Consider the following 119,997-nt stretch of genomic DNA (forward strand, 5'->3'; position numbering starts at 1 on the left):
GGCTAAATAGCTGTCCTCTGAGCGGAGGCTTAATACCAGAGATGCAAAAGTGGTCTGCCAAGGGCTTATAGTGGGCCCTCTGAATGGGGGCTACCAGCCAGAAATGCAAATCATGTCTTAAGTGGCTAACTCGAATGTATAGCCTTGGGCATTGTGCCAGCGTAAAATAGCATGCAGGGGACATATCTTGCTATCTGGGATGTACTGTACCTTTGAGTGGGTTGGTCCTGTTAGTCACTCACATTCTAAACATGCACGTTGGTAAGACATCTGCGCACGAACACACCTATGTCCTTGACTATTGTACAACTCTTTCCCTAGGCGATCACATAAAGGTTAAATTCAGATTAAAAACCTGTCAGTGATCATAGGCGAAACCAGTTAATCCGCTTGCAAACATCCAGTACAGTAATTATTCAGACACTCCAGTGGGTGGGGCAGAGGAGACTGTTTAAATAGGTAGAGATGGAAAGTGTTCCCCATATCACTAAAACAGTGAGCCTTTCGAACCGGAGCACACACAGATGGAAGGTGAGATACTGCTTTTGATATGCTTATCGTTAGGCTATGTCTTATGACTATTTTTTAGACTACTCAATTTGTTGTCCTGTGACATTTACAAGTTTAGTGGTATGATTCTTTGGTGGGTTATATCACAACTCCGATTTACTCAGCTGTCAAACTGTAGTCGTGTGGTCATATGGTCCATCCGCAATAACACTTTCGAGGCAATTCAACACTGCACACCCGTGATTTCTTGACACCACAATTGAATCAGTATGCTTTAATAATGCTTGAAATTATGCTAGTTTAAATCTGAATGATTTTATCACAACTGAATGATTTGATTATCTGTTTTAAAAAAAGAAGAAAAATCCTTCTTTTTCTAGATGGAATTGTTAAATGTGTTATTAGCACTGCTAAGCAAAATTGACTTCAGATTAGATATCTTATTGAATAGCAAAAAGGAACATCTTGGTATTTCCGCATTTTGATGTAGTTTCCGATCTCTGCATTTGACTCACATTAAAGTCTTCAGTATTCCATTGACAAACGCCCAGTGTGTTTCTTTCCCTCCAGAATTGAGAATCCAATATGTCAACCTGGAACTTCAGGGCAACCACGAGAGCCACTACACCCAGGGGTTCAGCTCTAAAACCCTGGTGGTGCGGAGAGGAGCACCCTTCAAAATCACCCTGATCCTGAAGGGACGAGCCTTCAACCCACACACCGACACCCTGATGTTCAGAATCCTCCTAGGTACACTGCGATGCATACTGTTCAAGTCATATTTGTTTTGTCAATAATTGGTTAGGACATTTGTCAGAGCATGGATGATGTATTTAACTCTGTAGAAAGCTTAAGTATACCCATTCGTGAGGATTAAGGAGACAATAGTGGTGGTGAGCATAGCGTTATCTGACCCATATTCATTCCTTTTTCCCAACAGGTCGGCTGTACGCAGAGTTCCCCGTCACCTTCTCCAAGCAGGGATCCCCCTCCCGATGGAGTGCCTACTTCACCCCCAAAGGCCTGAACCCCAACTCTCCCTCTCTGTACATATCCAGCCCTGCCTCTTCGTCCATAGGGCGCTACAGTGTTCAGCTCCACGTGCTCACACAGCACGGTCAGAAGGGCTACGTGGTGGGAGACTTTGTTCTCCTTTGCAACCCCTGGTGCCACGGTGAGTTAATCTACAGAACGACTTAAACCCGCTCCTATGATTAAATGTATTGATTGTAGCCGGGTTTGGGGTCAAGTCCATTTCGCTTCATAGCAATATAGAAGTGAATAGGAATTCTGATTCAAGACACAAAATGAAATGGAATGTATCCCAACACAGATTGTCCTTGAGTCTAATGCAAACTTTAATCTTGGTTAGATAGGATAATAAGATTTCTGGACATGATAATGGTACACTGCATTAATGCAGTGCCTTTCATCAAAAGTGCTTTACTAAGTGTGATAACGTTGGTGATGCATGGCAGCTATTTTGAATCCTCAAAATCCGCAAAACCTCTGTTTTTGCGGTGGAGAGGTAAGGGTTCATATTGGCACATTTCTACATCGATCCATTCTCAAAGTAAGTACGAATTATATAAGACACAAACATGTTTGATGTTAAAGTAATCAAAGTGTTCTCCCTCCAGAGGACGCAGTGTACATTCCCTTCGAAGACCAGAGAGAGGAATATGTAAATAATGACTCTGGTTTATTGTACATGGGGACCCCTAAAAACCTTGAATCAAGACCTTGGTCGTTCGATCAGGTGAGCATCTCCTGACCAGCTTCAAGACATTTTACGATACCATTCACAGTCAATTACCGCATTTCCCAGAGACATCTACAAAAAGGATGGACATGACAACATACATGACTAAAGATAAATAAAGGAATAAATGAAAAATCTATTCCACAAATGAATAAATAATGACATAAGTTGACAAAATAATTACAGAAACGAAAAATGTATAACATAGATGAAAAAAGTAAATAAATAAATATTCCATTTTGTTTCTCTCTATGCAGTACGAGCCAGAGATTCTGGATATTTGTCTGAAGCTGCTCCAGGTCAGCCCGCAGTACGGCAGGAACTTGCAGAAGGACTACCTAGGCCACTCCGATCCTGTCTACCTCAGTAGGGTGGTGTCTGCCATGGTGAGTGACAATTCCTCAGATCCCTCAGATAGTAAATTAATCTCTCATGCTTTATGTGTGGAAATTAGAATAAGAGCTCAGGAGCTCTGGAGCTCACAAAACAGGTCCTGGCTTGAAATGTCTGGCAGTCTATAATACTGATAATACACTCACGCAATGTGTTTATATTTCAGTTCAAGTAATGAGGGTTATAGTGAGGTTACGTGATAAGGCCATTAAAAATATATTGTTTCATCTTACTATGTTAACCTTTCTTAAATGATTTCACTCTGAATTGAATAAATGGTACTTTGTACTTACATTTTTGGACTAGAAAAAAATCCCATGTAAGTACCTTGTTACAAGGTATTTAAGAAATGTCAAATAAATGGTTACAGAATAAACATGGTTGGCCCTAGAGGGAACATTGGGTAGATAATTGTGTCATTCTCTGTCAGATCAACTGCGAGGACGACCGAGGAGTCCTGAGAGGGAACTGGTTGGGCGATTTCAAGAACGGGGTGAACCCCTCCAAGTGGACAGGAAGTGCGGATATTTTGAGACAGTGGGCCAAGTCCAAGTTCAGCCCAGTGATGTACGGCCAGTGCTGGGTGTTTGCTGCTGTGATGTGCACAGGTAATGAATATGTTGGAAATGTATGTATTGTAAAAATGTTTTATCAATGCATATGGAATAATATCACTCCCAGCTGAATTTCTGTATAAGTTCATCATGGCACCATCGTAATGGAATATTTGAACAAGAGTGTCTAATTTATGTTAGGAATATAAAGAGTTAGAAAATCATTGGTCAAATTCTTCATCCTTGTATTTCTATCTCTTCCTAGTCATGAGAGCTCTTGGTATTCCATCCCGTGTCATCACCAACTTCAACTCAGCCCATGACACCAACGGCAACCTGGTCATCGAGGAGTTTTACTCTGAGACGGGCAAGAAACTACCTCACAGTAAAGACAGCATATGGTAAGCAGATATCTAGTCTACAGCATTACCACGCCGTGAATATTAAATATTATTTGTCGATGAAATAATATGAAAGTAGATTATATGATAGCAAGAAGTATTTTAAGTAACATGTAAGTAATTGCATGTAAAAATCAATCAGTCTTTGGTATTAAAATTTGCTTTTTTGTCCTCCATTTCAGGAATTTCCATGTATGGGTGGAGTGTTGGATGACCCGGCCAGACCTGGGTGCAGGATTTGACGGATGGCAGGTTTTGGATCCAACCCCGCAGGAGAGGAGCGGAGGTCAGAGTCGAAACAGACTAAATAGAAACTCCATAATACAAGTTAGATTAAATAAAACTGAAAGTCCATTCATAAATAACAAAAAACTTATTTTAGTTTTTTATGATATTCAGACACTGCACTTGTCACAGTCACAAGCCACCGACACTGATAACCAGACAATTTTTTTTATATATATATGTCTATTACCTGTTTATATTATTTTTATGACACATTCTATGTCATCCAGACTGGAATCAATCAAAGAGTATGGCTACTATTGCTTCTAGTTCTAAAGCTCCACCATATATTTCCCCCTCCTAGGAATCTTCTGCTGTGGCCCAGCCCCAGTGAAGGCTATCAGAGACCGGCGTGTGGACCTGGTCTACGACATCCCCTTTGTGTATGCTGAGGTGAATGCTGACGTCCACACGGTCATTGTGAAGCAGGGCCAGGTGCTGAGTTCCAGCACAGACACAGAGAGAGTTGGTTCCCTCATCGTCACCCAGACCATAGGCTCACCAAGGCCCCAGAACATCACAGGGAACTACAAACCCACCAAAGGTGAGTCGAACAGGAAATGATGCCATGAATCAAATGCTAATATCAAATCGGTAAGACTTTGTAGTAACTATCGTGAATAAGCGTTAATAAACTATTTATAGACTATGAAGACACACCATACACACACACACACACGTATATACATATATAAATACAGTGCATTCGGAAAGTATTCAGACCACTTCACTTTTTCCACATTTAAAATATATCTATATATATTTTTACCCCCTTTTCTCCATAATTTCGTGGTATCCAATTGTTAGTAGTTACTATCTTGTCTCATCGCTACAACTCCCGTACGGGCTCAGGAGAGACGAAGGTCGAAAGCCATGCGTCCTCCGAAACACAACCCAACCAAGCCGCACAGCTTCTTTAACAGAGTGCATCCAACCCGGAAGGAGTCGCTAGTGTGCGATGAGACAAGGATATCCCTACCGGCCAAACCCTCCCTAACCCGGACGACGCTAGGCCAATTGTGCGTCGCCCCACGGACCTCTTGGTCACGGCCGGCTGCGACAGAGCAAATTCCTATTCCTATTTCCAAATGTCTAACAATGTTTTGTTTTTCTCTCTAGCATTTTCAGGAGAATCAACACATAAGCGAGGTGAGTGTTGATTACTTGATCTTCTATATGGTTCTGTCTGTATTCCATCTGTCCACAAATTTCATTGACATCATACATTTAATTGAGTAATTGACATCTTACACTTCTTTGAGTCATTGACATAATACGCTTCATTTAATGTGCCATTCATATGTGTCTCATTAGGGTCAACCCGGGGCCTCTCAGTGTCTCTGAGCCTCCTTAAAGTGCCTGTGGCTGGGGAAAACATAACCTTCACAGTCATGGTCACCAACACGGACAGCATCCCCAAGGTGCTGAGGGAGCATGTCAACGCTCAGACCAAGAAGTACAACCGTAGTCCCTCGGGCACCTTCTGGGAGGTCCACAACATCGTCCGGATAGCGCCGTATGAAGGTAGGAACCTTAACGCATCGATAACGTTAAAATGAGCGCATAATGTCATATGGTTAGCACCCTAAAGATACTGTACTCCCTCCATACAGATATATGAAATGAAATGTGTTGTATTTCTTGACATACCTTCTATACCACTTAAAAGTAGTACTTTCCCTTCAAATTCTGTCTTTGGTCATATATGGAACATTTCAGGGACACCATACCATTTTGTTGAACCTACCTCATGTATTCACTCATTTGTTCCCCCCTCACTCTTTCTCCCTCGCCCTCCCTCCAGCTAAGGTCATTCATCACCTGATCGACCATGCCCAGTATGAGTCTCTGATGGGAGATGACTTGGTCAACCTGGCTGTGGTCATGGAGGACGAGTTCACTCAGGAGAGAGTCTTGGCCTCAGAGGAGTTCAACGTCACCAGCCCTCAACTCTCCATACAGGTACAGGCATCTCTTCAGAACGTCTCTACACACCAAATTAACTTCACACGGGGTTTTTGAACGTCCGTTACACATCTTGCATCAACACTCAGCGCAATTATGTCCTAGACTCAACAATATAGCTATGTTTAGACAGTGATGTGCTATGTGAAATAGGTCCATTACTTGTTTTATACCTAAACAAATGGGTCGATAACATCCTGTGTACTATGTGTGCAGACGAAGGACATAGCTTTAACCTTTTTATTCTTTAGATTGCAGATGAAGACTCCGTCATGCTACACAAGGAGCACACTGCCCTCGTAGTCTTCTGCAACACCTTCTCTGTACCTGTGAGCGGCCTACTAACCGTGACTGGCTCTGGTTTGATCGAGGGGGAAATGCACTCAAGGTAAGGACATGTTCTTTTCGGGTTGAATGTGTTTCCTTCTTTGGCGTCTCATTTCTTACATAAGGAGTGACGGAAGGCAGTGTTGGCAACTGCTAACAACAACAAAGATGTGGATTCCATTGAGGTATTGGCAAAAGCATGTGTAAACACAAGGAGTGGCATTGTCGTACGGTATAAGTCCTTAAATATTTGTATGGTTAGTCAAGGACAGAACGTAACAATGTATAAACTTCCATGGCACTATACGCCAGTATAAGATCATTTGGAGAAACAATTTAAACTCTTATAGAAAGGCTGTAACTATGCTGGTTACTTGGTGCCATGGCAATATGAGCCATGGCAATGTGAGTGATATCCACAGGGGAACTTTCCAAGATTTAGAGGCAAAACCACATTCTGTAAACTCTTTGCACTTCAACACGTTCATTATGAGATGTTACGCAGTAGATGAACTTCACTAGATTCAAAGGGACAGTTCACTCAAATGACAAAAATACATATTGTTTTCCTTATCCTGTAAGCGGTCTATTGACATGGAAAGATAGGTAAACAAAACCAAAGCCTGGATTGCTGCCAGTGTCTTATCTTGTCCATAGACTGCTTACAGGGTGAACTACCCCTTTAATCCCCATTCCCCTAACCTTCACATGAATAACCAGTCTTGTCAGTTCGTATGTTGCGTCATTCAGACAAATACCTAACGTAAAAATGCCTTCCTATCTTGCAGGATTCAACTGTTCAAGCCAGGGTGCACTATGGAGAGGAGCTTCAGTTTCATTCCGAGGATGGTGGGGAAAAAAATGTTGCAGGCTACTCTAGTCCTCAAAAACAACTCTGCAAAGATTGTAGGCTACAGAATGATCTCTGTGAAGTCAGCTTAGTCATTTTGCAATGATTCAGGTGGTGCTAATAAATATAATTGTATTTAAGGTAGGAATTTCATGTACAACTTAAGTATTATATATATTATTTATATTTATGTATTTTTTTTACTAAAACATGTATTTCTTTCGTTCTCATAATAACTTTCTATGTTGTTTGATGTTTATGATATAGATTAATTTATTTTTTATTTTTTATGTATGATTGGTAATCACTACTTGAATAGTCACTTATGACTTTACGTAAAATGAGGTTTATAATTAGTCAATTGACATTGGCCTGTGAACAAGTTAAGGTTTCTGGAGTTTGTTTCATTTAGTTTGTTTTCAGTTTGTTTCAAGTCTATTGAATTTAGTTTTTATCAAATGAAACCACTTTTTATACAAATCTGTATACAAAGCAGATAAATAAATTCTGAGTGACAAAGCTTACAAGTTGAAGTCGTCATCTTTGTCCTGTATTGTAGATCACTTATAGACAGATTTATTTTCAATAATTGAAACCACATCCTCATTCCCTCAATATCTTCTTAGTATTTCTACAACACAGGTATTTTAATACAGTCATATGTAATAAATATTTTTTAAACACTTTTTTTTTACCATAACCACATCAGCTAGTCAGTATTTGGATACTTCCTGTGTACGCTCCTGGCTAAATAACCCCAAAACTATAGTGCATAGCTAGGCCTTCTGTAGATGGTTGAAAAACATTATTTGTTATTTGTTTCTAACTCAAATATCCTCACAGTATCTTGCCATCAATTTACTGGAGAAAATGTGGCGAAATTATAATATTTTATCACACGTTAAATATAATACTGGGAAAATCAAAAAATAAACCCATACTACAACGCAACCTCAGTTTGTGTTTTCCTGTCTCCAGACCTATTTAAAAACAAGGATTGCCCACTCACTAGAAACTTGCTGTGAGATGAAAAACATTGAGACAGTGGACCAAAGTTGTAAATTATATTTGTAACATGGAAAAAATCTAAATATGAGAAAAACATAGTCACATAAAGAAAAAAAGGTTGAAACGGAAGGACTTGATAAACAGTGATAAGGTATCTTGATAGGCCTACAGTGCCTACTGAAAATCTACATACCCCTTGCACAGTTGTCATATTTTTGCTGCCTTAAAATTTTATCTAAATAAGGTATTAAATTAGTTGTTTTTCCTACAGATCTACACAACCTGCTCCACATTTTCTAAAAGAATAATAATAACATGCCTTGCGTATGGTCATCACACACCAGAGTTAATATTTGGTGGAAGCACATTTGGCAACAATTACTGCAGACCCGCCGCCAGAACGAATCAGTTGAAAGAATCATTTTTGAAACCCCCTAGTTTTATCATTGGAATGTGATACAAAATGAGTGTCACGGCCGTCGTTCAAGGAAGACCAAGGTGCAGCGTTGTGAGCGTACATTTTCTTTTATTTAGTCAAATGTCGCCAACAAAACAAGAAATTACAAAAACGAAGCTTACAAAGGGCTATAGTGCCCCTAACAAAGACAACTTCCTACAATGACAAAAGGGAAAAAGGCTGCCTAAGTATGATTCCCAATCAGAGACAACGATAGACAGCTGTCCCTGATTGAGAACCATACCCGGCCAAAACATAGAAATACGAAAACATAGAAAACAGAACATTGAATGCCCACCCAAATCACACCCTGACCAAACCAAATAGAGACATAAAAAGGCATGACAATGACAATGAGGCAACGGTATGCTTTAGGATAATGCGACGCTTCCGAGCGGTCAGGTAGGCGGTTTGGAGTGTGTATCTGACTGGATTAATAAAAAATATATAGTTACTTCTAAAAACCAAAGTTGCCCCTCTGGTAAAGACCATAGGCTAATCTAGAAGAAAAGAAATGCACACCTATTTAGGCGAGGTGCTGGCTAGCAGAGTAGAAAACTTGAAAGGAGCTCAGATGCAAAAATTGAATTACCAACGTTTCGACAGCCAAGCTGTCTTCATCAGGGTGTAAGACCATAGGCTGCTCATGAGTTTCAAGTTTGGGGAAGCTTACAATATATTCTACAATTTCTACCGGTCTGTGTGCCAGTTCTGATTATTTGCATTTGCACATTTTTATGGAGACAATAGCATACGCTGAAATCCCAGAGGGGACGGGGAAATATGATCTGTCCCCCCCCAATATATCATTGTAAACATAACTATACAATTTCAATAATATTAAGAATACGCAATGAAAGCACTTGTGCTGATTACAGACACTTAATAGCGCATTTTTAAGTTTCAAAAGTTTGCATTCCCCCGCCCCTTTGCCTCACAATGGTTTGATCCACTTGCTTGATGAAAATTGTTCGTTCGGTGCTGCATGTAGCAAGACAGGGACACGCCTTTAGAGGCCACACGGATGACAGTGGGAATTTATACCAGCTTTTTAAACACAGGGCAGAAGAGGATGATCCCATTTTACTGAAGTGGTTAACAGACCGTACCACAATGTACGCAGGCCCCACAGCACAGAATGAAATGATGAACATCATGGCCAATACAGTCATTCGAGGCATCACAGCTGAGATTAGGTCTCTTCCGATTGTACAATTTTCAGTAATTGTTGATGGTACTCAATATGTCTCTGGTGCTGAACAGAAGAGTGTCTGCCTGCGTTATGTTGACCATAACCTTGTCCCTCACGAGGAGGTTATTGGGCTTTACAGGGTGTCAGAGACAACAGGCGAGGGCATTGCGAAAGTGGCAACTGGTGGGTTGTTGAGGCTCAATTTGCCCATGTCTGGCTTACGTGGGCAGAGTTACGATGGTGCCTCAAACATGGCAGGAAAATACACAGGTGCACAGGCAATTGTGAGGAGGCAGCAGCCATTAGCCCTCTATGTCCATTGTGGAGCACACTGTGTAAATCTGATTACACAGGCTGGCTGCTCAGCCTCTCCACTGATCCGGGATTCCCTTACTTGGGTCCATCAGTTAGGTGTCCTCTATGTCCAGTCAGGAAAGTTGAAGAGCATGTTTGAATCAATTGCCATGTCCGAAGATACACATCTGACCACCCTGAAACCCCTATGTCCAACAAGGTGGACTGTGCGGAATACTGCTATTAGAACTGTGCTAGGGCAGTATGAGTGGGTACTAAAACAGCCTAGAGGAGATGGCAAAAACTGCATCCAAGACAGCTTCAACTGCCAGTGGCTTATTTGAGCACTTCAGCAAAGGCAAGACTGTGTTGGGCCTCACACTTGCCCCTGCAGGCTGCAGTCGACTGTGTGCAGTCATCTCGTAGGCGCAAGAGAAATGACGAAAGCTACCTTGCACTGTATGAGAAAGCAACAACATTGATTGACTCCATTGAATCCATTGAGACACACTCAGGACGATTTGCTGACAAAGCAGTGGATCACAATAGGGCAGGATTTTTTAAGGTTTTGGACGGTGTGGAGGTTCAGTTTGGCGACCATTTTGACCAGGACTAGTCTAAACGTCCTGCAAAAGTTGGAAAGAGCGCTTCTCACAGGGGAGTTGGATGAGTCTCTCGATCAGTACCCTGAGTTGAACATCTCATCTCAACAAAGCATCTGCCTCTAACCCTAGGAAGCTCTTTGCCACCTTCTCCTCCCTCCTGAATCCTCCTCCCCCTCCCCCCCCTCCTCCCTCTCTGCAGATGACTTCGTCAACCATTTTGAAAAGAAGGTCGACGACATCCGATCCTCGTTTGCTAAGTCAAACGACACCGCTGGTTCTGCTCACACTGCCCTACCCTGTGCTCTGACCTCTTTCTCCCCTCTCTCTCCAGATGAAATCTCGCGTCTTGTGACGGCCGGCCGCCCAACAACCTGCCCGCTTGACCCTATTCCCTCCTCTCTTCTCCAGACCATTTCCGGAGACCTTCTCCCTTACCTCACCTCGCTCATCAACTCATCCCTGACCGCTGGCTACGTCCCTTCTGTCTTCAAGAGAGCGAGAGTTGCACCCCTTCTGAAAAAAACCTACACTCGATCCCTCCGATGTCAACAACTACAGACCAGTATCCCTTCTTTCTTTTCTCTCCAAAACTCTTGAACGTGCCGTCCTTGGCCAGCTCTCCCGCTATCTCTCTCAGAATGACCTTCTTGATCCAAATCAGTCAGGTTTCAAGACTAGTCATTCAACTGAGACTGCTCTTCTCTGTATCACGGAGGCCCTCCGCACTGCTAAAGCTAACTCTCTCTCCTCTGCTCTCATCCTTCTAGACCTATCGGCTGCCTTCGATACTGTGAACCATCAGATCCTCCTCTCCACCCTCTCCGAGTTGGGCATCTCCGGCGCGGCCCACGCTTGGATTGCGTCCTACCTGACAGGTCGCTCCTACCAGGTGGCGTGGCGAGAATCTGTCTCCTCACCACGCGCTCTCACCACTGGCGTCCCCCAGGGCTCTGTTCTAGGCCCTCTCCTATTCTCGCTATACACCAAGTCACTTGGCTCTGTCATAACCTCACATGGTCTCTCCTATCATTGCTATGCAGACGACACACAATTAATCTTCTCCTTCCCCCTTCTGATGACCAGGTGGCGAATCGCATCTCTGCATGTCTGGCAGACATATCAGTGTGGATGACGGATCACCACCTCAAGCTGAACCTCGGCAAGACGGAGCTGCTCTTCCTCCCGGGGAAGGACTGCCCGTTCCATGATCTCGCCATCACGGTTGACAACTCCATTGTGTCCTCCTCCCAGAGCGCTAAGAACCTTGGCGTGATCCTGGACAACACCCTGTCGTTCTCAACTAACATCAAGGCGGTGGCCCGTTCTTGTAGGTTCATGCTCTACAACATCCGCAGAGTACGACCCTGCCTCACACAGGAAGCAGCGCAGGTCCTAATCCAGGCACTTGTCATCTCCCGTCTGGATTACTGCAACTCGCTGTTGGCTGGGCTCCCTGCCTGTGCCATTAAACCCCTACAACTCATCCAGAACGCCGCAGCCCGTCTGGTGTTCAACCTTCCCAAGTTCTCTCACGTCACCCCGCTCCTCCGCTCTCTCCACTGGCTTCCAGTTGAAGCTCGCATCCACTACAAGACCATGGTGCTTGCCTACGGAGCTGTGAGGGGAACGGCACCTCAGTACCTCCAGGCTCTGATCAGGCCCTACACCCAAACAAGGGCACTGCGTTCATCCACCTCTGGCCTGCTCGCCTCCCTACCACTGAGGAAGTACAGTTCCCGCGCAGCCCAGTCAAAACTGTTCGCTGCTCTGGCCCCCCAATGGTGGAACAAACTCCCTCACGACGCCAGGACAGCGGAGTCAATCACCACCTTCCGGAGACACCTGAAACCCCACCTCTTTCAGGAATACCTAGGATAGGATAAAGTAATCCTTCTCACCCCCTCCCCCCTTAAAAGATTTAGATGCACTATTGTATAAAGTGGCTGTTCCACTGGATGTCTTAAGGTGAACGCACCAATTTGTAAGTCGCTCTGGATAAGAGCGTCTGCTAAATGACTTAAATGTAAATGTAAATGTAACATAGATTCTCTTTCAGTGCAGTTGCCTCTCTTTCGCAACAAATACCCCTGTAGCAGCAGTGGAGAGGCAGCAGAGGTCGTCAGGAGTCTTCCAGTGGAGGTGCTGGGGTTGTTTGACCAAGTTGAGTTGCTGATCAGAATGTTGTTTGTGGTGCAGGTGTCTTCATGTGATGCTGAGAGGACTTTCAGTGCAATCCGCAGGTTGAAGACTTGGCTACGCGCTAGCATGAGCCAAGAGAGAATGAACGGCGTAGTTGTCTGTAATGTACATAAAGACAGGCTGGACAGTCTCAAGAGGGAAAATATCTGCCAGCAATTTGTTGGATCTATTGAAACCCACAAACATATGTTCAGTTATTTTGTTCATTAGTTCAGTAGTGTGTATAACAGTGGTTCTCAACCTTTTTTGGGTACTGGAACCCCTGCATATTTTGGGGCAAGGTTTTGAGCAGTCCTCAGGGACCCCCACCCCATCTATATTATATGTAAAGTTACTGGAAACCTTGTGTTATTGAATACGTTCATTACACTTTTTTATTTCACAGACTCCTTGCAATTACACCAGGGACCCCTGTTTGAGAACCCCTGGTGTATAATATTATATTTGTTATTTTGTTTCGTAGTTTTCAGTTTTTAGTACATGACAGTACACTTAATGATTTATTTTATGTTTTTAAAATTTTTAAATGGCATACTTTGTGTGACATACTTGTCCATAGCTGTTGTTTGAAGAGTTGAGACACTGACTGAACAATAAATACATATTTTTTTAAGGATATTGGAGTTGATTTATTTGGGTTATTCATTTAATTTAAGTAGTTTTTTCACTTTTTGTTCTTGTAAAGCTATTGTAGTAGACTCAGGCCAGTGGCACATATTTAATGACTATATAAATGTATCAGAAAAAGTCCAATAAAAAGATAAATTCAATACTGAGGACCAACTTTGTGATGGTTCTCAGAGATTATTTTAGATGAGATCGCACGTCCCCCTCAGGAATTGCTCTTTAGAAAATTTCATGTAATTGTCCTCTCCAAAGTTGATATCAGATTTTTGACCCTGGACAGGAGTAATTATACAATGTTATACAAAACATGAATTTACTTTAGGGCAATCCAGCATCCTAACAATGCCAACTTTCCAATTCGCAAGAGGTGGAAACTAGAGGTCCGTATGTAATGACGAGATGCTCATGTCTCCGCCCTGACAATGGGATTCTTTGTCCCAGAGGCAGAAAGGCAGGAGACAAGCTTAGGTCTGTATATTATTCCTATAGAAACGCATTTGGTTTATACTGGACAGATTTTGGCGAGTAAGCCCTCTCGCTTTGCCTCTTCTCTACTGAAACTATATCGCAGGAGAAAGTATCTGAGTGAGCGAAGCAGCGCCCCTCTATACTGCCCTACCAAGCAAAAAGGAAGTAATTGCTCATAGTGTGGAACTGAGAAAAATGGCTTTTATTTACCTTGGTTTCACAAGTAGCAGTAACTGCTAACATGACCCCCATTTTCTCCAAAACACAATACAATAGAGGCAAGATACTTGTCCACATGATTAAGCATGTATTTAATGTAGCAAATATGACATTAACTCATTTTCTACCAAATGAACAGTTACTGCCTTTTTGCTTGGTAGGGCAGTATATGTAGCCCATGTATCTGACGCTGTCTGGACAGAAATAGTATGACATGCCATACTCTTTTGGTCCAGACAGTATCAGATACATGGTCTACATGTAGTGAGACAGAGGGGTTGTCACGCATAGGTGTAATAGGTGGCAGGGAAGTCAGGCGCAGGAGAGTAAAAATGGAGTTTAAATATAGAGTCTTTTAATAAAGTTCCACGAGTATGCTCCATAACAATAAATGTACAAACAAAACATGGGTACGAAAACCCGCCGCGCACCTATACAAACAAGCACACTACACAGACAACAAATCAATCTCTGACAAAGACATGAGGGGAAACAGAGGGTTAAATACACAACAGGTAATGAATGGGATTGAAAACAGGTGTGTGGGAAGACAAGACAAAACCAATGGAAAATGAAAAAAGGATCAATGATGGCTAGAAGACCAGTGACGTCGAACGCCGAGCACCGCCCGAACAAGGAGAGGCAACGACTTCGGTAGAAGTCGTGACAGTACCCCCCCCTGACGCGCGGCTCCAGCTGCGCGTCGACACCGGCCTCGGGGACGACCCGGAGGGCGAGGTGCAGGGCGATCCGGATGGAGGCGGTGGAATTCTGATAACATGGAAGGATCTAACACGTCCTCCACCGGAACCCAGCATCTCACCTCCGGCCCTTTACCCCTCCCAGTCCACGAGGTACTGAAGGCCCCTCGCCCGACGTCTCGAATCCAAAATGGATCGAACAGAGTACGCCGGAACCCCCTCGATGTCTAGAGGAGGCGGAGGAACATCACGCACTTCAGCCTCCTGGAGCGGGCCAGCCACCATCGGCCTGAGGAGAGACACATGGAACGAGGGATTAATACGGTAATGAGTGGGTAGTTGTAACCTATAACATACCTCCTTCACTCTCCTCAGGACTTTAAACGGCCCCACAAACCGCGGACCCAGCTTCCGGCAGAGCAGGCGAAGGGGCAGGTTTCGGGTCGAGAGCCAGACCCTGTCCCCTGGTGCGAACACTGGGGCCTCACTGCGGCGACGGTCTGCGCCAATTTTCTGGCGCCTTATGGCACGCTGAAGGTGGACGTGGGCTGCCTCCCAGGTTTCCTCAGCGTGCCGAAACCAATTGTCCACCGCAGGGGCCTCGGTCTGGCTCTGATGCCAAGGAGCCAGAACCGGCTGATACCCTAATACACATTGAAAGGGAGTAAGGTTAGTGGAGGAGTGACGTAGCGAGTTCTGAGCCATCTCTGCCCAGGGCACGAACTTCGCCCACTCCCCCGGCCGATCCTGGCAATAAGACCGCAGAAACCTACCCACATCCTGGTTAACTCTCTCCACCTGCCCATTACTCTCGGGGTGAAAACCTGAGGTAAGACTAACCGAGATCCCCAGACGCTCCATAAACGCCTTCCAGACCCTTGATGTGAACTGGGGACCCCGATCAGACACTATATCCTCAGGCACCCCATAGTGCCGGAAAACGTGTGTAAACAGGGCCTCTGCAGTTTGTAAGGCCGTTGGGAGACCGGGCAAAGGGAGGAGACGACAGGACTTTGAAAACCGACCCACAACGACCAGGATCGTGGTGTAACCCTGTGAAGGTGGAAGATCAGTCAAAAAATCCACCGACAGGTGCGACCATGGCCGTTGAGGAACGGGTAGAGGTTGCCCTCTGCGACCATGAATGGTGCTCAAGCGGGAACCCCCTCCGGTCTCCCTGCGCACCATCCCAATTCCATAGCTTCGGGAGAGAGGGTGCGCGAGGATGGAACAACCAGACCCCGATCTAGACGTCCACGAGCAGCCAGCATGTTGTCCAGCTTAATGGACATGTCCACCAGCTGGTCGAAGGTGAGGGTGGTGTCTCTACAGGCCAGCTCCCGACAGACATCCTCGCGTAGACTACATCGGTAATGGTCGATCAGGGCCCTGTCGCTCCATCCAGCACCGGCAGCCAAGGTCCTAAACTCCAAAGCAAAATCCTGTGCACTCCTCGTCTCCTGCCTCAGATGATAGAGAAGCTCACCCGCTGCTTTGCCTTCAGGTGGGTGATCGAATACTATCCGGAATTGGCGGGTGAACTCCTCAAAATGGTCCAACGCCGCATCCTCCCTTCTACACACAGCGCTGGCCCATTCCAGGGCTCTCCCGGTGAGGCATGAGACGAGGGCGTAACTCTTCTCACGGTCAGATGGTACTGGGGAGGCCGTGGCTAGATATAAGTTTAGCTTGAGGAGGAAACCCTGGCAGCCGGCAGTATCTCCATTGTATCCCGTAGGTAGGGATAAATGGATCCTCGATTCCGGAGAGGAAAAAACGTTCACGGGAGATTCCGGTTGTGGTGGTGGTGGCGCTGGAGAAACTCCCTGTCTCTCCCAGCGATCCATTTTCTGGACAATGTGCTCCATGACGGAGCTGATACAGTCAAGCTCCCTCGCTTGTTCCTGAACGCGTTCCTCCAGGTCCATGGGTATAGTGTATTCTCCTGCTGACTTCATATATTTAGGGTCAGAGATTCTGTCACGCATAGGTGTAATAGGTGGCAGGGAAGTCAGGCGCAGGAGAGTAAAAATGGAGTTTAAATATGGAGTCTTTTAATAAAGTTCCACGAGTATGCTCCATAACAATAAATAAATAAACAAAACATGGGTACGAAAACCCGCCGCGCACCTATACAAACAAGCACACTACACAGACAACAAATCAATCTCTGACAAAGACATGAGGGGAAACAGAGGGTTAAATACACAACAGGTAATGAATGGGATTGAAAACAGGTGTGTGGGAAGACAAGACAAAACCAATGGAAAATGAAAAAAGGATCAATGATGGCTAGAAGACCGGTGACGTCGAACGCCGAGCACCGCCCGAACAAGGAGAGGCAACGACTTCGGCAGAAGTCGTGACAGGGGTGCTATTTCGCTCACTCGGATGCTTTAAATGAGATTGATGTGTCTTTCTGTCGGCGAGCGTCTCGTCAAATAAATTATCAATATTTAAATATTTTATTTGGGCGGGCAACGAGGTATGGTTGCCCGTCCACCCATAACACCGGCCCTAAATTACAGCAATAAATAATTTTGAATAAGATACTACCAACTCTGTCCAAATCTTAGGGCAACATACACTACATGACCAAAAGTACTGTATGTGGACAACTGCTCATTGAACATCTCATTCCAAAATCATGAGCATTAATATGGAGTTGGTCCCCCCCTTTGCTGCCATAATAGCCTCCACTCTTCTGGGAAGGCTTTCCACTAGATGCTGGAATATTGCTGTGGGAACTTGCTTTCATTCAGCCACAAGACCATTATGGAGGTTGGGCACTGATGTTGGGCGATTAGGCCTGGCTCGCAGTCGGCGTTACAATTCATCCCTAAGGTTTTCGATGGGGTTGAGGTCAGGGATCTGTGCAGGCCAGTCAAGTTCTTTCACACCGATCATTTATGTCTGGCCCTCGCTTTGTGCACGATTTTTACGAGCTACTTGCTTCAGCACTCAGCCTTCCCGTTCTGTGAGCTTTTGTGGCCTACCACCTTGTGGCTGGGCCATTGTTGCTTCTAGATGTTTCCACTTCACAATAACAGTACTTACAGTTGACCGAGGCAGTTCCAGCAGTGCAGAAATGTAACTAACTGACTTGTTGGAAAGGTGGCATGCTATGACGATGTCAAGTTGAAAATCACTGAGCGCTTCAGTAAGGCCACGTTTGTCTATGGACATTGCATGGCTGTGTGCTCGATTTTATACACCTGTCAGCAACGGTGGAGGCTGGAATAGACGAATCAACTAATTTGAAGGGGTGTCCACATACTTTTGTCCATTGTTTTTCTCAAAATTGCTTAAGCTCAGTAAATGTGGTTAGGAATCATTGCCGGACAGCCATATCCATACCTTGTCTCACACTTTCAAGCCAATTTAAATCAGGACAGACTAGTCTCCTCAGGAACACTTAACACCTCTTGGAAAAACATTCTGTTGAGTCTTTGGCATTAAAATGAGTGTAATTGTCCCACTGAAAAATACAACTCTATCCCAGGGTTAGGTATTTAGAAGCCTGAGGCACTGTGGCCGGAGGTGCTGTCTGACAAACATAGGTGTGATCTTGTCAAAAAGGGACCAAAACAGATCAGAGATATTGTATTCCCTCAAAGTGGGGACCCACTTTTTTCGCACAGACATGGTTTCTGTGTTCAAGTAGAGCTGATGCAGCTTTTTGTTTTTGTTGTCGCATTTTGGGGGGAAAAGGTGACTTATTTGAGCAGTGATGGTTTTTGTTACTGGAAGAATATCGGGACCAATTTCAAAGCACATGAGCGTTATACTGAGCATTTACAAAACATGGAGAGTTGGCGACACCTTGCGGAAAGATTGAAAACATGCACAAACATTGACGCAATCAACCAAGAGTTAATGGCACTTGAGGTAAATCACTGGCAAGTGGAGTTAATGGCACAATTTGACCCTGTAACGAGTGAACATTTGAGAAAGTTTGAAAATCAGGAAATAAGTGACTGTTATCTTAGCAAGAGTATCAAAAATAAAACCATAGAGGGAATTGAGAAGATTAATTTAGTAAAATCATTTGCTGTCGTCATGGACTTGCACGCCAGATATAAACCATACTGAACAGCTGTCAGTGGTATTATGTATCATACACTGTGTGTGCAATACAATGGTGTTGCCATTGAAGAGCACTTTATGGGGTTCATCAATGTTCCCACGAAATCTGCCTCCAGAAATAAAGCTTCTCCCAAGTGGGTGTGACACCTGCTTCCGCTGCACTGCTGCTTGGATTTCACCTGGCGATCTGTTCACCGTCTGCCCTGTCTGGTACAAGTACCCCCACCACACTCCCCCCTCTCTACCGAGCTTTCACTCGCCTCGAGCACACAGGCACTGTTGGGGTGAGTGACTCAACATACAATGGCTAGTCCCAAGTCATTCTTTTTTATTTTTTTATTGTGCATTTTGCTATTTGTCTTATGACTCCTGCATGCTTTGTTGACTTGAACTTTCTTGTTTACCCTACTGTGGGACAGACTATGGTTGTTATTGAAATGATGCGACGTTAATATTGTCGCATCATTTCAAATGTCTAGCACCCTGAAGATACTGTATCTCCCTCTGCACTGATGGCATTATATGTGCTATATTTCTTGACCTATAATCTGTACCACCTACTGTAAAAGTTTTAATTTTCCTTGTTGATATAGAACATTTCAGGGACACCATACCATTCTGTTGAACCTACCTCATGTATTCATGCATTTGTTCCCCCCTCTCTTTCTCCCTATCTCTCTCCCTCCCTCCAGCTAAGGCCATTCATCACCAGTGTGAGTCTCTGATGGGAGATGACCTGGTCAACCTGGCTGTGGTCATGGAGGACGAGTCCACTCAGGGGAAATTCCTGGCCTCAGAGGAGTTCAATATTACCATACTGGTATAGGCATCTCTTCAGAAAGTCTTTAACTTCACTTAGAGTATTTCAATTATGTTATACAGTACCACATTGGAGAATAATAGTGAAGACAAAAAATATGGAATAACACATGTGGAATCATGTAGTAACCAAAAAAGTGTTAAACGATTCAAAATATATTTATATTTTAGATTCTTCAAAGTAGCCACAGTTTGCCTTGATGACAGCTGTATTTATGGCCATAAGCCAACAAGAAAATGCTCATCCAAAAGCGCTGCTCCTAGTGGTCTGGGACTTTAATGCAGGCAAACTTAAATCTGTTTTACCTCATTTCTACCAGCATGTCACATGTGCAACCAGAGGAAAAAAACCTCTAGACCACCTTTACTCCACACACAAAGACGCATACAAAAGCTCTCCCTCGCTCTCCATTTGGCAAATCTCACCATAATTCTATCCTCCTGATTTGGCGTACAAGTAAAACCTAAAGCAGGAAGTTATCAGTGACTCGCTCAATACGGAAGTGGTAAGATGGCGCAGATGCTACGCTACAGGACTGTTTTGCTAGCACAGACTGGAATATGTTCCAGGATTCATCCAATGGCATTGAGGAGTATTACACCTCGATAAGTGCATCGAAGACATCGTCCCCATAGTGACAGTACGTACATTTCCCAACCAGAAACCATGGATTACAGGCAACATCGGCACTGAGCTAAAGGCTGGAGCTGCCGCTTTCTAGGAGCGGGACACTAATCCAGATGCTTCTAAGAAATCCCGCTATGCCCTCAGACGAACCATTAAACAGGCAAAGTGTCAATAAAGGACTAAGATTGAATCCTACTATACCAGCTCTGATGCTCATCGGATGTGGCAGGGCTTGAAAACTATTACAGACTACAAAGGGAAACCAACCGCAAGCTGCCCAGTGACGAGAGCCTACCAGACGGGCTAAATGCCTTTTATGCTCGCTCCCAGGCAAGCAACACTGAAGAATGCATGAGAGCACCAGCTGTTCCGGACGACTGTGTGATCACGCTCTCTGTTGCTGCTGCGAGCAAGACCTTTAAACAGGTAAACATTCACAAAGTACCGGGGCCATACCGATTACCAGGACGTGTACTCAAAGCATGCGCAGACCAACTGGCAAGTGCCTTCACTGACATTTTCAACCTCTCCCTGACTGAGTCTGTATAACCTACATGTTTCAAACAGGCCACCATAGTCTCTATAACTGTTGTTATACTAAGGTTTTTATTCTAAGATAAATAAAAATGACCTATTATAGTATCTAAAAGGAAAAATATTACCATCGTCTCTTGCGCATGTCCTTTTCATTTCATAATGCATCCTTATTTACAAAGCGATTATTATTATTATTAGATATTCTCACATTTGTAAATCCCAAACTCTAAAGGTAATTGGGAAGGTAGATACAAATGATTTGTGACATTGTGGTTACAGTTGTGCACCGGGGCCTCCCACTCCTCTTTCTATTCTGGTTAGAGCCAGTTTGCTCTGTGCTCTGTTCTGTGAAGGGAGTATGCTACAGTCCAGTTACAGCTTGTTCTGATTATTTAGTGGCACCACAAATGTGAATGAATATTTACAAAACAATTTACCAAACAAAACACATAAAAAATAGCACAAAAAAATATGGATTTAACCTTTACTTAACTAGGCGAGTCAGTTAAGAACAAATTCTTATTTACAATGCCATAATTATATATATATATTGGGGGGGACATCCCCCCCAATATTCAAATATGCTCAAAATGACCCCCCGCACCCAATTTAAATAAATAAATAAATTGCTATGCTACGACAGCCAACCATCACTAACAGTAGCTATTATAGCTAAGTTACCTGGAATGTTAATTAGCCACACATTGACCCAGCGACCAACAATCGTGCTTGTCAGAAAGCCCACGTTAAGTCTGAGTAAAGTGTCAATCATTTTTGTTATGCTACATGTGTAATTTATGTAGACATTAGTATCGTTCATTTATTGCATATTCGTATAGTATACTGTGTTTGATTAAAGTGCAAGCACTTTCTTGATATAATAATCATTGCCATTCAGATCAGAAATGGTGAGTAATCCATTCCTGAACATCATTGCAAGACACACCACTTGTTTACTGATAATATTTATTTCATATTCATTCTGGTGCGTTCAGAGTAAAGATGAGAGAGAGAGCATGAGGATGCCGACAGGGCAGGGAGAGCAGGTGAGTGAGAAAAGGAGCGAATATTGATGGTTAAGACCGAATAATGACATCACAACAATGTAATCCTAATGTTAATTTAAGCTGAGATATTCCTCTAAGTATGACTTCTCATGTGTATTTCAGATACACAATCAAGCAGGGAGAGTGGGTTTGAGAGAGAGAGAGAGAGAGAGAGAGAGAGAGAGAGAGAGAGAGAGAGAGATATGGGAGGAGCTTGGACCTTGTCCAAATCAGCCATATTTGAATGTCATAACTAGTCAAACCCTTTTAAATGGGACACTACTTTCAGGAGAAAAAGTTTCAAAGATTATACTTGGCTGATTATACTTAAAAGTGGGTCCTCTGTTTCTATTGTGCTAAATACTTAGCAACACAAAAGTCTAAGCTTCCATCAGAAGCAAATTCAGCTTTTGTCCAGATTGGCTTTTAAAATTGGAAGAAGGCACTGGAGAAGTTTAGTGAGCATGAAGACAGCCAGTGTCACAAATGACCTGTGATGACTCAGATTCAGGAGCCAAAGCCTGTTAATGTGCAACTTTCACATGAGCTTGAAAGACAGCAGCAACAAGCGAGGAGAAATCTTATGAAGATTGTTGGGGTTGTGAAGTACTTTTCGTGGCAAGGTCAGGCTTTTCGGGGCGTTGATGGTACCCAGGATATATATACCCAGTAGATGCAGATCTACAACCAAAGAAAGAATTCCTGGGACTCTACGAAGTGTCTTCAACGACAGGGAAAAATATAGCCAAGATGGCATTGTGATGTGATGATGCGTCTAGGCCTTCCTCTGTTCCAACTTCAAGGACAAACATATGACGATGCCGCAAACATGGCTGGACGATTGCAGGGGGTGCAAGCCATTTTAAGGAAAGAACAACCGCTGGCTATGTATTGTCACTGTGGTCCACACTGCATGAACTTAGTTACGCCAGCTGCCTGTGTAGCCTCTCCACTAGTAAGACATTCAGTGGGTCTGGTGCCTGGATTGGGGGGCTTCTTTAATCAATCTGGCAAGTTCAAGGTGATTTTCCAGGAAATCGCAAAATCAAAGCATGGTTTCACCTCGTTTGAAACCTCTCTCTCCCACCAGGTGGAATGTTCGCACCTCTGCCATCCACTCAGTTCTCAGCCAGTATGAGTCAGTGCTGACAGCCCTTGAAGAAATGACATCACACAGCTCATCTGACACTTCCACCTAAGGCTAATTAATGGTCTTCATGGAACATTTCTAAAAGGGAGCACTGTGCTCGGCCTTGTAATGGCTGAAGACCTGGTGGGGGATTTGGAGTGCCTGAACACCTCCCTGCAGCTTAGGAAACTGGCTGTGGACCATGTTAAAACAAGCATGCAGGACAAGCGAACAGAGGGGCACTTTGATGTCAAAGGCAGAGTTGCAAAGAAAAAGACATATCTCAGACTGGCCAATAAAAAGAAAAGGTGAAGATGGGCAAAAGAACACAGACACTGGACAGAGGAACTCTGCCTAGAAGGCCAGCATCTCGGAGTCGCCTCTTCACTGTTGACATTGAAACGGGTGTTTTGCGGGAACTATTTAATGAAGCTGCCAGTTGAAAAATTGTGAGGCGTCTGTTTCTCAAACTAGACACTCTAATGTACTTGTCCTCAGTTGTGCACCAGGGCCTCCCACTCCTCTTTCTATTCTGGTTAGAGCCAGTTTGCGCTGTTCTGTGAAGGGAGTAGTACACAGCATTGTTCAAGATCTTCAGTTTCATGGCAATTTATCGCATGGAATAGCCTTCATTTAGACTGACAAGTTTCAGAAGAAAGTTCTTTGTTTCTTGCCATTTTGAGCCTGTAATCGAACCCACACATGCTGATGCTACTAAATACTCAACTAGTCTAAAGAAGGCCAGTTTTATTGCTTCTTTAATCAGAACAACAGTTTTCAGCTGTGCTAACATAATTGCTAAAGGGTTTTCTAATGATCAATTAGCCTTTTAAAATGATAAACTTGGATTAGCTAAGACAACGTGCCATTGGAACACAGGAGTGATGGTTGCTGATAGTTATTCCAACAAATCAGCCGTTTCCAGCTATAATAGTCATTTAAAACATTAACAATGTCTACTGTATTTCTGATAAATTTGGAAAAAAATTAACGGACAAAAAATTTGCTTTTCTTTCAAAAACATGGACATTTTTTAAGTGACCCCAAACTTTTGAACAGTAGTGTACATATGTTGTACACACTGGCCCGTTGTCCAACTCTTTGTCCACTGATCTCCATGGATGGTTGTCGACATGGTTGTATGCTCTGCAAAAACACATTCACGTTTTTAGTACACAATTGTCGATTTTATTACACAGTATGCCTACACATTGATAGGCTATATACACTTTTTTTTAAAGAAAAGGCACTGAAACCAAAATACCTTTTAGTTGTGGTGATCCTCTCAGCTCCGGCTCATAATGGCTTATTTTGTAATCCAATGCATTGAACGAATGTATTAATTACAGTCATTTATTATTCTCATTCTCGGACTGGAAACATTGTTTGCAGAGTTCACGATCACATTTTCAAATCCTTGTTTAATTCAAAAATAACGATATTTTGGGAGATGATTTGGTTTTCAAATAACCGAAAGTCAGCAGTTGTAATCTGAATAAAGGACAAAATAATATGAATATATAATATTAAATATTAATTTCTGTTTTTAGAGGGAGAGGCACCAAAAGCCCACCATGCCTATTTTTTGGGACATGGACATCCCGGCAGGCCAAACCCTCCCCTAACCCTGACGATGCTTGGCCAATTGTGCGTCGCCCCATGGGACTCCCCATCAGGGTCGGATGTTATACAGCCTGGGACTGTAGTGATGCTTCTTGCCTTGAGATGCAGTTCCTTAGACCACTGTGCCACTCAGGAGCCATGACCAACATGACCATTATATATTGTCCTGCTAATAGCCCATCCTAGAAACGTTGTTTACAGAATTCACAGCCTGCTTCGCTTGTGAAAAACAGGGTTAATAATAATAGTAATACCTTTTCCCCCCTTCCACTTGTTAAAGGTTCCAATTGATAACGTTTTGTTTTTATCAATTAGTATATTTGAGTTTAACGCGGGTAGGCTATTGCTTCAAATCCTATTGCTTTTATATAATTCTATATTATTTAATAATTAACTAATAATAATTGTTTTGTTTAAAAAATAATGGGTCTCCCGGTCATGGCCAGCACGGGTATCGAACCAGCATCTTTAGCAACACAGTTGACACTGTAATGCAGTGTCTTAGACTGCTGCCCCACTCTGCTGTATTATGAATGAGTGAGTCACTCAACTTTATGTAGGTGCCGAGGCTATATGACTGGGCTGCCAACTTGATTATTTAGCAGACATCACTTCCTTATATTCAGTCAACACATATATTTTAAGAATATCATGGAATATAATTGAACATTTCTCTTAGAATAAAAAAAACCTTGGTGTAATTAATGTCTTGTTGGTAGGATAGTCTCGAATGAAGCTCATCCAGTTTATTTTCCAGTGATTGTACGTTCGCCAGTAGGATGGATAGTAAAGGCACATTATCCACTCGCCGACTAATTCTCTCCAAGCACCCATATATCGGCTTAATCAGAAATGACCTTTAAATGTTTACAACATGTTTATGTTTTTCTCTTCTCTTTTACTCCTAACATTATTGAGTTCTCACCTGCATTGCTTGCTGTTTGGTGTTTTAGGCTGGGTTTCTGATGTAAGAAGGGCTTTATAAATACATTTGATTGATTGAGATCAGTGCAGTAAGCAACCACTTGAGGGTGCTATTGGCCCACATTTTCTCATTTGTATTCCTGACAATCTAAAAATCTAAGTTAGTTAAATACATGACCTAATCATTTTATTTGCTTGAGGTATCTGTATGCTAACCCCCTCTCCAAAATTATTATTTGGTTTGAATGCGTTCTGGTTGAATATGAGGACATTATTGTTTTCTATTTGTCTTCAATTTGTCCAATCATGGCATCTTGAAATAAAAGTTCTCATGGGATCGTGCAATGTCAGAAAAATGTACATTCAGTTAAGGTCTGAAATGTTACAGATTGTGCGATAGAAACTTAACCGTTGTGTAGTAGAAATGTACCCCGCCTTCACTAAACCCCTAAAATAAAGCAGCTTAATTGACTTTTAAACTCCAAATCTATGTTGCATGAAGAAACAACCTGTCATTCATCACAAACTTTGTGAATCTCTGGGTTTTCCCTCTTCCCAATGCAGAAAGACTGCATTTACTCAGTGGACACCACTTGTTTTCATTACAACACACCTGTCATAATTGTTTTATTTACTAAAGTAGATGTTTATTATTATTGCTAAAGGTACTTCATAGGTGTAAACACACATTTTATAGCAAGAGATAGCACTTGTATAGCCTAAGAAAGTAGCAGAAATGTGCAGTAGTTTTGAATGCATTTTATTGAAGGGAAACGATAACAGTCTTGAACTTTTTGGCAACATAGTGATATATTCTTATATACTGTACAATGAGGAATTCAACTACAAAATACGAGTCTTCTCCCCCCATTTTTGTAAACCATTGCTCACACCCACAAGGTGTATCAACAACAACAATAAATAAGAATAAGATAATAGATACTAAACAAAAATGTGAAGAACATAAATCTATCATCTCCAATAAGCACATGTAGGACAGTATGCACGTGTGGGTGCATGGACTTTTGCAGATGTATTTATCACATGTGAAGCACATAGTATTTGCTTTTACAGTCCTTCTTTGGGGGACAGAATTGGCATCTCCTCTTCTTGCCTGCCCCAGCTGCAGTCTCAGGTGGATCAGGACAAGATTCAGCCCACTGAACAGTTTTCACAAGCGCTGCAGACGTTGCTGTGTGGGGGAAACGCTCCCTTCTTTGAATGTGTGGGGTTACAAGTGCCTTTCCCAGCTGCTCCAGGAACACCCTACTCTTGTTCTGTCGATCAGGCATCCAGGTAGGGTTGATCTTGTTCCAGATCACGAAGGCATTGTATGAGGACACATCAATGATATTATGGAAGATGACCAGGGGCCAGCGGGCAGTCATCCTCCTGCAGCTGTAAGTTCCCATCACCTTGTACAGGTTGTCCAGGCCTCCTGTATTGTGGTTGTAGTCCAGGATGATTGCTGGCTTCCTGTCCTCATGATCACTGATCTCATCTGTTTTGTGCAGTGTGCCCAGGAGGACCACATTATTGTTCCTCTTTGGGAGGTAAGAAACTAGAGTGGTGGTGGGGGTGAAGGCAAACTTTGATAAGGCCTCTCTCCCCCTTGTTGCGAGGAGTGCAGGGGGGAGCTCAGGCTTGTTCTTTCTAACTGTGCCAAACATGGTGATCTTCCTCTTCAGGAGCTGCTGGCTGAGTTCAATCAGTATGTGTGTGTGTGTTTCTTTTTTTTTTTTTTTGTGGTGTGTAAATTATTTTAGAACTGCCGGGTCAAAAATGACCCTAAGACAATTTTGGTAGCTTGGTGGTGTACAGATTTCATGGAAATATGTGACCCGATTCGGGAAACTAGGCGTATGTCGCAAGTCACGACTTCACAGGAGAGCATTTCTTTTAGCAAAATGCGTTTTTTGGCAGAAATGCCTTCTAGTGAACTTTCATGTGCCTTAATATCAAACTTATATGCCATCTGTAAATGTGAATAAAATTGTTAAATTACAAGCCTAGTTGGTTTAGTCTGTCTATTGGAGCTGGTCAGTATGTTTAGGTAATCGTGTCGAACGCGGCTTTAAAAAAAAACGCTTAGTAAAACTGCATAAACCTAATGTCAAGTTAAAATGTACTGTTAGCTAGCTAACGTTAGCTGGCTGGCTGGCTCGCTAGCTAACGTTATGTGTATGCTCTCCACTTTCTGGAGGACCGTGTTTTGAAATCATTGGAATTTGAGTATGATAGCCAAGGAGATGGAGAAAACACCAGTCTGGATTACTTTGTCAAACTAAAGCAACCATGCATTGCATCAGACAGGAGATGTGTCCAACCATTATATTTTCAGATATTACACATATCTAATTTATTTTTTTATTTTTTTTTTAAAAATATTTTTTAAATTATTTTTTTTACCCCTTTTTCTTCCCAATTTCGTAGTATCCAATTGTTTTAGTAGCTAATATCTTGTCTCATCGCTACAACTCCCGTACGGGCTCGGGAGAGACGAAGGTTGAAAGTCATGTGTCCTCCGATACACAACCCAACCAAGCCGCACTGCTTCTTAACACAGCGTGCATCCAACCCGGAAGCCAGCCGCATCAATGTGTCGGAGGAAACACAGTGCACCTGGCAACCTTGGTTAGCGTGCACTGCGCCCGGCCTGCCACAGGAGTCGCTGGTGCGCGATGAGACAAGGATATCCCTACCGGCCAAGCCCTCCCTAACCCGGACGACGCTAGGCCAATTGTGCGTCGCCCCACGCTGTCTGGGTCAGTAGCTGATGTTATGTGTAGGATCTTATTGTAATGAAACAGCAGGGAGCAGGTCTCGAACCCTCAACCTTTGAGCCCGAGCGGCGCGCTATCGACTGTGCCGTGAAAGCATGCTCGTGGGGCAGGGTCAATTTCGCGCTCACCGGCCAAGCATATGCACTGTCGTGGCTGCAAAGTCTGATCACTTCCGACACCAATGTAATGAAACAGCAGGGAGCAGGTCTCGAACCCTCGACCTTCGAGCCCGAGGTCCGGCGCGCTATCGACTGTGCCGTAACAGTTTATTAATCCAACAGGGGCAGGCAAAAGACAGGTCAATTGCAGGCAGTAAAGGTCAACACTGGGAAACCAGGAACAACCGAGAGACAGGAACAGAGGGGAAAACGCTGGTAGGCTTGACGAAACAAAACAAACAGACAAACAGTACACAGGGGATAATGGGGAAGATGGGCAACACCTGGAGGGGGGTGGAGACAATCACAAAGACAGGTGAAACAGATCACGGTGTGACAGATGTAGCTTATTAAATCCACTACAATCAGTGTAGATGAATGGGAGGAGACAGGTTAAAGATGTATTTTTTAAGTCTTGAGATAATTGAGACATGTATTGTGTATGTGTGCCATTCAGAGGGTGAATGGGAAAGACTAAATATTTTAAGTGCCTTTGAATGGTAGTAGGTGGGAGTCACACCTGTTCGAGTGTCTTAAGAACACAACTGTGGGAAGCATTGGAGTCAACATGGGCCAGCATCCCTGTGGAACGCTTTTGACACGTTGTGGAGTCCATGCCCGACAAATTGAGGCTGTTCGGAAGGCAAAAGTAGACGTCAAATGACCTATTAGCTGAAAAGTCTGGAATACAGTTCAAATGTGTAGTCAGTGAGCAATTCGATTTGAAATAAGATACACTTTTCTCAGAATGTAATTAATTTATCTTTATTAATCTATTATAATTGTCCGTCAAAACAAATCAACAATAAAACCTTATATACAAATCATAGCTAAGCTGACAGGCACTGTAATAGGCACATGCATGTCCAAAGACAATCATACCATTTTCATTACATACAGGCTATATAAACATTCACGGAGAAAGATGACTACAATTGTACACCGATCAATTCATGAAACAGAATAAGATTCAATCGCCAGACTAAGTGCTCTATTCAATCTGTAAACCCGAAGTGTTACATATTCTGGGATAGAAATGTAAAGGTAATTTACGATTGAGCTGACCCATTGTGAATGCAATCCCCGCTATAAAGCAGGAACATTGCCTTTAAATTTCAGTCACGCTTTGAAGCTGAACTTCCGCGATGCGGATTGAATAGAGCCCTAAGTCCTCTCCATGACAAATGTATACGCTAAAAAGACGTTTCACAAGGAATTGGTATTTCTTAAGTTAAGTATATGATTTCCTTGTGCTTTGACTGTTTGTCTTTCTGTCTGTCTATCTGAAACTCTTTGCTTAGTTGCAAATGAAGGATGCAGAGTTGGCTTTTACCAATTATTTTTCAAAGTGTGGCATGGAATGGATAAGATATTTGAGTATTAATCTTTGGTATATTAGATAACAACATTAAACAGTCATCTCCGGTAGGGTTGGAAGTATTTTGTCCGGATTAGATTGACTGCATAAGTGTGTTTGTGGCAAATCAATAGAATATTCAATTAAATGATTTATGACATATCATGGGTCAATGGACTATGAATCAAATGGTATGGTAAAATCCGAAAATGGTTGCTATGTCCATCTTCATTTTTAGATAATTGTCACTGATAGGTTTTGCGAAAATCCTCTCCCATTTCTTTCTTTTAGGTCTCAGCTCATAATTTTGTGATTGGACACTTGACTGATTTGTATTTTCATCTACAATATCATTTTGATCAGGCATAACTGAACTGATCAATAAATACCGTAGGTCACAAATTATAGGTAAAAAAATATAAATATTCAGACTATGAATTAATCATTAACCTGCTGAATGAGACAGAGCTACTATTGGGGCAATAGTTATAATATAAATGTACAATGTATCAAAAAAGCCATGTGAAAAGATCAAGTCAAGGTAGGATTTATCCTTAATAACTTGCTGGTAGTGTCTACTAGAAGGTCTCTTATCTTAACAATTTCCTCTATCCCATTCCTAATAAGAAAAGTTAGCACACAACAAGCAAATAAACTAAATTAAACTAATCATCCCCACGTAAGGACTAAATGCACTTACAGTTGAAGTTGGAAGTTTACATACACTTAGGTTGGAGTCATTAAAACTCATTTTTCAACCACTCCACAAATGTCTTGTTAACAAACTATAGTTTTGGGAAGTCAGTTACTTTGTGCATGACACAAGTAATTTTTCCAACAATTGTTTACAGAAAGAATATTTCACTTACAATTCACTGTTTCACAATTCCAGTGGGTCAGACGTTTACATACACTAAGTTGACTGTGCCTTTAACCTTTTTTGGGATAGGGGGCAGCATTTTCACTTTTGGATGAAAAGCGTGCCCAGAGTGAACTGCCTCCTACTCTGTCCCAGATGCTAATATATGCATATTATTATTAGTATTGGATAGAAAACACCCTGAAGTTTCTAAAACTGTTTGAATGATGTCTGTGAGTATAACAGTACTCATATGGCAGGCGAAAACCTGAGAGAAATTCAACCAGGAAGTGGGACATCTGAGGTTTGTAGTTTTTCAAAGCTTGGCCTACCGAATACACATTGAGATAGATATGGATGAGGTTGCACTTCCTACAGCTTCCACTAGATGTCAACCGTCTTTTGAAACTTGAATGAGGATTCTACTATAAAGGAGGGGCTCATGAGACCTCTTTGAGTCAGTGGTCTGGCCGAGAGCCTTGGTCTCATGACGTGCACTCCCGACAGAGTTACCTCGCGTTCCAGTGCTTTTTCTGAAGACAAAGGAATTCACTGGTTGGAACACTATTGATGTTTTATGTTAAAAACATCCTAACGATTGATTCCATACATCGTTTGATATGTTTCTAAAAGACTGTAATGTTTTTGTCTGGATGAAGTGCCTGCACCTCATGAAGATGGATTACTGAGCTGAACACGCTAACAACAAGTGGCTATTTGGACATAAATTATGGAACTTTATGGAACAAATCAGTCATTTATTGTTGAACTGGGATTCCTGGGAGTGCCTTCTGATGAAGATCAAAGGTAAGTGAATATTTATGGTGTTGTTTCTAACTTTGTTGTTTCCATAATGGAGGACATTCCTCTGGCTGTTTTGGGTTCTGAGCACCGTTCTCAGATTATGCTTTTTCCGTAAAAAAAAATTGAAATCTGACACAGCGGTTGCATTAAGGAGAAGTCTATCTTTAATTCTGTGAATAACACTAATATCTTTTATCAATGTTTATTATGAGTATTTCTGCTAAATCACCGGATGTTTTGGAATCAAAACATTACTGCACGTAACGCGCCAATGTAAACTGAGATTTTTGGATATAAATATGCACATTATTGAACAAAACATACATGTATTGTGTAACATGATGTCCTATGAGTGTCATCTGATGAAGATCATCAAAGGTTAGTGATTAATTTGATCTATATTTCTGCTTTTTGTGACTCTGAGGGTAGCACCTCCGTAAACAAAGACAGAAAACATATTTCAACCCTGCAGGTGCGACACAAACCTCAGAAATAAAAATATAAATCATGTTATACTCACAGACATGATTCAAACAGTTTTAGAAACTTCAGAGTGTTTCTATCCAAATATACTAATAATGTGCATATCTTATCTTCTGGGGATGAGTAGCAGGCAGTTGAATTTGGGCATGCATTTCATCCGGACGTGAAAATACTGCCCCCTGTCACCAAGAAGTTAAGGACAACAAAGTCAAGGTATTGGAGTGGCCATCACAAAGCCTTGACCTCAATCCTATAGAACATTTGTGGGCAGAACTGAAAAAGTGTGTGCGAGCAAGGAGGCCTACAAACCTGACTGAGTTACAGCAGCTCTGTCAGGAGGAATGGGCCACAATTCACCCAACTTATTGTGGGAAGCTTGTGGAAGGCTACCCGAAACGTTTGACCCAAGTTAAACAATTTAAAGGCAATGCTACCAAATACTAATTGAGTGCCTGTAAACTTCTGACCCACTGGGAATGTGATGAATGAAATAAAAGCTGAAATAAATCATTCTCTCTACTATTATTCAGACATTTCACATTCTTAAAATAAAGTGGTGATCCTAACTGACATAAGACAGTGATTTTTTACGAGGATTGTCAGGAATTGTGACAAACTGAGTTAAATGTATTTTGCTAAGGTGTATGTAAACTTCCGACTTCAACTGTAGATCACCTAGGTCAGGGATGGGTAACTTTGATGGGTCTGGGGGCCACAAGAAACTGAACTCATTATGAGGGATGGTAGTTGCTTGCCGGTCACACCAACCACATTGAGAGCAAAGCATTTTAGCAGCCCTCCTCTTGACAGCGGAGAGACATTGTTTTAAAATTTGAGAGTTCATTTCGTGCAATTCTACACATTTTGCCATGGGGCGTAGTGAAAATGTGGAGTTTTAAAGAAAGTTTGCTACAATTCTACACATTTTGCCATGGAGCGGAAAGAAGATTCAGCAATTTTGTAACACATTTCCTGCAATTCTACTCATTTTGCCATGGGCGGTGAAGAACATTTGCTGTTTTACAGCGACATTTTTGTAATTCTACACATTTTGCCATAGGCTGGAGAGAAATGTTTGCAGTATTTAATATGATATCTGAGTGAGACAGACTAACAAAATCAATGGTGGCCCCCGGCCGGTAATTCAACCATTTTTGCTGGTTTAGATAGCTGACCGCTAGACGAACTTACCAATCTAAAACATTTGAGCTGATATGGCCTAATTGACATAACAAGAGAAAAACTGCGGAGGCCACCAGTTGCCCATCCCTGACCTTGGTCATTATTTTCAGTGCAACGCTCTAAAGTTCCAAAGTGGGATACCTTTCACATGTAAAAGTCCCTGGGTGAACGGGTGAAAGCACATGTACAATTTCCAGTAACAATTGCGTTTCCCTGCTGATACAAAGATTGGTCCGTCATTCTTTGCTTTTGTATGGTGGTGAATCGTCGCTGCCCTCAACCCAATTGGTCCATTGGACAGGAAGCGGCATCACCAGGCAGGAACTGGCTAAAGGCATGATGGGATTGTTATAGCGCCCACTAGAGGTAGTCCAGCTCCAGTGCATGACTTAGAGCCTCCAGGTCAGGCCGACACGACACTCTCCAGAAAGGCATGTTCTTCTGCAAGACACAAACAGACATGTTTAGAACATTGACTAAACTAGCTACTGCAAGGTACAAAAGGACATGTTTAAAATGTGGAGCACTGGCTAAACTAGATACTGAAAGACACAAACAGAAATGTTTTAAATGCTGAACACTGGCTAAACTAGTTAGCTAATGTAACTAGCTGAACACTGACTAATGTGACTAGTTGGCTATTATTGTTCGGTTAACCACAGTCAAGGTGCCTAAGCTTGGCGAGCTAATACAATCTTAGACAGTGTTGGAGAGGGTTCAGTCAAACTAATACCGAACACAATTTCATCATGCAGGATATAAACATTATTTTGTTTTTTCAAATAATAACAAGCAAACGCACCAAATAATATGCGTGGGTGCATATTCAATTTAATCTGACTTCCTAGCATGAGAAATAAGGCAGGGGGTAATATCTTGTTTACCCCCACCCCTTTTCCTGGTTACATGTGAGTCTCACCTTCTTGGCTACAGACTCTTCCTCCACTCCGTCCCCTATGACCACGTACACTGCTCGCCGGCCGAACCTCTGGGCCACACGCTCAAAGCAGCTCTCTTTCCCTGGAAAATAAGTGTTGTGTTACTTTTAAAAATGTTAAGTGTTTAAAAGTGTTAAAAGTAACCGTTAACAAATAAGTGTTGGACATATGTCAGTGTTCAAATTGTTTACAAATTAAGTGTTAAAAATGTTAAACGTAAGTGTTAACAAATAAGTGTTTAAATAACACTTAATAAAAATGTCACAAACATAAACAAGGATCGCACAAAACCAAAGTCTGCTAGTAGTAGATTGTTTTCGCAGCGTGGTTGGGAAACATTGTCTGTCGGGTACTACTATCTGTGCACAATCAGCCCAACCGTAAATATAATATCCCTTCCTTGACACGATGAGTTGGGCTTTTTAACCCTAACAAGTGTCCTACGCCATAACGAGTGCTTGTGTGCTACCTCACCTGTCTTGGTGGCACTGTAGATGTTCTCTATGGGGAACGCTGAGCCCAGACCATAGAGCAGGACCTTGGACAGGGCCGGGATCAGCTGGGTGGTGGTCACCAGCACATTCACACAGTTTGGTCTGGAAACAGAGAGATGTCAACACATGATGTCAATATGTGTGTCATGTTCAAACAAGTACGATAATTGCCTTGTGTCAGTTTGAATGGGACAAAAAAAAGAGTGACAACAAGGAAAAAATACCAGCCAACGGGTATTTCAGCTCCAGATCTTAGTCTTGTCAATATTTCCTGGTTGTGTATATATACTGTAGCTCTATAGAGTTCCAGGTTCAATTTCAATACTTATTTATTATATTTATTAACCATGCAAAACAAGAATGGTCAATACATTTGGAGTACTGTCCGTTTCATTTTTATGGATTACATACGCTAATATCACTTTGCATTGTTTATTATTTTCTAAATAGTTCCACCATAGGGTAGCTAGGCAGTTGAGAAGGGGTGTGTCCTGACCTGGAGTTAATGAGGGCCAGGGCCTTGACAGCCTGGGTCAGCCACAGATCTGTCAGGACCTCCATCTCCCTCCGCAGCTGCAGCCATTCCTCCCGCTTGGGACTGCCCACCAAACCTGACACAATCACAATCACACACTAACACATTATTCATCATAGATTGGTATACAAAAACAAAACACAAATTGATAGCGGAGCAGTATATGAAGATGCAATGTTAATGATTTATTATGATCATGATTATACAGAATGAACCAATTTAAATTGACATTGTGATTTGTATATCAGTTAACCGCTAGAGGATATTTCACACACACACACACACACACACACACACACACACACACACACACACACACACACACACACACACACACACACACACACACACACACACACCTCTTCTAGCTCCTGTCAGAACCCACCTCCCACGTTGTTCTTGTAGGTGTTGTAGATCTCCTTTACTCTCCGGTAGCGGAAGGCTAGTTTCCTCATCCAGTCCACCCCACCATGGACACCTGAGCCCAGGCACAGAGTACCGGCACCCGCAGGGCTCTGGAACCCGTCTGTGCCAAAGTTATACATGCTGCAAGACAACAACCATGTCTAATCAATGTACACATTTAGTTGACGTTTGGTGGGACTTGACCAGTGCCTAAGACCAGAACCTTTAGTTACATGGAGTAGGCCTAGTATAATATAATAACTGAAGTAAGGTAACGAAATAATGGATTAATGCATTATGCCTCAAAAAAAATCCTATAAAAAGAGCAAGGCTGAGACCAATAATAAAAAGAAAGATGCCAAACATGAGAGAGAGGCCTTTGGATTTAAGACCAATAGCTGACAGTATAAATGACACAATAAATCAAACAAATTGAATATAGAATACATCAATATTATAAGTGCGTTATATTTAAGTGGGAGAACATGCAGTTTGCAAATCCAATGTAATGAGGTTCATAAATATTTTTGTGTGGAAAAGGGTAACATGCCCAAAAGCACTTAAATGGTAAGGAACACACATAGGCATTTGAGCAACATCTTGCACTTTTTCAACTATTTCTTTGAAATCTATCCTAAAATTCTTCATCAATTTACGTAGTAAAATGTCTGGAATAAGCCAGACATAGAGAATGACAGTACTGTTCTGATGAGACGTTGAAGAATGATGATACTGTTATTAAATTGCCATGGCGAGAGAGCGAGAGACGCATACACGCACGCACACAGAAAAACACACAAACAGAAAGGGACAGAGAGAGAGAGAGAGACACATACACGCACGCACACAGAAAAACACACAAACAGAAAGGGACAGAGAGAGAGAGAGAGACACATACACGCACGCACACAGAAAAACACACAAACAGAGAAAGGGACAGAGAGAGAGAGAGAGACAGCCCACTGGGCACAGATGTCAAGTCTATTCCACGTTGGTTCGACGTAATTTCACTGAAATGACGAGGAAACAATGTTTTTTTCAACCAGTGTCTGCCCAGTGGGAGATGTTTTCAAGAAAGAGAGCAGGACATATTTTCAATATACCCCCCCACCCCCCACTAAACCCACTCAGTGCTGGTTTAAGTGTGGGGCCGAGTTGAGTTCAAGAGGAAAAGCTGTACAGTACCTCAAGTCCTGCCCATTGTCGTCTGACGCCACGTCATCAATATGAACTTGGTCACATTCCTGGGAAAGGAGAGGGAAAGAAAGCGGATATATTAGAGAGGGAGATCCGTTTCAGAGCTGTGCACGGGCAGGTTTCTTAAGGGAGCCTAGGGGAGCGATAGAACAAAATAAAAAATGTTAAACAAAAGACAACAGGGAGGCGGAAATAGGCTGCTGGGACATCCAGGCGCCAGAATATTTTTTTTAACTTGGAATATGGGAGCGTACCGGCTCTACTTGACACCACCACACTCCACTAATAAACCCCACTAAGATTTATACCACATTAACACCTTTTGCCAACTGCCAAAGAACCTTCAGATATATGCCCACTAAAAACAAGATCCACTGAACAGTATGTTGTGTAGTATTAATGTATTATTATTAAATTATTAAGATTTCTGGACTTTTGATATATTGGAAGTAAGGTCTATAGTAGATATAAGGCAGGATAGTGAACTACTGTGCAAAAAGTTGCTTCCTCAAACAAATCCTAAAAAAGAATTTCCCATGATGCTACTATATAATACATGCAGTATCCTCCCACCTCCTCTCCACCAAATCCCTTTGAATCTCCACTTCTGATCTGCTATTCTCATTTCTTCCCTTCTTTTATCCCCTGAAACCTACTTCAGTAAGTACTGACTTCAATCTCTTCTCTCACACAGCTACACCGGACTGAGACACAGGAAGACGCTAACTCATCACACTCTTAAATATCAGCATCCCTCATTCCCCCAATGCTCCCCTGACACTCTCCCAATGCTGCGACCCAGCTCCCACAGACACAGAGGGAATCGATAACACGACCCACAGAACCCAATAGGCTAAGCTAGTTTTTTTTATAGGCAGCTCTAGACCCCGCAGCAGTCATTTCAACACCTCTCCAACTAAAGTGATTTAATGACATGAATTGGCATGTAAGGACAAGTACATATCTGACGTGCAAAATTAACAGTGACATATGGAAGATTTTAGGCTATTCTCAAAGCACAAGACCACCACATTGTTGGAGCTAGTTAAATTAGCCTCCATTTCTTCTAAAAGCATGTTTCTCTATAACCTGGTTATCATAGAGCTTTTCCTAGCTCGTATATCTTCATCGCGTACAGGTTACTCAGCCTGTGGCATCTATTGGCGCTCTATTAGCTGCTGACAAACCTGAAGGAAAATGACTTCATAAATCAACCACAGCATATGACTAACAAAGATGGCCGCCACTAGTCTACTGTTTGAATGGGGAACTAACAACAGAGGATGACAAATAGAAGGAACTTAAAAAGCGGGTTTGAAAACTGCTTTTTCTGCCTTCTTCCCCTCAGCTGTTCCTCCTCCCCACAACTAATCTCCATTTAAGAGACAGACACACACCTATAATTAACAACTCAGTGTTCCTTCTCACCACAAACCAAATTTAAGCCTGGTCTTTGTTAGAAAAAGGCTGTGGAATGCACAGAGAAAAACCTACCTGTTGTTCATGATGTTAAAAATACTCCAGTTTAACCCTAGCCCATTTAAACAGTTAGGCTTTCAACTCAAATCTTTTGAGAATATGACAGAGTAACCCGAACAATATGAAAGGGAATCTTTTTTAAACGTGATGTAGTATTGTCACGAGGGCTGTCACCTAAATCCTGGGAAAACTCCTGGCCCTGCTGATAGTATCAATTGAGGATGATGGATATAAGCAACATTATGGGTGATGCATAATAAAGAGGATGGATGATGTATGTGATTCATAATAACAACACAGTATGGACGCTCAATGATGGATAATAAGCACAAATATGGATGATAGATTATAAACAGAAGTGTGAATGTTAGATGATGGATGAGCAACAGTATGGATAACGGAGGATGGATAATAGATGATCGAATCCATCAGGTAAATGAGTCTCACCTCCAGGTCGTTGAAGAATAGCCGCGAGTCGGCCAAGTTGAAGATCATCTCCTCCATCCACAGTCCCAGCGACACTGCCTTGGACGAGTCCTGAAAAGGAGACACAAAGACATTACAAAGGTCAATACAGTTGTTTTATACAAGGATGGACTTAGTTGTCATCTACTCTCCCATTGACACCAATGCATAACTCGGTGAACATTTGACTAAAGTGGAAGTTCGGTTTCGCCCCTTCACGAACCACTTGTTCACATGTGTTTAAGAGGACTTACTCTCATAACATTACTTTGCATAGGTCATTGTTCATCTCAGGAAAGAAAAGGTTGTCTCTCTTGATGTTATTGGTTATAGAAACAGGTAGGACGCACAGTGGTAAAGGATTTATGAATATATAATGAATGTTGATCTTCTGCACGATACACCGTCAAATCAGCAGGACACAACCAAGCTTCAAATAGCAAATGAACTTGACTCTATATAGACCTGACTGAGATGTCATAAGAGGTTTGGTATGTAATTATGACAAAGTGTTTAGTCTGATTATCTAACACTGGGTTTCCCTACCACCGGGCCCCGGCAGAGAGTTTGCTACCAGGCTGCCTTGGCATAATTATATTTCTTTCCCTAGCCCACAGGATGGGTACTCAATTCACTCGGTTCTGCCCAGTCTGTGAGCCAGTAGTGCATGTCTTACTCCCTACAGCATCTTTGTGAAAATAGTGACACTCACAACACATGCTAATTGGACGGACTGGACCCCCATCACGTCTCTGACACAGAGCGAACGCGCCTTGGTAGTTACAGTAGCAAGCATTTCTCTAGCCAGCTAGCATCAGGGATATATCTCAGGGATCCAAGAATGGTAAATTGAAATGGATTTAGTATTCTCCCAAGTGAAGTTTGCTTGCTAGACAGGAATTAGATTAAAATAATTGCAGATGAAAAGTGGCAATATACAGTTGAAGTTGGAAGTTTACATAAACCTTAGACAAATATATTTAAAATCAGTTTTTCTCAATTCCTGGCATTTAATCCTAGTAAAAATTCCCTGTTTTAGGTCAGTTAGGATCACCACTTTAAGAATGTGAAATGTCAGAATAATAGTAGAGAGAATTATTTATTTCAGCTTTTATTTCTTTCATCACATTCCCAGTGGGTCAGAAGTTTACATACACTCAATTAGTATTTGGTAGCATTGCCTTTTAATTGTTTAACTTGGGTCAAACGTTTCGGGTAGCCTTCCACAAGCTTCCCACAATAAGTTGGGTGAGTTTTGGCCCATTCCTCCTGACAGAGCTGGTGTAACTGAGTCAGGTTTGTAGGCCTCCTTGCTCGCACACGCTTTTTCAGTTCTGCCCACACATTTTCTATATGATTGAGGTCAGGGCTTTGTGATGGCCACTCCAATACCTTCACTTTGTTGTCCTTAAGCCATTTTGCCACAACTTTGGAAGTATGCGTGTGGTCATTGTCCATTTGCAAGACCCATTTGCGATCAAGCTTTAACTTCCTGACTGATGTCTTCATGATGCCATCTATTTTGTGAAGTGCACCAGTCCCTCCTGCAGCAAAACACCCCCACAACATGATGCTGCCACCCCTGTGCTTCACGGTTGGGATGGTGTTCTTCAGCTTGCAAGCATCCCTCTTTTCCCTCCAAACATAATGATGGTCTTCTGGCCAAACAGTTCTATTTTGTTTCATCAGACCAGAGGACAGTTGCAAACCGTAGTCTAGATTTTTTTGTGGCGGTTTTAGAGCAGTGGCTTTCTTCCTTGCTGAGCGGCCTTTCAGGTTGTCGATATAGGCCTTATTTTACTGTGTATATTGATACTTTTGTACCTGTTTCCTCCAGCATCTTCACAATGTCCTTTGCTGTTGTTCTGGGATTGATTCACACTTTTCGCACTAAAGTACGTTCACCTCTAGGAGATAGAACGCATCTCCTTCTTGAGCGGTATGACGGCTGCGTGGTCCCATGGTGTTTATACTTGCGTACTATTGTTTGTACAGATGTACGTGGTACCTTCAGGCATTTGGAAATTGCTCCCAAGGATGAACCAGACTTGTGGAGGTCTACAATTTTTGGGGCTGATTTCTTTAGATTTTCCCATGTCATCAAGCAAAGAGGCACTGAGTTTGAAGGTAGGCCTTGAAATACATCCACAGGTACACCTCCAATTGACTCAAATTAGGTCAATTAGCCTATCAGAAGCTTCTAAAGGCATGACATAATTTTCTGGATTTTCCCAAGCTGTTTAAAGACACAGTCAACTTAATATATGTAAACTTCTGACCCACTGGAATTGTGAAACAGTGAATTATATGTTTTAATGACTCCAACCTAAGTGTATGTAAACTTCCAACTTCAACTGTATACTGCTATGGTATATAGACTGTAATCAGAAGAAATACTTGTAGATGCGCTTGTTTTGGGTCGCGTGCGCACCAGGTGCCATTCCAAACTCCAACCCCCCTAACAGTCATTATTTTCTCCCTGTCCAAACAGCCTTCTAAAGACACTGGCAGCCCTTCTCTCAGATTGACAGGACAGGTTCTATCACCTGAGCAGGAAGTCTGATTACCTTTCTGTCAATCATTCTTTCCACCAAACTGCAACCTGCTCTTTCTCTTTCTGTCTCTTTCTCTCTACCTCTCCTTCTGTTACACACACACTCGCACATGTACAAACGCACGCACGCACACATGCAAGCACACACACACACACAAGCACACACATACACACAGTTATTGAAGAATTCAGGAATGAAGAAGATACGCTTTTCTAATGATGGGAGAATTACAAATCTTCCGCAGACAACAGAGAAATCACAGTTTGTCAGAAAACAGTCCAGTACATTGTTGTTGTGGGGAGTGGCTAGGCACCAGCAGGGCAGGTGGCTGTGTGCTGTACTGTACTGGCGCTGTGGCTGTAGTGGTGGTTCTACATCTTGGCAGTGTGACAAAATTGGAGGAGTGAGGCGTCAGCCAAAGGGGAGTGTTAGATTCTGAAAAATGACAGCCTTCCTCCCACCTCCAATTGATCCACAGCAAAGTGGATTTGGTGAATGAGGGGGCGAGGGAAGAAGGGGGGCAGAAAGAGAGTGTTGGGATGATGAGAATGAGGGGAGGTGGAGGAGAGGGAGGGAGTGTTTAGTTTAAATAGAGATAATTATCCATAATCACACTCCCTGCCAAGTCTTCTTCAATGCGCAGTGAGGTAGAAATAAAAATGAAAGAGGTCCAACTTACTCTTCCTCCTAATCACAGGCAGGAATTCACAGAGAACAAGAAAATATCAGAAAGCACAAAAAAATCCAGACAATTTCACTGATGCCTTCAGTGGTGGACTTTTCAAATCGTTCACACACAGAGAGAGATGGCACGGGCACTGTAGCCTACGTGTGATAAATAAAATGCCATTGGACCAATAATGTAGGGTATAAAATCCTCATGTGCTCTAGAGTTTACCTTGGTTTTTCAAAGGCAGTGAAAACAACAGTTTTTCATCACAATCATTTTTTTTCTGCCCCTTCCTGGGTCCAGGCTTCCCTTGCTTGCCTCAACACAGGCCAAACACTTGTTTACCTCAATGAGTTTGATCATAATACAATGACTGTCATAAGGAAGGAGTTACAATATAGTCTGTCTGGTCTAGACACAGCATCATGATTTTTTTAAAAGAAAAGTTGGGATCCTGTTTCTTTAATATAGGGAAACCTAAGCTAACATAAACATTGGTCATTGCCTGACAGTGAGCATTATTGTGAGAAGACATATCAAACTCACTCCTACCTAATTGAAAACCAATTCCTGGCTCGTAAATAATCCCACTAGGCCTTTGGTCGGAATCTTTTTGGGGGATTTGAGGATTCTACCTCCCCCCACCCAAAACTTTCTTTTCTCTCTGGCATGTCTCAGTTTTGATGTCAGAGCATGTCGGGATTGAAGTTTGCCGTTTCAGCGGGGAAGCTGGGTGGATGGAATCAGGAATTTGGCACACCAGTCAAATGTCAACACTTCCATCCTCTCCTTTCTCCCCGACAATATGTTGAAAAAGAAACAACAGAGTGCCAAAATGGTGGAGCGCTTTAGGCCTAATACTTGTTACTCTCTCCCGCTCTGGCTCTCTCTCTCTCCAACTCCACGTTTACATCGCGTCAAACCGCAGCGGGACCGTGAGAATTCAAAACACTGTTGTGGCCAAAAAAAAGAAACATGACTATTGTTGCCCTCATCAGCTGCCTGTCTATTATGTAAAGGTTAATCAGCTGTCAATCAAACAGTGGGACGTGGGTTGGCCAAACAAGTCCCCTGGATTATATAAAGAGACAAGAGGGCACAGAAGGAAAACACCAAGCGTGTGAAAAGTCAAGGAGAGAGCAAAGGACAAAAACACATCTTAAAAAGTTAGGCTTTAAGGAGTGAATCCTAATTTTCAGTAGAATATTAATTTAGTCCCATTGACATCAACGCACACAATTCCACTGATTCACCCTTAACTGATATTGCATAGTTTATATCATCAAGTATTAGGTTTGCAAAGGGAGAGAATATTCCTGGAAACAATTTAAGTTTACTAGTAAACCACCAGAATTTTGGTAACTTTCAAGTATTTATTTTAATTTTATCAGATTACATCTAGTGGCCTTTTTGGGTACTTCAGATTATCACAGGTCTCTGTAATTATCTCTGGCCCTCTGTGTGGCCGTATCAAATGTAAAATATATACGAATAGGTCTCCATCGTAGTGTTGTGGCATCACTACAGCCTGGGGTTCGATACCAGGCTGTCACAACCGGCCGTGACCAGGGGTCCCATAGGGCGGTGCACAATTGGTCAAGCGTCGTCCGGGTTAGGGGAGGGTTTGGCCTGGAGGGGGGCTTTACTTGGCTCATCGCGCTCTAGCGACTCCATGTGGTGGACTGGGTGCCTGCAGCCTAAAGTCAGTCGTCAATTGAACGGTGTTTCTTCCGGCACATTGGTGCAGCTGGCTTCTGGGTTAAGCGAGGCGGGTGTTAAGAAGCGTGGTTTGGCAGGTCATGTTTTGGAGGACGCATGACTCGACCTTCGCCTCTCCCGAGCCCTTTGGAGAGTTGCAATGATGAGACATGATCGCAATTGGATATCACAAAAAAGGGGGTTAAATTAAATGACAAAAAAAAACAAAAAAACATACTGTATATACAAATGACAAAATAAGAATATGTTATGCTAATGTTATGGTAAATATAAATACATTTTAATCAAGTATAAATGACCAAATGACCATAAATGACCTGTTATTCACCAAAATTACTGATGATTCCGCTTACTTTGTTAAATTACCAGTAGCTTGGCAACTATCAAGGATTAGTTTAAAATAAGCCGTCAGATACTTTCAGGGTTATTTAATTTGAAAAGTGATAATGGAGAGAGTGTTTTAAGTCATGTAAGTCAATTTTTTCTACCTTGCCAAATCGTGTGGAGAAGCTCCCTGTGAGCAAAGAGTGGAAAATGATGATGGTCTCGTCAAGGTCCCACACAAACACACGCTGGAAAATAAGACAAAGACATATTTAGCCAAATTGTTATTTTTCTATCTCTACGTTGAAGAGAAAATGACAGTGCGGGACTACACATACAAACTGATCAATCAGTAGGAAAATGACTTGGAAAATCATAAAAGACCACCAAGAGCTACTAAATTGTTCTACCATTATTTGTAAATGTTGTGAACTCTTTTATGACTTTTACTGAGTGAGGTCTATAAATGACACTTCTGATGATTTCTTTACAGTTATGGAAGTGCAACTTCACTTTAAACCATCTGTCTAACTGTCAGTAACCTGTGTTCTTACATTTTAATAACAGTATGTCTGTGGTCTGTTGTGTGTCTATAGTGTCTGTGGTCATATTGTAGCTCAGTGAGTCAATGGCTACCATTGACGGGATGTGTGTGTATGTGTGTGTGCACGTGTGTGTGTGTGTGTTTGTGACTTCCATGGACTGTAACATTACCTCTATATCTGAGTCCAGGGGAGGCTGTGGGTCACTGACTCTTTTCCTGCCCCTCAGTTTCCCGTCTGAGCTCCGTCTGGCTGGCACCCCCTCTGGCTCTTTCCCTGGGGTGGGGGGGCTAGGGGGCGGATGGTACTCTCCTGGAACACACACACACACACACACATCCTGTCAATGAAAATGTCTAAAACACCAAAGAACACGACAGGAAGATAAATAGAATGCTAAGAGGATAATAAATCATTCTCCAATAAAGAGAAGAGGCGGGCCAACCATCTGTACCTGGGTGGGACTCAGGGCTGTGATTGGGCACCACGGCAGGGTGTTCTGGATGCTGATAGGGTATGGGCGTGGTGATGGCGCTAGGGCTGATGTTGCTGCTTGCGAGGTACGGGCTGTTGTAGTGTGTGTTGTAGTATGGCGAGTACTGGCTTTGGCTGTAGCTAGAGTACGCTGAGAAGTCCTGACAGAGGGAATGGGAAGAATATTAAAGACTTCCTAAGATGTATGAAAGAAAAATACACAGAATATTACAAATGATCACATATTGGGCTTCACCCTTTCTTCACATATTTATAAAAATATATATATCTACCATGTCGTGAAAGAGGCTATCACTGAAGCCAGATGAGTGGCACATTCAATTGTAAGTTGCAGTATTCCAAACCCATTAAATGCCATCCCAGCCATTTGGAAACTTTTTGTACTGCGAGAGCTGTTTTTATTTGCATAAAAGATCGTCGTCCATAATGGTGTGCGTATTACATCCTGTACTGACCTGTTGTGTGGGGTTGAATGGAGTTGAGCTGGTGATGGGGTTGGCTCCCTGGAAAATCCCAGAAGAAATACTGCTACCTGGAAAACAACATTAAACCAACGTCAAAAACAGACTCACATTGACTGACATTTACAGAAGTTGGACTTGCATTGAAAGCTCCATTGAAAATATATTTGTATTGGTATTGTAATACCAATAAATTTAACAAATGGAAATAAAAACAGGCAAATTTAAGAATGCAAGGCAGTTAAACGTAACTCAACAGAAATTGCACACCTATCGTACAAGTATATCAGTCAATTACCCCTCATTAATGGGCATAACTATGCATTTGCAACTATGTGTACTAAGTGGATCGTGAGACAGCATTAGCCCTTAGAGTTGCAAAATGAATGTAACCTTCTGGTAAAATTCACAGGTTTTCCCAAAATCCTGGTTGGAAGATTTCCAGAATAAGAAGGGAACAACACCTACTGTAATGCAATCAACTCAACATTAATCACAGAAGTAGCTTCACAACATGGCCTCAAAACACTGACTTGCCTCAACCCCTCCAGGGAGTATGGCACTTGATTTATGAGTCCCAACAAGAACAATGCAGCTGGGGGGGAAGCCTGGTGTGCTAGCTAGCTACTCCATCAGTGTTATCAACTCTGCTGAAGGAATGCCTTCCTCTGGGCTCTTTTCCCCCAGCCACACTTGTGTGTTACCCCTCAACATCCCTCTTTCCCTCCATCCCACCACCCAAAACCTAACCTTAGATGAATGAGTACCCAGAACCACCCGGGGGTCTCCCAGGACAACAAAACATAGTCTTCAAAGCAACAACACAAAGAAATCAGAAGGTCTCCAAATAAACAGTGGAGTTTCTGGTTTTGATTTGGTCTGTCCTTTGTAGTGTAGTGCGTGGTGTGTGTGTGCGTGTGTATGTGGGAGGAAAGGTCTGGTGGTCTTGTACATGGAGTTGCCACTCTAGGTTTTTGTTTACCTGTACTGAAACACATGAAAGAAAGCAGAGAGGTCACATGTATTCCATTGTTAGAATACCAGTGTTTCAGTCTTACTTTCTGACAACAACGGTAGCGGGCTGAAGCTGGATCAGACTGACATTTCGTCCAAGCTTAGATGAATGATTCTGCTACAAAATACAGAGCAAGAAAGTATAAATATAACAAATATACAAAACTCTCTTTGAAGATCAATGTGGATTCTATAAACCTGCTTTTTGCTATAGGGCCATATTCTCATCTCTCAAGTTTTTATCTTGAGTCTCCTCTTTTGGGTCGTATTCATTAGGATCAAACAGAAGAAAACTGGACTTGTCCAATAAGAAACGCTCATTTCAGTTTTCCATTGCTACAATGCGTACTCATGAATATGACTCTTAACAGTGGCCCTGCATTCCCCTGTCAGTAAGTCCATGCAGTTCCTTCATTTAGCCTCCCCTCCCAGCACCACAACATGCACCTTAACCTCTAACCTCTGACAGAGCAAGGTCAATTTCACGCTGCTTTGAAAGCCATCAAGTCCTACTGAGCCAAGCATACTTTGGGTGCCGAAGAACTGGGGAATGTGTGGAGCACAGACGCACACACATGGAACACGCGGACGGACACGTGCAGACACACACAAACACACACAAGAGCGTGCTGGTTCGGGCCGCGGTGTGGGTGTGTGGGGAGGAAGGGGCCTGACCTCCAGAGAGGAGAGAGAGAGGAGGAGAGAGAGAGATTGCTGACGCCAGGCACCCAGACCGCAGCTAATGGAGAACAGGCGTGGAGGAGGACAGACGGGCACTGCTACGGACACCCACCTGGAAATGACAGGACCCCAGTCACTGGGCTCCAAGTCAGAGGGCCATCATGATGGAAAGATCAGAGAGAAAAAGAAAGCGAGAGGGAGGGAGGTACAGTGGCTTGCGAAAGTATTTATCACCCTTTGCATTTTTCCTATTTTGTTGCCTTACAACATGGAATTAAAATTGTTTTTTTTGGTGGGTTTGTATCATTTGATTTACACCACATGCCTACTACTTTGAAGGTGCAAAATATTTTTATTGTGAAACAATAAATAAGACAAAAAAACGGAAAACTTGAGCGTGCATAACTATTCACTCCTCCAAAGTCAATACTTTGTAGAGCCACCTTTTTCAGCAATTACAGCTGCAAGTCTCTTGGAGTATGTCTCTATAAGCTTGGAACATCTAGCCACTGGGATTTTTGCCCATTCCTCAAGGCAAAACTGCCCCAGCTCCTTCAAGTTGGATGGGTTCCGCTGGTGTACAGCAATCTTTAATTCATACCACAGATTCTCAATTGGATTGAGGTCTGGGATTTGACTAGGCCATTCCAAGACATTTAAATGTTTCCCCTTAAACCACTCAAGTGTTGCATTAGCAGTATGCTTAGGGTCATTGTCCTGCTGGAAGGCGAACCTCCGTCCCAGTCTCAAATCTCTGGAAGACTGAAACAGGTTTCCCTCAAGAATGTCCCTGTATTTAGAGCTATCCATCATTCCATCAATTCTGACCAGTTTACCAGTCCTTGCTGATGAAAAACATCCCCACAGCATGATGCTGCCACCACCATGCTTCACTGTGGGGATGTTGTTCTCAGAGTGATGAGAGGTGTTGGGTGTGCGTGCGCCAGACATAGTGTTTTCCTTGATGGCCAAAAAGCGAATAAAAAAATATATATTTATTTTAAATTTTTTACCCCTTTCTCCCCAATTTTGTGGTATCCAATTGTTTTAGTAGCTACTATCTTGTCTCATCGCTACAACTCCCGTACGGGCTCGGGAGAGACGAAGGTTGAAAGTTATGTGTCCTCCGATACACAACCCAACCAAGCCGTACTGCTTCTTAACACAGCGCGCATCCAACCCGGAAGCCAGCCTCACCAATGTGTCAGAGGAAACACTGTGCACCTGGCAACCTTGGTTAGCGCGTACGGCGCCCGTCCGCCACAGGAGTCGCTGGTGCGCGATGAGACAAGGATATCCCTACCGGCCAAGCCCTCCCTAACCCAGGTGACGTTAGGCCAATTGTGCGTCGCCCCACGGACCTCCCGGTCGCGGCCGGTTACGACCAGAGTCTCTGGTGGCACTCTGGTAACCACTGCGCCACCCGGGAGGCAAAAAAGTGCAATTTTAGTCTCATCTGACCAGAGTACCTTCCATATGTTTGGGGGAGTCTCCCACATGCCTTTTGGCGAACACCAAACATGTTTGCTTATTTTTTTCTGGAAATTCTTCTGTAAAGCCCAGCTCTGTGGAGTATATGGCTTAAAGTGGTCCTTTGGACATATATTCCAATCTCCGCTGTAGAGCTTTGCAGCTCCTTCAGGGTTATCTTTGGTCTCTTTGTTGCCTCTCTGATTAATGCCCTCCTTGCCTGGTCCGTGTGTTTTGGTGGGCGGCCCTCTCTTGGCAGGTTTGTTGTGGTGCCATATTCTTTCCATTTTTCAAATAATGTATTTAATGGTGCTCCGTGGGATGTTCAAAGTTTTGGATATTTTTTTATAACCCAACCCTAATCTGTACTTCTCCACAACTTTGTCCCTGACCTATTTGGAGAGCTCCTTAGTCCTCATAGTGCCGCTTGCTTGGTGGTGCCCCTTGCTTAGTGGTGTTGCAGACTCCGGGGCCTTTCAGAACAGGTGTATATATACTAAGATTATGTGACAGATCATGTGACACTTAGATTGCACATAGGTGGACTGTATTTAACTAATTATGTGACTTTTGAAGGTAATTGGTTGCACCAGATCTTATTTAGGGGCTTCATAGCAAAGGGGGTGAATACATATGCATGCACCACTTTAACGTTTTACATTTTTTTGAAACATTTTTTGAAACAAGTTATTGTTTTCATTTCACTTCACCAATTTGGACTATTTTGTGTATGTCCATTACATGAAATCCAAATAAAAATCCATTTAAATTACAGGTTGTAATGCAACAAAAACAAAATAGGATAAAACACCCAGAGGGGTGAATACTTTTGTAAGGCACTCTAGGAGAAAGGACTGGCCATAGAAAAAAGGATAGATCTCAGCAAAAGAGAGAGGTAAAGTGAGTGTGTATGTGTGAGAGAGAGAAATAGAGGGAGGGAGACAGTAAGTAGGAATGAAAGAGGGTAGGATGGCTAGCCATTTGTGAAGTAGAGAAGAGAGAGCGAAAGGCACAAAGAGAGGTAGAGTACTGACCTTGTATGTGTGTGTATTTGGGTGTTTGTGTGCCAGTATGTGTGCATGCAATCGTCTGTGTCCGTCTGTATTCATCAAGATCTCATTGTTTTTCATTTGAAACTCGAAGTATGCTCGTCTATTTTTTACCCATTCATTCTGCTCAGAAACAGAAACAATTCAAAGGTTAACAGTTCAGGCATTATTTCAGAGTGGTTAAGGCAAGGGCTATGGTTTGGGGAAGGCTCTGCAAAACTACCGACCTCATACCATCAAGTATTCTCACGGCTTGCTAGAGTATTCTGAACTGCCGTAGCGCAGTGGTCTGAGCAGCGCACTTTGGCTCCAAGCATCACCAGTTCCCGCCCAGTGCTGGGCAATTGTTTTTGTGTGTGTGTGCAAGCTTTCATGTGTTTGTGTGTTAGGGTTTAATATTTTCCAGATAATCAACACATTCTTCCTCCCGAGAAAATTTAGAGAAATTACCAGACATTCTGGTATTACCGTGAAAACCAGCAGTGCTATTTGAAAGCATTCACTGACTGTATATTGACTGTACATTGAGTTGCACCCGCTTTTGCCCTCAGAAGAGTTTACATTTTTTGGGGTATGGACTCTACAATGTGTTAATAGCATTCCACAGGGATTCTGACCCATGTTGACTCCAACACTTCCCTTAGATGTGTCATGTTGGCTGGATGTCCTTTTGGCGGTGAACCATTCTTGATACACATGGGAACCTGTGAAAAACCCAGCAGCATTGCAGATCTTGACACACTCAAACCGGGGCGCCTGGCACCTACTACAAACCCCGTTCAAAGGTACTGAAATCTTTTGTCTTGCCCATTCACCCTCTGAATGGCACACATACACAATCCATGTCTCAATTGTCTCAAGGCTTAAAAATCCTTCTTTAACCTGTCTCCTCCCCTCCATCTCCACTGATTGAAGTGGATTTACAGTAACAAGTGACATCAATAAGGGATCATACTGTAGCTTCCACCTGGTCAGTCTATGTCATGGAAAGAGCAGGTGCTCCTAATGTTTTATACACTCAGTGTCTGGAGAGACCTGAAAATAGCTGTGCAGCTCCCCATACAACCTGGCAGAGCTTGAGAGGATCTGCAGAGAAGAATGGGAGGAACTTCCCAAATACAGGTGTGCCAAGCTTGTAGCGTCATACCCAAGAAGACTTGAGGCTGTAATCACTGCTAAAGGTGCTTCAACAAAGTATTGAGTAAAGGGTCTAAAAGACTTATGTAATGTGATACTTCAGTTTTTTATTTTTTAAATTCATTTAAAAACTTCTAAAAACCTGTTTTTGATTTGTCATTATGGGGAATTGTGTGTAGATTGATGAGGGAAAAACCACAATTTAATAAATTTGAGAATAAGGCTGTAATGTAACAAAATGTGGAAAAAGTCAAGGGGTCTGAATACTTTCTGAATGCACTGTACACTGCTCATTCCCCTCCCTATATCGCAATTCAACCTCAGTTCTACCTACCTAAATGTTATGGAAAATTTGCTCTTTCAGTATTTCTCCAGTAGGTTTCCTGAAGGAGAAAGCCTCTACTTCAATGTCAAATATAATAAAACAAAAACACTATAGTAAATAGTACAGTAAAGTCTGCAAAAACACTAGAGTGAATACTACAGTAAAGTCCACAAAAACACTATACTATATTATTTATAGCATACTATAGTATTTTTTTATGTGGGCATATAGTAACCATAAACATTTATAGAAGCCATGCAAGTAGCCTAAAGGATGTTTTCTATTGGGGACTTTATGTTGAGTAAACATGGTAGGCTGCTAGCGTTGTGATGAATGGTCTAATGTAACCTATGAATGAAGCCAGAGAGTTTATGTCACACCTGCATATTTTGTATTTTTCCATCAGCTAATTTTGCTCCTCTCTTTCTCGGCATATCCTCTCACCAGTTGTGATGTGTTCAAGGGATTCTTGGGGAGGGTAGGCTATGGCCATCCTTTACATTTTTTTTTTTTTAGCTCTGATCTGATGTTTCCTGTACGCCTACATCTGTTTGAAATGGCATGGTAGGAGAACCTGTAGGACGCACCGACCTTGTGCAAGTAAAAACGGTAGGCTACAACAGCACACACACTCACACTGAACGTTATAATTATGCAGATAGCAAAGCAGAGAAGTCCGATTTAGACATTGTATATCATTTAACAGTTCCATTTCCCCGGCTGTTCATAGAAATAATGTATTATAATTGGCTAGTTTCTCAACATTATTTATCTCGGGAAATGAGAATGGGTTTGGGGAGGATATCCCAGTAAAACTTGGTAATCCGGTTACCAATATTAAACCCTAGTGTGTGTGTGTGTGTGACTGACCGGGTGTGGAGTAGCTGTAGAGGCCCTGGCTGGGGGGAGTGCTGCTGAAGTTGGAGTAGCTCAGCAGACTGTTCTGTCCTGGAGAGTGGCTGAGGCCATCTTCTGTCTTAATGTCTGCAGAGGAAAGGACATAAGGAGATAAATGATCTACACTGGATTCAGTTACTGAAACTGGTTACACTGTATTTTACAGAGGGACATGCTGTAAAACTGGGTGTGTTGTAAAATGCGGGCAGCATTAAATCAGCTTGCGAGCCACGTTTGGCCTGCGGGCCTGTAGTTGGAGACCCTGGTGTAAATGGATGTGGAGTTGTGGTACCTATTCACGGTGCCTTAGATGCCATACTTTCAAGACAACTTTTAAACAGTCATATCCCCACCTCTTCACCCCCCGTATTGAATGATATGACAGTACTTACTGTATGAGGGCATGCTGTAGCCCTGGGTGTGGTATGTATACGGTGTGTAGGGTCCCGCAGACTGGAGGGCAGGGCTGTACTGGGTCTGTCCGTACGCCGCCATGACAGCTCTTAGGTCAGCTGATCTAGAAGGAGGAATTAAAGACTGGTAAGTTGCTAAGCAACATGGGGACTATATGTATTGTCCAAATTGCCATGTTGGCTGCTTAGCCTATGCTATGCTAGGCTATGACTAAGAATTGTCACACATCAGATGGCATCACTCCTCCAGGACGCTCGTCCCTCAACAGATCTGTCTTGTAGGACCTGGAATTCATATTGAATATTGACAATTCAAAAAAGTAAAACTTAGTTCCAAATTTCACAATCTCACTGCACTCTCGTATGACTCTTCATGAAATAGACAAAATAACTAGCAAGCTAAATTATTACAAACGCTGTAGCAGTGATTTTGCATGTGAATATTTTTAAAAAGCAGACATATTCTGGTCACCAGTGCAGTGACTTGATCCGCTGTGTTGCTAACTGTTGTAGTTAGCTACTTTACTGACACAGTTAGCTAGCTAGTTAGCTAGCACTTTCTTCACTTACATAAAAAGCTTGCTTAGCCTGTTTAAATTACTCTGAAGTTGTAGACATGTAGCCCCACAATTAAGAGGGACTGACTGTTATCATAAATCAGCCCGTAGATCAGCATGTTTCTCTGCGATCGTATCGTTAGGTCAGCTGAGCACAGTCAGCAGCTGATTCGGGGGGCTACTGCAATGACTCATGGCAGAAGAACAGCTGCTTCATGAAAACTCATAATATTGTAAGCATTGGCACGACTAGCTACAGTAGCTTGCTAGCTAGCTTTTGTTGGAAGATTCAACATTGTGTGTGCAGCATTGTGAGTGCAGTAGGTAGCTGGTTGGTTAGCAGCATCGTTGCAGTCAAAGATGATTTCAGTGACTTGCTCAGCTAAAGTTATCAAGCTAACGTTAATTTTGGACATATTATGCTAGCTTTTGTGCCATAGTCAAACTTCAGAAATACTGCTCATTGAAGCACTATAGTTCTTAGCTATATGTAAAATGGAGCGACTAAGACTTCCTCACCACAAAAGCATCAACCTTATTGGCATATTAATTGTTTTAGCTTCAGCAGATGATGTCCCCTTGGTAATATTTTCAAATGGTACATTGTAGCATAAATTATTTTGAGCTATCCTATTACCATTTGCAAGATACAAGACAGATCAGTGCAGGCGAAATCAACGTGCTATCTAACGTAAGACAATGATGACTAAAATCTCAACAACACTCACTTGCAGATGAAGGAAGAGTCTGATATTGAGTCTTAGTGTCCCTAGAGGAGAAAACAAATGAAAGAAACAGAGAAACATGTTTAAATACCAATAAAAAATAATATTCACTGAGAAATGAAAAGGGTAATAAATAACTTGAGATATGATTTCACAGTGTTAAAAGGCTTTATACGATTCCAATTTCAACACTTAACCATAATGCCATAGTATGACATTTGATAAAAACCAGTCTGATCCCACAGTGACTGTACATACATACCCCAACCAGAAGCCATGGATTACAGGCAACATTCGCACTGAGCTAAAGGGTAGAACTGCCGCTTTCAAGGAGTGGAACTCAACCCAGAAGCTTATAAGAAGCTCTTACTTTTTTTGGGTATTTTCTTAAAACTGCATTGTTGAATGATAAGGGCATGTAAAGTCAGTATTTCACTAAGGCGCATGTGACAAATACAATTGGATTAGTTTTGATTCCACTGTTTAAGTTACGTTAAATACCTGCTGTTTCTTTAAAGGAAAATACAGTGTGTTACAGCCTTAATTTAAAACAATTACATTCAGGTTTTGTGTCACTGGCCTACACACAATACCCCATAATGTCAACATGGAATTATGTTTTTAGATTTTTTTACTAATTAATAAAAAATAAAAAGTTGAAATGTCTTGAGTCAATAAGTATTCAACCCCTTTGTTATGGCAAGCCTAAATAAGTTCAAGAGTAAATTAAATAGTGCTTAACAAGTCACACCCCTGAGTGAACAGAATCACCTTTGCCAGCAGTTACTGCTTTGAGTCTTTTTAGGTTAATCTTTAAGAGCTTTGCACGCCTGGATTGTACAATATTTGCACATTATTCTTTGAAAATTCCTAAAACTCTGTCAAGTTGATTGTGATTTTGAGATATTTCTGTATTTCATTTTCAATAAATGTGCACATTTAAAAAAAAAAAAAACATGTCATTATGGGGTATAGTGTGTAGACGGGTGAGATTTTATTTGATTTTATCCATGTTGAATTCTGGCTGTAACACAACAAAATGTGGAATAAGTCAACAGGTATGAATACTTTCTGAAGGCACTGTATATTTTGCAAATGTCTACTTACTTGACTCTGTAAAGAGAGGGTTTTCTTCCCTGGCAAGGGTGTCACTCAAGGTCCTCGCCGTCAGCTTTCCTGTGGAAACAATAGTGAATAAGCATTAGAAGTATGCGGCTGACTGACACAAAGCAACATGCCTCGGGCACTGACTTACTCAAAAGTTGGAACAGAACTCAAATTTGGGCCAAAAGAGCAGGGGGATAATTATCGTACTTGGAGAGTTCACAGAGTGATTTAAGGTTTAGGAAAGAATGGAGTTTTTGACAGGGGAAAAGAGACTGACAGCCGGACAGACAGACCTGCTACAAGTCGGAGAGAGCTGACGAGGTTGATACAGTATAAGAATGCACCATAAGGGATGCCACTGACAGACAACAGTCAAATTACACCCGTTTCTTCTTCCTCGTCAGTCAAAATGGCTGTTTGTTAGTAAGAGCTTGACGGATGACATAGTTTCCTGGGAAAGCACAGAAGAATTCCCCACTTCTTTGCTTCTCTCTCCGTCTCAACACCGTGGCACCTGTACAGAGGTGTCACATCACAATGACTGCGGAGAGGTAAACTAGGTCAAGTTAACTGCATAATCGGACAGAGCAGAGTTGTATGAAAAGCACTTACTTAGAATGACCTAGAAGCACACGTAAACTCGGGCATACTGTCACATTTATGTTGTACAGAAGTGTGAAATGCTAATATACACAAAGTACCAATATACAGTAACTGTCAAAAGTTACGTTCCTGTGGGCGGTCCTCATGAGAGCCAGTTTCGTCATAGCGCTTGATGGTTTTTGCAACTGCACTTGAAGAAACTTTCAAAGTTCTTGAAATTTTCTGGATTAACTGACCTTCATGTCTTTCTCTTTGCTTATGTGAGGTGTTCTTGCCATAATATGGACTTGGTATTTTACCAAATAGGCCGAATGTCTCTATACCCCCCTACCTTGTCACAACATAACTAATTGGCTCAACGCATTAAGAAGGAAAGAAATTCCACAAATTAACTTTTAACAAGGCACACCTGTTATTTGAAATGTATTCCAGGAGACTACATCATGAAGCTGGTTCAGAGAATGCCAAGAGTGTGCAAAGCTGTCATCGTGGTAAAGGGTGGCTACTTTGAAGAATCTAAAATCTAACATATATTTAGATTTGTTTAACACTTTTTTTGGTTACTGCATGATTTCATATGTGTTATTCCATAGTTTTGATGTCTTCACTATTATTCTACAATGTAGGAAATAAAGAAAAACCCTGGAATGAGTAGGTGTGCCCAAACTTTTGCCTGGTAATATATCCCAATTCAGTTTAGCATAATGACACCTTTACCTTAATATATAGCTATCCTAATATATTTAATAAACAAATAACAATAAACAAGCAGTAAAATGGACTACAATAGATAAGGATGGGAGTGTGTGTGTGTGTGAGAGTGAGAGTGGGACAGAGTTGAAGCCAACAAGCTATTCCTGGAGTCGTCCTGTCCCTACTGTTATCTCCCTAACCCCTTCTTTCTCTGTCCTTCTACAGGACCTTGAACTTAAGCATGGACCAGCCAGCTATAAATTTGGGGTGGAGATCACATAAATGGAGGTGTGACAGAGGTGTGTCTTCAGATACACATATTCTGACCTTGACTTAATTCCCTCATAATTCCACAACCTTTACACGCGAGGAAACCATGAATAAGGTCGAGCACCTGTCGGTTCCAAGTGGAAAAACACATTTTTTTCCCCCTGATAGAAATAACATCATTCTCCATGCACTGTAATTTAAAAACGAATAAGAGCTAGGCAAATGAGTAATCCGTTTGGAGAAGCAGATTGTAAATACAAATAGAAATAGTTGTAGATGATTTTTCCTTATGATCGCTGGATACAAATGTGAAACCAGTCATATGGAAGCAAACTGAAAATCATATCAACATGTATTTTGGCCCTTTTTCCAGTAGGCTATAAATAGCTGTGCTTCACTTTTCTTATTTATTTATTTTTTACAATTTGTATCATGTTAAATAGTATCCATTATTGGTAGCCACCGTCAGTAATACTCACATACATTCATAACTGTCATTTTAGTGTTCATTTTCTTCAATTTCTAGCTTCTACATTTTGCATCATTCGATTTCGTTTTACCTTTCTTTCCTCTATCAATAATGTGAGACATACAGTACATGTATGTAGCCTCTTTGAATCATTATGGAATGCAGAGCACACATAGCCGCTTAAACCTGGAGCCTAGCGCATGGTTCAAGACGACTGGACCGTTGTCATTCCATTCCATGATTAGTGAGGATTATTAGGGTAGATTTATAGGACTATTGTTCATCCCCTATGGTACACTTTTCTCACGTTCCAATATGTCATGGATTGAACAATTGAATATGGTAACATTCAGGATGAATCAAATCACTGTATTTTTGTTTCATCAATATATTTTGTGCATAAAGACTCTCCAAACCTTTTTATTTGATTTATTATTCATAAATATTTTCGAAACCTAAATAATCTCCAAGATCAGAGTATTTTTAAGTCTACCAATTGCTGCTGAAACGGAGACGAATATGCATATATGGATTTCTTTCATTGAGCCCTAATATTCTCAACCCATTCTTTTGATACTATATACAGTATTAAAGGGACACCGTATTTGAAGGGATGGCTTTAGACACATTTACTGAAAACCCTAGCAAATTAAATTCCACAAGAAAATCTGATGGCCAGCAACTGGGAGGGGTTTCAGCGGTTGAATGAAATGTATTCAGTGTGCGCAAGGGAACCATACCTGCAGAGCACATCACAGGCCTGCATAAGGTAAGTCTGAATACCAACCAGCGCTTAGGGTTGCAAAGGGTTGGCAACTTTCTGGGTAAATTTCCAGAATTTTGGGGAAATCTTCCATGGGACGTTAAGCCTGGGAATTTGGGGAATTTTGCTTAAATTCATCAAAAAAGTTAAACTTTTTTGTGGGCTACACATAAGGCAATTCTAGGTCTTGTGGCATATTTTGGTTAAACTATTCCCAATTCAATGGAATTGCAACCCTCTGCATGCACAGTGCATTCTTCCATCACATGTGCAGTGCACTCTTCCATCACATGTACAGCTGATTCTCAAGATCTTGCACAGTAATGAGAAGCTGTTGAGCCCACACTACTACACTGTCTGAGCCAAGGACTATACATGCTTTCTGGCAAGTTTTGATTACAATACTGGGTTGAGTGAATATATTTTATGACATACATGATTTTTTGTTAACTAGTAAATAGTAGCCTAAAGCAAAGTGTGTTTAAATAATTTCTAACTTGTTAATTTCTGCTAGATAGTTTTTGCTACCATGTAGGTTTTAGCTTGTTTGAGCCTGCTAACTGAGGAGTGTTTATTCACCTGTTTCCATACATGTTTCGTTTTAAAACATTTATCTTACAAAGGAGTTGTTTATCTAACTGCTTAACTATTTATCTGTACTTTTATTTGATTTTTTACACAATTGTATTTGATTTTTGTTTTACAATTTTTTTCTAATCTTTACAGGAAAATGCCACGGGCACAATCTGATGTGTGAAGACATTTCAACTGTAGCTAATGTAGAAGGAAGAGCAGTGTACATTTGCAAATACTGTGTCAAATCACATGTGAAGAATGCAACAAAGATGCAGAATCATCTGGCCATGTGCATCAAGTTCCCTCAACACTCACACCAAGCAACATCTGACAAAAGGCCCTCTACTTTTTTACTCAATAGAGGAACGTAGTCAAATAAATTCTGATGAATGTCTTGCTCAAGCTGTGTATGCAACTGGTTCACGTCTGATGCTCACAGGCAATGTGTATTGGAAGAGATTTCTGAATGTTCTTTGCCCAGCAAACACCCCTCCAACCAGACATACTTTATCTACTCATTTGCTGGATGCAGAGTTCAACAGAGTTCAAGTGAAGGTCAAGCAAATCATAGAGAAAGCAGACTGTATTGCAATCATCTGATGGGTGGTCGAATGTTCGTGGGCAAGGAATAATTAACTACATCATCTCTACCCCTCAACCAGTATTCTACAAGAGCACAGACACAAGGGACAACAGACACACCGGTCTCTACATTGCAGATGAGCTGAAGGAAGACGTCAATGACCTTGGGCCACAGAAGGTATTTGCACTGGTGACAGACAATGCTGCAAACATGAAGGCTGCTTGGTCTAAAGTGGAGGAGTCCTACCCTCACATCACACCCATTGCCCGTGCTGCTCATGCATTGAATCTGCTCCTCAAGGATATCATGGCACTGAAAACAATGGATACACTCTACAAGAGAGCCAAGGAAATGGTTAGGTATGTGAAGGTTCATCAAGTTACAGCACCAATCTACCTCACCAAGCAAAGTGAGAAGAATTCCCAGCAACACCCATTGGGGTGGTGTTGTCATCATGTTTGACAGTCTTGTGGAGGGGAAGGAGTCTCTCCAAGAAATGGCCATATCACAGTCTGCCGATATGGACAGCCCCATCAAGAGGATCCTCCTGGATGATGTATTTTGGGAGAGAGTGGTAAGCAGCCTGAAACTCCTGAAACCTATAGCAGTAGCCATTGCACGGATTGAGGGAGACAATGCCATCCTGTCTGATGTTCGGACTCTGCTTACAGATGTTCGAGAAGAAATCTGTACTGCCCTGCCCACTTCACTGTTGCCTCAAGTAGAGGAAACTGCAGTTCTGAAATACATCAAAAAGCATGAAGCACATACACGCCGCAGCATACATGTTGGACCCCAAGTATGCTGGCAAGAGCATCCTGTCTGGTGCACTACCGTGTCTCGCCACCTTGGCCTGAATGAGGGCAAGGTTCTTAGCAGTCTGGCCGAAGTACACTTCTAAGCAAGGGATTTGGGATGAGATGCTATACGGCAGTCGTGCCAACATATCTCATCAGCCACCTGGTGGAAGGGACTTTGTGGCTCTGAAGCTCTTTCCCCGGTTGCCTCCGTCATCCTCCAAATCCCACCAACATCAGCCGCCTCAGAGTGCAACTGGTCATTGTTTGGCAAATTTGAGGCTTTTTTGAGCCTGACAACGAGTCATCCTCAACATGGTTGGAAAGTGACAGTGAAGATGAGGCCTCAGAGTCTGATGTTCAAGAGGTGGACATTGAGGAGGTCCAGGGAGAAGACATGGAAGCCTGAGAGGAAGACAACCAAAGTTTTAGTTTCTAGACTATCATTTTACAGATGTAGGTTGAAAACGTTTTTGGGAGTTGTGATGGATCATTGGGGATCATTCAATATTCCATTTATTTTGTTGTTCAGTGAAATTATCCCATGTGAAGAGTCAACTCATTTATTTAAAGTTCAATTCTAACTAAATAGTTTTTTGTTTTTTTCTATTGGAAGGATTTAATAATTTGCAATTATGTCTAATTATGATAAGGTAAAAGGTTTATGTTTCTGTCTCCATATGATATGGTAAATATATCCAATGCAAAAAACATATACATTTAAATGGTATTAATATTAATTTGCATATATTTCTGTTAATTCCCATATATTCCCATTAATTCCCATATATTCCTGTTAATTCCCACGGAAAGTTTCCACCTCTGATTATTCCCTCAAATGTGTAACCCTACAAGCGCTTAAATCAAAACGATTAAAAAAGGAATATATTTCATAAGTCTGAATCGGACCCTATGTGTTTCTAAGCACTGTTTTCATTCAAAACCTGTGTCCAGGTTTCCTTGGTAAGAAAAAATAAATAAACAAACATAGTGAAAAAGGGTTTGGATTCATGTAATTACTGTCTGAAAGAAATAGAGGCTGCGGTTCACTTACCCTCACCTTATGACCTTGGGGGAATCCCCGTCACCATCTTGAAGGGCCGTCCAAATGAATAGCCAAGCAAGGGAAGTTTGCAACGTAAGCCCCTCAGCCCCTGTTTTTAGTCGAGTTTGCGAGTGTACATTTATGTTCAATCCGTGGTCTGAAACTAACCATAATTCAATTCGCGACGATTGTATTCCCGCGAAGAAAAGTCAGCCAAAAATTAAAAACAACATCAATGGAGAAGTCAACATACAAGTGTAAGAAAAAACGAATGCAAATAAGTTAAAAATTGTGCTACGAATGCACATGACGGCACAAACACGTCTCGTAAATAGGTTTTTGTTTGGTTATCTTTTGGAAATTGTATGAATTAAACATGTTTCTTTTTCAGAAGATCCAGGTAGGCAGGCTAACATTAGTTAGCTAATTCATTTGCTAGCTATTATACAGTAGGCATATATTAATAATTATGTAGTTAATATAAGTAGACATGCAATCATAATTGACTATAGCGCATATAAAGCATCCACAAGCTACCGGTGGGGATGAGTAAGTGCTGCATTTCCGGCCCATTTAAAAAATCATTCCTTCCTCCCTTGCCCCTTGTCCTGCAAGTGTATACTCATCAGACGTCATGATACATCATTAAAAGTGTCCACTTAATTTGAGGGCTGAGGGGATAGGGTGTGTCTTTTAAGTGTTTGGACTGTAGCCAGAACCTCACTGCGTAACAACTTGAACATGCTCTCACCTTGCAGCTCAAGAATATTGAATGACCTAACATAAAAATGTGATGTAGTGCTATCCTCCCGACAAAGTACCTCCAATGTGTTTTCAGTCATGCGTTTTCCTGCCTTGATTTGACATATTATGTAACTGTAAATATAATATAACAATTGTCACTTTTTCCCGTAAGTTTCAGACCCACTTTTCAATAAGTGGCTTGAAAACGGTTTTATTTACAAAGCAATTACATACGTGGATACAGTGGAATTTCAATGTAGACATATTCGTGTTAGTACATAGCACTTACAACTGTTCAACCTGTGTGTGGCAATTAAGTTAAGATATTAACTGAGAATAACTGACGGTGAGAGAGAGAAAGGTTGCAAGTAAGAACGACAAAAATGAAGAGTAAGAGAGAGTGAGATGTATATATAGGAAGAGAGTAAGAGAGAGTAAGGTTGAGAGTGAAAGAAAGGTTGAAAGTAAGAGCGAGTAATGGGGTTCGTCATGGTTGAGGACAAAAAGCAACAGCTCTTTCCACTCCCCTGATGTTGACAGTGGTCTATTTAAGCAATAAGGGCAAAGGTGTGGTATACAGCCAATATACCACAGCTAAGGGCTGTTCTTAGGCACGACGCAGCGCGGACATGACACAACGCCTCGACACAGCCCTCAGCCCAAACCTGTGAGGTGCCTTATTGCTATTATTAACTGATTACCAATGTAATTAGAACAGTAAAGATACATGTTTTGTCATACCTTTGGTATACGGCCTGATATACCATGCCTATCAGTCAATCAGCATTCAGAGCTCGAACCACCCGGTTTATAAGTGCCTTTAGGGCACCTCAATCTGGCCATGCAGAACACTTCTGCTCACTGTGGCCTCATCACCGACATAAGACTGACAGAGACAGAGGAGAGGCAAGACAGATAGGGACAAGAGGGATATTAGCAACTGCACAGCAGAACGAGATAGGGCCCCAGGGGATGAGAGAAAGAGGAGGGAGGGAAAGAGAGATAGAGGTCACGCGCACGAGAGAGAGAGAATGGAAAAAAGCTCAATTAAGACATCTCATCACGTAGAAAGAGAAAGCTAAAATTCTTATAACTAGAACATTTGAAAGAGGATTGGAGTTACATAGGTTATGACGCACAATATTGAACAGCAGACTTGACAAAAAAAAGTCTGTGTAGGGTCTACTTTATATCTACAGAGGCTAAAGCTTTTCACATTAGCACATTAGCCCAAAAAATACATTGCACATAATGATGAAACATATGTTTTGGCAACTCCTGCTGACGCAGCCGACCTCCCAGCTTCTCCAAACATGGTGTCGTGAGTCATTGCAGTACAGGCTGTTTTCATAGTAAATCATAGTATTCCTACTGTGGAGAGGGCAAAGGACTCTAGAAAACCACTTATGTGCCTGTGTTAATGACCGAAAGGAAAACATAAACACGGTCAGACCGTAAATGTGTCAGGGAGCCAGGGTGATGTATGGTCAATAGTAGCTCTCGTAGTCGATAAACTGTATATTACCAAATGTTCCTGGACACCAAAACTGCTGTTTTAAAGAATAGAACGTTCCCATAAAAGGAATGAATAAAGTAACACCCTTCACTATCCATGTCTAGGATTGTCTTTAAAAATGAGAAAATTAAATTATATAATACAACATCTGATGAAGATATAAACAAAAATATGCTATACTGTTCAAGTCAGGGAATGTTTTAAAATAATTTGTTTTTGCATACAGTTGAAGTCAGAAGTTTACATACACTTAGGTTGTAGTCATTAAAACCACTCCACAAATGTCTGGCTAACAAACTATAGTTTTGGCAAGTCGGTTTGGACATCTACTTTGTGCATGACACAAGTCTTTTTTCCAACAATTGTTTACAGACAGATTATTTCACTTTAAATTCACTGAATTACAATTCCAGTGGGTCAGAAGTTTACATACACTAAGTTGTCTTTGCCTTTAAACAGCTTGTAAAATTCCAGAAAATTACCCTTGGAAGCAATTTCCAAATGCCTGAAGGTACCACGCTCAAACAATAGCACGCAAGTATAAACACCATGGGACCACGCAGCCGTCATACCGCTTAGGAAGGAGAAGCCTTCTGTCTCTTAGAGATGAACGTACTTTGGTGCGAAAAGTGCAAATCAATCCCAGAACAGAAAAGGACCTTGTTAAGATGCTGGAAGAAACAGGTGCAACAGTATCTATATCCACAGTAAAACGAGTCCTATATCGACATGAAAGGCCGCTCAGCAAGGAAGAAGCCACTGCTCCAAAACCGCCATAAAAAAGCCAGACTACGGTTTGTAACTGCACATTGGTACAAAGATCGTACTTTTTGAAGAAATGTCCTCTGGTCTGATGAAACAAAAAAAACTGTTTGGCCTTAATGACCATCGTTATGTTTGGAGGAAAAATGGGGATGCTTGCAAGCCGAAGAACACCATCACAACCATGAAGCACGGGGGTGGCAGCATCATGTTGTGGGGGTGACTGGCGGCTCTGGCGGCTCATGACAGACTGGCGGCTCTGGCGGCTCATGACAGACTGGCGGCTCTGGCGGCTCATGACAGACTGGCGGCTCTGGCGGATCATGACAGACTGGCGGCTCATGACAGACAGGCGGCTCTGGCGGATCATGACAGACAGGCGGCTCTGGCGGATCATGATAGACTGGCGGCTCTGGACAGACGGGAGACTAGCAGCGCTGGAGTTGAGGAAGGCTCTAGCAGCTCTGGACAGACGGGAGACTCTAGCAGCTCTGGACAGACGGGAGCACCTGTAGGGAGGAGACAGAGAGACCGCCTGGTGCGTGGGGCTGCCACAGGACCCACCAGGCTGGGGAGACCTCTAGGAGGCTTGGTGTTAGGAGGAGGCACCTGAAGGACTGGGCTGTGGGGGAGCACTGGAGCTCTGGTGCGCAGTCTTGGCACCACTCCCCCAGGCTGGATAACTATTCTGGCCCGGACCCTCCAGAGTGCAGGCACAGGTTGAACCTGCTGTGGGTAAGCACTGGAGATCTAGTGCCTATTACGCGCACCTCTCCCTTAGGCTCCACTCCCACATTTGCCCGGCACGAGCAGAGCGCAGGCATAGGACGCACTGCACCCTCCCAGCGCCCCGGGAGACACAGCACGCAGAGCCGGCGCAGGATACCCTGGACCGAAACGGCGTACCGGCGACCAAACACGCTGAGCAGGCACCATGCGCCCTGGCTGGATGCTCACACTCGCTTGACACTTTCGGGGGGCTGCCACGTACTGGCGACACCGTGCACTTAACTGCATAACACGGTGCCTGACCAGTAACGCGCTGCTTATAATAAGCACGAGGAGTGAGCTCAGGTCTGCTACCTGGCTTAGCCACACTCCTCGTGTGCCCCCCCCCATTTTGGGGGGGGGATGGCTGTCTCTCGTACCTGTCGCGCTGCCTTGCTGCCTCCTCATTTCGCCGCCGCTCAGCTCTGCTTTGGGGCGGCGATATTCCCCAGCCTGTGCCCAGGGTCCTTCTCCGTTCAAAATCTCCTCCCATGTCCAGGTGTCTTGTGATGCTGGCCGCTGCTGCTGCTGCTGTCTGTTACCACGCCGATTGGTCCTTGGTTGGTGGGTGTTTCTGTAATGGCTGATTTCTTACTCTTCCTCTGAAGAGGTGTAGCAAGGATCGGACCAAGATGCGGCGTGGTAAGTGTCCATGGTTGTTTATTTAAAAAACATAAACTGAACACTATGAATACAAAAGCAATAACCGTGAACAAACCGAAACAGTACCGTGTGGTGACAAACACCGACACGGAAACAAACACCCACAAATAAACAGTGAAACCCAGGCTACCTAAGTATGATTCTCAATCAGAGACAACTAACGACACCTGCCTCTGATTGAGAACCATACTAGGCCGAAACATAAAAATCCCAAAATCATAGAAAAACAAACATAGACTGCCCACCCCAACTCACGCCCTGACCATACTAAATAACGACAAAACAAAGGAATTAAAGGTCAGAACGTGACAACACTCTTGGCATTCTCTCAATTAGCTTCATGAGGTAGTCACCTGGAATGCATTTTAATGAATAGGTGTGCCTTGTTAAAAGTTCAAATTGTGGAATTTCTTTCCTTCTTAATGCATTTGAGCCAATCAGTTGTGTTGTGACAAGGTAGGGGTGGTATATAGAAGATAGCCCTATTTGGTAAAATACCAAGTCCATATTATGTCAGGAACAGCTCAAATAAGCAAAGCGAAATGACAGTACATCATTACTGTAAGACATGAAGGTCAGTCAATGCGGAAAATTTCAACAACTTTGAAAGTTTCTTCAAGTGCAGTCACAAAAACCATCAAGAGCCATGATGAAACTGGCAGAGTTACTTCTGCTGCAGAGGATAAGTTCATTAGAGTTACCAGCCTCAGAAATTGCAGCCCAAATAAATGCGTTCAAGTAACAGAGTTCAAGTAACAGACACATCTCAACATCAACTGTTCAGAGGATACTGTGTTAATCAGGCCTTCATGGCCGAATTGCTGCAAAGAAACCACTACTAAAGGACACCAATAGGAAGAAGAGAGTTGCTTGGGCCAAAAAAAGATGAGCAATGGACATGAGTCCAAAATGGATATTTTTGGTTCCAAACACCGTGTCTTTGTGAGATGCAGAGTAGGTGAATGGATTATCTATGCATGTGTGGTTCCCACCGTGAAGCCGCCTGGATGGGTAGGTGTGATGGTGTGGTGGTGCTTTGCTGGTGACACTGTCAGTGATTTATTTAGAATTCAAGGCACCCTTAAGCAGCATGGCTACAACAGCGTTCTGCAGCGATACGCCATCCCACTTGGTTTGGGCTTAGCGGAACAATCATTTGTTTTTCAACGGGACAATGACCCAACACACCTCCAGGCTGTATTAGGGCTATTTGACCAAGAAGGAGAGTGATGGAGTGCTGCATCAGATGACCTGGCCTCCACAATCACCCGACCTCAACCCAATTGAGATGGTTTGGGATGAGTTGGACCGCAGCGTGAAGGAAAAGCATCCAACAAGTGCTCAGCATATGTGGGAACTCCTTCAAGACTGTTGGAAAATCATTCCAGGTGAAGCTGGTTCAGAGAATGCCAAGAGTGTGCAAAGCTTTCATCAAGGCAAAGGGTGACTATGAAGAATCTCAAATATAAAATATATTTAGATTTGTTTAACACTTTTTTTGGTTACTACATGATTCCATATATGTTATTTCATAGTTTTGATGTCGTCAATATTATTCTACAATGTAGAAAATGATTTTAAAAAATAAAGAAAAACCCTTGAATGAGTAGGTGTGTCCAAACTTTTGCCTAGTACTGTATACACAGTGCCTTCGGAAAGTATTTAGACCTTCTTGACTTTTTCCACATTTTGTTAGCTTACAACCTTAATTTAAAACATATTGAATCACTTTTTTCTCATCAAGCTACACACAATATCCCATAATGACAAAGCAAAAATAGTTTTTTAGAAATGTTTGCTAATTTATTAAAAAGAGAAAAAAAGAAAATAATAATAATACAAATATTATATATTATTTATTTTATATATTATATATATATATATATTTTAATTAAAAATATACATTTACATAAATATTCAGACCCTTTACTCAGTACTGTGTTGAAGAACCTTTACCGCCTGAATTCTTCTTGGGTATGGTCCTACAAGATTGGCACAATTGTATTCGGGAAGTTTCTCACATTCCTCTCTGCAGATCATCTCAAGCTCTGTCAGGTTGGATGGGGAGCGTTGAAGCACAGCTATTTTCAGGTCTCTCCAGTGATGTTCGATCAGGTTTAAGTCCGGGCTCTGGCAGGGACACTCAAAGACACACATAGACTTGTCCCGAAGCCACCCTTGCGTTGTCTTGGCTGTGTGCTTAGGGTAGTTGCTGTGTTGTAAGGTGGACCTTCGCCCCAGTCTGAGGTCCTGAGAGCTCTGGAGCAGGTTTTCATGAATGATCTCTCGATGCCTCCATCCTGACTAGTCTCTCAATCCCGGCAGCTGAAAAACACCCCAGAGTGATAATGGCATGATTCTGCCACCACCATGCTTCACCTTCGGGATGGTGCCAGGTTTCCTCCAGACGTGACGCTTGGCATTCAGGCCAAAAAGTTCAATTTTGGGTTCATCAGACCAGAGAATCTTGTTTATAATGGTCTGACAGTCTTTAGGTGCATTTTGGCAAACACTAAGCGGGCTGTCATGTGCCTTTTACTGAGGAGTGGCTTCTGTCTGAATTTGATTTGATTTGATTTGTCTGGCCCCTCTACCATAAAGTCCTGATTGGTGGAGTGCCACTGAGATAGTTGTCCTTCTGAAAAGTTCTCCCATCTCCACAGAGGAACTCTGGAGCTCTGTCAGAGTGATCATCGGGTTCTTGGTCACCTCCCTGACCTTCTCCCCCGATTGCTCAGATCGGCCGGGCGGCAAGCTCTTGGAAAAGTCTTGGTGGTTCCAAACGTCTTTCATTTAAGAATTATGGTGGACACTGTGTTCCATAATGACGAAGCAAAAACAGGTTTTTAAAAATGTTTGCAAATGTATAAACAAATTCAAACTTAAATATCACATTTACAAAAATATTCAGACCCTTTACTCAGTACTCTGTTGAAGCACCTATGGCAGCGATTACTGTCTTGAGTCTTCTTGGGTACAAGCTCAGAACAACAGTATTTGGGGAGTCGGGTTCAAGTCCGGGATCTGGCTGGGCCACTCAACACATTCAGAGACTTGTCTCGAAGCCACTTCTGTGTTCTCTTGGCTGTGTGCTTCAGGGTCATTGTCCTGTTCAAAGGTGAACCTTCGCCCCAGTTTGAGGTCCTGAGCAGGTTTTCAAGAATGTAGATATCTGAGAGAGCCATGTGAGTGAGTGGTGCTTCGGCGCATACAGCCCGACGAGGGGAATCATAATTATTACTTTCAGTCCAAGGGCACAACAGCCACTGGCCACAAAAGGCATGTCGTTTTTAAGGGGGCATTATGGCCACACAAGGGAGATGCTGCCGGGAAATTCAAGCCATTACCAAGTGCTTGTCAAATTGTGAATGGGAGACTGATGAAGGGTGTGCAGCCTGTGCAAAAAAACTAAGCAGAGCACGTGCCTTTCATGGGACTTCAAATCATCATCAGAGTTGCAGCCTTAGAATGTGCTAAAAATGAAAACATATAGCCCATAGTTTGTATCACAACAAAAGTTATTAAGCATATAGGAGGACCTGTTTTTTTGTTAACCGCTCAACACAGATGAGCTGCATGTGCGCACTCCCTCAGAAATCATTTGGAGAAAATATCCTTTCAAATTTATTACGATATGTTAAATTGTATTCTTCATACTATAAAATAATATCAAATAATGCCACATAATTCTAAGCAATTCTTGTCTGCTAAAGGAACTAGATGTAGCCCACAGCCATATGGTATAGCCAGATCAGGGCCTAACATAAGAACTACTTGAGAGTATGCTATTCTGTTCTTCTGAAATATACGAAATACATATTTCTTTAGATCTGTCTTTGCATGGAAGCAGACATGCTGTCAGAGTGTAAAATGTCCATTCTAATAAACCTATTCACCCAACATTGGAATTATATTCTAATATTATATATTTCCATACCTAAATAATTACACCCACACCCACCCACTACTGAGACATCTTTACCCGTTTGATAGGCTTACTGCAAGTAGCCTACATAGCCAAGAAAGAAAGATGAATCCAGTCAGAGCCCCACTAAAGCAGCACCACCCCCTCATGACTCTGAGCCTGTATGACAGGGTTGGTCCAATCTAAACCAAAGCCCCCGTATGGGTGAGCATAATATACAAGGAAATTCTTAAAGCTGCTAAGAGAACCTTGATGACCTCGTACCTAGCCGGTGGGAATTCTGGTGGAGTACCCCCACCCAGGTCATGGCAGTGCTGGCAACACTGGCTGCAGCAACCCATTGGGGGAGGGTCGCACTTGGATAATCAGAGAGGTGGCAGAATACTGTGGCCCTGGTGGCACAGCATAATAATAATGGTCTGATTGCACAGAGGTGCACAGAGGTGCCGGGGAAGAAGTGTCTCTATGGGGGACCAGTGTGTGTGTTGGGGAGAGGGGCCGAGTTCCATCAGCCAGGACTAGACAAATCTTCCCATCCCTGCAAAATGTTGGTACACTTCTCAAAACAGCCACAACGGTAAAAGCATTCACAAATAAAATCTATTCTTTAGCTGGGCTAGGGGATGGGACAACTGTTGAACAACTGACCTGTGTGTGTGTGTGTGTGTGTGTGTGTGTGTGTGTGTGTGTGTGTGTGTGTGTGTGCGTATGGTACACGGGAAGAGGTGTAGATGTATATGTGTGGGTGGGTTGTGTACGTGTATGCATCCCACAGTTGTTGTTGCTAGGGTAGGGTAATGAACAAAACAGGAAGGATTCACAAGCTGTAATATAAAATAAATCATATCTGTGTGCCTAAATGTGGATTGTGGAAAGGAATTAATGTATGCGGATAAAAAAATATATAATTATATTCGACAACATAAGCAAAACACTTGTGGCTGCTAACCTGGTTTTGTTCTGTAAATGCCACTTTGTGCTCTTTTCATGGGATGGGTCCCAAACTCTTAAAAACATCCTAAAGATTGATTCTATACTTTGTTTGACATGTTTCTACGGACTGTAACGGAACTTTTAGACTTTTCGTCTGCTCCTAGTGAACACGCTTTGTGAGTTTGGATTTGTTTACCAAACGCGCTAACAAAAGGTGCTATTTGGACATAAATGATGGACATTATCGAACAAAACAAACATTTTTATTGTGGAACTGGGATTCCTGGGAGTACATTCTGATGAAGATCATCAAAGGTAAGTGAATATTTATAATGTTATTTCTGACTTCTGTTGACTGCACAATATGGCGGGTATCTTTTTGGCTTGTTTGGGCTGAGCGCCGTACTCAGATTATTGCATGGTTTGCTTTTTCCATAAACGTTTTTTGAAATCTGACAGCGGTTGCATTTTTTTCTTTCTTTTTTAAATGTATCCTTTATTTTACCAGGTAAGTTGACTGAGAACACATTCTCATTTGCAGCAACGACCTGGGGAATAGTTACAGGGGAGAGGAGGGGGATGAATGAGCGAATTGTAAACTTAACTTTAACTTCTTGATGCACTCATCCCATTAGCGGGATAATTTTCGTCAACATCTACTGAATTGCAGAGCGCCAAATTCAAATTAAATTACAAAAAATATTTAATTACCATGAAATCACAAGTGCAATATAGCAGAACACAGCTTAGCTTGTTGTTAATCTTCCTGGCATGTCAGATTTCAAAAAAGCTTTTCGGCGAAAGCATACCAAGCGTTTATGTAAGGAAATGTATCTCTCTCAGCAGACAAAACATTACAAACAGCTAGCAGCCAAGTAGATTGGTCACGAAAGTCAGAAAAGCAATAAAATGAATCGCTTACCTTTGATGATCTTCGGATGTTTGCACTCACAAGACTCCCAGTTACACAATAAATGTTCCTTTTGTTCCATAAAGATTATTTTTTTATCCAAAATACCTCCATTTGGTTGGCGTGTTATGTTCAGAAATCCACAGGCTCGAGCGGTCCCGACCGGGCAGACGAAAATTCCAAATAGTATCCGTAAAGTTCGTAGAAACGTGTCAAACGTTTTTTATAATTAATCCTCAGGTTGTTTTTACAATATATAATCAATAATATTTCAACCGGACTGTACCTTCTTCAATAGGAGAGAGAGAGAAAATGTCGGCTCCAAGCTGTTGCGCACGCAAAACGCTGCTGGCACCCAGCCATACAATGACGCAATGTGATCTGTCTTGCTCATTTTTCAAAATAAAAGCCTGAAACTATGTCAAAAGACTGTTCACAACATGTGGAAGCCATAGGAAAATGAATCTGGTTGATATCCCTTTAAATGGAGCGAAGGCAGGCAATGGAACAGAGCTTTCAGGAAAAATAGCACTTCCGGGTTGGATTTTCCTCAGGGGTTCGCCTGCAATATCAGTTCTGTTATACTCACAGACAATATTTTGACAGTTTTGGAAACATTAGAGTGTTATCTATCCTAATCTGACAATTATATGCATATTCTAGATTCTGGGCCTGAGAAATAGGCAGTTTCATTTGGGTACGTTTTTCATCCAAACATCAAAATACTGCCCCCTTACACTCAACAGGTTAAAGGAGAAGTGTATCTAAAGTTCCATGTATAACAGTTGTATTTTCATCAAAATTTTAATGAGTATTTCTGTAAATTGATGTGGCTCTCTTCAAAATCACCGGATGTTTATTTATATAAATATGAACCTTATCGAACAAAACATACATGTATTGTGTAACATGAAGTCCTATGAGTGTTATCTGATAAAGATCATCAAAGGTTAGTGATTAATTCTATCTCTATTTCTGATTTTTGTGACTCCTCTCTTTGGCTGGAAAAATGGCTGTGTTTTTCTGTGACTTAGCTCTGACCTAACATAATCGTTTGTGGTGCTTTCGCCGTAAAGCCTATTTGAAATTGGACACTGACACCACTCCCTAGCATACTTCTCGCCAATGTCCAGTCTCTTGACAACAAGGTTGATGAAATCTGAGCAAGGGTGGCATTCCAGAGGGACATCAGAGACTGTAACTTTCTTTGCTTCACGGAAACATGGCTCACTCGAGAGACGCTAACGGAATCGGTGCAGCCCGCTGGTTTCTCCACGCATCGCGCCAACAGAAACAAACGTCTTTATGGTAAGAATGGATAAGAGCGTCTGCTAAATGACTTAAATGTAAATGTAAATGTAAGAGGAGCGGGGGCGTATGCCTTATGGTTAACGAGACGTGGTGTGGTCACAACAACATACAGGAAATCAAGTCCTTCTGTTCACCTGATTTAGAATTCCTCACAATCAAATGTCGACCGCATTATCTACCAAGGGAATTCTCTTCGATTATAATCACAGCCGTATATACCCCCCCAAGCAGACACATCGATGGCTCTGAACTAACTTTACTTGACTCTTTGCAAACTGGAAACCACATATCCTGAGGCTGCATTCATTGTAGCTGGGGATTTTAACAAGGCTAATCTGAAAACAAGACTCCCTAAATTGTATCATATCGATTGCGCAACCAGGGCTGGTAAAACCTTGGATCATTGCTATTCTAACTTCCGCGATGCATATAAGGCCCTCCCCCGCCCTCCTTTCGGAAAAGCTGACCACGACTCCATTTTGTTGCTCTCTGCCTACAGACAGAAGCTAAAACAAGAAGCTCCCGCGCTGAGATCTGTTCAACGCTGGTCCGACCAATCTGATTCCACGCTCCAAGACTGCTTCCATCACATGGACTGGGATATGTTCCGCATTGCGTCAAACAACAACATTGACGAATACGCTGATTCGGTGTGCGAGTTCATTAGAACGTGCATTGAAGATGTCGTTCCCCATAGCAACGATTAAAACATTCCCAAACCAGAAACCGTAGATTGATGGCAGCATTCGCGTGAAACTGAAAGCGCGAACCACTGCTTTTAATCAGGGCAATGTGACCGGAAACATGACCGAATACAAACGGTGTAACTTGTTCCCTCCGCAAAGCAATCAAACAAGCTAAGCGTCAGTATGGAGACAAAGTAGAGTCGCAATTCAACGGCTCAGAAACAAGAGGTATGTGGCAGGGTCTACAGTCAATCACGGATTACAAAAAGAAAACCAGCCCCGTCACGGACCAGGATGTCTTGGTCCCAGGCAGACTAAATCACTTTTTTTGCCCGCTTTGAAGACAATACAGTGCCACTGACACGGCCCGCAACCAAAACATGCGGACTCTCCTTCACTGCAGCCAACGTGAGTAAAGCATTTAAACGTGTTAACCCTCACAAGGCTGCAGGCCCAGACGGCATCCCCAGCCGCGCCCTCAGAGCATGCGCAGACCAGCTGGCTGGTGTATTTACGGACATATTCAATCAATCCTTATCCCAGTCTGCTGTTCCCACATGCTTCAAGAGGGCCACCATTGTTCCTGTTCCCAAGAAAGCTAAGGTAACTGAGCTAAACGACTACCGCCCCGTAGCACTCACTTCCGTCATCATGAAGTGCTTTGAGAGACTAGTCAAGGACCATATCACCTCCACCCTACCTGACACCCTAGACCCACTCCAATTTGCTTACTGCCCAAATAGGTCCACAGACGATGCAATCTCAACCACACTGCACACTGCCCTAACCCATCTGGACAAGACACTACAGTGGTAGGCTTGATTACCAACAACGACGAGACGGCCTACATGGAGGAGGTGAGGGCCCTTGGAGTGTGGTGTCAGGAAAATAACCTCACACTCAACGTCAACAAAACTAAGGAGATGATTGTGGACTTCAGGAAACAGCAGAGGGAGCACCCCCCTATCCACATCGATGGGACAGTAGTGGAGAGGGTAGTAAGTTTTAAGTTCCTCGGCGTACACATCACACACAAACTGAATTGGTCCACCCACACAGACAGCATTGTGAAGAAGGCGCAGCAGCGCCTCTTCAACCTCAGGAGGCTGAAGAAATTTGGCTTGTCACCAAAAATACTCACAAACTTCTACAGATGCACAATCGAGAGCATCCTGTCGGGCTGTATCACCGCCTGGTACGGCAACTGCTCTGCCCACAACCGTAAGGCTCTCCAGAGGGTAGTGAGGTCTGCACATCGCATCACCGGGGGCAAACTACCTGCCCTCCAGGACACCTACACCACCCGATGTCACAGGAAGGCCATAAAGATCATCAAGGACAACAACCACCCGAGCCACTGCCTGTTCACCCCTGATTCATCCAGAAGGCGAGGTCAGTACATGTGCATCAAAGCTGGGACCGAGAGACTGAAAAACAGCTTCTATCTCAAGGCCATCAGACTGTTAAACAGCCACTACTAACATTGAGTGTGGGAATTGATGGAAATTGATGTAAAATATATCACTAGCCACTTTAAACAATGCTACTTAATATAATGTTTACATACCCTACATTATCCATCTCATATGTATATGTATATACTGTACTCTATCATCTACTGCATCTTTATGTAATACATGTATCACTAGCCACTTTAAACTATGCCACTTTGTTTACATACCCTACATTACTCATCTCATATGTGTATACTGTACTCGATACCATCTACTGCATCTTGCCTATGCCGTTCTGTACCATCACTCATTCATATCCCTTTACACTTGTGTGTATAACGTAGTAGTTTTGGAATTGTTAGCTTAGATTACACGTTGGTTATTACTGCATTGTCGGAACTAGAAGCACAAGTATTTCGCTACACTCGCATTAACATCTGCTAACCATGTGTATGTGACAAATACATTTGATTTGATTTGATTAACAGGAAGTGTATCTTTAAAATGGTGTCAAATACTTATATGTTTGAGGAATTTTAATTATGGGACTTCTGTTGTTTTGAATTTGGTGCCCTGCACTTTCACTGGCTGTTGTCATATCGATCCCGTTAGTGGATTCATGTGTATGGTGAGAGGTGGATGTTTCTGTGGGAGGAAAATTGGAGGACAACTGGAGGTTTACTTAGAGCCAGTTGGAGCTAGGGTTGGGTGGTATCCAGATTTTCATACCGTCATACCATTTCTGTACCATATTGGGGTATACAGTATTACCAGAAGTGCACACAAGGGGCGCACAAAACAATTTAGAAAACAGGGATTCAGGTTGGGATTGAAAAAATCCCAAAATCCAAAAGGTTTTTGGGTTGGAATTGCAGTATGTATTTAGTTTGAGCATTTAGATGTGAGCTAGCAACTTTTGACAGACTAGTTTCGTCTGGACAAACAAAAACAGTTGCTTAGTGATAGAGTTCCAATATTTGGATTATTGTTGTAATTGGAGGATAGCTGTGAGGGTATTCGAATCAGGATCAACTCCTCTGTCCTTCCCCAACCTCTTAATGATAGAATGTTGATATTTGAAGATGGCAGAAAAGTCAGTCTATTTGACAACGAAATGGGCAGGACATTAAGGCAGCTGCCCATGCTTTAAATGTGCCACCCAAAACTGAGACAAGCAACCCAAAACCCCAGGCCACAGCCATTTGGGTGGGTTACCAGTCTCCAATGTCTCTTTCAAATGTGATCTGGTGTGTCATATCGCAAAATGGACGAGCCCTTTTCGGACTACATCTTGGGATGTCCGAAAACATACCTTTGAATGTGTTGTTTGGAATCTACAACACATTCAATAAAGAAAGGCGGTTGGCAGGCATAGCCTGGTTTTACAGTTTTATGAAGCGGCACCCAGAAGTATCCATCCGTATCCCACAAGCAACCAGTCTGGCTCGAGCTGTTGGCTTCACCCCCACCATGACCTCTACCCCCTGCCACAACCTCCGCCACAACCTCTGCCAACAACATCAACCTCCGCCACAACCTCCATCCCACAGCCTGCCCAGCACCCACAGGTCTCCAGTGACCTTGCTCCGAATGTTGGTAAGAAAAAACATCAGCATTTATTTTAAATATATAGTAGCATATAGAGTGATTACAAATACTTGTTTATTAAACCAATATGCATGAGTTCTTGTTGTTGTTTATTTGTTAGTTTGTTTGTTTGATTTTGTTTAAAGTACCAGTTCTACAACAACAAACTGCGGCAGAGGTCATCTTGGAGTTGTCCCCTAGGCCAAGGATACAGGACATGAGACCTAGGAAAAGAAAGGCTGTCGGCTACAGTCCTAATAGCCTCACCCCACAAGAGGTTTCTGGAGAACAAGGCAAACAAATAAGAGAGAAGGAAGAAAGCAAAGGGAGAAAGAAACCTGTGATACTGAAGAAAGCTGTGACGCCACTGAAAAAGGTTGTTCCAGGTTCCAAAACCACAACAAACACCCTAAAAGAAGGGGAAGCAGAATGCTTGTTCTGTTACAAGCTCTTCTCTGTTACCGGCGGGGACTGGAAACGGTGCGAGCAGTGTCAGAGGTGGGCTCACGAGCTATGCTCAAATTTAACTGGGGTGGGATTAACCTTACCCCGGTAATCTGGGCAAAATGCCCCTTTCCTAAAAAAATACATTTGATTAAATAACTACAAATCTGTTAACTGTAGCCATTTATTTTCCTTTATAGTTTGTTACCCTAAGCATGGCCATCATCCAGCTACAATTGGTATTTCCAAACTAAGCTTTTTTATGTCAGCAATTGGACACTGATCTTAGGGAGGTTTGTCTTACCCCATGTTACCCTACTACCAACTATCAACCTCTGGCGCTCAAAGAGATTACAAATATTATGGACACGTTAGAATTGACGGATATTTGGAGGCTTAAAAACCCAGATCTCATAAGATATACTTGGTAGAGGCATAATCAAGCAGGTCGGATTGATTATTTTCTGGGATCTTTTTCTATGGTGCCAAAAGTGAAAATGGTATTGCTTGACGATCAAATGTGATCAATGATCAACGTATATCCCTCCATATAGCTATGACAGACTTTCCACAAGGATGGGTATATTGGACATTTTACCAGGGTTTATTGACTGACACTACTTTCTTAACACAAACTAAATTCATAAGACTTTTTCTTGCATACTACAGGTTCAGCGGACCCACATCAGCCTGTAGAAGCCATTCAATTCAATTTTCATCATAGAAACAAAAACGGTATCGGTCAACAGAGAAAAGAATTACAACAGAAAAAGAAAATCTAACATTAAACATGAATGGTGTAGATACATGTAATACAGAAGCACTGAATCATCTAGACACAAAACAAGGAGTTTGAGGAACTTATTCAGGAATGATCGAGTTTCATTTATCTAAAAAAAACAGAGCAAATTGGCAAAAAAAATCCTAAACCTTCACTATAGAAACGCTACCAAAATGAATCCTTATCTCATAAACAAAGTTCCTCAATTGACGATGGGTTTTGTGATATCCTTCTCCCTCTTCTTTTAATTACTCATATATAAATTGCAAACTGTTGGACACACAAAAAGAGGGGCTAATTTCTCTCCTACTGAAGCAGGAGCCATACAAAGAAAAAAAATATTGGAAAAATGTATTGCTCAAATAATAAAAAAGATCGTACCGGACATTACTCATCACGATCAGATGGGATTCTTAAAAGGAAGATGTATTGGAGACAATTTTAGACAACTACTACAAAATTTGAGAATGCAGGGAAACCAGGTATAATATTTATAGCAGATTTTGAGAAAGCCTTTGATACAGTACATCTAGAATCTGTTTATAAGTGCCTGGAATTGTTTTCTTTCGAGAATCTCCCATTAGATGGGTATACCTCATGTACAACAATCCTTTATGTAAAATAATAAATAACAGTTCATTCTCTGAGAACTGAATTGTCAAGAGGAGTAAAACAAGATTGTCCTCTGTCACCATACCTATGCATTATGGCCATTGAACTGTTAGCTTTAAAAATGCAATGATAACATAAGGGGCTAAACATTTATTTATCAAGGTAAGCCGTCATTCATGTTTTCTCTTAATCTTCAACATTGAAGGGCCTCATTGAGGACCTGGATCATTTATCCAGTTTCTCCGGACTAAACCCCAACTATGATAAATATACTATATTATGGATAGGGTCTCTAAAAGAAAAAACTTTAAACTTTAAAACTTTAAATCAAACTTTCAATTGCCTTGTGGTCCCCCGATTAAATGGGCGGATGATGAAATCAATGTGCTTGGTGTATATATATATATATATATATATATATATATATATATATATATATATAGGGATGTGTTGAGCGATCTTGCAAATTTGAACTTTGATAGAAAACTTAGCAATTCAACTCAGCAAAAAAAGAAACGTCCTCTCTCTATCAACAGCGTTAATTTTCAGCAAACTTAAAATGTGTAAATATTTGTATGAACATAACAAGATTCAACAACTGAGACATAAACTGAACAAGTTCCACAGACATTTGACTAACAGAAATTGAATAATGTGTCCCTGAGCAAAGGGGGGTCAAAATCAAAAGTAACAGTCAGTATCTGTTGTGGCCACCAGCTGCATTAAGTACTGCAGTGCATCTCCTCCTCATGGACTGCACCAGATTTGCCAGTACTTGCTGTGTGATGTTACCCCACTCTTCCACCAAGACACCTGCAAGTTCTGGGGTGAATGGTCCTAGCCCTAACCCTCCGATACAACAGGTCCCAGACGTGCTCAATGGGATTGAGATCCGGGCTCTTCGCTGGCCATGGCAGAACACTGACATTCCTGTCTTGCAGGAAATCACGCACAGAATGAGCAGTATGAATGGTGGCATTGTCATGCTGGAGGGTCATGTCAGGATGGGCCTGCAGGAAGGGTACCACATGAGGGAGGAGGATGTCTTCCCTGTAATGCACAGCGTTGAGATTGCCTGCAATGACAACAAGCTCAGTCCGATGATGCTGTGACACACCACTCCATGACGGACACTCCACCTCCATAATCGATCCCGCTCCAGAGTACAGGCCTCGGTGTAACGCTCATTCCTTTGACGATAAACGCGAAACTGGCCATCACCACCGACCAGTCCTGTCTGGTCCAGCAACGGTGGGTTTGTGCCCATAGGCGACATTGTTGCCGGTGATGTCTGGTGAGGACCTGCCTTACAACAGGCCTACAAGCACTCAGTCCAGCCTCTCTCAGCCTATTGAGGACAGTCTGAGCACTGATGGAGGGATTGTGCATTCCTGGTGTAACTCGGGCAGTTGTTGTTGCCATCCTGTACCTGTCCCACAGGTGTGATGTTGGGATGTACTGATCCTGTGCAGGTGTTGTTACATGTGGTCTGCCACTGCGAGGACGATCAGCTGTTTGTCCTGTCTCCCTGTAGCACTGTCTTAGGCATCTCACAGTACGGACATTGCAATTTATTGCCCTGGCCACATCTGCAGTCCTCGTGCCTCCTTGCAGCCTGCCTGAGGCACGTTCACGCAGATGAGCAGGGACCCTGGGCATCTTTCTTTTGGTGTTTTTCAGAGTCAGTAGAAAGGCCTCTTTTAGTATCCTAAGTTCTCATAACTGTGACCTTAATTGCCTACCGTCTGTAAGGTGTTAGTGTCTTAACGACCGTTCCACAGGTGCATGTTCATTAATTGTTTATGGTTCATTGAACAAGCATGGGAAACAGTGTTTAAACCCTTTACAATGAAGATCTGTGAAGCTATTTACATTTTTACAAATTATCTTTGAAAGACAGGGTCCTGAAAAACGGACGTTTCTTTTTTCGCTGAGTTTAGATATAATCTTGAAACCGTGGAGAGGGAAACACTTACTCCTATCATTTATGGGAAAATTACCTGATTAATTCTCTAGTGATATCGCAGTTTACATATTTATTCATGAACTACCGACTCCTGGAGAATCCTTTTTCAAATCATGCGAGAAAAAAATATTTCACTTTATTTGGAATGGCAAACTAGATAAAGTAAAAAAAAAACATATTTATTCCAAATTAAATCAAATCAAATCTAATTGTATTTGTCACATACACATGGTTAGCAGATGTTAATGCGAGTGTAGCGAAATGCTGGTGCTTCTAGTTCCGACAATGCAGTAATAACCAACGAGTAATCTAGCTAACAATTCCAAAACTACTACCTTATACACATAAGTGTAAAGGGATAAAGAATATGTACATAAAGATATATGAATGAGTGATGGTACAGAGCGGCATAGGCAAGATGCAGTAGATGGTATCGAGTACAGTATATACATATGAGATGAGTATGTAAACAAAGTGGCATAGTTTAAAGTGGCTAGTGATACATGTATTATATAAAGATGCAGTAGATGATAGAGTACAGTATATACATATACATATGAGATGGATAATGTAGGGTATGTAAACATTATATTAAGTAGCATTGTTTAAAGTGGCTAGTGATATATTTTACATCAATTTCCATCAATTCCCATTATTAAAGTGGCTGGAGTTGAGTCAGTGTGTTGGCAGCAGCCACTCAATGTTAGTGGTGGCTGTTTAACAGTCTGATGGCCTTGAGATAGAAGCTGTTTTTCAGTCTCTCGGTCCCAGCTTTGATGCACCTGTACTGACCTCGCCTTCTGGACGATAGCGGGGTGAACAGGCAGTGGCTCGGGTGGTTGTTGTCCTTGATGATCTTTATGGCCTTCCTGTGACATCGGGTGGTGTAGGTGTCCTGGAGGGCAGGTAGTTTGCCCCCGGTGATACGTTGTGCCGACCTCACTACCCTCTGGAGAGCCTTACGGTTGTGGGCAGAGCAGTTGACGTACCAGGCGGTGATACAGCCCGACAGGATGCTCTCGATTGTGCATCTGTAGAAGTTTGTGAGTATTTTTGGTGACAAGACAAATTTCTTCAGCCTCCTCAGGTTGAAGAGGCGCTGCTGCGCCTTCTTCACGATGCTGTCTGTGTGGGTGGACCAATTCAGTTTGTCTGTGATGTGTACGCCGAGGAACTTAAAACTTACTACCCTCTCCACTACTGTTCCATCGATGTGGATAGGGAGGTGTTCCCTCTGCTGTTTCCTGAAGTCCACAATCATCTCCTTAGTTTTGTTGACGTTGAGTGTGAGGTTATTTTCCTGATACCAAACTCCGAGGGCCCTCACCTCCTCCCTGTAGGCCGTCTCGTCGTTGTTGGTAATCAAGCCTACCACTGTTGTGTCGTCCGCAAACTTGATGATTGAGTTGGAGGCGTGCGTGTCCAAGCAGTCGTGGGTGAACAGGGAGTACAGGAGAGGGCTCAGAACGCACCCTTGTGGGGCCCCAGTGTTGAGGATCAGCGGGGTGGAGATGTTGTTACCTACCCTCACCACCTGGGGGCGGCCTGTCAGGAAGTCCAGTACCCAGTTGCACAGGGCGGGGTCGAGACCCAGGGTCTCGAGCTTGATAGTCGATGAACAGCATTCTCACATAGGTATTCCTCTTGTCCAGATGGGTTAGGGCAGTGTGCAGTGTGGTTGAGATTGCATCGTCTGTGGACCTATTTGGGCGGTAAGCAAATTGGAGTGGGTCTAGGGTGTCAGGTAGGGTGGAGGTGATATGGTCCTTGACTAGTCTCTCAAAGCACTTCATGATGACGGAAGTGAGTGCTACGGGGCGGTAGTCGTTTAGCTCAGTTACCTTAGCTTTCTTGGGAACAGGAACAATGGTGGCCCTCTTGAAGCATGTGGGAACAGCAGACTGGGATAGGGATTGATTGAATATGTCCGTAAACACACCAGCCAGCTGGTCTGCGCATGCTCTGAGGGCGCGGCTGGGGATGCCGTCTGGGCCTGCAGCCTTGCGAGGGTTAACACGTTTAAATGTTTTACTCACCTCGGCTGCAGTGAAGGAGAGACCGCATGTTTTGGTTGCGGGCCGTGTCAGTGGCACTGTATTTTCCTCAAAGCGGGCAAAAAGTTATTTAGTCTGCCTGGGAGCAAGACATCCTGGTCCGACTGGGCTGGTTTTCTTTTTGTAATCCGTGATTGACTGTAGACCCTGCCACATGCCTCTTGTGTCTGAGCCATTGAATTGAGATTCCACTTTGTCTCTGTACTGACACTTAGCTTGTTTGATTGCCTTGCGGAGGAATAGCTGCATTGTTTATATTCGGACATGTTACCAGACACCTCAAAAAGCAGTGGTTCGCTTTCAGTTTCACGTGAATGCTGCCATCAATCCACGGTTTCTGGTTTGGGAATGTTTTTATCGTTGCTATGGGAACGACATCTTCGACGCACGTTCTAATGAACTCGCTCACCGAATCAGCGTATTCATCAATATTTCCATCTGACGCAATACGAAACATGTCCCAGTCCACGTGATGGAAGCAGTCTTGGAGTGTGGAGTCAGCTTGGTCTGACCAGCGTTGGACAGACCTCAGCGTGGGAGCCTCTTGTTTTAGTTTCTGCCTGTAGGCAGGGATCAGCAAAATGGAGTCGTGGTCAGCTTTTCCGAAAGGGGGCGGGCAGGGCCTTATATGCGTCGCCGGAAGTTAGAGTAACAATGATCCAAGGTTTTACCACCCTGGTTGCGCAATCGATATGCTGGTAAAATTTAGGGAGTCTTGTTTTCAGATTAGCTTTGTTAAAATCCCCAGCTACAATGAATGCAGCCTCCGGATAAATGGTTTCCAGTTTGCAAAGAGTTAAATAAAGTTCGTTCAGAGCCATCGATGTGTCTGCTTGGGGGATATATACGGCTGTGATTATAATCGAGGAGAATTCTCTTGGAAGATAATGCGGTCTACATTTGATTGTGAGGAATTCTAAATCAGGTGAACAGAAGGATTTGAGTTCCTGTATGTTTCCTTCATCACACCATGTCTCGTTAGTCATGAGGCATACGCCCCGCCACTCTTCTTACCAGAAAGATGTTTGTTTCTGTCGGCGCGATGCGTGGAGAAACCCGTTGGCTGCACCGCATCGGATAGCGTCTTCCCAGTAAGCCATGTTTCTGTGAAGCAGAGAACGTTGCAGTCTCTGATGTCCCTCTGGAATGCTACCCTTGCTCGGATTTCGTCAACCTTGTTGTCAAGAGACTGGACATTGGCAAGAAGAATGCTGGGGAGTGGTGCGCGATGTGCCCTTTTTCGGAGTCTGACCAGAACACCGCCTCGTTTCCCTCTTTTTCGGAGTCGTTTCCTTGGGTCGCTGCATGCGATCCATTCCGTTGTCCTGTTTGTAAGGCAGAACACCGGATCCGCGTCGCGGAAAACATATTCTTGGTCGTACTGATGGTGAGTTGGCGCTGATCTTATATTCAGTAGTTCTTCTCGACTGTATGTAATGAAACCTAAGATGACCTGGGGTACTAATGTAAGAAATAACACGTAAAAAAACAAAAAACTGCATAGTTTCCTAGGAACGCGAAGCGAGGCGGCCATCTCAGTCGGCGCCGGAAGACGGGTCAGTATGACCGGGGTCAGTAAACGTTGGGAAAAATCGTAATTAAATTGTTGCCAGCAGCACAGTTACAGTCACCAACGCTCTGGATAACATAAAACAGCCTAACCAACTTTGCTAGGGCAAGTAAAATAGTCAGAGTGGGGTGTCTCTCATTTGTGTCTGGAAGTAGCTAGCAAGCTAGCCAATGTTAGTCAGTTAGTTTGGGTGCTTGACTGCCATTGTGAGGTGCAGAACACTCGGATCAACCCTACACATTGGCCAGAGTGTCCAGTGTGTGCTCTGAAAGCTCTGAGAGTGAAACGCTCTCGGACAATCTGACAGGACATTTGCAGTCACCAGCTCTGCTAGGGAGAGTAATGTTCAGTCAGCTGTTCTCTCATTTGTGTCTGGAAGTAGCTAGCAAGTTAGTCAGTTAGCTTGGGTGCTTGACTGCTGTTGTTAGTACAGAACGCTCGGATCAACCCTTAAAGAGATGGGTCGGACTAAAGCTTAAGAGGGTGTGAACCAAAACCTTCAAAGGCCATTTTCTCAAAAGTGAGGTTACAAGTGTATCAATTTTCAAAGCAGAATTACTTTCCCATTGTTCCTCAAATGCAGTGTATGATATACCATTTTGACTCTGCTTTTATCCAAACACAATTTCAAATTTTTCTACATAAGACGGTCACATATACTGTATATATGTATATGTATTTATATGTATGTGTATATGTATGTATATTTATATATAAGTGTGTATGTATGTATGTATGTATGTATGTATGTATGTATGTGTGTGTGTGTGTGTGTGTGTGTGTGTGTGTGTGTGTGTGTGTGTGTGTATGTATGTATATATATATATATATATATATATATATATATATATATATATATATATATATATAAAATAGAAAACAGAAATATCTTCGTTACATAAGCATTCAGAACCTTTGCTATAAGACATGAAATTGAGCTCAGGTATATCCTGTTTCCATTGATCATCTTTGAGATGTTTCTACAACTTAATTTTAGTCCACCTGTGGTAAATTCAATTGTTTGGACATGATTTGGAAAGGCACACACCTGTTTATACAAGGTCCCACAGTTAACAATGCATGTCAGAGCAAAACCCAAGCCATGAGGTTGAAGGAATTGTCTGTAGCATTGAATGTCCCCAAGTGGACTCCATCATTCTTAAATGGAAGAAGTTTGGAACCACCAAGACTTCCTAGGGCTGGCCGCCCGGTCAAACTGAGCAATTGGGGGAGAAGGGCATGGGTCCAGGAGGTGGACAAGAACCTGATGGTCACAGTCACCGGATTTCAACCCTATTGAGCTTTTGTGGGAGCAGCTTCACCCTCTGGTACGTAAGAAGTGCCCATCAAGCCAATCCAACTTTTGGGAGGTGCTTCAGGAAGCATGAGGTGAAATCTCTTCAGAATGCCAAAGGTCTGCAAGGCTGTAATTGCTGCAAATTTTTTGACGAAATTAAAGCTGGAAGGACACAATTATTGTTTCAATTAAAAACCATTATGTATAACCTTGTCAAAGTTTTTGCTATATTTCCTACTCATTTTACAACTCATTTCGTGTATGTTTTCATGGAAAACAAGGACAAGGACAAGTCACCCCAAACATTTGAACGGTAATGTTTATATACAGTACCAGTCAAAAGTTTGGACACACCTACTAATTCAAAGGTTTTTCTTTAGTTTTACTATTTTCCACATTGTAGAATAATAGTGAAGACATCAACACTATGAAATAACAATATGGAATCAAAAAAGTGTTAAAAAAATCTAAATATATTTTAGATTTTAGATTCTTCAAAGCAGCCACCCTTTGCCTTGATGACAGCATTGCATACTTTTGTCTGTTCGTAAATTTAGAGCACATACTGGACGCTCTGGCCGATGAGTAGGGTTGATTCGATCGTTCTCACCTCCCAACGGCAGTCAAGCACCCAAGCTAACATTGGCTAGCTTGCTAGCTACTTTCTGACACAAATGAGAGAACACCCCACTCCGAACATTTTACTTGCCCTTGCAGAGCTGTTTTCATGTTATCCAGAGCGTTGGAGACTGTAACTGTGCTGCTGGCAACAATTGAATTACATTTTTTTGCCAATGCTTACTGACACAGGCCATACTCAACAGATGTTGAGCATTCGCAATTCATCAGTTATTCTGCACTCTGGCACACTCAGATGAGAATGCTCATCGGAGTAGATCGCAAAACTGAATTTATGAGCGCACCCGAAATGGTTACTTGCATAGTGGAGTCTTTTGTTAAGACATGTACAAACTCCATTCCGTACAAATTTGCGCAACCACAGCTATCAAACGAGACTGCAATGAGAACTAATGGGACTGTAGCGAATGTGTTGGCATCAAAATCTGGAGCTTGAACTACGTTTCTATTCAAGCGTTGATTGACATGGTAATGGCCCGATAGTTAATGAGAAAAGTTGAAAAAACTGACCCCTCTGACGTTGTACATTAAATTGTGAAGTGACGTAACGTACACCACACATAATGCAACTCATTCTGTGTTGTACAGCCTCTCTCCACGAGGTGTAGCGCTTCTCACGCAGATTAAAAACAAGACAGGGACAGGGTAAGGGGGGATACCTAGTCAACTGTACAACTGAATGCATTCATTTTTTGTGTCATCACTGCAAGCCATCATGACTCTCAAAAGCCGCGACAGCCGCTGTTTACCTCTGAAGATAACTTTAGCACCGCCGTAAAAACCTGATTCAAATTCGACACAAACCTTCAAATACTGTAGGTGTGTAATGACACATTATATGAACTCTTTATAGTGTTTATTTTAATTTTAGAGGTGATAAGTTGGACAGATCGGGTGAAAAAAGTAATTTCCCCACACAGCTTATCTCCCCCTTTCTCTATCATGCAGCAGGTCTCGCTTCTCCACCCAACATCTTTAAAAAAGACCCGACGGAGCTGATTGCCTTTCTTCAATCATACAGAGACGGGCAGCATAAAGGTTTCGTCAGTGATTTTGCTGGGAAGGGGAAAAACTGTGCTTTACAATGGGATTCATATTACAGTTGACCTGGAATTATTACGTATGGGTGCTAAAATAAGGTAAATTGTACATTACAGCGCAATGTACATAAGTGCGTTAGCTAACTATAGCTAGCTAGCTAGGTAAACAATGAACCATAATCCCAACTCATGACGGTACTACCCTGCATGAATCTGCAGGTAGCTAACCAACCAGGTTCAATGTTAGCTAGCTAACATTAGTCTATAACTAGCCAAGCAATGTCTCTGAGATACAAATAATAAGATCATACATGTAACGTTAGCTAGCTAATAGTACACTTTAACTTGAAATGAAACCACTTTCTGTCAAAATTAGAAATGTGTAATATCTGAAAATGTACCTAGCTAGACTATCTTACCCGTGGACTGAAAATGGGGTAGATAGCCAGGGCGAATTTACCAGCTAGTACGTCTATCAACAGTTGTTGAGTGACATTCTATTGATTCTGTTAAGACATGTAGCTAGTTAACTAGCTAAACAATTAACCATAATCCCAACTCATGACATTACTACCCTGCATGAAACTGCAGGTAGCTAACCAACCAGGTTCAATGTTAGTTAGCTAACACTACGCTATAACTAGCCAAGCAATGTCTCTGAGATACGAATAATAACATCATACACGTAACGTTAGTTAGCGAGCCAGCCAGCTAATGTTAGCTCGCTAACAGTACACTTTAACTGGAAATTAAACCACGTTCTGTCAAAATGTGAAATGTGTAATATCTGAAAATGTAGCTAGCTAGACTATCTTACCCGTATACATCATGGATGGACGCGTCCAAATGGAGAGCAACGCTTATGCAGTTTTACTACGCAATACATTTTTTAAAAGCCGTGTTAGACAGGATTACGTAGACACACTGACCAGCTCAAATAGGCAGACCAATCCAAACACATCTCTCGGCATGTCCAGCCCACTCATTATCTCAGCCAATCATGGTCAGCGGGAAGTTTGCTGACTTTTTCTGTGGCTAAACCAACTTGGCTCGTAATTTAACAATTTTATTCGTATTTACAAATGGCATACAAGTTTGTTATTAAAGCACATGAAAGTTCACATGTTCAAGAAGGCATTTCTGCTATAAGTCAAGGGGTATAAATACCTTGTTAAGGCACTGTAGGCCTTTCTAATCGACCTGGCCGGGGTATCCTGGAATGACATTGACCCTATCCTGTCAGTAGATGATGCCTGGCTATTCTTTAAAAGTGCCTTCCTCACCATCTTAAATCAGCATGCCCCATTCAAAAAATGTAGAACTAGGAATAGATATAGGCCTTGGTTCGCTCCAGACCTGTCTGTCCTTGACCAGCACAAAAACATCCTGTGGCGTTCTGCATTAGCATCGAATAGCCCCTGTGATATGCAACTTTTCAGGGAAGTTAGGAACAAATAAACACAGGCAGTTAGGAAAGCTAAGGCTAGCTTTTTCAAACAGAAATTTGCATCCTGTAGTACTAACTCAAAAAAGTTCTGGGACACTGTAAAGTCCATAGAGAATAAGAGCACCTCCTCCCAGCTGCCTACTGCTCTGAGGCTAGGAAACACTGTCACCACCGATAAATCCACTATATTTGAGAATTTCAATAAGCATTTCTCTACGGCTGGACATGCTTTCCACCTGGCTACCCCTACCCCGGTCAACTGCCTGGCACCCTCCACAGCAACCCACCAAAGCCCCCACCATTTCTCCTTTACCCAAATCCAGATAGCTGATGTTCTGAAAGCGCTGCAAAACCTAGTCCCCTACAAATCAGCCGGGTTACACAATTTGTTGTAACCCCTATTACTAGCCTGTTCAACCTCTCAACCTCTCGTATCGCCTGAGATTCCCAAAGATTGGAAAGCTGCCGAGGTCATCCCCCTCTTCAAAGGGAGTGACACTCTAGACCCAAACTGCTACAGACCTATATCTATCCTACCCTGTCTTTCTAAGGTCTTCGAAAGCCAAGTTAACAAACAGATTACCGACCATTTCGAATCCCACCGTACATTCTCCGCTATGCAATCTGGTTTCAGAGCTGGTCATGGGTGCACCTCAGCCATGCTCAAGGTCCTAAACGACATCATAACTGCCATAGATAAGAGACATTGCTGTGCAGCCGTCTTCATCGACCTGGCCAAGGCTTTCGACTCTGTCAATCACCACATTCTTATTGGCAGACTCGACAGCCTTAGTTTCTCAAATGATTGCCTCGCCTGGTTTACCAACTACTTCTCTGATAGAGTTCAGTGTGTCAAATTGGAGGGCCTGTTGTCCAGACCTCTGGCAGTCTCTATGGGGGTGCCACAGGGTTCAATCCTCGGGCTGACTCTCTTCTCTGTATACATCAATGATGTTGCTCTTGCTGCTGGTGATTCTCTGATACACCTCTACGCAGACGACACCATTCTGTATACTTCTGGCCCCTCTTTGGACACTGTATTAACTAACCTCCAGACGAGCTTCAATGCCATACAACTCTCCTTCCGTGACCTCCAACTGCTCTTAAACGCAAGTAAAACTAAATGCATGCTATTCAACCGATCACTGCCTGCACCTGCTCGCCCGTCCAGCATCACTACTCTGGACGGCTCTGACTTAGAATACGTGGACAACTACAAATACCTAGGTGTCTGGTTAGACTGTAAACTCTCCTTCCAGACTCACATTAAGCATCTCCAATCCAAAATTAAATCTGGAATTGGCTTCCTATATCGCAACAAAGCATCCTTCATTCATGCTGCCAAACATACCCTCGTAAAACGGACCATTCTACCGATCCTCAACTTCGGTGATGTCATCTATAAAATAGCCTCCAACACTCTACTCAACAAACTGGATGGAGTCTATCACAGTGCCATCCGTTTTGTCACCAAAGCCCCATACACTACCCACCATTGCGACCTGTACTCTCTTGTTGGTTGGCCCTTGCTTCATACCCGTCGCCAAACCCACTGGCTACAGGTTATCTACAAGTCTCTGCTAGGTAAAGCCCCGCCTTATCTCAGCTTACTGGTCACCATAGCAGCACCCACTCGTAGCACGCGCTCCAGCAGGTATATCTCATTGGTCACCCCCAAAGCCAATTCCTCCTTTGGTCGTCTTTCCTTCCAGTTCTCTGCTGCCAATGACTGGAACGAACTGCAAAAATCTCAGAAGCTGGAGACTCATATCTCCCTCACTAGCTGCACCAGCTGTCAGAGCAGCTCACAGATGACTGCACCTGTACATAGCCCATCTGTAAACAGCCCATCTATCTACCTACCTCATCCCCATACTGTATTTATTAATTTATCTTGCTCCTTTGCACCACAGTATCTCTACTTGCACATTCATCTTCTGCACATCTACCATTCCAGTGTTTAATTGCTATATTGTAATTACTTCGCCACCATGGCCTATTTATTGCCTTAACTCCCTTATCTTACCTCATTTGCACTCACTGTATATAGACTTTTTGTTTTCTTTTGTTCTACTGTATTATTGACTATGTTTTATTTATTCCATGTGTAACTCTGTGTTGTTGTATGTGTCGAATTGCTATGCTTTATCTTGGCCAGGTCGCAGTTGCAAATGAGAACTTGTTCTCAACTAGCCTACCTGGTTTAAATAAAGGTGAAATATATATATATTTTTAAATGTAGATATATATAGTAGACTGATGTCACTGGACAGGGAAACCGCAAGGCTGGATAGACACAGCATATACTGTAAGAAAGGTGACACTTTAGTTTACAACTCCATTTCACCTGGTATCTTCTCGGTATTTTCGGGAGAAAGTATTTGGTAACTATGAATACTTTTTGGTGCTTACTTCAAAAAAAGTATACATTATTTGAGTCAAACTACTTGCACAAAATGATTCATATCATATCATAAAATGATTCGTGCTTGTTTGTATTTAATCCTAAAACAGAGTAACCTAAATCATCATTGAGTCATTACCATTCTACTTTATCATTTCTCAGTAAACACCAGATAAACATTAGGGATAAAATAATAACCAGAAACAATGACTAGAAGCCTTAGCAGTGAATCATCATGCCCAAATCTGACCTCTTCCAGTCAGCTGATTCATAAGCGTAAAAAGTAATCCTGCCACACAGTACAAGGAAAACACACTTGTTGACTCACGGTTGTACAAAGAGGATATAATACTAAGCAGTGCGCACTACATAACAGACTGACCCTGCTAGTGGGGAATTGAACATGGGAAAGTAAACGGTGACAGCCCCGTCCAAGCCCCCTGACTTCCCCTCCCATCCCTGTGATGTGCAGGGTGCTTCCTGGTAGAGTCCAGAGGAGCCCAGCAGCGGAGCAAAAGGGCATGGGAACACGAGGAGATCTGGACAGTTCCAATTGAAACCGAAGATAAAACAAACCTCAACAGGGCCATGGCCCCGTTGGCCTCGGTCGGCCTTGGCTCACCTTCCGACTTCATTTTTGCAAGAGCTGGCTTTTTTTCACGGATATCGGGTTCTGGTGCATTTGTATGACGTTTTGCATCATACATATATATCTATCTCTCTCTGACGTTTGGAATGACAATGGATGATATTTCTAATTTGTCCTTCGGAATGGTTCATTGCCTGAATAAATGAAAGTGTGGTTACTTTTGTTTTAAAAATGTGTATGTACAGTGTATCCTAAGGTACTATACTAAACTATGCATCCAGTCTAGTCTGAAAAAAATGTGTGTGTGCGTGTCCTTTCGTGCATCCACGCATGGGTGGATTAGTGTGTGTGTGTGCACGTGTGCGCATGTGTCTGTACGTGTGCGCCAGTGTGATGGATGGCAGGCAAGTCGCACAATGGCAATGACCTCTAAATGAGCTGACCTCTCCCTGCAGCATAATGGCTCCATGTAACATGCATTATAAGGTGGAGAAGGTGACTGAATACCTCTTAATGACACCATATGGACCTCCACCTGGAACCCTAAATTCTGCCCCACTGACTGCCTGGGGGTACTGAATACACTGTCTCGCACAGACAGGCCCCCGCTCTCTCTTCAACAAAGGCCCCTGAACAAGACTTCAGTATTGTAGTCCTGCCATGGCTGAACAGACTCCATTCTGGACGTTAGTGCCATCTGCCAGTAATAACCTCTATGACCTTGTGTCTGCCCTTTGGCACAGAACTACAGCGCAATTAGATAGAAAAAACACTAAGAATAGTACAAAGACATAAGCCTATCTGAAAATATGTACTGTAATAAGTGTGCATCCTCTAGGTAGTCTACAGTACATTAGGGAGTAATTGGGCATCAATACTTATTTTGACATTAACTAGAGAGGCGCGAACAAGCAATAAGGTCATGTTCAGCTGAGACAACATAATCACAGAGAGTTTACAAAGTGTACAGTCAAGTCACTGTATTGGGTATGCCATTGCTAAGGGAGTCATATAAACACAACACAAAACTGTCATACCCCAACAATCCTCTCAGGCTCTGCATAGCCAAACCACATACAGACTAGAGTAGAATAAGTAGAGTACAGTAGAACACGATAGAATAGAATAGAACACAATAGAATAGAATAGAACACAATAGAATAGAACATTACCATTATTATTCACACAGGCAACTTTCCACATGGACACTCAAATGTAATTCTATATATTATACCCTAGGAACTGACACACACACACACACACACACACACACACACACACACACACACACACATGCTCACTGGCCTGTCCCCACTCAGAGCTCAGAGCACACAGGGCCTGCGGCTTCACCCCGTCTGCAGCCTTTGAACCGCATGGCTAGTAAATAAGGCTGCCTGCCACACTGTGTGTGTGTGTGTGTGTGTGTGTGTGTGTGTGTGTGTGTGTGTGTGTGTGTGTGTGTGTGTGTGTGTGTGTGTGTGTGTGTATGTGTGTGTGTGAATGCCGAGCATGTGTGTGTCTGTGTGTCTGAGGCTGTGAGCAGATGTGAGGGGCGATTAGAGTCCAGTAATGGGCTCCTGAGAGAGAAGACTCTTACACAGGGATGACCTCAGAGCCCAGGGATTTCATTAACACTAGAACACTGACCACACACAAACACACACACTAGAGTCCCCCCCCCCCCCATGTTGGCAGTAGGAGGAAGTAGCCCCTATACACTGATCTTGGGTCATTTTTGTGCATTCCCACTAATGGTTAATTTTAGGATTTTGGGAGGGAAAGCTTATCCTAGATCTGTACCTAGATATGTACCCTAGTTTCCCCAGTCCTAATCCCTGCTCCTAAAATTCAATTCAAATAACTTGAATCATCGTGAATGCTGTACATTTATTTAACTTTTTTTTTGCCAGTTAAGTCAACGACAAGTCATTGAAATTCTCTTTTAAGAGGTGAACAATCTTTTAAAAAGTTGATTCTGTCAAAAGTCAGATGGTCAGATAATCTTTGCTAGTGTAATTAGCAAGTCTGCTATGAGACAACCAACGCTGTTGGTGTGGGGTAGGACATTCAGTGTTGATGACAATAATGTTAATGGGATGTGTTTATTGATTCATGTTTTCAGTGATTGAACCATATGATCAGGACAAGCAAATAAATACATATAGGCCACCTTTATGGCTCAAAATCATCTCCTGTTTTGGAAAACCTGCTCCATACGTCCACGGATACAGCTGAGTGGAGCAAGGCAAGCCAAGTCAGGCTATGTGTGAGGTGAGAGAGTTTTAAGTTAATTTCCGAGCTTGAATTTGCCCCAGTAATGTACTATCAAACTGACGAGGCCTATGCTGATACCTGCAGGAAAGATAAAGATTCCTAAGTTGAAGATTATTTTTTTTTTAAACATAACAAATCATATGAAATGGCCAATAACACTGAAAGTATTCACCGAAAAAATCTTTAAAAAATTTTAAATAATGAACCCAGGGATAAATGTGACAAACGGACTCAACTCAAACAAGCTGCTACTACGCTCCATTGTCCATCAAAAACAACAAATTAACCAATAAAATCCTATTTAAAATTCAAAAGAAAAGAGAAATTCCAATTAAGTGGCTTTGTGCTCATAAAAGGTCCCTCCCTCATACCTGTTGCCATTTGTGTGTGTGTGTGTGTGTGTGTTTCTGTGTGCGTGTGCACGTTTGTGTGTGTGTAACACTAGCTGAGAGACTTGGTGGCCTTTTCCTTTCCACATGGTGGACTCTAACCAACAAGCCTGCTTTTATGCCAGCTGCACGGGGGTCTGCGCCCCCCTATCCCGCGTAATCGAGCCGCCTTTCATTCAATCAAGCTACCATGGATCTCTCTCCCTCTTTTATCTCTGTCTCATTCCCTCTCTCTCTCTTTGTTTGTCCTTCTACCCCCCCGCTCTCTTGCTATCTATCCACCCCTAATATACCCCGTCCTAATACAGCCCCTTCCACCTCCACCACTACCACCTCCTATCCCCCCCCCCCCACCATCTATTGCCCAGAATCAGTGCCCCGGAACAAGGGTCAGGGAGAGGGACAGCTGGCAGACCTACCGGACGCCCCCTTAAAAACGAGGTGTGGGCCAGAGCGGTGGGTGACCCCAGTCAGATGGTGGTCTGCTCTCAGGTAAAACATCTGGTTTACTGATGGGAGAGGGGGGTAGGCACACACACACGTGCAGGCACACGCACACACAGTCAGGCATACATGCATGCAAAAAGCGGGGAGGCAGGCAGGCACCTAGGAACACACACACAGACACACACACAGACTGAGCAGGCCTCTTTATTAGTCATTTGGACAAAAAGCGCTGCCCTCCACCCTTTCCCCTCTGTCTACACAGCCAATGACAACGCCCGCCCTAGTTGCCAGCAGCTGTCCAGAGCTCACCAGCACACACACAAACACACACACACTGGAGCAAAGCATACAGGCATTACCCAAAGACGTGGCAACATTAGCTAGTGCCTGGCTGAATGATTTACCTGTAGTTTACTTGACGTGACAGAACTTGCCATTCCACCACATTAGGAGTAACAGCTAAATTACTCTCTGTAGGGGAAACTCATCCGTTTAAACTCAAGATCTGAATGTGTTTTTCCCATGGTAAACAGCCCAGCGCAACTGAATGTAATAACACAGGTGGCAATGATACAGCTACTCTATAAAAACGAATCATGTATGATGTCTGTTAGCTGGGTCAGAATTCCCGATACAGAGCAGAATATGTGAATATCCTCAAATCTGGAGCTAGGCTCTAGTGGAAATTGTGAAAGAGTAAAGCAACAGGTGTGAACAGGTTGAACACAACAGCATGGTGTGTGTGTGTGTGTTTGTGTGTGCATGTGTGTGTGTCCTCTTTCCTGGTCTGTCAGAGTTAGAATGTGAAGGCCTCCCAAGGTGTATTTAGAGGAATTGTGTGTGTGTGTTCCTTATGTGTGTGGGTGTGATGCGTGCGTGTGTGTGCTTGTTGTGGGTGTGTGTGTGTGTGTGTGTTTCTGCACGCATATGTGTGTGTGTGGGGAGGGGGGGTAATGTGGAAGCTTCTCCACAAACTGCTCAAGCAGAGCCAATGAGACCCACCCTCTCCTTCAAATCTCCCTTCCTCATTTCACCACATTCACTCAGTGTTCCCTCCTCACACTCCCCATATTCATCCAACACAATAGCTCCATTGCTCGTGGTAATCAAGGATTACTGTGAACCTGTATTGCATTCGCCTCTCTCTCTAAAGCCTTAAATGAAATGGTCATTGTAGGGGTTATTGGGTAAATGGTCACAGCAAAGAGACAGTGAGACACGGAGGTATGAGGTTTTTACGAGACACTATATTATGAGATTATTATGAGACACTAAAAGGGTTGATTTGTGATAAGTGATATGATAAGTCTTATAATGCATTATTTCTGCATCATCAGGCAATATAATTGCAAGCTTTAAGTAAAGTGTTACTAAGGTTTTAACTCAACAGATGGAAGTTAGGTTCTGTTTTTTTAAAGGAGAACAATCATTTGATTGTACAATTACAATAGGAATAGTTCTATTTAAAACCCAAGAAACAATTTCCTTCAAATGTTTTATTTCAAACGCTGTTCTTGTTCTAATTATTCATTGTGAAATCTAAAATCATAGTTCCACAGACGGACGTTGTGGTCCGAGTTCTTTGGTTGCAGCCTATGGACCGAAGGCTTAAATCCAGAGGCGTATTGTTGATGGAAAGTTTACACACAGTTCAGTTCAATGCTTTGTCTGAGTTGCATTAAACCTGCCTCGTGATTTAAAATGTGTTTTTAGAGGAAATAAATTGATAAGTGAATGTGACCAAAACAGCTGTATGTTACATTTAGCTTGCTGCTTTTATGGCCATTAGCTGTCCCCCAGTGAACAGAATATAAATACATTATGAACTACTAAATAAATATTAAGACATCTGGGTTGAGGGTTAACAACCAAAACAGTGAGATGCTGCTGTAATTTCAATAATTTGATTATTGAGAACCCTATTGAAACAGTGTCAAATGCTTTGGATTTGATGAACAGTGAATAGAAGAGAATACTATATTCTAGTTGACAGATTGATTTTGCAAATAAAGTGCAGTTCACGAGTCCCTTTGAAAACACAATCTTTTGACTTATTCAGGATATCTGCATGTGCTGCTTTAGTGCACACACTTAGGACAGTCCCAAGCCATTGCATTTATCCCGAGTGGAACAATTGCATTTATCCCGAGTGACTCTATTGCACAGAGGATTGGTTGACCATAGAGGCTGTTTCCCAGAATTCAAGCACCCTGACTCCCAGTGAGAGACAAACGTGCTAGCTGTGAAATAATGAAATTAGTGGAGATAAAGTCAGGAAGAGCAGAGCTTCCTATGAAAATATGTATAATTCCACAAACTTTTGGCTCCAGAGGAGTTTTGAATTAATTTGTGTTTTCTTAAGAGGGGGTGCCTCGCGGTACAGGATGGGGAATTCTCCTCGATCCAGGTCTTTGGGCTCCTGCTTATTCACTATTTCTTAGACTCAAGTAATAGGAACCATGAAGGGAGAGGGTCCCGCGAAGCAGAAGGCCGTTCCAAAAATGGGGCCTAATATCATTAGGATACGAAACAGAGTGTTAAATCAAACACACCCCAGTACACACTGCCTTCGGTATGTGGTCCACTTTTTTTTTATTTTCCCAGATGTTGTTTGTGTGGGTAGAAATTCAGATATGGAGCAAGTACCTGATCATTTATATTCAGTTGTATTTATTATATTCAGCATTGATACAAAAAAATGTACTGGTTGAGCTGATATTTGCTCCACAAGTATATTTCAGATAACTAATTGACTTGGACGAGAGCTGATAAGTCAAGGATTTTTTTTATAAAATTGGGGAAAATGGTCGATATGAGGCATATTTAATACTTGGTTGTTTGCTGAAATACAAAATGGTGGGTTGTCGTCTTTCTGCCCATTCAGTTACATGAAAAATGTAAAATTCTGATGGATTTGCTCAAAACTTTGTAATCGGTTAGATACAAAACTAATACTCTTCCTGGATCTACACCACATGCATATATATGAATTAGGGCATAATTGAGTACAATTTCAGACAAAGCAGCTGAATAATTGTATCTTCAGTTAACTGATTAAGTTAAGTAGGCCTACTAGTGCGAAGCACTAGATTATATTCATTTTAATAAAATAAGGGTATTGTAATAGCGTTCTTATATTTCTGATGGAAAGGTATGCACATTTGATCACCTCAACAAGTCAAGTAAATGTAATATCCATATGCAAGCAATGACTGAACATTTGCCACATGCACTATTATGTGTGGATCAAGATGTCAATGGAACCATTGTCTGCATTTCTCAGACACCGAATAATGGTTTTGTTATTTTTGTGCTGAGAGCAAGAAGGAGAGATCCAGACATGGCTACTTCTGACTGAAGCTCTCATGATCTAGGAGTGCTTAAAGGTATTTGGAATGGCTACCAAAACACAGGAGGCGATTTTAGATTGGAGCTATGAAGGGGTCCTTGAGAAATATGAATACCCGTCTTTGAAAAATGCTTAGCGTGGTTCCCTTAAATGACTTAATTAGGTTCCTGGCAAGGGAAGGGCCTCCGTTATTTAGCTGTAATCTCCAGTACTTAGGCCAAGAACAAGTGTTGAAAAGATTCAACTGCCACTAAGGAAAACAAAGAACTTTAACGAAAAGTAGGACAGAATGGTAAACTCCCCCAACATTCCCCGTAGTACACAGACACTTTACTCAAACTCAAACACGCACACATAAAAAAACACTCACAAAAACTACGCGATTTAGAATAACTGTGAAATTAACTGTGAAATGTACATTTTTCTAAACTTACAAGGCAGTAACTGGACAACTCACACCAAGTTATGTTGCCTTAAACTGTAATTGCTGCCATAGAGTAAAAAGGCAATGTTAGGTAATAGATTATGGGTGCATGTAAAAGTTGGATTCCATGGAAACTTAACTATAGCCTACAATATAATGTACAATGGCGCAATGGGTAATGCATGCATGGAAGTAGATTGATCACAACTCATAGATCATAGCTATTGTTTTTTATTATAATATTTGGCTGTCAAGTAACGTTAGGCCTTAACCTGCAGTGCAATATATTTCAGTTTTAAATTAGGAAAATATAGATTACTGTACATAGGCTACTCATTGGAAATAGGATTGAAATGTCTTTGAAATTGTCTGATGGGCTACTTCATTAAATGCATAGTAATTTGCTGTAATTCCATTCCAATTTAACTAGAGTAAATAAAAAATACAAACATGTAAGAGAAAGGAAAATGCTGATAAGAAAGAACAGTCACTGTCTCATATACTGTAGCCACATTTATAGGCCGTGAATTTGTTAGGTTTTCAAGCGGGTAAACTTGTAGGCTACTGGCGCTTGAGCTATACAGTCAAATGGGTATTGGCGATAATTATTAAAGAATGATTCAAAACTGCTGTACATTTTTACCAATAATGTTCCAAATGAAAATTTGTGGCTACTGAAACAGGATACAGGTGGCTTACGTGGTCGTCAGTTGATGCGGCTAGGACATGAATTGTCATCAACTCAATTGCAAAGAATTGCTGATTGGAGTTGGTTTAAAAATACAATAGGCACAAGCGCAACCCATATTATCGTTACATTATGTAATATACTAATGTTGATATGGCATTGCCTCGCTCTAGTAAAGTATTGTTTGTATAGTTTATTATAGTGTACTGTGACAACAACAAAAACAACACAGGCCTACTTTAAGTTAAATTGAAACTTGTTCTGTAGCATTGTAGCCTGACCTATAGGCCTACAGATAATTCAAGCGCTCATTAAAATCGTTTAATTCCACACATAATGATCACATGCTATAACACTTTTTCTGAAGAGGCTATAAGACTTTTGAAAAGCAGCATGACATGATACATTCAATCATATGCTATTAATCCACTTACCATGATTTGTGTCTAGGTCAGGAAAAATAAAATGCCGGTATTTTTTTCAACAGTGTCGTCTCTCCATATCACGTAGTATGTTCAACACTCTAGAGCAAAACGTCTTCCACAGATGAAACTGGAACGCTCAATGGTCAACCTGAAGTCACAGCACGTCCTTTCTCACTGTCTATGCATATATCTTCTTCAAAGTGATGACTGTAGATTTTAGAATTTTATGCGCACTTCGTTTGGACCTCTTGAATCGTTCGTGTATGGTCGAATAACCCGAAATGGCAGCTATCAACCAAATCTAAGGGTACGTTTTCATCCAAAACATTGCGCCGTTTCTCGATTAGTGTCAAATACACCTTCTGGAGCGTGTTTTCTTTGACGCTGGTAGGGAAGTGATGTTATGCAAATAGAAAAATCTTGGTTCCTCCTCCTGACGGTGTTCTCAATACCCACGAGCCGAGTGCTGTACAATGTATTTGTGTGTGTGTGTGTGTGTGTGTGTGTGTGTGTGTGTGTGTTTGTGATCCCTGCGCGCGACCGTGCGTGTCCATTACGCAGGAGTTGCTTTCAATTGGCTCTCTTTATTCTTCAGTTAACAAAATTGCTCAAGCAGAGTTGAGCTCTTCCTTTATCTCTTTATCTCACATTTACATCTTTGTTTGGTCAAGAGTGCCTCTCTCGACTGTTGTTTACACAAAGACAACTGTTGTTTACACACAAAAGAGAAGAAGAGCTCACTAGCTAAGGGCTTCTCTCTGAAAGTCTGTGATGGTGTTGACAGGAGGCTACTTCAGATGTGTGGATGGATCATTCAATTCTAATGACCCTAGGCTATTGGCTGGTTTCTATAGGTCGTTAATGTGTGTACATTTTGAGATCTTCTAGGCTTCTATTTTTAAAGTAACACTTATAACCTGCTTATATAAAGTAACGATTTGATATATGAAGCAGGCTTTACAAAATGGTCAAAGAATCCAGCCACCCAAGTCATAGACTGTTCTTCCTGCTACCGCAAATCATTCGGTAATGATGAACCAAGTCTGGAACCAAAAGGATCATGAACAGCTTCTACCCCTATACCATAAGACTAACGAAATAGCTGCATTGACCCCTTTTGGTCTAATTTTCACATATGCTGTTGTTACTGTTTACTATCTGTCACTTTATACCTAGTTATATGTACATACAGTTGAAGTCGGAAGTTTACATACACTTAGGTTGGAGACTTTAAAACTCGTTTTTCAACCACTCCACAGATTTCTTGTTAACAAACTATAGTTTTGGCAAGTTGGTTAGGACATCTACTTGGTGCATGACACAAGTCATTTTTCCAACAATTGTTTACAGACAGATTATTTCACTTATTTAAGTTTCACTGTATTACGATTCCAGTGGGTCAGAAGTATACATACACTAAGTTGACTGTGAATTTAAACGTCTTGGAAAATACCAGAAAATGATGTCATGGATTTAGAAGCTTCTGATAGGCAAACTGACATCATTTGAGTCAATTGGAGGTGTACCTGTGGATGTATTTCAAGGCCTACCTTCAAACTCAGTGCCTCTTTGCTTGACATCATGGGAAAATCAAAAGAAATCAGCCAAGACCTCAGAAAAAAAATTGTAGACTTCCACAAGTCTGGTTCATCCTTGGGAGCAATTTCCAAATGCCTGAAGGTACCACGCTCATCTGTACAAACAATAGTACGCAAGTATAAACACAATGGGACAACAAAGCCGTCATACCGCTCAGGAAGGAGACTCGTTCTGTCTCCTAGAGATTAACATACTTTGGTGCGAAAAGTGTAAATCAATGCCAGAACAACAGCAATGGACCTTGTGAAGGACCTTGTGAAGGACCTTGTGAAGATGCTGGAGGAAACAGGCACAAAGTATCTATAGTCCCAGTAAAACAAGTCATATACCGACATAACCTGAAAGGCCGCTTAGCAAGGAAGAAGCCACTGCTCTAAAGTCACCATAAAAAAGCCAGACTACGGTTTGCAACTGCACTTGGAGACAAAGATCAAACTTTTTGGAGAAATGTTCTCTGGTCTGATGAAACAAAAATAGAACTGTTTGTCCATAATGACCATCGTTATGTTTGGAGGGAAAAGGGGGAGGCTTGCAAGCCGAAGAACACCATCCCAATCCTGAAGCACAGTGGTGGCAGCATCTTGTTGTGGGGGTGCTTTGCTGCAGGAGGGACTGGTGCACTTCACGAAATAGATGGCATCATGAGGTAGGAAAATTATGTGGATATATTAAAGCAACATCACAAGACATCAGTCAGGAAGTTAAAGCTAGGTGGCAAATGGGTCTTCCAAATGGACAATGACCCCAAGCATACTTCCAAAGTTGTGGCAAAATGGCTTAAGGACAACAAAGTATTGGAGTGGCCATCATAAAGCCCTGACCTCAACCCTATAGACATTTTTTTAGGCAGAACTGAAAAAGCATGTGCGAGCAAGGAGGCATACAAACCTGACTCAGTTACACCAGCTCTGTCAGGAGGAATGAGCAAAAATTCACCCAACTTATTGTGGGAAGCTTGTGGAAGGCTACCCGAAAAGTTTGACCAACGTTAAACAATTTAAAGGCAATGCTACCAAATACTAATTGAGTGTATGTAAATGTCTGACCCACTGCGAATGTGATGAAAGAAATAAAAGCTGAAATTAATCATTCTCTCTACTATTTTTCTACGACATTTCACATTCTTAAAATAAAGTGGTGATCCTAACTTACCTAAGACTAGGAATTTGTACATGGATTAAATGTCAGGAATTGTGAAAAACTGAGTTTAAATGTAGTTGGCTAAGGTGTATGTAAAGTTCCGACTTCAACTGTATCTACCTCAATTACTTCGTACTCATGCACATCGACTCAGTACGGGTAGTAATCGTTACTAATTGTGTATCTATTATTACTTTTATTATTACGTGCTTTACTTTTTCTATTATTTCTGTATTTTCTTTCTTTCTGCATTGTTGGGATGGGCCGTAAGTAACCATTTCACTGTTAGTCCACACGTGACAAAAACTATTTCATTTAATTTAATTTGATATAACCTGCTTATACACTCTAGGCAAAATAGTGTATTTCCATAATAATTGGCTTATATTATACATGCCCAATGAACAAAAATATAAATGCAACATGCAACAATTTCAACTATTTTACTGAGTTACAGTTCATATAAAAGGAAATCACTTAATTAGGCCCTAATCAATGACTTTCACCTGAATGGGCAGGGGCGCAGCCATGGGCGGACCTGGGAGGTCGTAGGCCCACCCACAAGGTGCACGTGTGTAATGATCATGATGTTTAATCAGCTTCTTGATATGCCGCACCTGTCAGGTGGATGGATTGTCTTGGAAAAGGAGAAATGCTCAGTAACAGGGATGTAAACGAATTTGTGCACACAATTTGTGAGAAATACACTGGAAAATTTCTGGGATCTTTTATTTCAGCTCATAAACATGGGACCAACTACTAGACCTTTTCAAGATATACTTAATTTAAAGTGTGACATATGCCGTTCAATAATGCTCTGTAAGGGCCCTTTCCTATGCACACCTTTCCTACGCACTTCTCAGTAGTTGGTATTCAGTCTTCCCTTATTTAGGTGCTTAATGGGATTTGCAGGCGTGGTTCCCTTGTGTGTGCTGAATACATTTAATTAAACCACTGAAAACCCTCCCACTTGCTAGCCAACATAATTTCTTGTGGAGTTTTCATTCAATAGGAGTTTCATTACATTTATCTTAGGCCATCCCTTTAAATACGGTGTAACTTTAATTCAAATACACATAGAGAGAACAGGTGCAGAATATAGAGATCAATGAAAGAAAACCATCCAAATATATGTGTATTTGTCACTGTTTCAGCAACAGCTGGTAGATTTAAAAAATGTATATATATTTATATTGCATGGCTAGGTGCCCAATCAGAATGCATTTTGGGATTCTAACTACTAAACATTACATTATTACATCTCCCTCACACCTCCTCATATCATAAGCACACACCTGGCATATAACCTCTGTCCCAGTCTGCGCTACTGGCAGGCCCGGCAGCGCTATATTGGCATGGTCAATCATATACCATTTGTTATGTTAATTTAGAAACATAACTGGGGGGGGGCAAAAATTCTTTATGGGGTTTCCATGCCTGGCTTTGGTACCCTGTAGAGGACCTGTATGGGAAGTATTTCGACTAAACATTTCCCAACCAATTGCAAATATATAAGGCTATATCCCCCCAGAGTTGATTGACGCACTGGTTGTATATCAAAAAATCCCCATCAAAATCCATCCGTTTAAGCTAGAGATATCTGTTTTTTTGCATTGGATGCTTCTCCCATTGGACGTTCATCCACCTCTGGCCTGCTCGCCTCCCTACCACTGAGGAAGTACAGTTCCCGCTCAGCCCAGTCAAAACTGTTCGCTGCTCTGGCCCCCCAATGGTGGAACAAACTCCCTCACGACGCCAGGACAGCGGAGTCAATCACCACCTTCCGGAGACACCTGAAACCCCACCTCTTTAAGGAATACCTAGGATAGGATAAAGTAATCCTTCTCCCCCTCCCCCCCCCCCTTAAAAGACCTAGATGCACTATTGTAAAGTGGCTGTTCCACTGGATGTCATAAGGTGAAAGCACCAATTTGTAAGTCGCTCTGGATAAGAGCGTCTGCTAAATGACTTAAATGTAAATGTTAAATGTTCTCAATCCATCTCATCCACCAGTCCACATCTGCGGTGAAAGGTGGCAGAGCTCCAGCGGTGTTTGTCAAATCACAAAAACGTCTGTAGAGTCCGAACAGTTTGACCTACAAAGGGTTTGACCTACAAATGATGGTGTTCTCCTTTTTGCTCTATGACCCCCACAAGTATCAAGGGACTCATCTGAAGGTAACCAGTATCGGATTTTTAAAAACGAACGGAAGTATGAAGGTAGTTTTGTGCCAACCCCCAAAAAAGGGTTAAATGTGTGTAAAAAAATTAATGGATATACACTACCGGTCAAAAGTTGTAGAACACCTACTCATTCAAAGGTTTTTCTTTATTTGGACTATTTTCTACATTATAGAATAATAGTGAAGACATCAAAACTGTGAAATAACACATTTGGAATCATGTAGTAACAAAAAAAGTGTTAAACAAATAAAAATATATTTTATAGTTGACATTCTTCAAATAGCCACCCTTTGCCTTGATGACAGATCTGCACACATTCTCTCAACCAGCTTCATGCTCAAATAAGCAAAGAGAAATGACAGTCCCATCATTACTTTAAGACATGGTCAGTCGCAAAAACCATCAACGCTATGATGAATCTGGCTCTCATAAGGACCGGCACAGGAATGGAAGACCCAGAGTTACCTCTGCTGCAGAGGGTAAGTTCATTAGAGTTACCAGCCTCAGAAGTTGCAGCCCAAATAAATGCTTCACAGAGTTCAAGTAACAGACACACCTCAACATCAACTGTTCAGAAAAGACTGTGTGAATCAGGCCTTCATGGTCGAATTGCTGCAAAGAAACCACTACTAAAGGACACCAATAATAAGAAGAGACTTGCTTGGGCCAAGAAACACGAGCGATGGACATTAGACCGGAGTAAAAATGTGTCCTTTGGCTCCAGATGAAATTGAGACACGGTGTGGATGAACGGATGATCTCTGCATGTGTATTTCCCACCGTAGAGCATGGAGGAGGAGGTGTTATGGTGTGGGGGTGCTTTGCTGGTGACACTGTCTGTGATTTATTTAGAATTTAGAATTCAATTTAGAATTTAGAATTCAAGGCACACTTAAACAGCATGGCTACAATAGCATTCTGCAGCGATATACCATCTGGTTTGGGCTTAGTGGGATTATCATTTATTTTTCAACAGGACAATGACCCAACACACCTCCCGGCAGTGTAAGGGCTATTTGCCCAAGAAGGAGAGTGATGGAGTGCTGCATCAGATGACCTGGCCTCCACAATCACCCAATATCAACCAAATTGAGATGGTTTGGGATGAGTCGGACTGCAGAGTGAAGGAAAAGCAGCCAACAAGTGCTCAGCATATGTGGGAACTCCTTCAAGACTTTTGGAAAAGCATTCCAGGTGAAGCTGGTTGAGAGAATGCCAAGAGTGTGCAAGTCAAAGGGTGGCTACTTTGAAGAATCTCAAATATAAAATATATTTAGATTTGTTTAACACTCTTTTGGTTATGTATAATTTCATATTTTTGATATCTTCACTATTATTCTACAATGTAGAAAATAGTAAAAATAAAGAAAAACCCTTGAATGAGTTGATGTTCTAAAACTTTTGACCAGTAGTGCATAGATATTTCCTGATTTAAAAATAAATCTCCCAGAGTTAGGAAACTTCAAAACTATGTTTCTCATTATTTAATTTTTGACTGTACTTTTTGCCATTTATGAATTTATTCATTGCGTTTCTATGGGATTTAAAATCCCCCCCCAAGTGTTAGACTCTAAAGATATAATAGACATTATGTCACATAAATGAATATGTCCCACCACAGTTTCAGCATGCTTTGTGTGCATTAACATCAAGTGGCCTATGTGTAGCCTAACATTTGCTACAATAAGCGCAGAAGCATGCCCAGGCACATACAGTGTCAGCAAATTTGCATAAGGAATATACCAACAGAACATTTTCCAACCAATTGCACCGATATTAGGCTACATAGTGCATATAATATCACATAAGCATATATTTTATATCACAGACACAAAACCTAAGCCACATAATGTAAACTAGAATAGGGTTAGGCGGTTGTCTGGGAGTCGTGTCGGAGTCGTGTGCTTCCCCAGTCTGGATGTACATCCTGTAACATGAGCAAGTCCGTCGCTGTGAACCTGCGAACTGCATGCCTAGCAAAAGAGGAAACAGGTCTCCTGGTGCGTTTCCAATAGAGAGATCACTCTGACAACCTTTTGACACCTCAAGAATGATAAAGTCAACCAGCAGGAATGCAGGCAGTAGTTTCTCATGCATGCTAACTCCTATTTAGAGACTGAAAACAAGGAATATAGGGTTAAATTATCCCCAATTACTGCTATTTTTGGCACACGGAGTAGGAGTATAACCGTGTGTACATTTTCCCATTTCACCATTGCCTTTTATGCGTTGGTGATGAATTTCAATAGCCCTTTGACAAATGTGTACATTTCCTATATTGATACTCTCTCACTTATTATGGAACTCAAAACAAAACAGAAGAGCAGAGGGAAGTGGTGGGGGGAGAAATATGGAAAAGTTCCGTAACATTACCTATGACTCTGGGATGTAATGTGACCCAGACATGGAGTTTGTCTGCTTCTGATTCATTTGCAAGGCGGGTGGGCAAGTTCCATTCTTCCATTGGAATGTGCGGCGGAGAAATAAAAGCAACCATTGTCTCGTCTTCCTCTAAAGAGATTGGTTGGCTCACTGCAATGGTCGGACTGTCACAAAGCTTAATGGCACTGATGATGGTCTTGCTCCCTCAGAAAACCTATTCTCCTTTTAAGTATGAAAATACTTTTCTACATCAAGTAAAATGTGTATAAAATACTCAATTGAGCCTTGAAACGCTTTTATAAGGCCTATGCTGAGAACGTAAACAGGGAAAGACGGATGTAATAGTACACCTCACAGGGTGTTTACACAGTGGAAGCTGTCCTGTAATAACTACCACATCTGTGTCCCCCCTACTACTCCCCCATCACCCTCTAAACCCCCAAACTTGCTCTCCCCTCTCTCTTTAGGCCAAATCTCTCTCCTCCTACATCCATCCTTTTTGCCTCCATGTTACCTAATAAACACCCAAGTGACTCCCAGTCCATCCCTCCTCCTCCCCCTCTTCCCCCATCATTGGACCCTCCCTCCCTCCCTCCCTCCCTCCCTCCCTCCCTCCCTCCCTCCCAGTGAACGGGAGCACTTTCTCTCAGGGTGGTTCTGGATGCGTGTGTTACCCAGCCGACCCCCACCTCTTACCCCGGTACCGAGTGGCCCCACCACCCCGACCGCCCCCACGCTGCGAATCTCCATACTGATCCCCTTGTCTGCGGAATGTGAGAATGATTGCCTTAATTTTATAATGCAGAGGGCTCCCTTTGGTTCAATTTTCACCAACACCATAAAAACACAGCAGTTGTAAGAGCAGCGGAGCCCATCTGGTTTTGTCATTGCCACGGCTTTAATGACCAGGTAATAAAAGTTCAATTTGACAAAAATTACAACAGATGTTTCAGGCTGTAAACCTCCAATAGAGCCAGTTTCTCGGGAGGAATTCTTAACCTGTGAGTGAGGCCACCCTTGCCACTTACCTAGACACAACAGGTTTCTGATGCATGTACCACAATTTACTTTACATGTGCAGTAATAAAAAAGAGTGAGAATAAATGTTAAATTATATAAAACAATGGACCGTATGTATGTGATACATTAAAAACTCTTGCCACTGGTTCTGTGCCTTTTCATCTCATATATTCTGAAAATATAATTAGAGTGAATTATGCAATGTCATATTTTCAGTATTTACTGTTAGAATTATGTAGGTTAGACTTTTAGATTTTGGGGCTTTTCGAGAATGATCTATTATCTATAAGTTATCCTATCTAATTCTACACTTAATTTGTTAAGATTAAGTTTAGTTTAAGTAAAACGTATTTGCACCAAAGAAACCAAGTGATAAAGAACCAATACAGAAAAAAACAAATACATTAAAACATTTTTTAAAAGTGTGCAGGTGTGGTTGGAAGAACAAGGACTTATATGAAAACCACACCATCAAAAATAAAAAATGTTTGTTACACAGATAACAAAACCTTCTAATTATAAATGTATAAATTAATTGACCAGTAATCACAAAGAAAATATATATAATATAATAATACTTGTTCACCCTACTGTTCCTCTGAGCTAAGTACACCTTCCTTGCCAGCCATTGTTTCTTTGTTCAACCCTGTGAAAATGGGTGCTCCAAAGACAAGACACACGTCTCACCAAGTACATGAACCATGATACATCATCATAAATGTACAGGAAGGTCTCTGCGGAAATGTAGAATTGAATGTCCTTGAGGCAGGTACTCATTTAATAAATGTGCTCGCTTTCGAATGCAAACTCACATTACACCAGTTGTGTCAACTTGTGTTAAAATTGTTTACATACCTGTCATATCACATATAAATCAGCAAACAAGCAACAATTTGATGCTGTATGTTATATCAACAATAACAACTTGATACTACTCCCCAATATTTTATTCACAATAAAATCTACCAAAAACACTTACGGTATATACTAATACGTTTAACTTATTATCAACAATAACAATTAGATGGTACTTTCCACTATAAGCTATGTAAACAACAATGTAAGAGGTTATGAGCACCTTGGAAGTCATAAAACGCTGTTAGTCCTTTATGGCAAAGTGTGAGGCCTGTTGCAATCTAGGGGCTTCTCTGGCCGATGGCCATGATTGACACTTGTTCTTGCCTCAAGAGATTTATAACCCCCGCATGAATGCTTATAAAGCCTAGCCACATCCAGCCAGTCACCCTATCTAATGACCTCCTGCAAGAATTGCAACTTTTATTTCCCACGTCGGCGCAGAGGTGAGAAAGATACGTTCCCACATAGATTTTCAGGTTCCCACGGCAGTCAAAAATGCATCAGGCTGCAGGGCCCATGCATATTTTAGAATGAGTGGGGATTTTTTTTTTTTTATTCTTAAAGGGACAAGGCGTGTCAACGTATAACCTTTCTGAAGAACTCTCTATAGGCCAGAAAGACAGTGTGAAATAGTTTCACACACACAACACGGGCTCTGTTTACATTGACAATACGCAGTGTGTGTACTGACGGTGACATGGCATCAGACATACTTGGGTGACGACGTCTCTTTGAGCAAGCCACCTGAGATAATGGATTGTTGGAACAGTGAGAATAATCCTGCTCCAGGCAAAGGCAGCAGTGTTGGTAGGATAATAGGGCTTTGTGAGGTAGCTTTTGACTTATGTTTATGGTTTCCACCCTGGTCAGGCTGCTTGTACTGCTGTTGTTGAGTAGCTATGGGAAAATGTGATGGAGTTGCTAGTGGGAGACTGTATTGTTCTGGAAATAATACAACAGCATAGGTTATATGAGCAAAGCAGTTGCCATCATAACAACTACAGTTTGTTTCCGTATTTATCTCCTGGCCAATGACATGGGTGAACTGAGATGAGGTCGATATATGTTTGGGGTAATATTCAAAAAATGTGTTTGAGATAATAGTTTATTGTGATAGTTCCATGAGCTTACACCCTTGTGGCATGACATTTGTAGTTGCTTTCCTGTAAAATTAGGAAAACGTCAGTTTTGCCCTCCTGTCTCTTTAAATATAGTGAAAAACACATCTCACACACATTCATTTTCTGCAAATATGTAGCGCATTGTAAATTAGGCTTAAATCAACTTGAATTGCCAGAGGCAGTTGCGTGACTAAGGATCTTCCAAGACCATCAAATCAAATCAAATGTTATTTGTCACATGCTTCGTAAACAACAGGTGTAGACTAACGGTGCAGAGTAAAAAAATAAAATAAAATAAACAACCACAAAAATTGAAATAGTGACACGAGGAATAAATACACATTGAATAACGAATAACAATAACGAGTAAAAATAACATGACTATATACAGGGAGTACCAGTTCCCGAGTCGATAGGCAGGGGTACGAGGTAATTGACTTGGGGGGGGGGGATAATCACGAAGATAGGTGAAAAAGATCAGGGTGTGACCGTTTTTTTTTATCCATCCTCAGTTTTCTCCTATCACAGCCATGTAGCTGTTTTAAAGTCACCACTGGCCATACAGTATGGTGAAATCCCTGAGCGGATTCCTTCCACTCCGACATCTGAGTTAGGAAGGATTCCTGTATGTTTGTAGTGAATGGGTGTATTGATACACCATCCAAGTTAAATTACTAAGTGTAATTCATATTTTTACTCCAGAACTTATTTCGGCTTGCCATATCAAAGGGGTTGAATACTTATTGACTCAAGACATTTCAGCTCATTAATTTGTAAAAAATATCACATTGACATTTTGCAGTATTGTGTATAGTCCAGTGACAAACATCTACATTTAATACATTTTATATTCAGGCTGTCACACAACAACATTTTGTTCAGTAGTCTTTTAGCTTGGGGTAGAAGCTGCTCAGGGTCCTGTTAGTTCCACACTTGGTACACTAGTACCGCTTGCCGTGTGGTAGCAAAGAGAACAGTCTTTGGCTTGGGTGGCTGGAGTCTTTGACAATTTTTTAGGCCTTCCTCTAACACCACCTAGTATAGAGGTCCTAGATGGTAGGGAGCTCAGCCACAGTGATGTACATCACCCTCTGTAGCGCCTTGCGGTCAGATGACTTGTAGTTACCGTACCAAGCGGTGATGCAGCCAGTCAAGATGTTCTCAATGGTGCAGCAGAAGAACTTTTGAGGATCCAAAAGCCAAATCTTTTCAGCCTCCTGAGGGGAAGAGGCACTGTCGTGCCCTCTTCACAACTGTGTAGGTGTGTGTGTGGACCATGTTAATTCCTTAGTGATGTGGACACCAAGGAACTTGAAGCTCTGGACCACCACAGCCCCGTCGTGCTCGCCCCTCCGTTTCATATAGTCCACGACCAGTGCTTTTGTCTTGCTGACGTTTAGGGAGAGGATGTTGTCCTGGTACCAGACTAACCTCCCCATATAGACTGCTTCATTGTTCTCTGTGATCAGTCCTATCACCGTCGTGTCGTCAGCAAACTTGATGTTTTGCAGTCATGCTAGGGTGAAAAGGGAGTATAGGAGAGGACTAAGCACAAACCCCTGAGGGTCCCCCATGTTGATGGTCAGCATGGCGAATGTGTTGTTGCCTACCCTCACTGCCTGGGGGCGGCCATTCAGGAAGCCCAGGATCCAATTGCAAAGGGAGGTGTTCAGTCCCAGGATCCTGAGCTTGGTGATGAGCTTGGAGGGGAGTATGATGTAGAAAGCTGAGCTGTAGTCAATAAACAGCATTCTTACATAGGTATTCCTTTTGCATGGTGGGTGAGGGTAGTATGGAGTACAATGGAGATTGTGTCATCTGTAGATCTGTTGGGGTATGCAAATTGGAGTGAGTCTAGGGTTTCTGGAATGATGGTGTTGATGTGAGCCACGATCAGCCTTTTTAAGGATTTCATAACTTGATGTGAGTTCTACAGGGTGATAGTCATTAAAGCAGGTTACCTTGGCATTCTTGGGCACGGAGACTATGGTGGTCTGCTTGAAACAAGTTGGTATTATAGACCAGGTCAGGGATTGGTTGAAAAGGTCAGTGAAGATACTTCACAGCTAGTCAGCGCATGTTCTGAGTACGCATCCTGGTATTGCATCTGACCCCATGGTCTTGCAAATGTAAACCTGTTTAAAGGTCATGCATAGGTTAGTGTTGCTTGCCTTGAAGCGAGCATAGAAGTCATTTAGCTCATCTGTTAGGCTTGCGGAACTTGGCAGCTTGCGGCTTGGGTTCCCTTTGTAATCCTTAAAAGTTTTCAAGCCCTGCCACATCCGTTGAGCGTCAGAGCCGGTGTAGTAGGATTCGATCTTAGTCCTGTATTGACGCTTTGCCTGTTTGATGGCTCATCGGAGGTCATAGCGTGATTTCTTATAAGTATCAGGATTAGTGTCCCACTCCTTGAAAGCAGCAGCTCTAGCCTTTAGCTCAGTGCGGATGTTGCCTATAATCCATGGCTTCTGGCTAGAGTATGAACGTACGGTCACTGTCGGGATGACGACATCAATGCAATTATTAATGAAGCCGGTGACTGATGTGGTAAACTCCTCAACGTTATCGGATGAATCCCGGAATATATTCCAGTCTGTGGTAGCGAAACAGTCCTGTAATTTATCATCCGCTTCATCGGACCACTTCCGTATTGGGCACGCCACTGGTACTTCCTGTTTGAGTTCTTACTTGCAAGCAGGAGGATAGAGTTGTGGTCTGATTTGCCAAAGGGAGGGCGAAGGGGGCCTTGAATGCATTTCTGTGTATAGAGTAAAGGTGATCTAGAGTTTTGTAGCCTCTAGTTGCACAGGTGACATGCTGATAAAATTGAGGTGCAACGTATTTCAGTTTCCGTGCATTAAAATCACCGGCAACGATATGAGAATGATCATAATAAACTTACCATACTTATTGCCAAATTTAATCATATGATTTTTTTGCCCACATGAATAACAAGCTCCCTCCCATGCAGTGTTGTGGCAACATACTGTAACAATGCAATCAAAAACAAGGAATTCCCCTTCTGGGGTTACAGCCAACCAACTTAATGAAAAATATTGCATCAACAATTAGAGGTTGTAGATGTACTATCTTTTTGACTATCAAACAACAAGATACTCTTTTTTATGTATTGTTTTAACAGTGCATGACCAAAACACCAGACAGCCATACTATATATAGGTTGCATTGTTATCATAATGAATACTATATCTGAAAAGCTGGTATCTCATTAATTGGAACTATTCTGTATTGTGATTTCTGTCTGTTGTGCTGCAGAGTTCTTGTGTCTAGAGGTAGCAGAGGGCTATTGGCATTCTGCGTGTGCATGTCTCTTAGTGTTATTCCTTTATCAGTCCTCAAAACAATGGGAAATAGAGAGCAACAAAATGGAAGGGAGACAGAGAAACGGAGAGACAGAAAGTGTGTGTGTGTGTGTGAGAGAGAGAGAGAGAGAGAGAGAGAGAGAGAGAGAGAGAGAGAGAGAGAGCAAAATAGCTGATTTACAGCACCTCCTCTCTTTCTGGTTTCACCTGCTCTAGGCTTTCCTGTCAGAACACACTCTTCACTGGAGACACATCTCTCCACCAGCCTCCGGCTATCTGGCCTGTCTATACTACTCCTGGGGCCTGCTTTGATTACACTTTAAATCTTAAACGCCCCAAAAAGGGAGAGAGAGAGAGAGGTAGCCTTGTTTTTTATGAAAGAGAACAATGTTGGGTACTTCTGCTCGGCTTCCTGAGTTTCAGAAGCCCCGCAGACTCACAATCTGAAACAGATTTGCATCACAGAACGAGAGAGAGCGAAGGAGAGGCCATGGATCAGTCACTCAGAACTTCCCTTTGCTGTTCCAGCAGGTCATACTGTATAAAGGTATGCAACCTTGAGGTACACCAAAATGCACCTTTTTTTAATAATGATGTGCTGAAATGTTGACATGTTTCCTGTCTGTCCTGGCTCGGTTGCTATTTGGGGCTATGTTTGCCGCCCAACGTTTGGTGTATGATGGAAACAATATTGTTTTCCTCTTAGTATCCAACAATGCTCCAAAACCACACAATGGATAACATTTGAGGGCTCTCTTCCAATTGCTTGTGGCTTTGAGGTCGTTCCACTGCATCCACATTCATATTTGAAATATACAATTAAAAACTTGTTTTAAGGCTACACTTAATTGGGGACATACTGTAATGTTGAATTGTATTGTTATGTCTGACTTCAAATATTAAAATATACTTTATTTTATTGAGGACATTAAACAACCCTTTTAATGTAAGGCCAGAAGAAGGGCAAACCCTGGATGAGGTAATTCTTAATGAGACAGACTGGTTGACTGACCGACTGCAGTCGGACTGCACAGAATCTCTGATATATATATCACCATGTCCTAAATCACTACTCATTATGTGATCAAGAGTAGAGATTATTTGCCTCGCCTTGCTCAAACTGATCCCCTCAAACACGTTGATCGGCTGATCCTATTACTTCTTCAGGACAACACATTTGGGCCAGTGTAGTCAAATGGCAGGGTCTCATTCGATCAACTTCATTAGTTGAGTAAAAATATACCGTACCTGTTGTCTTCACAATATCAAAATAAGTATTATATTTATATGTAAAAAACATTAACATTAGAGATAAATGTTTCAAAACAAAAGATGAGCTATAACATTACCAGACATGAACGTCCCATAAATATGTCTTTGAAGATGACAAATAAATTTGGGGGGCAATATGATACCTCCTTTGACGAGTTGCAGTTGTTAATGTGTTATTGATATTGAGAAGTTATTGGAGATGATGGGAAAATGCTTAAGTGATTTTTGGTCAATATGCAGCACAAAGTACATATGTTTTTATGGATTGGATATCGGACGGAGGTGGGGAGGACATTTTGGTGTCATCGGTTTACCAATCTGCTTTGACTGCAGTGCCATTGATCGGTTTTGAACAAAATTGGGGGAGGGAGGCCTAGCCTTATGACTTTTACCCCTCTACCACCCCTGATGCTCACAAGTTAAGATGGTTCATTGCAAATCAATGAGAGAGAGAGAGAGAGAGAGAGAGAGAGAGAGAGAGAGAGAGAGAGAGAGAGAGGATGGAGGAAGAGAGAGCGAGACAGAGAGAGTTGGAAGGGTAACAGTGGGAGATGGGGAGAGAGAGAGAGAGAGAGAGAGAGAGAGAGAGAGAGAGAGAGAGAGAGAGAGAGAGAGCCTGAGTCCAAGAGTAAAGGAGCCAATTGAATGTGGAAGTTAGGTAAAGAAAAAAGAAGAGCCAGGTAACAAAAAGAAAGACACCTGTTTGACTTCTCAGAGTCCCATGCCACTGGGTCAATCTAGAGCAGAACCCCAGCAGGTTGTTTTCTTTTTGTTGTCTGTCGTAGAAGAGTAAGGGATGGGCGAGGTCACAGAGGGAGTCTCCAGGTGACCTTTGTATTAGCTCTTCTATGCCTGAGGTGGCTGGAGAGTTTAGAGAGCGTCAAAGGTGAGAAAACATTTTTTGCGATATGTTCATTTCCTCCTCTCCTGTTTGCCAAGTGGCTCCAGGCTCTACATTTTCACTGCCTCATCTTGTTCCTCATTGTCTTGTCACTCTGAACTATGAGAAATCTCCTTCCTTTTCAGGACGAGTCAAGTAACGTATAAAACCCTCAAACTAAAAACTCTGGACTGGTTCCACTGCTTTTCTTCATTGTTCCCCTGTAATCAAAGACGGATTTAGATCTGGGACACCAGGTGGGTGCAATTTAGTATCAGGTAGAACGTAAAACCAGCAGGCTCCAGACCTCATAGAATAAGAATTCAATATCCCTGGTATTGAAGAACAGAGGACTTAGTAGACTTTGAACCATTAGGAAAATGTGTACCATTTCAAACATTCAAGGTTGTTTAAAGTGACTCTAATGAAAGTGTTTTCTCTCACTCGTCAATGAGTGCAGACCTTACATAACGCATCATGTAGCTGTCGGTGCTCTGACACAGGCGTGACATGATGGATGTCGTAGGCAGTCATCATTGTATATTACTGTGATTTCTGACAAATGGTCTTGAATGGTCATAACTCATGCTTTGGTTTAGGATAGGTTTATCCTGTTGTCAGACTAGAGCCCACATGAAAGTCTCACTGTTACTCCATTGCCACAAACTCAACCAAAATGTCTATAGCAACTTCACTGTCATATTTATAACAGCCCAATCTACAACAGAGGGTTCAACTAAAGTGTTCCCACCATGGTCAACGTTTTCCTCTGACTCCCTTTCATGAAAACCCAAGTCTCCATCCAGCACTCTCTGTATCGTCTCTCTCGCTCATTTGTTTTGCACTGACTTTCTTTTGTGTTTTTTGGCGAACACGCCAGAGCCTCACAGCAGTATCAGGCCTTATTGGTTCCATCCCTGTCTTGTGGGCTGTTACACGGTGAACGTGTTTACGACCATGTCTGTGAGCGACCGCAGACGCTGGAACACTGCAAAACCACACCTAATTAAAACAAGATTGTGGGACTTACTGCATTACCAGTGATTACTTCTGCTGTAGACTAGACCGAGTTCTTGAAAAGTCACTTTACTGAGAATACAGTACAACCCAGTGTGACCTAACTTCTAATTAAGCTATTTCTGATATGCTCACCTTGTTGTGGTAGATGTAGCTAACTGGATGGATAGATGAGTTGATGGATGGATGGATATGGATGGATGGGTGAACGGACGGTCGGATACCCCACTATTTCAGAATACGAGTCGATGGCGGTTGAACCTACAGTATGGTGGATTCTCCTCCCTTCAGCAGATGGACTCTATCTATTATTGAAGACCCCCAAAGCCCCCATGGGTTCCAGTAGCCTATCAATAATTCATCTCCGATCAGTAACAGATTCCTCTATTGGTTAATTCAATTACCTGACAAGTAAAAAGGCTTTTAAGGGCCATGCCTTTCTATTAGGCTAATCCCTTTATTGATGAACCATAGGGGATGGTTACTGTAGGCCTATCGATGCTAGGCTAATCGCCAGGGGCCGGGATTCATTGACGGACACTGAGTGATTTAAAACAAATTATTACATAGCGAACAGTGTCCATTACGACCCTCCCACTCCCTTTCTAGTCTTATCATGGTTGTGTCCCAAATGGCAACCTATTCCCTGTATATTGCGTTACTTTTGACCAGGGCTCATAGGCCTACTAGAGTGCCATTTGAGACACATCCCATGTTGTCCTCAAGGTGGCTTTGATTGGTAGCTACACAACACGACATGTCTGCCTTAAATGGTTCGATCTGTCATTGCTCTCCTTGATGAACTAGCTAGCTGACTTAGCTGTGCTAGTTTCACACAGCTGCATCACATTTTGTGGATTGTAAAAATATTGGTCATACTTTTTTTGTAGTTTCTAATGTAAGTTCCCAATAGAGGGTCATCAGCTTGAACTGCCATTGAGTTGTGTTGTCCTCATTTCTCTCATGCTTATCTTTCCTTTTCATCTCTCTGATCCATGCTGTTATTTCTCCTCTCCCCCACTTCCAATCCCAACCCGTCACCACACAATGAATACTCTATTCAATTCCAAGCGCTGCCTGTGTGGAATCTCTTCCATGTATATAACCACAAAGTGAATTTGACATATTGGAACATTTGGAGCTCGAGGAATACTAGCGTAGATATTTTGCGGCTGGGCTCGATGACAAAGCAGACAGAGAGAGTCTAAAGCCTATTCAGACTCCCGGATTGTGCTAATGGGACTTCAGGGAGTCATAAAGCCTTGCCGGACTGCACCGATGGTGTCTGAATGTCTCAATGTGTGAATCATGTTTTCGACTCCTTCTTGCACCAAACTTTGAGATATGAATGTAGTCTATATGGTTCTCATTTGAATCAGAATAATAGCAACATAATGTTGCACCTATACTTGCTGTGTTATTTAGATCACGTCAGAGAGTTTTGAATGTCTCAATGTGTGAATCATGTTTTCGATTCCTTCTCGCCCCGAAGATTGAGCTACGAGCGGAGGCTATGGTTTCGAATTTGGAGAAGAGTTCACATATCGATGTCAGAGTTTTTTTTCTCCCCCAGAGCGTTCCATTTGAAGTGAATCCAGAGGGGCCCTCCCCCACTCCTCCGTCCACTATCATCACTTCCTTCGACCCAGATCACAGCACTCACCTCAAGTCTCCTTAAACACAGGCTGCTGCTCTGGCCCCCATCTGAGGCTGGGAAACCTGAGCAGCCTTATTGATTGGACCGAGGGTCATTAGCTCCATTCTACACTTGGTGTCCTGCCTAAGAGAGCTGGTGGTGGGTACTAGACAATGTTGAAAGGAGAGACTGACTTTACCTTTGAGAGGAGAGGAGAGAGAGGAGACAATGTGTGCCCTCTGAGAAAACATAGATTTTCTCGCAATGTACTTATTGAATCACCACTTGACCACTTGCTTTAAGTCTCTGACTTTCTGCATGGACAGTGTTTTTATTTAACTTAATGTTTACTTGTTTACAATATATTCCTGCCAGACTGATCATTGATACAATAAGCAGAAAGAAGATTAATATATATACAGGACCAGTCAACATTTTGGACACACCTACCCATTGAAGGTTTTTCTTTATTTTGACTATTTTCTACATTGTAGAATAATGTAGTAACCAAAAAAAGTGTTAAACAAATCAAAATATATTTTATATTTGAGATTCTTCAAAGTAGCCACCAATTGCCTTGATGACAGCTTTGCACACGTTTGGCATTCTCTCAACCAGCTTCATGAGGTAGTCACCTGGAATGAATTTCAATTAACAAGTGTGCCTTGTTAAAAGTTAATCTGTGGAATTTATTTCCTTCTTAATGCGTTTGAGACAATAAGTTGTGTTGTGACAAGGTAGGGGTGGTATACAGAATATAGCCCTATTTGGTAAAATACCAAGTCCATATTATGGCAAGAACAGCTCAAATAAGCAAAGAGAAATGACAGTCCATCATTACTTTAAGACACGAAGGTCAGCCAATATGGAACATTTCAAGAACTTTAAAAGTTTCTTTAAGTGCAGTTGCAAAACCATCCCTCATGAGGACCGCCACAGGAAAGGAAGACCCAGATTTATCTCTGCTGCAGAGGATAAGTTCATTAGAGGTACCAGCCTGAGAAATTGCAGCCCAAATAAATACTTCACAAAATTCAAGTAAGAGACACATCTCAACATCAACTGTTCAGAGGAGACTGTGTGAATCAGGCCTTCATTGTTGAATTGCTGCAAAGAAGAAGAAGAGACTTGCTTGGGCCAAGAAACACCAGCAATGGATATTAGACTGGTGGAAATCTGTCCTTTGGTCTGATGAGTCCAAATGTGAGATTTTTGGTTCCAAACGCCGTGTCTTTGTGAGACGCGGAGTAGGTGAACGGATGATCTCCGCATGTGGGGTTCCCACCGTGAAGCATGGGGGAGGAGGTGTTATGGTGTGGGGGTGTTTGCTGGTGGCACTGGCAGTCACTTATTTAGAATTCAAGGCACAATTAACCAGCTTGGCTACCACAACATTTTGCAGCGATACGCCATCCCATCTGGTTTTCGCTTAGAGGGACTATCATTTGTTTTTCAACAGGACAATGACCCAACACACCTCCAGACAGTGTAAGGGCTATTTGACCAAGAAGGAAAAATGGAGTGCTGCATCAGATGACCTGGCCTCCACAATCACCCGACATCAACCCAATTGAGATGGTTTGGGATGAGATGGACCGCGGAGTGAAGGAAAAGCAGCCAACAAGTGCTCAGCATATGTGGGAACTCCTTCAAAACTGTTGGAAAAGCATTCCAGGTGAAGCTGTTTGAGAGAATGCTAAGAGTTTGCAAAGCTGGGTGTCTAGTTTGAAAAATCTAAAATATATTTAGATTTGTTTAACACTTTTTTGGTCACTACATGATTCCATATGTGTAATTTCATAGTTTTGATGTATTTACTATTATTCTACAATGTAGAAAATGGCAAAAATAAAGAAAAACTCTAGAATGAGTAGGTGTGTCCAAACTTTCGACTGGTACTGTATATATATACTCACTTCACTTATCTCCGTAACTTTGGACTGAGACTAGATGTTGGCTCTTTGATATTAAATGTAATGATTATCGTGCTTTCGTATTAAGAACTAGTACTCCCTATTCTCTCTAGCAGTGAGACATGATTGTTAGACTTGGCGTAATCGCAAGAAGAAAAAGAATCAAACAAAAGAAAGTGAAGATAGACAGCGAGGAGGGGGGATGCCAAAGAAAAATATCGGAACGGCATTTTGCAAAGCACCTCTTAAGTTAAGAAAACATTGGGTCTGAGGAGAAACAGCTGTGTGCAATGAACGTTGGCATTTGGGATGAAAATACATGCCTTTAATAAAAAATAATAACTGGCAGAACTCATAATAAAAGGCCCCTGGTGAGATAATTCAGTGAGTGAAGGGCCTCCAGCATCCCAGATTCCCCTGTCACTGCTGCACCCCTCTCCACAGCAACCACCACAGAGGGGGAGCCTGGGATATCGTACCCTCACCGCCCTGTCCCTCTATGGTGCCACACGTGGAGGTAGGCTCTGCCATGTTGACATTGGCATGGCGTCAGCAGCAGCCGCCGAGCCCCGAACGATCCTGAATGCTTCAGCATCTGTACGCGTGTGTGCGGAGAAAAAGGAGGGGTTCCTTAACCCTGGTGTCAAGGCATCCAGGATGCCAGGGATAACTCTCGCTCTCTCCCTCCCTCTCTCTAGCACTCACACTAAGATGCACCTCTCTCTCTCTCTCTCTCTCTCTCTCTCTCTCTCTCTCTCTCTCTCTCTCTCTCTCTCTCTCTCTCTCTCTCTCTCTGCCATCTGGCTCCAGTAAACAGACATCTGACAGAAGCGCTCAGACAACCCCAGTCATATGGGTCTATGTGG

At 42.2% G+C, this 119,997-nt stretch overlaps 2 protein-coding genes and 1 non-coding gene across 3 annotated transcripts; 2 read left to right on the forward strand and 1 right to left on the reverse strand.

Moving 5' to 3' along the window:
* The first annotated feature begins 449 nt into the window (after nucleotides 1-449).
* Nucleotides 450-7,579, forward strand: tgm5l (transglutaminase 5, like). The gene is made up of 14 exons (XM_029684120.2): nucleotides 450-531; nucleotides 1,081-1,260; nucleotides 1,451-1,684; nucleotides 2,151-2,269; nucleotides 2,530-2,658; nucleotides 3,096-3,273; nucleotides 3,485-3,620; nucleotides 3,803-3,906; nucleotides 4,210-4,449; nucleotides 5,025-5,054; nucleotides 5,220-5,429; nucleotides 5,710-5,867; nucleotides 6,122-6,258; nucleotides 6,986-7,579. The coding sequence occupies exons 1-14, from the start codon at nucleotides 525-527 to the stop codon at nucleotides 7,137-7,139; spliced, it is 2,016 nt and encodes a 671-aa protein (XP_029539980.1). The 5' UTR covers nucleotides 450-524; the 3' UTR covers nucleotides 7,140-7,579.
* Nucleotides 7,580-29,299: 21,720 nt separating this feature from the next.
* On the reverse strand, nucleotides 29,300-99,220 carry LOC115142840 (eyes absent homolog 2). The gene is made up of 16 exons (XM_029682623.2): nucleotides 98,796-99,220; nucleotides 54,890-54,958; nucleotides 53,786-53,826; nucleotides 52,480-52,604; nucleotides 52,061-52,174; nucleotides 45,509-45,585; nucleotides 45,013-45,193; nucleotides 44,731-44,870; nucleotides 44,181-44,264; nucleotides 38,731-38,820; nucleotides 36,793-36,851; nucleotides 35,588-35,748; nucleotides 35,164-35,278; nucleotides 34,648-34,769; nucleotides 34,155-34,255; nucleotides 29,300-33,676 (listed from the first exon to the last, which is right to left on the reverse strand). Exons 4-16 carry the CDS (start codon nucleotides 52,580-52,582, stop codon nucleotides 33,596-33,598), a joined length of 1,428 nt encoding a protein of 475 aa, XP_029538483.1. The 5' UTR covers nucleotides 52,583-52,604; nucleotides 53,786-53,826; nucleotides 54,890-54,958; nucleotides 98,796-99,220; the 3' UTR covers nucleotides 29,300-33,595.
* On the forward strand, nucleotides 51,212-51,266 carry LOC135560751 (U7 small nuclear RNA). Its single transcript, XR_010459247.1, has one exon. It is a non-coding gene; the product is annotated as a U7 small nuclear RNA (small nuclear RNA).
* Nucleotides 99,221-119,997: the final 20,777 nt, after the last annotated feature.

Source organism: Oncorhynchus nerka, linkage group LG15 (genome assembly GCF_034236695.1).
Source record: "Oncorhynchus nerka isolate Pitt River linkage group LG15, Oner_Uvic_2.0, whole genome shotgun sequence".
Taxonomy (NCBI): Eukaryota; Metazoa; Chordata; class Actinopteri; order Salmoniformes; family Salmonidae; genus Oncorhynchus; species Oncorhynchus nerka.

Bases quoted from the DNA above. Each gene is read 5' to 3' on its own strand.
- LOC115142840 (XM_029682623.2), bottom strand. From the start codon at position 52,582: ATGGCGGCGTACGGACAGACCCAGTACAGCCCTGCCCTCCAGTCTGCG. The intron at 45,586-52,060 runs GTCAGTCACACA...GTTGTTTTCCAG, and splicing joins CTACAGCTACTCCACACCCG to GTAGCAGTATTTCTTCTGGG. The intron at 35,279-35,587 runs GTGGGTTCTGAC...TGATTGTGTCAG, and splicing joins CTACAAGAACAACGTGGGAG to GTTTGGTGGGCAGTCCCAAG.
- tgm5l (XM_029684120.2), top strand. The intron at 1,685-2,150 runs GTGAGTTAATCT...TTCTCCCTCCAG, and splicing joins TTGCAACCCCTGGTGCCACG to AGGACGCAGTGTACATTCCC. The intron at 6,259-6,985 runs GTAAGGACATGT...CCTATCTTGCAG, and splicing joins GAGGGGGAAATGCACTCAAG to GATTCAACTGTTCAAGCCAG.